The sequence below is a fragment of the Lampris incognitus genome, chromosome 17 (assembly GCF_029633865.1).
Source record: "Lampris incognitus isolate fLamInc1 chromosome 17, fLamInc1.hap2, whole genome shotgun sequence".
NCBI lineage: Eukaryota > Metazoa > Chordata > Actinopteri > Lampriformes > Lampridae > Lampris > Lampris incognitus.
The window spans coordinates 12,283,655-12,427,833 of record NC_079227.1 but is presented as its reverse complement, the minus strand read 5'-3'; the positions used below and the strand labels follow the sequence as shown (position 1 = coordinate 12,427,833).

General features: G+C 45.3%; 4 protein-coding genes across 4 annotated transcripts in view; 3 read left to right on the top strand and 1 right to left on the bottom strand.

The window, feature by feature from the left end:
- Positions 1-947: 947 nt before the first annotated feature.
- LOC130127923 (sodium-dependent neutral amino acid transporter B(0)AT2-like) lies at positions 948-32,197 on the top strand. Its single transcript, XM_056297638.1, is given in 15 exon segments — positions 948-1,158; positions 3,533-3,755; positions 5,421-5,578; positions 6,516-6,636; positions 8,573-8,748; positions 11,883-11,993; positions 12,735-12,976; positions 14,588-14,765; positions 16,369-16,570; positions 18,058-18,217; positions 18,524-18,686; positions 18,867-19,134; positions 29,585-29,782; positions 30,523-30,672; positions 31,947-32,197. Coding segments are annotated over 14 exon segments (2,601 nt in total). The 5' UTR covers positions 948-1,158.
- Positions 32,198-41,575: 9,378 nt separating this feature from the next.
- Positions 41,576-69,641, top strand: LOC130127922 (vesicular glutamate transporter 1-like). The gene is made up of 14 exons (XM_056297637.1): positions 41,576-41,620; positions 46,192-46,274; positions 46,538-46,790; positions 49,965-50,083; positions 50,619-50,733; positions 54,204-54,291; positions 54,477-54,563; positions 59,335-59,477; positions 61,138-61,287; positions 61,646-61,778; positions 64,593-64,703; positions 66,194-66,321; positions 68,345-68,414; positions 69,346-69,641. Exons 1-14 carry the CDS (start codon positions 41,576-41,578, stop codon positions 69,639-69,641), a joined length of 1,821 nt encoding a protein of 606 aa, XP_056153612.1.
- An 8,527-nt stretch (positions 69,642-78,168) lies between these two features.
- LOC130127921 (Fc receptor-like protein 5) lies at positions 78,169-101,154 on the bottom strand. Its single transcript, XM_056297636.1, has 8 exons — positions 101,084-101,154; positions 94,187-94,225; positions 89,023-89,250; positions 88,206-88,478; positions 84,179-84,457; positions 81,297-81,515; positions 78,524-78,640; positions 78,169-78,428 (listed from the first exon to the last, which is right to left on the bottom strand). Exons 1-8 carry the CDS (start codon positions 101,115-101,117, stop codon positions 78,169-78,171), a joined length of 1,449 nt encoding a protein of 482 aa, XP_056153611.1. The 5' UTR covers positions 101,118-101,154.
- A 40,569-nt stretch (positions 101,155-141,723) lies between these two features.
- Positions 141,724-144,179, top strand: part of LOC130127920 (SH3 and multiple ankyrin repeat domains protein 1-like) — a 67,853-nt gene continuing 65,397 nt past the window's right edge. The window contains exon 1 of the mRNA XM_056297635.1: positions 141,724-141,778. Within this exon, the coding sequence (XP_056153610.1) occupies positions 141,724-141,778 (55 nt within the window). The remainder of the gene's footprint in view (positions 141,779-144,179) is intronic.

The window sequence follows — 144,179 nt, the reverse complement described above, 5'->3', positions numbered from 1 at the left end:
GGCAGGGGGCATCCTCATGAGACGGGCTACTTGGGAAAACACAGATGGCAGCAACCTGACGATTGCACAATAAGTGTTAGAAAGTCCACTGAAAGCGCTGCATTTTCCTGACATTTATGGGCTTAATGGATTAACGAATGAATGAATTATCATTTTTTGTTATTTGGACCCTAGCTGGCTACTGCACAGCCTTGTGGAAAGCCATGGGTATGTAGCAAGTGTAACACTGTGAGTACAACTTCATATAGTACTACTATAGTATTATTGCTATATAGCATATATACTACTATTACTACTACTACTACTACTACTACTTCATGTTGTACTACGGTGATATGGCTACTTTCGCTCTATCTGTTCATCGCTGACTCTGACGTCACTTTGGATTAGAGCGTGTGTTTAAATGTAATGTCAGATTGTGGAGGTGTCAGTGCGCCACCAGACCGTCTGAACAGTGTACTACACTGTACTACTGAGCGCGTTTCTACTATAACAGCCTCGGCGATAAGGAGGCGCAGTCTTTGTTGTGCAGTGATGGTTGTTGCATCATGCAGAGGGAGCCCACCGGCTAGATTTTTTTTTTCAACCATTCAGGAATGACTGCCTCTGATTGGGTAAGATCCGCAAGCGCCTGTCTCCGATTGGTTAGGGCGCGGAAATCCCGTCTTTGATTGGTTAAAGTTAGGGCGGGGCTAGGCTTCGGTTTAGCCAATCGAAGCTTTCATCACACGGAAGTTTGATCTAAAGTCGGTTGGATAAGCGCTAAACGCTGGCTCACCAGGACCCACAGGACCGCGCGTCTTGGCACTCAGTGCGGTCCTAAAGCCGCAATTACCCGACAGAAACTCGTCAGCGTTTCTCTGTCTGGACCTCTGAACACGGATACTACATGTGCTGACTCTATTATATACTGAGAAGACAAAGACGTCTTACAGCGGGTTCAGTGATCTCGGTCGACGCAATATTAGTCTGCTCCGAATTTCCCTGTGCTGAACAGCCTGGTGACGTAGGACTCCTCACTCAATGCCGTTTTCTTCAGCTTTGCGTGTTGCTGTAAAGCCCCTTGAAGGCAAATTTGTAATTTGTGATATTGGGCTATACAAATAAAATTGACTTGACTTGGCCACTTTCCTACCTCTGGCTATAAAGGACCTTCAGGTGAGAGAATATTAAATTCCTCTTCCAGAATTCATAGAACCTTAGTTACATTCGTAACTCTTGTTTTAGCCTTACAATGCCCAGTATGCATTAACCACGTGTTAACTGAAGATGATGTTGCCAGATAATACCACATTCCCGCCCTGCCCAAGAATTCGCCACAGTATGTATGTACAGCTGTTTTTTTTTTCAAAGCAAGAGAGGCAAGATTGGGATGGCGTGGACATCTGTGGAGGAGAGGTGCTGGGTATATTGGGAGAAGGATGCTGAATATGGAGCTGCCAGGGAAGAGGAAAAGAGGAAGGCCAAAGAGGAGGTTTATGGATGTGGTGAGGGAGGACATGCAGGTGGCTGGGGTGACAGAGGAAGATGCAGAAGACAGGAAGAAATGGAAACGGATGCAACCGAAAGTAGTAGTAGTAGTAGTAGTAGATGTATGTACAGCTGTTTTATATTCAGAAACAAGTGTTTGAAACGAAAGGTTTCATCATCAGGTTAAGCTGGGCTCTACGTGACCCGTATGTGGTTGAGACGAATGGCTGCTTCAACGTGGACAAAGCAGAAGTTGCATTAAAATCGTTATTAATGTGAACCTGACTACCCATGCCTTGTGACCGATGACGTCATCAGAATACACATCTAAATTGTTTTGCTCGTTTACCTGTGGTATGTTTCTGTAACCTTTGCTGTTGGTCTGTTCTAATTTAATCAATTTTACTTTGGTTGTTGTTGTTACAATTTCATTTAGCAGGCGCTTTTATCCAAAGCAACGTACATCTGAGAGTTAATACAACACAAGCAAGGATCTAGTCAGGAGACACCCCATGTAAGTGCCAAAAAAAATAGGTTCAAGTCCAATAGGACATAGATGTCAACAGGCAGTGCACAAAGACAATGCATAGAGTGCATAGAATTGTTACCATTATTATTATTATTATTAATACCATCAGGGCACAGTGGCGCAGTGGTTAGCGTGGTCGCCTCACAGCAAGAAGGTCCTGGGTTCGAGCCCAGGGGTAGTCCAACCTTGGGGGTCGTCCCAGGTCATCCTCTGTGTGGAGTTTGCATGTTCTCCCCGTGTCTGCGTGGGTTTCCCTCGGGTGCTCCGGTTCCCTTCCACAGTCCAAAGACATGCAGGTCAGGTGAATCGGCCATATTAAATTGTCCCTAGGTGTGAATGTGTGTGTGTGTCGGCCCTGTGATGGACTGGCAGCCTGTCCAGGGTGTGTCCCTGCCTGCCACCCAATGACTGCTGGGATAGGCTCCAGCATCCCCGCAACCCTGGGAGCAGGATAAGCGGTTTGGATAATGGATGGATGGATGGATAATACCATCAGGTGTGGAGGTGTTCGAGAAAAAGCGGGGTCTTTGGCTTCTTCTTAAAGATGGAGAGGGACTCAGTGGATCGAATGGAGTTTGGTAACTCGTTCCACCACTGGGGAACTACAGAAGAGAAGAGTCTAGCTAGTGACTTAGGGCCCCGTTGTGGTGGAAGTGCCAGGCGCCTTTCACTGGCAGAGCATAGTGAGCGGGACTGAGTGTAGACCTGAATGAGGGAGTTCAGGTAGGGGGGAGCTGTTGTAGTTACTGTTTTGTAAGTGAGCATCAAGGTTTTGAATTTGATGCGGGCAGCAACAGGGAGCCAGTGGAGGGATATGAACAGCAGCGTGACATGTGCGGTTTTGGATTGGTTGAAGACCAGATGTGCTGTCACATTCTGGATCATCTGCCGAGGTTTGAAAGTGCATGCAGGGAGACCTGCCAGTAAAGAGTTGCAGTAATCAATGCGTGATATTACAAGAGCCTGTACCAGGAGTTGTACTGCATGCTCAGCCAGGTAGGGTCTAATTTCCCTGATGTTGTACAGGTCAAATTGGCACGACTGAGCAGTCGAGGCCACATGACCCTTAAAGGTTAGTTGGTCATCAATCATGACACCCAGGTTTTGGGCAGACTTTGTGGGCATGAGTTGGGTTGATCCAAGCTGGGTATTGATCTGTTGTTGTATGGATGGACTGGCTAGGATGACAAGGAGCTCAGGCTTAGATAGGTTAAACCAAAGGTGGCGTTCTTTCATCCATGCAGCGTTATCAACAAGGCATGACAATATCTGTGCTGAGATGTTGTTGTTGAGTATTATACAATTTTTGTATCTTCACTATATTTTTATTGAATTTAAAAAAAATCATTTTTATTCATTTACCTTGTTTTCATCTGTCATTATTGCCTTCTTTTCATCTGTGGCTTTTCACTTCATGAAATGTATCTTGCATTTTAATGTATGAACTCTGCTATACTAGTAAAAGTTTGATTGAAATCTGCTTCATATGCACACCGTTTTACCGTACCCTCTCATTGTGTACCCCTTCTGTAGATGGAAAAGCAGCCTTTACCCAGCAACAATGACGGGACGGAGACCCCGGGGTCAGAGGTCAACGGCTTTGCCACAGAGGGGAGCGGCGAGCAGGCTATATCAGATCTGCCTGCTAGAGATGGCTGGAACAGCAAAATCGAGTACTTTCTGGCACAGGTGGGCTTCAGCGTGGGCCTGGGAAACGTCTGGCGCTTCCCATACCTGTGTCACCAGAACGGAGGAGGTGAGCACTCAGTCTGCTTTTAGGTTTCTTATTGATGGGAATTTGTGTTGCACTGTCTCTTACCTGATGGTAAGTGAGTTCAGGACTCCTTTGATTCCCTGTCTTGACTTAAATACTTGTTTTACAAACTGGTCTTATGTTAAATATTTTTTCTCAGGGGGGCATTGTTGAGCATCGAGCATGTAAGATGTATCTCTCTGCTGCTCTGTGAGATTGTGATCATTTTCAGTTATTAACAGTTTATAATTTTTTGGCCAGTGTTTGATTATACATTGTATTTGGACTGTTTCGGTGTAGTTTTTTTTTATATTGCTCGACCAAAACGGCTTTATTTGCCCCCATTGCGTTCAGAATCATTTCTGATTTCATTAACTTCCAAATTAAGTAGTTCATTCATTCCATCTGCAACAACTTGTTAGTTTGATGCCAGATGTAAACAAAATGTTTTTTGATATCTGGAGACCCTTTTGTCAACTTAAGGCATAATGTTAATGTTGGTAATCTGCTTCAGCAGGAACAAGCTCTGAGGAAGTAGGGTAGCATCAAGATCTTGTACATCGGTCTAAGAAACACCCTTTGTTTATTTAACTGTTTACTTTTTATTTGATTTTTTCTTTCTTTTATGACTGTACTCAGGTGAGAGAGATTGGGTGATGGGAAGGAGAACAAGGTGGAACATTTTTGCTGTGTTTTATATAATTGTTATTCATCGCATAATTTGATGTGATTTGCAAACTGAAAACCTGCAACCAGACGCTCTGATTCTGATCTCATTAGATGCAGCAAAAGTTTTTGATCGTGTAGAGTAGAATTATCTTTTTAACAGATTGGAGAAATGTGGTTTTGACCAGACGTTCATTGCCTGGGTGAAACTGCTTCACTCGTCCTCTATGGCTTCAGTCAGAACTAATAAAACCCACCCAGAATACTGTCACTCCACCCGGCAGGCTTGTCCTTTTGAGTCCTCTTGTATTTGCTATTGCTACTGAACTACTGCCATTGTCCTCTGGTCAGATCCCTTTATAACTGGAATAACCAGAACTGGTTTTGAGCAGAAGGTCGCCCTTTATGCTGATGATTTGCTTTTATATATCTCTAATCTTTCTGTGTTGGTCCCAGCTGCTGTTGACATCCTTACTTCACTTGGACACATTTTGGGTATAAATTTAATTTAGACAGAAGTGGGTTGTTTCCTTTAAATGTTCCAGCATATAATTATTCTTTGCATGATTTCCCATTCAGAAATGTCCCATGTGGTTTTACATACCTTGGTATTCAGGTTAGAGATACATTTTAGGACATTTTAAATTTCAATTTGCCCCTTTGATGGTTCAGATGCAGGAAGATTTCCAAAGGTGGTCATTGTTGCCCTTATCCCTTGTAGCATGGGTTAACTCTGTTAAGATGAACACCCTCCCCAAACTGTCCTACCATTTTCAGTGCATACTTATTTTTCTCCCTCAGTTTTTGTTTGTTTGTTGTAAATTAGATAGTTAAGTCTCTGAGTTTATTTGGAATAAGAAAGTTCCTCGACTTTGTAGGGAGCTATTAGTGGTGTGTCTCAACTGAACAGTATACAGACAGCACAGTTTTCACATCCAAAAGCATTGTACTGACAGAAGCTATGATAACAGGTTGTCGAGTAATTTCTCCTGTCCAAACCAGGAGCATTTCTCCTGCTGTACATATTGCTGATGCTGGTGGTGGGAATCCCCCTCTTCTTCCTGGAGCTGGCAGCGGGTCAGTCCATCCGACAGGGAAGCATCGGCGTTTGGAAGATGATCTCCCCAAAGCTCTCTGGGATTGGCTACTCCAGCTGTGTGGTAAGCTGGACAATACCCTTGCCATTTGTGCACTGGACCTGATCTATACCCGTAACAACAAAGCAGACAGTAATTATTGATTATCATTAATCGTCTTCACACATATTAGATGTTGGTAAGAATGGAGGCTGGTCCTGGGTGATTATGGCTGGAAATGTTGTCGTGATTAAAATTCTCATATCAGGCGATATCAATTTTATCAGATTATGTACAAAAGTAGTATTTCTGTCAAAATTTAAAGGGCTAGTTTTGCTTCTGAATTGCAGTTGACATAGAACAATAAAGTAAATACAAAAGACAACCCGCAGGAATTGGTTCGCTTTCATTGTTTAACACAGTCGCCATATTTGAATAAAAAGGGGCGATAAGAAAACATTGCTTAAACACACATTTAATTTTAGTAAATGCCTGTGTTTCTGAGAAAATTAGATCAACATGTGGTAAGTTAATTAGGTTTTGCAGTCTCCTTTTCAAAATACCAATTCAAATAACTGGTGAAAAAAAGTGCTTTCGTGGTTTAGAGGTGAATATGTCCAGTTGCCTGGCGATGTTCAGGGTCAGTTAAAACAGATGTGCTTCTCAAACGATAACTGTACGAGTAACCAGTAACAAAAGAGTCAAGTCTGGTTTCAGAGGTTTTCTCTGGTGACGAGATGTGGCTGCTTTACCATCAAGCTCCTTTTCAAGCAGACATTGAAGTTGTGTATCGAAGCTATGATATCACACAACTTTTTATATGACGACTTGGAGGTGGAAATACAATCGTTAAAAATCAACAAAGCTATATTTTTACATTTAACATCATTTTATGTAGCCACACCTCATGAATATTTGTCTTTATGGACATGACTGCGAGGGGTTTTATCCAGCTATGAAATGGCTGAAATTAATGTGGCTGTTTAAAACTGGTCTCTCCCCCCTGTCAAACACGCCTCAGGTGTGTTTCTTTGTTGCTCTTTACTACAACGTCATCATCAGCTGGAGTCTCTTCTACCTGGGGAATTCGTTCCAGTATCCGTTGCCGTGGGAACAGTGTCCAGTACAGGGGAACATCACAGGTAACCACCCCACGTCACACTGGTTCTTCAACTTTGACATGACCCGAAGACAAATTGCTCAATAGTCAGCGCACAACTATATATAATATGCTTGAGTAACAGATCAGAAAATAAATTTCTATAGGCATGACCAGTGATACATAAAGATGATGGTCTTTGACGATGTACCTCTTTTGGTGTTTTTTTATTAGTTTTTTGTGAGAGTGGATAAGTTTAAGCAGAGAATGCCAGAGATGATTATTATCATCAGATAATGATAAAAATTGATCAATTAATGTATAAGTAGATAAATGTTTACTTTTGTTATTTTGCTTCAAAATGCTGTTTGTTACAATGGAAAGCAGGGTGCCTGGTCACCCTAACTATGAAATATCTTTTATTAGTTCAAAATTCATCCCTCTTAATAAACCATTTCATTAAAATTTTATTATTAAAATTATTATTTTATTAGTAAAAGCTTTGGCTTTCATTCCAGCCCAGTGACTGCTGGGATTGGCTCCAGCATCCCCGTGACCCTGACAGCAGGATAAACAGTTCAGATAATGGATGGATGGATAGTAAAAGCTTTGGCTTTTTACTGTTTTGAAAGGGAAAAAAACTAATGACATATATAAAATGATGATAAAACAGCCTTTATTGGCATTATAGAACATCAGTCTTTTCCAGACGACATTAATCCAAATATTTAATTGTATTTTCAAATATTTAAAATTGCTTTACTTTACACACTCAGTCATGTTTTCAGGTTTTAAATTCATTTTTTAGAACGAAGAAGATCTTTGATATTGCCCATCACAATATTTCAGTCTAACAGTTTTTACAAAAAGCCGCTTGGTCGCCAGAAACCATGAGATGGCTCCATACTTCTACTTGTAGCCACCACACAGTCTTTTATACACAGCAGACAGACGCATGGCGTGTCATGGTGCAGGTTAAGTAAGAATGTAGAGAAAAAGAAAAACGACAGAGAGAAAATGGCAGATGGACTGTGTCAGGGACTTTATGAGATAAGATATACTTTATTAATCCCTATGGGGAAATTCATCCTTTGACTTTAAACCCATCCTAGCCAGGTAGCTAGGAGCAGTGGGCAGCTGGCGTGAAGCGCCCAGAGACCAACTCCAGATCTTTTTCCCTGTTGCCTTGCTCAGGGGCACAGGCAGGAGTATTAACCTTAACTGTCTTTGATGGTGGGAGGAAACCGGAGCACCCGGAGAAAACCCACACAGACACGGGGAGAACATGCGAACCCCACACAGAAAGGACCTGGGACGGCCTGGGGTTCAAACCCAGGACCTTCTTGCTGTGAGGCAACAGTGCTAACCACTGGGCCACCATACTTTCCTCAGAAAGAGGACATGCTGGTAATTTTTTTTTTTTTGTAGCTTAGGTTTTTTTATTTGGGCTTGGAAGTTTCTGTTGAATCTGAAGTCAGCCAGCTCCTGCAGCTGGTGTTCATACAACTTAAACAAAGGAAATGGTTTATCAGTAGTTGGGTTGATATTGTGTCATGTCAGTATAATAAATTGGAAGTGGTTTAGAGTAAAGCTGCAGAACGTTTGCCGTGCAAGCCAGAACTTTTACAAATCTGCACATAAATTTGATTGAATATCAGCGAGTTGAGCCCAGTGAATCTTTTTAATTAATCTAATTGACTGCTGATCTTGGGGGGGGGGACTTAAAAGACAATCCCAAATCACAAAACCTTGATATACAGCTCATTTCTTTGCTGAAGGTGCTAACAGCAGGTCTGGATGCAAACTCACTGTTTATGTTTTGGTTGGTTTTGGCAGATCGGCCCCGCTGGCCTGTGTTTGAGCCGAACTGTGAAGACACTACAAATTCAGCAGATTATGAATATGTTGCTCACCAGTATGGGTTCTCTGGCATATTAATTGAGCCTCAGTGAACATGTCTGTGTTGTTTCTAACATCAGTGAAGGAATGCGAGGCCAGCTCTCCGACCACATATTTCTGGTACCGCAAAGCTCTGGACATCACCAATTCCATCAACGAGACGGGCCAGTTTAACCCTTACATCACCTGCTGTCTGCTGGCCGCCTGGACCATTGTCTGCCTGGGGATGTTTAAGGGCATCAAGACCTCTGCTAAGGTAACTGTCTGTCTTCCCCAGTTGTCCCTGTTTACACTGTCAGGTCAACTGTGGTTGTTTAGTTTTTCTTCCTTTCAAAGCCAGCAGATCTTGAATCCCTTTGCAGGCTTTTAGGCATTTTCTGGATACTTCTGAACAAACAAACAGTTTTTGTTTGTTTGTTTTTCTTAACTCTCCCATTGATTTGCACTTGTTGGGTGATATGAAAAAATATTATGATAATTGTAGGGAATTTTTAGCAATATCAATATACAGTGGCTTCAGAAATATTCAGACCCCTTCACTTTTTGCACACTGTGTTGCAGATTTAATTTTAAATGGATAGAATTGCCATTTTTGCCCATCAACGGTCAAGTAAGGTCTTACTTGAACATCTTACTTTTCCCAGCAATATATTATTATACTTCACAAGTTAAACACTGTGTTGGAATTTAGGGAGCCAGTTTAGTGAAATGTTTGGTTTTTAGTGTGATGAGCAGTTGTTATCTTGCATACCTTGCATAGTTGACATGCCATCAGTGTGTGTGTGCGTGCGTGTGTGTGTGTGTGTGTGTTTGTGAATTAATTCATTTTAAAGCGCTTTGAGTGGCTGTTGCAGCTAGAAAAGCGCTATATAAAATGCAACTTGATTGATTGATTGATTGATCGATCAATCTACACTGATAAAATCCATAATGACAAAGGGAAAACATGTTTTTAGAAATTTTTGCAAATGTATTAAAAAATCAAAAACCGAAATGTCTAACATAGGTATTAAGACCTGTTGCAGTGGCACTCCAAATTGTGGTCTTTCACATCCTGTTTGCTTTAATTGTCCTTGAGATATGTATAGAACTTGATTGGAGTCCACCTGTCACAAATTGAATTGATTGGACATACTTTACAAAGGCGCACACCTGTGTATATAAGGTTCCACAATTGAAATTGCATGTCAGGACAAAAACCAAGCCATGAAGTCCAAGGAACTCTCTGTAGACCTCCGCAGTGAAATTGTCGCACAGTATAGATAGGGCATGGGTATAAAACTACATCTAAAGCTTTGAGTGTTCCAGGAGCACAGTGGCCTTAATGATTGAGAAATGGAAGAAGTTTGGAACCACCAGGACTCTCCCTAGAGTTGTCACTTTGGCCAAACTGAGCAAGAAGGGCCTTGGCCAGGGTGGTGACCAAGAACCCAACGGTCACTGTAACAGAGCTTCAGAAGTTCTCTGCAGCGATGGGAGAACCTACTGGAAGGATAACCATCTCAGCACACTCCAATTAGGCCTTTATGCTAGGGTGGCTAGACGGGAGCTACTCTTGAGTGAAAGGGATATGAGAGCCCTCTTGGAGTTTGCCAAACGGTATTTAAAGACCTCTAAGAACATGAGACAAAAATTGAACTCTTTGGGAGAACTCCAAGCACTATGTTTGGTGAACACTAAGTGCTGCTCATCACCTGGCTAATACCATCCCTATGGTGAAGTATGGTGGTAGCAGCGTCATGCTATGGGGGTGATTCTCAGCGGCAGGGATGGGGAGACTGGTCAAAATTGAGGGAAGGGTGAATGCAGCCAATTACAGAGAGGTCCTTGAAGAAAACCCGCACCAGAGTGCACGCGACCTCAGACTGGAGTGACGGTTCACCTTTCATCACGACAATGACTCGAAACATACAACCAAGACAACACTGGAGTGGCTTCAGGACAAATCTGACTGTCCTTGACTGGCCCAGCCAAAGCCCAGATTTAAACCTGTATCTGTGGAGAGACCTGAAGATGGCAGTTCAGACTCTTCCCATCCAATCTGATAGAGTTTGAGAGGATCTGCCAAGAAGAATGGGATAAACTGCCCAAATCCAGATGTACTGTAATTGCTTCCAAAGGGGCTTCTAGAAAGTACTGAATAAACATTCTGAATATTTGTATAAATGAGAGATTTCAGTTTTTGATTTTTAATAAATTTGCAAAAATTTCTAAAAACATGTTTTCACTGGGGCGTCTGGGTGGCTTGGCGGTCTATGCTGTTGCTTGTCAGCACAGGGCTCGTCGGTTTGAATTCCCGTGTTGCCTCCGGCTTGGTCGGGTGTCCCTACAGACACAATTGGCCGTGTCTGCGGGTAGGAAGCCGGATGTGGGTATGTGACCTGGTCGCTGCACACTAGCGCCTCCTCTGGTCGGTTGGGGTGGCTGTTCGAGGGGGGGGCTGGGGGGAATAGGGTGATCCTCCCACATGCTACGTCCCCCTGGTGAAACTCCTCACTGCCAGGTAAAAAGAAGCAGCGGGCGACTCCACATGTATCGGAGGAGATGTGGTAGTCTGCAGCCCTCCACAGATTAGCAGAGGGGGTGGAGCAGTGACACCGGGAAGGCTCGGAAGAGTGGGGTAATTAGCTGGATGTAATTGGGGAGAAAAGGGGGGGGGTGTTTTCGCTTTTTCATTTTGGGTTATTGAGAGAATTTTTTTGTAAAATTTTGTTAATAATGAGAATATCTTATATAAAATTTCTCACAAAATGAGGTCTGAAATATTTGAGGAAATATTATTTGAAACTAGTTTTAGTTAATTATAATTTACATCACCGAACAGTTAAATGTGATGAACCTCGGCTAGAATCGCAAACATTAAAAGTATTTTTGTATATGTTATCAGACATCGTGATTCACGGTGGCTTCAGGAAGTATTCAGACCCCTTCACTTTCTGCACACTTTATGTTGTGGATTTAATTTTAAATGGATAAAATTGCCATTTTTGCCCATTGAGCTGCCTCTGCACTTGTATCCATATCCGTTCTTTTCAGTGACCCCACAGTAGGGACAGCACATCGCCTTGGTATAGGCCACAGTTGGTCACTTGTGCGATGGCCTCGGAGCTGGCCTCTAAGTTTGTTTTCTACAGCCGCATGTTGGCCTTGTACTACAGTGCCAACCACTCCAGTACCCACGTGTAGGGCATTGAGTTCAAGGCTTTCTTGTAGTCAATCCAGGCAGTGTTTAGGCTGGTCTGCTTGGTCTTAGAGTTTTGGGTGGCTGCACCATCAACCTGTGTGTGTGTGATATATATAAACACATACACAGTTTCAAGGGTGCTGCATCTGACTAAAGCTGTATAAATTTAAATGCTTATTTGTATTCTGTCTGTCTCTCTGTCTCAGGTGATGTATTTCTCCTCGGTCTTCCCCTACGTGGTTCTGATGTGTTTCCTCATAAGGGGCCTCATGTTGGATGGAGCCAAGGAGGGCATCACCTACATGTTCTCCCCCAAGGTACCGACTGTTTACAGGACGGGCGTACAGAAAACATCAAGAATGAATGACCTGCATAAAATGTAGACACACGCTAAAACATCGTAATTCAAGACGCCTGCGTGGTGGGTCAAACAACTTTCACTTCACTGGCTCTGGTGACCTTTGACATGCAGTTTGTAAAAGGCGACTATGCCTTTAGAAGAGTAACTAAATAAAAAATTTGAACAAAAATCCAGGTGCTATAATCCCGTTTTTCTTCTTTTGCCTTTACCCAGATTTAGATAATCAGATAAAACTGTGTAGGTGACTTTGCCTAAGGTCAGAGTAATGCCTTTATTAGTTTATGGTTGGATTATACATCTGCATAATGGGCATCCAGCGCTTTACCTGGGCCCCTGTTCATAGGCTCAGTGGTTGTGTCAGGAAGGGCATCCGACGTAAAATTTTGTCAAACCGTTATGTGGATTGACAAAACCGCCATCAGTGCTCTGCCCTCACAGGATACCGATGGAAACTATCAAATCCGCTGTGGCGCCCCCTGGGAAACAGGGAACAAGCCGAAAGAAGACGAAGAAGTATACATTTCCATGTAGACACATTGATTGTATATTGTGTTTTTATTGTGTTTTTACCTGCTAAGATTAATAGAAAATTAAGATTATTCTGATGTAGTCTCTCCCCCACTGCTGTTCTGTCTGTCTTCCCATCTGTCTGTCTTCCTGTCTCTCTCTCTTTGTCCTCCTCTTGTTCCCTGTAAAGCTGGAGATGATGGGGAATGTGAAGGTGTGGCGTCAGGCGGCCACCCAGGTCTTCTTCGCTCTGGGTCTTGGCTTCGGTTCCATTATTGCCTACTCCTCCTATAACCCGAAGAACAACAACTGTCACCGTGACGCCTACACCGTCGCCTTCATCAACTTCCTCACCTCCGTGCTCGCCACACTTGTGGTGTTCGCCGTGCTCGGCTTCCGCGCCAAGGACATGGCCAAAGCGTGTGTGCTCAGGTGTGTTACTGGCATGTTGTGTGGGTTCGTTTTAGTATTAGGGTGCACATTGGCACCTCATCCCTCCTTTTTACACCAGATGCTAACATGCATACTGGGTGACTAGATTGGAACTGACAGCAGAAACTCAGCAAATTCATGTGGAAAAGTACTAAAGGGACCTCTAAAGCATGTCATACATTTCATGGGAATATAAAATATTCTGGCTACAACCCTGTTTTAGGTCCAGTATAAAAATGCATAGGACTGAAATTACCTTTAATTGTGCGCAACACAAATGATGACTCTACTTCTTTTTTTCTTTGTGGATTTTTTCCCCCCTTTTTCTCCCCAATTGTCACTTGTACCCGTCCAATTACCCCACTCTTCCGAGCTGTCCCGGTCGCTGCTCCATCTCCTCTGCTGATCTGGGGAGGGCTGCAGACTACCACATGTCTCCTCCAATACATGTGGAGTCACCAGCCACTTCTTTTCACCTGACAGTGAAGCGTTTCGCCAGGGGGACATAGCGTGTGGGAGGATCACCCTATTCCCCCCAGTCCCCCACCCCAAACAGGCGCCCCAACCAGCCAGAGGAGGCACTAATGCAGCCACCAGGACACACCCACATCCAGCTTCCCACACGCAGACACGGCCAATTGTGTCTGTAGGGACGCCTGACCAAGTCGGAGGCAACACGGGGATTCGAACCAGCGATCTCCGTGTTGGTAGGCAACGGAATAGACCACTATGCTACCTGGACACCCTGGACTCTTGACTTTTGAGGACTGCTCTCTTATGCACAGCAGTTAGCAAAAAGCTGTATTTGCCCCTGACGTCTGCCGGTGGTATGTGTGCGACACCACTAATGATCCATGTATCAACCAAGTGATGCAATATACAAACCATGGTTGTTAGCAAAATAAATAAGTCATAAAAATTCGTGAAGAGGATGAAATAATCACATGGCGTTTCTATGTTGTTCTATATATTTTCAAATCCAAATTTTAAGAAAAATTTGGATTTTAAAATCCAAATTATTGGCAAACAGGGTCCGAAAACCCTATTTCTTTTTCAGTATAGACGAAACATAAATGATCTGAATGCAGTCCAAGAGCCCTGAAATGACACCACTTTAGAGGTCTGTTGGAGAGCCGGTTACCTTGGGTGCCCTGTTGGATCATCCGGTTTTCTGCATGGTCCCCCCCCACCTGCGAACCATGTTCTTTCCTCCTTCTCATTCATCTCTCATCACTCATGATGCTGTTTAACGGAGCACAAACCACCGAAATAAAAGTACACAGAAGGCCTAAATGTAATGTACCATAAATCAAAACTGAGTAAACGGAGATGTAATGGTTTGCTAATCCAACCAAGACAAGCACATGTCAGAAGTGCGTCGCATGACATTCAAACGGAAAATCCAGTCATTTAAATTTAGTATCTACACCGTGTATCATCTCTACTTATATTATTCAACATATTTTGAGAACAGAACAATTAGCAAGCGGGATCCCATTCATTTCTCCATAGAGGAACAACAATGGATTCAGATGAACTCTATTTGACGTCATCCCTTTAAGAAGTCTGTTGACGTGTATAAACTAATGTTTTGCTTTTTTTGTAACATAGAAACATGCAGGTGATCTTGGACCACAATTCCTCCGGGGTTGTGCACCCGATGTCAGTCATCAATTTCTCTGACCCCAGTTCAGTGTCCATAGAGGACTACAGCACCTGGTTCAAACAACATGGAGACCAGGTTCCTGGAAACCTCACTGACTGTGACCTGGAGAGGGAGATGCAGAAGGTAAGAATGCCTTTTTTTTTAAGTTTTTTATCTATTACTATTTTAAATAATATTAAGTACTTGGAGGGGCTGATGAATGAAGGAAATGAGAGAGAGAGAAGGTTGGATGATGTGGGGACAGTAAATCAGGAAGTATGGTGGATTAGCAAGGAGGAAGTGAGGACAACTTTGAAGAGTGGAAAGGCGGTTGGTCCAGATGACATACCTGTGGAGGCATGGAGGAGTTTAGGGGAGGTGGCAGTGGAGTTTTTAACTAGGTTGTTTAACACAATCTTGGAAAGTGAGAGGATGCCTGAGGAGTGGAGAAGAAGCATACTGGTACTGATTTTCAAGAATAAGGGTGATGTGCAGAACTGTAGCAACTACAGAGGTATAAAGTTGATCAGCCACAGCATGAAGATTTGGGAAAGAGTAATAGAAGCTAGGTTAAGAGGAGAGGTGACGATTAGCGAGCAGCAGTATGGTTTCATGGCACGACAGGGCACTACGAATGCAATGTTTGCTTTGAGAATGTTGCTGGAGAAGTATAGAGAAGACCAGAAGGAGTTACATTGTGTCTTTGTAGATTTAGAGAAAGCTTTAAATAATATTACATTAGTAATATCAAATACTATTTTGATTTATTCTAGATGTGTGGCATTTTATAATGGTGGTAATAATAGTCAGCATGTATGTACTCATTTGGTGTATGTGTATGAAGGCGTTTGCATTTCGCTTTCACATCTTCATTTTGTATTTTTCACTTTTAGAATGTTTTTTATGGGACGCCCGGTTAGCGTAGCGGTCTATTCCGTTGCCTACCAACACGGGGATTGCCAGTTCGAATCCCCGTGTTACCTCCGGCTTGGTCGGACATCCCTACAGACACAATTGGCCGTGTCTGCGGGCGGGAAGCCGGATGTGGTTGTGTGTCCTGGTCGCTGCATTAGCGCCTCCTCTGGTCGGTCGGGACGCCTGTTCAGGGGGGAGGGGGAACTGGGGGGAATAGCGTGATCCTCCCACGCGCTACGTCCCCCTGGTGGAACTCCTCACTGTCAGCTGAAAAGAAGCGGCTGGTGACTCCACATGTATCGGAGGAGGCATGTGGTAGGCTGCATCCCTCCCTGGATCGGCAGAGGGGGTGGAGCAGCAACCGGGATGGCTCGGAAGAGTGGGGTAATTGGACAGGTACAATTTTAGAGAAAAGGGGGGGGGGAATCAAAAAAACAAAAATGTTTTTTATATGCCATATGTTTTACTCCTATTCAACCTGCCCCCGAAAGAAACTGTCTCAAGTCAAACTAGAGATTCATCGAACCAAACAGAAATGATTTTAGAAACATATCTGCCTCATAGATAACATGATGTGTGTGGCAGATGCTCAGAATTGCTGTGCTGGAGCAGAAGGTAAGAAACTGGTACCAGATCACCGTGGCACCCAGTGTATTGGTTAACTGTCGTAGGTCAAAGGTCAACTCGTATCACATCTCCTGTGCTGTAAATGAAAAGGTCAACTTTCAGGGAGGAAAAAGACCCACCTCTTCTGGTAGACTGGTTTATAATGCAGGGACCCCCCCCCCCCCTCTCGTTTACTCTCTCTTTGTCTCTCCTGCTCTGTGTCCAGGGTGTGGAAGGGACTGGTTTGGCCTTCATCGTCTTCACAGAGGCCATGTCCCTCCTGCCCGGCAGCCCCTTCTGGTCAGCACTCTTCTTCCTCATGCTGCTCAACCTGGGCATCAGCACCATGTTTGGCAACATGGAGGGCATCCTCACCCCCCTTACAGACAACTTCAAGACGCTGGCCAACAACAAAACCAAAGTCACGGGTAAGACCTGGCGTGTGCTTCAAATTCATTCTCGTTCGGAATTTTTTCCGAGAGTCAAGCGGCCTTGGAAAACCTTCCTTCCAATGGTGGGATTGGAGAACTCCGTGTCGGAAAGTTTTTGTGACTTTCTCAAGCCGACGTGCTAAGGTCTATGCCCCGTTTCCACAGTTATTGTATGAATGAAAGACAGGGACAACAACAGATGACATGCAGCAACACCAGTGGAAAGTGTTCAGAGATAGTTGAGCGGACATGTTTGAAACCTCCGGAGTCACGTTTGTTCAACCACTGGCCAGTCTCAGAAAGCCTCTCTCCATCCTCCCCTGTCCCGTCTTCCTCTGCCTTTACTCCTGTCCTTAGTAAATGAATAAAATGAAGGTGAGTGGACTATCCATCTTTTTTAAGTAGGAATAAGGTGAAATAAAACAATCTAATCTAATCTAATAAGAAAGTAGAGGCTGGATAAAGAGAGGATAAGGTGTGATGTGTGAATATAATGATGATGGTTTGCAGTTGGCACCTATTGAAGTTTTTGTAATATTGCGCATAATCTCTGTGGGTAACTCATTTTGATTACAGGATAACTTCCTATCATCCATACAAGATGTGCTAGCCCGGGGGCGTCCGTGTGGCGTGGCGGTCTATTCCGTTGCCTATCAACACGGGGATCGCCAGTTCGAATCCCCGTGTCACCTCTGGCTTGGTCAGGCGTCCCCACAGACACAATTGGCCGTGTCTGCGGGTGGGAAACCAGATGTGAGTATGTGTCCTGGTTGCTGCACTAGCGCCTCCTCTGGTCAGTTGGGGCGCCTGTTGAGGAGAGAGGGGGAACTGGGGGAATAGCGTGATCCTCCCACGTGCTATGTCCCCCTGGTGAAACTCCTCACTGTCAGGTGAAAAGAAGCGGCTGGCGACTCCACATGTATCGGAGGAGGCATGTGGTAGTCTGCAGCCCTCCTCGGATCAGCAGAGGGGGTGGAGCAGAGACCCGGACGGCTCGGGAGAGTGGGGTAATTGGCCAAGTGCAATTGGGGAGAAAAGGCAGGGGGGAAGATGCACATTTTAAGCCCTCATCAATCCAGATGTTGTATTTCAACCCAGCACGAAAACGGCTGATTTCACCAACGAGCAGCACTTCTACCTTTTCACTAGTAAGTGAAATGGGTTTTTGTGATTTGTTGGATTGAATCCTGCCTTCACTCCCTCGGTGCCGTGCCTCCCCTTTAGTCCATCCATCCATTATCCAAACACCTTATCAGGGTCGCGGGGATGCTGGGGCCTATCCCAGCAGTCATTGGGTGGCAGGTGGGGAGACACCCTGGACAGGCCGCCAGGCATTTCCTGGTCAGTTTTGCCATGTCTCACCCCGGCGCATCGCCACCAGTTGACAATGTACGAGTGACAATGTACTCAGTGCCGACTGATCGATGTTTGAACGCTGCACGCGATGAATTGATCTGGTCCAACCGTAACTTCCTGTCTCGTAGTGATCACCTGTGTCATCGGCTTCCTGATCGGCCTGCTGTTCACCCAGCGCAGCGGGAACTACTTCGTGATGATGTTTGATGACTACTCGGCCACACTGCCCCTCATCATTGTGGTCATATTTGAGACCTTCAGTGTGTCATGGCTCTACGGCGCTGACAGGTGTGTGTGTGTGTGTGTGTGTGTGTGTGTATGTGTGTGTAAATAGCAATTTGGCACGTTGCTTACTTAAGCAAAACATTCTGAGAGAGAGGGTAAAGTTTTGGATTAAAATGTGTAAAATAACATCTATGGAGTCTGTATATATAACAGGTAGTGTGGAGCATCACCGTGGAAATAGTGGCGCTCCTAACTCCGTGTATCCGGGCTTGGGACCGGCACAAAGAATGCACAAGCCAGTGCATTCTTAGTGGCTGGGATAATCTGAGGACTAACAGTAACGTCTCTTTTCCTGTGTGGGTTGAAAAGGTTCCTGAACGACATAGAGGCAATGTTGGGATGGCGCCCCCATGTGGTTTACAAGTACCTGTGGAAGTACGTGTGTCTGGTGGCCATGCTGGTGCTGCTGGTGGCCAGCATCGTACACATGTTGATCAAACGTCCAACGTACAAGGCCTGGAACGAGCAGACGGTACGGAAACCCGCGCCAGGTTTTCTCTGTTGTAAACTCCCAAGTAATGAAACTGCAAGCTGGTTTCACATCAGAAGTTAAACTTTATTTATTTATTTATTTTAGTCCGTCACGGTGGGGGTGGGGTGGGAGTTCATGCAGGATACAGAATAAAAGCTGTATGTTAACGCTGTGTTTCAGGCGTCGGAGGAGAACCTGGAGTACCCTGATTGGGCGCTGGCTGTCTTGTGTCTGCTGATGATATTCGCCACTCTGCCAGTCCTGCTGGGCTTCATCCATTCGCACCTGAAGAGCAGATCACAGCGAGGCCCCGCTGACTCAGAGGGGGGTCAGTACCGCCAGGTCAGCACAGACGACAAATGTGAAACGCCAATGACGGACATGTCAGACCTGAACCAATGAAACGGCGGCCCTGCCACGGTTTCCACCTCAGCCTTGGTTTCGTTGTGCAAGTGTGTGTGTGTGGAAACGACTTGTGTGTAGGTCAGTGGACGTTTTGGTGGGTTTAGACGGTGGACAGGAATGTTTTTACACCGGTCGTGTTTTCTGGAGATAGCAGCAATACTAACAGAGATGTTTTAGAGGCAACCTTTTTTCTTTTTTCTTTTTCTTTTTTGGATAATGGACAAAACCGTTGCAAATGATAAGATTATAATGTGATAATTTCATTCACTGCAAAAAATGAAATCTTATCAAGTGAAAACATCTTGTATTTGGTACAGTAAGTCCAATATTGAGTAGAATTATCTGGAATTATCTTATTCCACTGACAGATAATTTTGCTTATTTCAAGTTTTTTCTTGATTTTGGTCAATTTAATCTTGTTTTAAGAAAATGTTAATCTTGTTTTCTAATTCAAGGTAATTCTACTCAATATTGGACTTACTGTACCAAATACAAGATGTTTTCGCTTGTTAAGATTTCCTTTTTTTGCAGTGTTGGGCTTATGAAACAATCTGTTTTTTTCTAAGTTTCTTCTTTTTAGTTTGCTGCACATTTGTCTCGTGGCCTCCTAGCCTGCATGCCAAGTGGTTTGGAAACTGAACGAAAAGCAGTCTTTTTACAACAGACGTGACGCCTTTTTAACAATTTCAACATATTTATTCTAAGAATGTCATGGAAAGCTGGAACAAATATTGTATTTTTATAAGAACCACAGATTTTGACTGAATTGTCAGTTGCCAGTGAAATGCAAAAAAAAAAAATGTTTTTTTTAATGGTGCCATATTTCACATTGCGCCTTTCTAAGAGTGATTTGCATTCCAGCAGTTTATAACCTAATCTAGCTCTCTGATGCTTCAGTGGGTCCATTTGTATTTTGTACAGCACGTTCGATTTCGTCTTTACAAAACTCTGTCGCTGTCCTGTGCGAAGCTCTTGAGGCCGTTGCCGATCCCTCCTGTCAGTCGTCGGGCATTTTTGGAGAATTGCCTTGAAGCTGTCGCCTCCGTACACTTGATGCCCCTCTCAACATGTCCAGAAACTACTCGCGTACCGAGGTCTGTTCAGTAAATGTGCTGTTTTATCTGTAGGTGCCGTTAAAACTCCCCGTGGCAGTGTGCAGAATATGAAAGATGTCCACACTTGCTTGCCATGAATTCAAACATGCTACATAAACTGTACTGAAGGGCAGGGTCAAAACCAGGTCAGACGTCTGTTCTTTGGTTATTTTCACGTTGATATGTTTATTTTTTTCATTTTGTTTGACTCAAACCACTTACAGTCAACCATCCTGTGTTGGTCTGTGTGGTGGTGTTGGGGGTGGAATTCGTTATCAAATGATTTCGGTGGAAAAGTCCTGTTGTCGATGTGACTGCGTCCACAGGCACGGCCGCCTACCTGCGGCGGAGGTGAATGAAGAAAATATCAGACAGTAGCTAAATGACTGACATTCGAGCTCTTGTAACATAAGAATTGTGTATGTAGTAAAATGCTTCAGAATCAGTATCGAATCAGTAAAAATCAGTCTGCAGATTGACAAGGCCATACCGGGTCGGTCAAGGCCCGGGTTAACAACAGCCGCCATTGGTGCTGTGCCCTCAGGGTACCAATGGAAACTGTAAAATCTGTTGTGATGGGGCGTCCGGTTAGCATAGTGATCTATTTCGTTGCCTACCAGCATGGGGATCGGCGGTTCGAATCCCCGTTTTACCTCTGGCTTGGTCGGGCGTCCCTACAGACACAATTGGCCGTGTCTGTGGGTGGGACGCGGGATGTGAGTATGTGTCCTGGTCACTGCACTAGCGCCTCCTCTGGTCAGTCAGGGCACCTGTTCGGGGGGGAGGGGGAACTGGGGGGGGATAACGTGATCCTCCCATGCGCTACTTCCCCCCAGGTGAAACTCCTCACTGTCAGGTGAAAAGAAGTGACTGGCGACTCCACATGTATTGGAGGAGGCATGTGGTAGTCTGCAGCCCTCCCCAGATCAGCAGAGGGGGTGGAGCAGCGACCAGGACGGCTCTGAAGAGTGGGGTAATTGACCCAAGTACAATTGGGGAGAAAAAAAAGGGGGGGGGGTAAAAAAAGAATACAACAGAAAAGACCACTACGTGTTTGGTAACTTGATTGATTGATTGATTAATTGACTGATAGATGCCACAAAAAAAAAGGTTGTCTAAAGAAACTGCGTATACAAATTTTCAACTCTCTCACACAACCTGAGCACCAAATGGCCCCATAAGCATCAGTTCTCAACTCTGGTCAGTGTTGTGTAAAAAAAAGTTCTTGTGAATTCTGTGACGGACAGACCAACATTTCTAGATGGACCGCTGGTTTGTGTCAGTCGGGACCATTCAGCAGCCTCTGGCCTTTACTGGTCACATCCTGCAGGAAGTCAGAAATATTACAAAATATTACACGTGGCACCTTTTCAAGGGCATTTGGAGATCTTGTACAGCTTCTTGTTCATTGAAAGTGGCGTGTGAGCAGTGTGTGTAGCAGCAAACCTGTTTGCTAGCGGTTTTTGTGTGTCTGGGTCAAAGGAAATGAGTGGCTGAGTTTTTTTTTTTAGAAGGACAGACTCAGAACTGTGGACCAGACAACAGACGGCTCTTCTCTTTTCCTCCGCGTTACCTGCAGCTCATGGAGTCACCTCAAATACAGCCAGACCTTAAATGGGTGTTCGTTTCGGGGTTGGTAGTCTTCCCAAATTGTGAAATCCTCAACTTGTCCCGTTTTGTGCATACCGGTTGCACCCTCGCCGTGGGCTTCTGCACCGTGCCGTTGGTGCTGCTGAAACGAAGCCAGTGCCTTCAACTGCTGCGACCCCTGGCAGACCACAGTGTGCGGCGCGGCCCATCACATCCGCACGCTGGCATGACCACACCCCAGCCGCAGGCGTGTGTACGTTTTAACATGCAGAAATGTGTTATTGTAGTAATATATTGTTTCCATCTTTGCAGTATATATTTTAATGGGGTTTTTTTACGGTCAGTTTTTAACCTGAAACTCGTCTCGTATGTTGAGTTGTTATTGTACCTCTCTCTGCCTTGGGAGGCAGCGCAGAACAACACTAAACGTTTTTTCACATGAAAACTTTACAGTCGAAGACTTGAAAAAGAGAATAAGTTGTCGTTGCCGTTTTTATTGTATCAGAACGAGAGTGTTTGTTTTGTTTTTGTTTTGGACACGAATGAATCCTCTCTTGTGATGAATGTAGAGAAAACATGTTTGTTTTTTTATCTCTACACGCCGTACTGTGCGATATTGTGTGAGTATAATACTAGATGTACAATTCTCTCTTAATGCAGCTCACGGTGAAACGCCATATGCAGCATGTAAATACAAATGACTCATATTCCACATGTCTAGTTGTCAGTCTAAAGTAAGACTGCATGTGCATTCATTTTTATTTTTAATGGTGTTTTGTGTGTTTTGTGTTTCCACGTGTGGGTCTGTTGAGTTCCTCGGTCGTGCAGTTGGTTTAGACGTTGTAGTTTTCCTGAATGTAAAACACGTTCAGTGCAGAGGAGACGCTTGGGGACAGAGAACTACAACCCCCAGGGTTCACGTGGCCGTCGGACAGCCTCAGTAAACTTGTTCGTGCTCCTCCTGCTTTGAAGTGGCCGCTGGCAGAGGTTGTTGTTTGTTGCTGTCCCTCAAAGGCCGGCTGTAACTTGGGGTCAAAGTTCGGTCCAACAAAGAAAGGCAAGAAGAAGAAGACATTTAAGAGGCAGTTAGCATCAGTGAGGGAAGATGGGTGTCAGGCTGACTTACCCAAATCAAAAGTTTTACCTTGAAGATCCTATTTTAAAGCGGGGTGGGGAGGACCGTTTTCTCATGGATTGATTTACTTTGTGCCACTTGAAACCTCCTCAGTGTCTCCATATTAAACTGAAGCAATTTCAAATTCAAGTGTGGTCACTGTGCCTCGCGAGATACGCCTGTTTGAATGTCTCCATCAGACCCTTCACATGCACCACACACATACACATACACATACATCTCCAATCTTCTGACACTGGTAACACACAGGTCAAAGTGAGCGACACGGTGGCCCAGTGTTCAGCACTGTTGCCTCACAGCAAGAAGGTCCTGGGTTCGAACCCCGGGCCGTCCCAGGCCCTTTCTGTGTGGAGTTTGCATGTTCTCTCCGTGTCTGCGTGGGTTTCCTCCGGGTGCTCGGGTTTCCTCCCACCATCAGGAAGACATGCATGTTAGGGTTCATACTCCTGTCTGTGCCCCTGAGCAAGGCAATGGAAAGGAGAACTGGAGTTGGCCCCCGGGTGCTGCAGCTGCTCCTGTACAATAGGACGGGTTAAATGCAGAGGGTGAATTTCTCCACGGGGATTAATTAAAGTACAGCTCATCTACTTTAAAACCCACTGAGGCAAATTTGTGATAATGAGCTGTACAAATAAAACTGACTTGACTGTGAGGCAGATTTTAAACATTACTGATTTAGTAACTGGCTGCTTGTACAGACACGTGACTAAATAATGGGATGAACTGGAGTTGCCTTGTTGCAGAATGTACATTCAAGCCACAGGCCCATTATGATACAGAGCTTATTATAATGTTATAATTCAGCCTCCATGGAAAACACTGGTGCAGGATTTGGTTCCCCCTCAGTAAAGCCACGCAGCGTTTTATTCAGATTTTGGGCAGAGCGATGCTTTTCGAATCCGACGAGACCGAAGCCGAGCAGCTTTTTGAATGTTTCATCCTGTTTATTTCTCGTTAAGCTGCTGAATGTGTCCCTTTTATTCGTAACGGTTATTTGTTTTGCTTTCTTGGTGGGCCTATTAGAAATCACGTTCGACGTGTTTCAAAAATATTTTCCTAGGTTTATTCGGTTTTCTTCCTTCGTGGGGTATTTTCTGACATCGCCCCTGATCTATATTCATAAGATTAGACAGACTAACTGGGAGTCGCCCAGTTCATACACATGTAAAAAAAGCACCATGCACCTTTAAATGCAATGCAATGCGTGTGCCCTGGCTCTCTCCGCCCTTATAAGGAAACAACAAAAACGATAAATAATAAATCAGAAATCCAAAAATTAAATCACTGAAGTGAAGTGAGGTGCATGCTGTTTGTTATTCTGACCACCTGGGAGTAAAAACTGTCTTGGAGGAGGCTGCTCGGGGAGCTCAGATGCTCTGTAAGAGTTGTTCTGAGGGAAGGAGGAGAACGGACCATGTGCTGGGTGGATGCTGTCCTCCGTCGTACTATATAGGGCCTTCTTTCTGCAACAGGTGGTGCACATGTCCTGACGCTGTGGCGGTGCTGTTCCTATGATGTTTGAAGCCATTTTTACTACCCTTCTCAGCTGTCTTGACGCACGCTCAATAAATCCAGGTAAGGAAATCCCAGACAGGTGAAGCCGGACGGCACAGCACAGGAGCGCTAAGGCGTCAGGCCAGGACTCCACAGTCTACACCATCTACAGGCCAGGACTCCACAGTCTACACCATCTACAGGCCAGGACTCCACAGTCTACACCATCTACAGGCCAGGACTCCACAGTCTACACCATCTACAGGCCAGGACTCCACAGTCTACACCATCTACAGGCCAGGACTCCACAGTCTACACCATCTACAGGCCAGGGGCCACTCTTTCAAGGACGAGGATGTGCACACGGAGTCAAAGAGGCCATCGATGTGGAGAGGGAACGACCATCCCTGAACCGAGGGGTCTAAGAGTACATCTGTCACCATCTTACAGTCCTGTGATTGCAACTATTCCCCAATCTTCTGTGAATAGTACACATGGCCGTTGTAACGCTAGTTAACGCTCACGGTAATTTGCATATGAACCCCGTCGTTATGCCACTGTATTGTTTATAAGGGTGGGGGCACCTGCAGCCAGTTGAGACTGAAGAGGTCACTCAGATGAGCGATGAAACGTGTATCTGTCCATAAACGTTGTGTCCAGATGAACTGATTCGCCTTTCCCTGACTTCCTTCTCAGCTGTTTGTGGTCCTGTTCAGTCAGCTTGCCAAACCACACCAGTATGCTTCCAGTAAGGGGGCTCTCTGTGGTAGTCTGATAGAAACGGACCAGGGTTGTTGTGGACATTCTGAATTTTTTCAAGACATCTCAGAAAGTATAATCTCTGCTGTCTGTGCCTTCTTAATGACACAACTGGTGTTTAGAGACCAGGAGAGGGAGTCTGAGATCTGAACGCCCAAAAATCTGAAGTTCTTCACAATTTCAACAGGGACGCCGTTGATGTAAACTGGTGTCTGAACCATTCTGGACTTCCTAAAATCAACAGTTATCTCCTTTGTTTTCTCAGCATTTAGGGAGAGGTTGGTATCGACACCATATGGATCGGTCCTTCCCCTGTCTTCTCCGTGGATTGTCACCTTGTGGTGGAGAAGCTTGCGTGGTCCTGAGATCCCGAGAGCAATGCCGCCTGGAACTATGCCTCTCGTAGGGTCACCCATGGCGGTGAGGTCAAGGGGGAGGTCCTTGACAAACAGCTATCCAACTAAGACCTCAACGGTGGAACAGGCAGAGGATGATGGCTGACTTTAGGGAAGCATCACAACAGCTGGGAAGGCAGATGAAGGCTGCAGCAGAGATGGGCCCCCAGTCGTCTTGGACTCCATGCCACTGGATCCTGACCCAGATCTGTCGAGGACCGTGTGGTGGCTGTCTGTGCACCAGTCTCCCCACATAAAAAAAAAGAGTCACACACAGGCGTCCTCCATAAAGGGAATCCACCCTAACATCCAGAATTAAGTCCTATGGCGACCGGCAAATGGCGACGGGCAGGATTGTGAGATCTGGAAGCCTCTAGTCGCTGGGCTCTTGGAACGAGGTAGAAACAGCCCTTCGGTAGCTGCACCCAAGACTTGAGATGCTCTCTTTAGGATCCACTCTGCTGAGCCCACCTGGGGAAGGGGCTAGAAAAGGTGCCCTGAAAATAGCCTGCCTCAAACCTCCTGACTGGATGATCGCATCCAGAGGGATCACCACATGTGGGAAAAAAGAAATGGAACTCCACTGGGCCGCAGAGAAAAAGGCTCAACCACCACCACTTTCCCCTGTCCACACCGCACCAAAGTATGTGGATCACGGATCAGCCTCTACAGCCATCTGAAGACCCACAAGTAGACAACCCAGCGGAGAGGACAGTCATACTCACTTCGAGTGACTGCCGATGATGATGAGGTCCTTCACCTTCTTCCTATAGGCATCTTAACTGTTGTCATTTATCAGTCCAATTATTGTGGTGTGTTGTATGAATGTCACTCGGCCGTTATGATATGTGGCGACACAGTCATGTGGGAGCGGACTGTGGAGTAAGGGCCGAAGGCAACAAGCCTGCGGTGCTCCTGGGTTGGAGCTATGGGCTTCAGCTGCTCCTGGGATGCTGTACGGGACAAGATCAGGTAAGAAACCTGTTTTCTGAGAGGACTGGATGGTGGTAGATTCAACAGAAGCCAGAATAAAAGGCAGAACGAACCGGGTTGTTTTGGGGAGGCATAGATAAATGTTTTTTTTTATAGCGAAACATTCTTAATGTCAACTCTCCATCGAACAACCGAGGAGACGGATGAATCAGTTGAAGACTTCCTTTGGCCTTCCTGAAATATTTGGGAATGTCAGGTGGTTGTGGTGAATAACTATACGACTGCCATGTAATCATTTTCCTGCAGCACATTTTTCCTCCAGCTTCTCTGTTGTTTGTCCATCCAGGTAAAACCTGCTGACGATCCGGACCGTCCAGCTGTCCGGCCCGGTTCACAGAAGACAAATCTCTGTGTTTAAACCTGCCTTGGTTTAAGCACAGTACATTTCCTCGGGCATCTTCTTGTCTGTGGACACAGCCGGCAATAAGATGTCTCTTTGGAAACTCTGGTGTCCGGGGAGTGTGGTTGTCGTGGAGACGGTCCCACACGGACACCTGGTGGGAGGGGCTAATTAGAAAGGGACAGCTAATGAACGAACACACCTGGCAGAGAGAGCCGAGACACACAACCACCGACAGCAGGTAAACACAGGTGACAAGATTTATATCAAAACTAGAGGCTTTCTTTTGACTGACGATGCTATTGTGCGTGTGTGTGTAGAGCCGCCTGTAAACCAATCAAAACAGTGTTAAATCATTTAAAGATATGCGCTTTCTATGGCTGAAAATGTGTGTGAAATATTGGCTTAAGAGTCGCAAAGTGAGATGGCTTATTACGGGAAGCCATGCCTGCCCCTACCTGGCCCTGCTGTGGTAACCGGGGGGGAGGGGGGGAGTTGTTGTATATCTCCAAAACTAATTAGGATTGTTTGTATAAACCCATGGTAAAAACACAGATGATGGATTTGAATGAATTAATGATTCATGCTTATGACTCTGATAAAGACCTCACGCAAATAACATATCTGTCTATATTATAGCAGAATTGACAATTCTATGGATGCCGCCATTAAAACCTTTTTTTAACCACTCAGAGAACTGTGTAACCGCAGAGGAAGAGGTTGGCAAAGAAGAAGTGGGATAGTCAGAGAGATGAAGAAAGTAGACAGGAGTACAAGGAGATGGAGCGTAAAGCAAAGAGAGAGAAGGCAAAGGAAAGGGCGTTATGGTGAGTTGTATGAGAGGTCAGTCACTAAGGAAGGAGAAAAGGACTTGCACCGATTGGCTAGACAGAGAGACCGAGCTGGGAAGGATGTGCAGCAGGTAAGGGCGATCAAGGATAATGATGGAAATGTGCTGACAAATGGAAGAGAGTGATCTGACAAGAGAGGAGAGTGTGCTGAGAAGGTGGGAGGAATACTTTGAGGGGCTGATGAATGAAGAAAATGAGAGAGAGAGAAGGTTGGATGATGTGGGGATAGTGAATCAGGAAGGGCAGTGGATTAGCAAGGAGGAAGTGAGGGCAGCTATGAAGAGGATGAAGAGTGGAAAGGCAGTTGGTCCTGATGACATACCTGTGGAGGCATGGAGATGTTTAGGAGAGATGGCAGTGGAGTTTTTAACTAGATTGTTTAACACAAGCTTGGAAAGTGAGAGGATGCTGAGGAGTGGAGAAGAAGCATACTGGTACCGACTTTCAAGAATAAGGGCGATGTGGGGAACTGTAGCAACTACAGAGGTATAAAGTTGATCAGCCACCGCATGAAGATTTGGGAAAGAGTGATAGAAGCTAGGTTAAGAGGAGAGGTGATGATCAGCGAGCAGCAGTATGGGTTCATGCCACGACAGAGCACCACAGATGTGATGTTTGCTTTGAGAATGTTGATGGAGAAGTATAGAGAAGGTCAGAAGGAGTTACACTGTGTCTTTGTAGATTTAGAGAAAGCTTATGACAGGGTAATGAGAGAGGAGGTTTGGTATTGTGTGAGGAAGTAGGGAGTCGCAGAGAAGTATGTAGGAGTGGTGCAGGATATGTATGAGGGAAGTGTGACAATGGTGTGGTGCATTGGAAAGACAGATGGGTTCAAGGTGGAGGTTGGATTACATCAAGGAATCGGCTCTGAGCCCTTTCTTGTTTGCAATGGTGATGGACAGGTTGACGGATGACATCAGGCAGAAGTCTCCGTGGACTATGATGTTTGCGGATGACATTGTGATGTGTAGCGAGAGTAGGGTGCAGGTTGAGGAGAGCCTGGACAGGTGGAGGTATGCACTGGAGAGAAGAGGAATGAAAGTAGTAGGAGCAAGACAGAATACATATGCATGAATGAGAGGGAGGACAGTGGAATGGTGAGGAGGCAAGGAGTAGAGGTGACGAAGGTGTATGAGTTTACATACTTGGGGTCAACTGTCCAAAGTAATGGGGAGTGCAGAAGAGAGGTGAAGAAGAGAGTGCAGGCAGGGTGGAGTGGGTGGAGAAGAGTTTCAGGAGTGATTTGTGACAGAAGGGTACCAGCAAGAGTTAAAGGGAAGGTTTACATGATGGTTGTGAGACCAGCTATGTTATATGGTTTGGAGACAGTGGCACTGATGAAAAGACAGGAGGCGGAGCTGGAGGGGGCAGAGTTGAAGATGCTAAGATTTTCATTCATTTCATTGTCACGTTCTTCCATCTCCTCTACGGATGCTGATTTAAGTTTGTGTGTTTTGCCAGCATCATCATCAGTTTTTGTGATGATGTCACAAAGTACAAGCGTGCGGGTGGGCAACATTGGAGGTTTTGCACCATCCGATAAAATCGCATCTCTCCCTATGTTTTATCCCGCCCTAATATCCTGTTTCGCTTGGAAATACGTCCCATTACGGAAGCAAGATGTGCTCTGCGTGCCCTTTCCCCTTGTAACTGCAGGAAGCATAGGACGTGGTAGTGGAACAGCAGTTCAAATTTACCCACAATTTAATCATAAATGGTTAAACATGCCTGAAATTTTTCTTAGACGCACTTAATATTATCAGTTACTAACTTGAACGTATTCCTTTTTACATGTACTATCCCTTAAAGTGAGCCAGCTGTTGTCCCTCGGTCTACCAGCAGGTGAAGCTCAGATGGCTTTGGTGGTGGCCTTGTGCTTGTTGCTGGTTCTCTCACTGAGCCGGTCCCAGAATGCCTTGCAGTCTGAACAGGAGACCAACGCCCACGCAGGCCTGGCAGCTCCACCCGCTCCATCTTCACCAAACATCAGAGAGCTGCTCAGTAAGGAGGATGCCAGTCACCTCAGTGCAAAACAAACATGTAGGTCGCACTAAAACCAGAACACCGTTGACTCACACTGGAGCTGCTCCACACAGGCCAAACTGTATTTCCAAATGTGGAAAGTTGAACTGGGGACATGTCCGGTGTCTCTCTGGCCTCCACCCTGTGCATGCTGGGATAGGTCCCAGCATGCACAGTCCCACAAGACTTAAGAGACTGAATTAATTCATTCTGTTTCTGGTTGTAATAGCAGCTCTTTTGGTGGGGTTTTCTGGGATTTCACTCATTTTCTGAAGGGGTTTCACTGTGCGTGATTGTTTGACCTCCATCATACTGACCAGATTTGTCAGTGAAATCCATTATCGGAGTTCCTTGCATCGTGAAAAACCTGGAAATTTATAGACTAGATTTCCAATCATGGAAAACCCTGGAAAATTATAAATTTAATGAAATGTCACGGAATTATTATTGAAGTCACGGAGAAGTGTTAAGCTGGGTTTTGAAAGGGTATTTTTACCCACTGACATGGTGTATTTTTGGCCATATTGTTTCTGCTGAGATGTGACGTCAGTGTGTGAAGTTTGGGCGGTTTGTTCAGTGGGCTGCTAAAAGTCCCACAGTCCATCTAGAGACTGATGAGACGTAACACCGACAGTAAATCCTGAATAACACGACCTGCCATGACAAACCGCTGTCATGTACATCCAAAAAGTCCTGGAAAATGGTTTCCTAATAATCATTGCTTTGGTGTGTGTGTGTGTGTGTGTGTCTCCATGCAGATGCTCATGTACCCAAGGACAATGCCAAGGTGGGTCTATTTGTCCTCGCGGCACTGGGAACAATAGTTTTGATGGCCGCGGTCTACTGTGTTTACAACAAATTCTACACTAAACACCAGTACCTCCACGCCCAGCTCCACGACGATGCAGGTAACCTCATCCACACCGGGTCAGAACAAATCAATGCACATCTGCAAATCAATACACATCTGGAACAGATCAATGCACATCTGCAAATCAATACACATCTGGAACAGATCAATGCACACGTGGAACAGATCAATGCACATCTGGGATTCTGTCTAATGAAATGTCAAGTTCGCTGGTGGACTTTCTGATTTTGGCTTCTGATTTAACACCACCACATCAGGGGTTAGGATATATTTCAAAGCTGAATTCCACCAAAATTGAAATTAAAAGTTAGTTTTTAATTTATTTTATCAAGTCGAGTATCAAGTTTGGATGCTGTCAGTTTAGGAAAGCCCAAGCTAATGACATCCAATTATTGCCTTTTGGATGTTGTTGGAACGAAAGTGTGACGGGCCTTCATCTTCATACTGGACATGTAAAAATAGGGGGAAAGGCAATGTTTGAAACTTGATGACTTTTGATATATACATATATATTTTTGACCATCTTAGCCGATGACATGTGAAGATCAGAACAAGTTTATTTATAGCATTTTTTTTCACAAGCAACATTTACAAAGCAGTTTTACAAATCAAAGAACACAAACAAGCAGTGGCTCATATCGCACATCTGAAAGAAACACAACAATGATCAGTTCTCGCTGATGGACGACTCGAACTTTACATTTCAGAGGAATTAGCTTCAAAGAATTCACGACTTTAGACCACAGACATTTATTTATTTATTTTTGTGGAGCCCCCCCCCCCTTTTTTTTTTTCTCCCCAATTGTACCCGGCAAATTACCCCACTCTTCTGAGCCGCCCCGGTCGCTGCTCCTCCCCCTCTGCCAATCCGGGGAGGGCTGCAGACTACCACATGCCTCCTCCGATACATGAGGGGTCGCCAGCCGCTTCTTTTCACCTGACAGTGAGGAGTTTCACCAGGGGGATGTAGCGCGTGGGAGGATCATGCTATTCCCCCCAGTTCCCCCTCCCCCACAAACAGGCGCCCCGATTAACCAGAGGAGGCGCTAGTGCAGCGATCAGGACACATACCCACATCCGACTTCCCACCCGCAGACACGACCAATTGTGTCTGTAGGGACGCTCGACCAAGCCGGAGGCAACACGGGGATTCGATCCGGCGATCCCAGTGTTGGTAGGCAATAGAATAGACCACTATGCCACCCCGGACACCGACCACAGACATTTTGAGGAATCCTGTGTCTTTCGCTTTTTTTTACATTTACTCTGACTGTGCTTTGGATCTCTCTCTCCCTCTCTCTCGCTAACCAGAGTTGACCCTGGACTCCACGGGCTCTCCTCCCATCTTCCTCCGCAGCTCTGTCAGCTCCATGGGCAGCCTCGATGGGGGGGTTCGCCAGGGGGGTTATGGGTCTCTCTCAGACACGCCATCCGTCATATCGGTGCCTCCCCTGTCCCCCATGTTTCCCCCTCCCACTGTGGTCCCCTTCCCCCCCATTTTCCTCTCCTCACAGTCCCTCAGCACCATATCAGCCCGGGACCTGGAGAAGAGCTTTATCTGAGGAGCCCTGGTGGGATGAGTGTGTGTAGTGCTGCCCTCTACAGTTCAACCATGTGAATAGCAACAACAAATCAAATGAGACAAAAAACAAACAATGCAAACAACAAAAAAAACAATCGAAAGATAGGCACTATAACAAAAAAAACACATCCAGTTCAATATTTGTTAGAGAAATGAGGGCAACTTTTACTTTATATTTGAATTCGCGCGTCGAAAATGTCTCACATTTTAAGGTTAAATAGGGTTACATAACATTTTCCGTTTGTATGGAGAAGTGGATGGCGGGGCACAAGTAGAGACGGTAATCTTTCAGAGGATTTTTTTTTTTAGTAAAAAGTGAAAAATGTGAACACAAACATTGTGATATTTCCATGTGTTTGTCTGCAGGTTGGTCATACTGCAACGGTGCGCCTGCTCACTGTTGCACAGTTTGCACATTGCACACAACACTTTTAAAACTGGTAGGAGAGCTCTGAATAACACATGCTGGTGTTTTCTGTTTTTTTAATTATTATTTTTCTGGACAATTTTCTTCTTTTAGTACAGAAAGTGACGGAGACACGTGTGGTAAATATCCCTGTATGGATTTGTACTGAGAGCTGATTCGCCAGAAGGCATTTTTCTGGTGATTTTTCCCCCCATTCATTTATATTTAGTTTTGACACACATACCATGTTGGCTATAAGGACTAAGTGTCATTAGTATCATCTGTCCCCTGCTATGTTTGTTTGTCTGCACAGCTACAATGAAACTAGATCGGATGTGAACATTATCCATCATCACACTTTGTCCGTGTAACTTTCACTCACTTGTGCTAGATTTTCCACTTCACCGACATAATAAACCCATCGACGGCAGGTTGCTGTTTTGTTTCTCATTTTGCTACAAAAACAACAACACGTTGCTGTTACCTTCTTTCATGGGGGCAGATAAACTAAGGTAAGGACAGACAAACTAAGGTAAGGACAGACAAACTAAGGTAAGGACAGACAAACTAAGGTAAGGACAGACAGAGGGAAATAACTAGCAGGTCTGCGGCCTCGTGCGCCAACCGCTGACGCACGAGGCCCCACTGTAGCGTCAGGTTTGCACGTGCAGGGCTGTTCAGCAGTAGATATCAATGGTGCAGCGTTCCAGTTAAAAATAAAATTTAAAAAAAATCGCCAGAATAAAATGTTTGACACTTTACGTCTCTGCAAACCACTGAATCTCGCCGCCTCTCAACCGAAAATACTGTATAGGCAATGCTGGCGGAGCCTGCGTTCACGTCACCGGACTGACAAGTTTCTGCGAAAATAAGGGGGGAAAATGGCTGCCATTCATTTTATTCTTGGTGGAAAATGCAATATTTAAGATAAATTCGGCATTATAATGCGTTAAAGGGCTACCTCCAGCGTCATAGTTTGAAGTGTAATAAGGCCACTGACCAAATCTGACGAGTTGGGAACCAGCAACACGTCATCATTTCACCTCATGTACTTGCGCACATGAAGTGAAACGAAACACCGCCCCCCCTCCAGCCCACAGCAGTGCAACATACAGACAAAAACACATTCAAGTGCTACAAGAGCACACATATTCAAACTAACACATATATACAAACCAACAAAAAAAAATCACTGTCCAAGGGAACAAACGCCAACCAGGATGACTGTCGGAACCGCCGGTCTGCACTGGCTAGCAGTTAGCCTAGTCTGCCCCGATTACGCGTCCTGTCAGACCGCCCTCCGTGTCTCCTCCTCGGGCGCAGCTCCAGGCAGGGGCCGTAGTCCCTGTGGCAACCGGACGAAGCAGACCAAGCCCTCCCGCTCCCAGCCGATCCAGCGTCAGCTCCCCCAGCCAGACACCACGGACACGCCTCCCCGCACTCCACACGACGACATCAAAAACACCAGTCAACGCCAGGTGAGGCCGCCGCCAGACCGCCCTCGGTGTTATCGGAACTGCCGGTCTGCGTGGGTTAGCAGTTAGCTTAGCCTGCCCTGCTTCCGGTGTTACTTCCTCGGGCCCGGAGCTACACCCTGGGCCCACAGTGCAGCAGATCCAGCGCCAGCTCTCCCAGCCCACAAACGAAGACAAAAATTTAGACGCAGACTTGGACAAAGACACTGCACCTACGGAACTGGGTGAGGCCGCTGCGAACGTGAATTCGCGCCGCCATCTTCCCCACACCGGAAGCGGAAGTGGATGAGTACATGTTGTAAATTCGTATTGAAATTATGTCTGGCAGAGTACAAACATTCTTTACTTTTTCTTTTGACTGAACCGTTTTCCTCAGCGGATCTCTTGCTGTCCCAATCCTGCCTCATGATAACCTTAACGAACCGTGTTGTTCTCAGATCAGCATTCAGATCTCATACAGATACACGAGACCTTCGCAGCTATAGGCTCGGAGCTTGGTTCCAGATATGTCATTAAATTATGTCTCCGCGTCCTCTTGATTATGCGACCATATAAACTGCAAACTGAAGTTGTATTTTAAGGAATTTAATCGAAATTTAATGAAAAGTGAGTACTCCCCACCCAAAACAAAAAAAACACCCTATTCAAAACTTTCTGCAGGCGCCACTGCAGAATATCCCTATCAAACGTTCAGTAGCGCAATCGACTCGACGAATTAAGCAGTCGTTATAATTGCAGAGCTGTCTGCAGAACGCATGCATGCATGCATGCATGCACCGCCACAGCAGCTCCTCCTCCCGTTTCACACATTGATCCCGTTGCGGGAGACTCTGATGTGACTTTTGTTTACTCCCAAATGTCTCCATTCCGTCTGTGTGTGGTACAGGAATAGGCACAACCTGAATAGCGCCCGTTTAAAGCTGCTGGACTGCAGCGAAGGAAGTGACACGACAATATAAATCACTCCACTCACCTGGAGGAGATTAAGCCGCAGGGTGGTAATCTGGTCTCAGAGACGCTTTGTACCATCATGTATTCAGTCGGAAGTTGTCTGCAGCAACGCACCTTATAACCTTTAGGCAGGTTCAAGACTTTAAACGAAGTTATCTTGGAGTGTTTCATCTTTTTTTCATGGTTCTGGTTTTGCTCCGTATTTCGTTGATATTATGTAGAAGAGAACCGCGACTTTATTCCCCCCCCCCCCTACAGATCGACGCCGGTGTTCATCGCTTGGAGAAGAATCGTTTGCAGAAGTTTGCTTCTAGACTCTACCAAGTGTTTTCCTTTTTACGTGTATGGAAAAAAGCACATTGTCTGTGAGGTAGATCGGGTTTTATGTGCGCGTGAGGAGCATTTATTATTACGGGCGGACGGGTTGAGGACGGAGGCTGCGCGCGCTCAGGCGGGAGCGCGCACGGACTGTAAATCGTTGGGAGTCTGGAGTCGTGAAGGATGGAGGTCCGGCCGGACAGGTTCAAGATTGTGGCAGCCAGGACTCTGGGAAAAATATATGGGTATGTAAAAACTCTCAAGGGTTTATCATGTCAGCCCGGGTTTCAAAGCTGCTTTGTACCAATGAAAAGAAAGAAACTCGGTCCGACAGGAAACTTTGCTCTCTGCCATCAGTTTGCGCTCGAAGCTTTGATGTGATTAGACCACTGTGTAGCAATGTACTACTATTACTCGATACAGCACCACTATCATTAGATTACTATGTAGCAAATATATTGCTATTGCTCTATATATTACTACTACCATTAGATTACTATGTAGCAAATATATTGCTATTGCTCTATATATTACTACTATCATTAGATTACTGTATAGCAAATGTGCTACTATTAATAACAATAATAATAAATTAAACGTATATAGCGCTTTCTAACACTTAAAGTCATTACTCGACAAAGCACTACTATCATTAGATTACTATGTAACAAACGTACTACTATTACTCTGTATAGCACTACTATCATTAGATTACTATGTAACAAACGTACTGCTATTACTCTATATAGCACTACTATCATTAGATTACTATGTAACAAACGTACTGCTATTACTCGATATAGCACTACTATAATTAGATTACTATGTAGCAAATGTACTACTATTACTCTGTATAGCACTACTATCATTTAATTCCTATGTAGCAAATGTTCTACTATTGCTTTATATAGACTTACTATCATTAGATTACTATGTATCAAATGTATTGCTATTACTCTATATAGCACTACTATCATTAGATTACTACGTACCAAACGTACTGCTATTACTCTGTGTAGCACAACTATCATTTGATTACTATGTAGCTAGCAAATATATGGCACTACTACTATCACATAATTACCATGTAGCTAATGCTCTTATACTTCATATAGTACTGCTATGATCGCTACTTAGCAAATGTACTACTACTACTACTACATATAGTGCTATTATGTAGCAAATGTACTGCTATACCACCACTTGTTATAGTACTCCTAGTACATGATATTATTACTACCTAGCGGAAATACTTCAGTTTATTTGCTAATTGCTGACTCTGGATGAAAATTTCTGCTGAAGGAATAAACGTAAATGTACCATCTCATACTTAGAAGAGGATTTTGCTGTAGGAGAAAGCAGAAACATTCTGTTAAAGAGCAGAAATGGATCAGGTCCCGCGATGGGATGACCTGCCATCACATCTGTCTTTGATTATAAGCTGCCAAAGTTAGCACTTCGCTGGACTGAGAGATAAAACTTGACATCAAGTCACCAGTCCTCTCTGTGGATGCAATGAAGAGATAGATAGATAGAAAAGTAACCCGCTTTGTTGCCAAAAAGCAAATTGAGCACTTAGACTTCATCATGGGTGGATTACTGAATGGGGCTACCGGGCCCAGGGGCCCCTAAGCCAGACCCTCTGCATGAAGTCACTGATATTATCTTTGCATTTCTTGTGGCTTAGTCATTCATGTCAGTCACAGAGCCCCAGAAGTCCTACTGAAAAACGAAAGGAAACTGCAGGTGAATGTAGTATGTCTTAGTTGATATGCTGTTGGCGTTAATTGTGTGTATGTGCGCTGCAAATCCTGTTGAGGTTCAGGTGAATTTAGTTATTGTGCTGCTGGCTGCGAGTCAGTGAGCCAGCCCTGCTGGGGCTGGGGGAGGCCCAGGGGCCCAGGGGCCCATTTTCTCATAATCCGCCCATGGGCTTCATATTTTTTATGGAAGTGAAGGTGGTTTTTACTCGTTGCTAACTCTTTAGCAGTGTTGTCTCTTTGTCAAAGAGAGCCTGCAGTTGGTTCTCAGCAGTCCCATGGTCGTCTTGGATTCTGAAATGCACAGATTTCATCTGAACAGGCTGTCGATGGGGAAGACTGAGATACAGGTCTGGCTTACGTGGAAACGCCTCCGCTGAAATTCCCTCAAAAGTCCCAGAGGTGACGTGCGTGTGGAAGGGCCTAGACTAAATCGGGCCGATGAGCTTATTCTCAGCCCACGTCGTGTTGTTTTCTCGTTCAGCTGCGAGGCTTTTGCACCCGGGGTGGTTTTGGTAAACCTCCAATTATCTCAGATGTTTCGACTTTTTCAATATTAAAAAGAAAAGAAAAAGACCAGAAGTAGCAACGGAATTTACATTTGATTTCTTTTGTGATGCTGTTCAAAGGCCGCAAGACCATAACATAACCTCATGGGACGTCAGAACACTCCAGAACCTTTTTCCCCCAGAAATGTTATAAATCTTTGGAGGTATAGTGACAGTATGAGGATAAAAAAAAAAAATCTCATGAGATTTAAGTTGTTTAATATGGAGATTCACTGCAAAGATGAGCGACCAATCGTTCTAATTAAGACAAAATATGAATTGTTTAAAAAAACGTGCGTGTATTTGTGACTATCTCAGGACAATAATGTGTGTGGACTCCCTTTCTCTTCTCTCGGGATTTAAGTGGCGTCTCAACACGTAAATCCTCTCCAGAAATAGCCCTCTCCTTCTCCAAGCTGTCGGCCCACGTAAATCCGTGTGCACCTTGACCACCCCCCTTCCTCACCTCCTCATGCAAGTAAGCCTATCTATCTATCTATCTATCTATCTATCTATCTATCTATCTATCTATCTATTTATCTGTCTGTCTGTCTGTCTGTCTGTCTGTCCGTCTGTCTGTCAATCTAGCTGTCTGTCTGTCTGTCTATCTATCAATCTAGCTGTCTGTCTGTCTGTCTATCTATCAATCTAGCTGTCTGTCTGTCTGTCTATCAATCTAGCTGTCTGTCTGTCTGTCTATCTATCAATCTAGCTGTCTGTCTGTCTGTCTATCTATCAATCTAGCTGTCTGTCTGTCTGTCTATCTATCAATCTAGCTGTCTGTCTGTCTGTCTGTCTGTCTGTCAGTGTGTCTCCACGTTTCCTGGTCGATGACTTGTCATCACGTACCTTCCCCCCATGCATGTATTTAGTCCCGGGATTACACTACCGGGTCGGTACAACTTCATTTCCTCTGGGCACGTGCTCTCAGGCTCTCAGGTGTCCCCCTGACGCCGTCTGTGTGTGTGTCTGTGTGTGTGTGTGTGCGTGTGCGTGCGTGTGTGTGTGTGTGTGGTGCATGATGCGTGCGGTGATTCAGTTCGGTCTTATTCCGTTGCACGCACCTTCTCTCCGGTCTTCTGTATGCTGTGAAACGGCCTCCCTGTCTCTCAGGGAGACGACTCTCTCTGGACTTTTATACAACGGACTGATCATGCTGCTCTCCTCCGTCAGACCTCCGCCTGACTCCGTCCCGTTTGCCTGGTGTGATATCCCAGGGATCCGGATTCCGTTCTAGTGTAGCAGTCCTTTATTCCCACTGTAGAGATCACGCTGAATAAGAAGTACATTTACACTATGCACTTTTCCACATTGTCTTAAACTTATTTTAATTGAGTCCATGTTTCGAAATCGGTGATTTAAATCTTCATGGGTGTGGCCGGGGGGGGGTACTGTAAAAAAAGAAAAAAGAAAGGCCCAATTAAATGAATCAGGTAGCAGTTATGGTAAGAACAAAATAAGCTTACCGTCACCATGATATGATGCTTTTAGGCCTGAAGTGTCCATTATTTGAGCCTTCCACTGAACTACAAGCTGACCGTATCCATGGCCGCGGTAGGTCATAAGCTCAGAGTCGCTCAGAGTAGGAAGGTCATTGTGATTGACGGTTAAGTTTTCTGAATCGAAAGCGTTTTCCTTTAGTCACTTGCTGAATATCCGTATTGTGGGACGTGCGTGTCCCTTTGTCCTTTTGGATCTCAGCGCACATCGTTATTGCCCCACTAAGGAGAATTTGGTTTGAGGAAAATAAAAGGAGGTGAATCTGGGCATCGCAAAATGAAACTGACATGGATCGCATTACAGACCAGGTTGCATTTACTGTGCAGCTGCAGAGTCACTGTGGGCGTGTGAACGTGTACATTTCTCTACCAAATGCAGAAAGTGCAAAACACACATTTACAAATCGGGCTACTTCCTGTTTGGCCCACCAGTCTCTTAGTCTCGGATCCTGTGGCTGGGAATGAATTGAGCACCTGTTTGACACCATGTCCGAGGGTGCAACTGTTTTCTCCACGTTCACGAATTATTTTCGACACACGTTGTCAGATGCTGGAACAAATGCGAGAGACATTTTATTGAACATTGTGATATTTATTGTTTCTACTGGGGTCAAACATTTCACCCCATCTTACTTTGGTCCTGGATAGACGGCACTATTCCTGCTACTCTGACTTGCACATGACCATCATGACCTGTGACCTCTTCTGTCCACCCAACACTTCCTGTCAACAGCTAAATCCAACGGCACGCATTACGAACGTGTTCTGTTTGATCCAGTTCAGCGTCAGAGGAAGTCGGGCGTTACCTCAGCGTCTTCTCAAACAACCTGAACCAATCGTTTCTTTTCCTCCGTCTATCAGTGATCCGCGGCTGACTGTTGAACTCTGACCTGTGCGGCAGGACCGTCCTCACACTTGTCCTTGGCACATGAATTAAGAGATTAGTTGGAGAGAGAGACAGACAGACAGACAGACAGACAGAAAGAGAAACAGTGAGACAGACAGGCAGAGAGAGAGTGAGAAAGACAGACAGAGACAGACAGACAGAGTGAGAGAGAGAGAGAGAGAGACATGGCTCAGCCCTCAAGTGTTTGGTCTAAATTCAAACTTCGGACCTCTTCTTTTAGTATCGGCATAAGTAACTTTCAGGGAGGCCTCCAGTCTGGCGTTGTGGCGTGACAACATGATGGTGACGTTTGGAGAGGGGAAGGAGAGAGCGGGTCAGATAAACTCAGGATTACAGAGGATATACTGCGACTCTGGGTCCCATAAAGTCAACCGGAAATCAGTTAGTCAGGTGTAATGACCATAGAGGTGCAAAACAAAAAAAAAGAAGCAAATGATAAAATCTTACAGTGTTTTCAGGAAACTAGAATGCAAATGTGAAAAATATAGCCTTTCTAACTGCGTTAGTTAGTATATCTCCATCAGATAGGCTACACAACTGGCACATACCACTGTTATGAAAGGAGCAATCACCAGCGGATGCAAAAGACTCTCTGGATCTGCAGAGAAAAAGGAGACGGGAGGATGAAAGGCAAGGTTAAATATGAACGGCAGAGAATGAAGAGAGAGGCCTGCAAGGACAAAAATAGTCACAGACAGCCAGAGATATTAATAATTCAACATTAGGATTCATTAATACTTGATCAGTGTCAAGGAAGATTCAAGTGACGGCTTGTTTTAACTATTTTCAACGCAGACTATGGATCTGTGTAGTTATTATTCCACCGTAACGGTGCTCTGTTTGCTTTCTGGTTGAGTTTTCAGACGATACCAGTAGCCCAGCTGGACCTTCTCTACTAGATGGTCCCTGTCGTATCTCCTCCACAAGTTCACATTTACACCAAATACCAAGACTACCAGATCCTATTTTCCTCTCTCTGTGTGTGCTCTCACGTTGAAGATCAGAACATTTTAGAGCAACCTGCATTTGGCAGGTCATATACAGACCAAACACATACATACAATACACAATGTACAGCGAACTTAAAGAAATATATATGAAATGCAAAACATGCATCAAGTAGCCCACCTAATCATGGCTGAATTAATCTGTCAGGAGGGCCAGGAGCAAAACTGTACTCAGGCCCCCAAGCAAGCTGACGGATTGTCCACTCTCTGTGTGTTGTGCATGAACCATGATGTGACTATGCAACACCAATAATGTCATTATATGGGCATATGAAATATATAATATGACATGCATCATTTGTTGATCAATACATTCAAGTAAAAAAACAACTTTTAGACCAGATATCAACACAGCGCCCCTCTACGTGAAAGGGGCTAGTTAATACTGCAGGGCCCCTACCATTTCAGTTGATGTTGCGCTTAAAATGGTGCATATTCCCAAACATATTTGCATTTACACAAATCACCACAAACCAATTGACACATGATGAACCTGGAGGCTTTGGAGTCCCCTGGGGGTCTGGGGCCTCGGGTAAATTTCCTGCTTTGCCGAGTCAGTGATCCGGCCTTGCACCTAATGACAACTAGACCAGGTTTAATGGGAAGGAGAGTTTAATCTTTTACAGTCAGCTAGGTTTCAGACACATGGAACAAATGTGGATGTATTTGACTTAGATCATGATTTTGATTTAGGTTGATTTTGCCCTGTTTTTTTTGTTTTAGATGTTTTTCAGCTGGTCACTATGAGTCAGCATGGAGGCCTGGATGAATCGTGTGGGTCAAGTTGTGTCAAAGTCAACAGGAGAGAAAGCAACTAAGGCAAATTTGGTCAAAGCTGTACATCACAAATGATAACATCAGCAACACATTTACATTTAACACATTATGCATTACATCACATGACGGGCCAGGGTACAATCACTGTACAGCTGCAGAGTCACTCTGTGTGCAAAAGTGTCAATGACAACACCAAATGCAAGAAGTGCAAAACATGCAGCAGTAGCTTCAACCTCCTGGTAGACCAGTAGTCCATCCCTGGATTCTTAGGTTGTGAACGAATTACCTGTTTGACACCATTAAAGACAGATTAATTGAATACACACACCATCTACGGATAGATGATTGTGCATTCTGAGGCATTATCCACACCTGGATCACAGCGTTGTGTATATTATAGTTGGACACCTCTTTCACATCACCATCAAAGGCCAATAGTATTTCCATTATTTAAAACCTGGGTGAATCCCTGGCATCTAGGCTAAAACTACTCAATGTATAGGTAAAAAGTTAGCTTGGTTGACGTCTATGACTACACACTCTGTAGCGGCAACCGATGGCTCTCGACATCAAATTGGCCCACCGTGTACTATAGAGTTCATCTGTTTAAGGGTGTGCTCCAATTATCGGGGCATCACACTGCTCAGCCTCCCTGGGAAAGTCTGCTCTAGGGTGCTGGAAAGGAGGCTCTGACTGATTGTCAAACCTCGGATCCAGGAGGAACAATGCGGATTCCGTCCTGGCCGTGGAACAACGGACCAACTCTTTACCCTTGCAGAAGTGCTGAGGGAGGCAAGGAAGTTTGACCAGCCAGTCTACATGTGTTCTGTGGACTTGGAGAAGGCTTATGACCGCGGACCCCGGGGCACTCTGTGAGGGTACTGTGGGAGTATGGGGTACCAGAGCAGTTGCTACAAGCCATCCAGTCCTTGAATAACCAAAGTGAGAGCTGTGTCCATATTCTCGGCACAAAGTCAAACATGTTTTCGGTGGGTGTTGGACTCCGCCAAGGTTGTCCCTTGTCTCCGATTCTGTTTGTGATATTCATGGACAGGATCTCATGGCACAGCCAAGGTGAGGAGTGTGTCCAATTTGGGAACCTCAGACTTACACCTCTGCTCTTTGCAGATAATGTGGTTTTGTTGGCTTCATCAGAACGTGACCTACAGTGCGCACTGTGGCGGTTTGCAGTTGTGTGAAATGGCCAGGATGAGAGTCAGCACCTCCAAGTCTGAGGCCATGGTTCTCTACCAGAAAATGGTGGATCGCTCCCTCTGGGCTGGGGATAAGTTGTTGCCTCAAGTGAAGGAGTTCAAGTATCTTGGGGTCTTGTTCCCGAGTGAGGGTAGGATGGAGCGGGGGATTGACAGGCAGATTGGTGCAGCATCAGTAGTAATGCGGACGTTGTACCGGACCGTTGTGGTGAAGAGGAAGCTGAGCCGGAAGGCAAAGCTCTCAATTTACCAGTCAATCTTCGTTCCACCTCTCACCTATGGTCATGAGCTTTGAGTAGTGACCAAAAGGGTGAGATCGCAGACACAAGCAGCTGAAATGAGTTTCCTCCGTAGGGTGTCTGGGCTCAGCCTTAGAGATAGGATGAGGAGCTCGAACATCCAGAGGGAGCTCGGAGTAGAGCCGCTGCTCCTTCGTATTGAAAGGAGCCAGTTGAGGTGGTTCGGGCATCTGATTAGGATGCCTCCTGGGCGCCTTCCTTTGGAGGTTTTCCGGGCACGTCCAACTGGGAGGAGACCCTGGGGTAGACCCAGAACCCGCTGGAGGGACTACATGTCCAGTCTGGCCTGGGAATGCCTTGGGATCCTCCAGGAGGAGCTGGAGGGCGTTGCTGGGGAGGGGGACGTCTGGAGTGCCCTACTTAGCTTGCTGCCACCGCAACCCGACCCCGGAGAAGTGGTTGATGATGAATGAATGAATGAATTTGTGTAATCCAAAATATGGTAGACGAACCAGTTTTCATGTAAAAGTCGTCTGTGGGGCGCTGCGCAGGCCTCCCTCAGCATCTATAATGGCTGGTGTGTAGTTAATTTATCGTATAATCCAATAAATGATAATCCTAATGTAAATCTCTGTTTTAAAACCCAAAATCCAATGACCATGTTTTCACCAAACCTGTTACATGAGTGCAGATGTTTTCTTCCTCTTATCCATGGATCGGTGAACTCGGCATGGCTTCACACTGTCAGGCGCACACCACATGATTTATGGATGAACCGTGCCCTTCGTGTGAATACATATTTGATGCCTGCCGGACTGGAGGTTGGTTTTCAGACACCAGATGATAGCTTGGACAGAAGAGATGAGCACAGATGCATCAGTTTCAGAGACATTATTATAATCTCTATAGGCAGATAGCAAGATGCCAGACAGAGGCAATGGAGGGCCGATAGTCTGCAGGTTTCCCTATACCAGAAAATTTCACTGACTGAATTTCGTTATTTTAAGGTCTGTTATTCAGTCACATCACTTGGTAGAGTAACTGGTTAGCAGGTTCTCCATGGTGCACTGGTTGTCTGTGTCTGGTCTATGCTATTTAGTCACATGCACCGCTCACCGTCAGCCAGCCTGTCATGGACATAAAGCCAGCAACAGCAAAAAAAGCAAAAACAAAAGAAATAAAGAATTATGACAAGGTGATGACTCTGGTTGTGTGAGTAATCCTGATGCGGAGCCTCTTTTGTTTAGGAGAGATGGAGATGGAGATGAGGGCTGGAAAGAAGTGGGGGGGGGGGTTCTTCCTCAGGGGAATCTGGAGTCTTTGCTGTCTGGTGGTTTGATATCGTTGAGGTGGTGTAAAAATAACACTGATGCAGACAAGGTGGTAAAGATGAAAAACTGTGTGACAACTATTACTATTTTCCAACTCCAAGGTGAATTATTGATCCATCCATTATCCAAGCTGCTTATCCTCCATAGGGTCACGGGATGCTGGAGCCTATCCCAGCAGTCACGGGGCAGCAGGCGGGGGGGGGGGTACACTGTGGACAGGCCGCCAGTCCATCACAGGGCCTGAACTTGAATTAATTATGTTGAATACTTGTGCCAAACACATTTCTTTCTTTTGTATTCACGGTATAGAATCAGCTCAGAATTTGTATATATTAACCAAGTTTAAACAGACAATGAATATAACTCATTGGGTTTCTAATATGAAGCACATACGATGGATACCTGTATCCATAACTCTCATGTCTCGAGAAATGTGAGGGAGTGGTCTAGTCCTTCTTAATATTCATGAGCAAACCTTTGAGTGACAGGTACAAACAAGGGTTGGCGGTAAGGGTAGACGGGGTTTCAAAATCTGATGATTTGATCTGATTGGCTGTATGTAAATGAGTGTCTCTGACGACACGAGTGTCAGAAAAGAGATCGACTGAGAGAAAGAAGCTAAACTGGGAGGAGCTCTTTTAACAAGACAAAAACCGCATGTTTCTTTTTATACTGTTGTCAGTAGAGCGACATTGATTAAATGAAGACATTGTGGTGACCCACATCTATATATCGAGAGACATTCACCTAAGAGGACGGTGTACCTTTAAGGGAAGAGGCGAGGGGTCAGATAATGCACTTCCGCTTCCGGTTCACAGTCAGTGTCGTTGTCGAACGTATGACATGCAAAGTTGGAGCTAGTAAACTACCTCGACTACGTCTACTCTCACGTCTCCTGTCTCGTTGTTTTCTAACTCCACATTGGTGACCCCGACGTGATCGAACAACTAATACGAGTATGTCTGACAACGACGACGCCGGTGCTAACAACATGGCTATTGCTAACGCTAGCATTTACACCGCTACTGTGAAGCTACCCGACTTTTGGCAGCATAACCCACGGCCGTGGTTTCAACATGTGGAAGCCCAGTTCCAGCTGAGAGGGATAGGGGGGGCCTGTGTGGTGACCCACATCTATATATCGAGAGACATTCACCTAAGAGGACGGTGTACCTTTAAGGGAAGAGGCGAGGGGTCAGATAATGCACTTCCGCTTCCGGTTCACAGTCAGTGTCGTCGAACGTATGACATGCAAAGTTGGAGCTAGTAAACTACCTCGACTACGTCTACTCTCACGTCTCCTGTCTCGTTGTTTTCTAACTCCACAACATGATTAAAGTGAAAAGTGATCTTGGAAAAATGTTAGTGTTTCAGGCCCTGGGGTGGCCTGGCGGCCTGTCCAGTGTGTCTCCCCGCCTGCCGCCCAGTGACTGCTGGGATAGGCTCCAGCATCCCGCGACCCCGACTGGGATAAGTGGCGTGGATAATGGAACGGGGGAAAAAATGGAATTAGTGTTTCAATTTTGGTTTCTGTTTTTCGAGTCTGATGTCACGGTTTCCTTTGACGCGGGGCCCCCATCTCGACTCTCCACTCCAGCAGGGGCCACAGTGCATTCTCTGCTTCTGTAGGATTTTCAGACAAATGTTGAAACTGTAGTAAAAAAAAGGACCAAAGGGATTTGTTTTCCAGATTGCAGAACAGATTCGGTTAGTCGTATGGCATGTGACCAGTTGGGGTTTGCCAGATGGGTCGGGGTTGGCTGATGTGAGATAGGGGGGGAGCTGATGAAGGCACTTACCCCGGGGCTCCATGTTTGGTCAGAACAAAAATCTCCTTACGACAGTCTAGCCCTCCTCTGATTTTCTTTTTCCTGTTCCACCCTGGCAGAGCGTTAGAGAAGAAGCAGGAGAATGGGGAGACGATCGAACTGTCGGCGGAGGGGCGGCCGGAGCTGGTGGAGGAGAAGGAGCTGCCCGTGGTGGACTGCACCTGCTTTGGCCTGCCCAGACGCTACATCATCGCCATCCTCTCCGGCCTGGGCTTCTGCATCTCCTTCGGTATCCGCTGTAACCTTGGCGTGGCCATCGTCAGCATGGTCAACAGCCACACCATCTACAGAGACAACAAGGAGGTCATAGTGGTGAGTCGCTAGCCGGGGGAGGGGGCGGGGGGAGTTACCGCGGTGTTGTGTGACGAAGTGTGTTTCTATGTTGCTATCAGCAGGATTTATGCTCATGTTGTCACTGGCTTTGCAGAATATTTCAGAACATATTTACTAAGACCGTCATGAGACATGTTAGGCTTACCTTTCAATGGCATTACGTGCAAGTCATAGGAAGGAGGCCAAGGGTGAAAAGAACAGCATCTAGACAACAGAAGTACCAGTTGTTCCTGTACTGAGCGAGTAGGTGCAGCACCGTGGCGCACACATGCATACTCCTCCACCCATTCATGACTAGGAGCTGCCCATTACTGGCACACTGTACCAACTACCATTCAGCTGCCCACAAGTCTTTAACACCAAACGGCTTCTGTGGAGCTGCCTGAAGAGCCCTTTACTGTTTTCACATTTCGGGGTGAGGATTTTAACCTGTGACCTTTAGTCTGCTCCTCCCATCTGAAGGCTGCTATTGCCTTCTAGTCATGGGAGGACCAGTTATTTCTCCATGTTTAGGACAGAATGTCCAGATGAAGAACAGGTAGGGAAGATGTACAAAGAATCTTATATTTTTTTAACCCCCCCCCCTTTTTTTTCCTCCCCAATTCTATGCGGCCAATTACCCCACTCTTCTGAGCCGTCCCGGTCACTGCTCCACCCCCTCTGCCCATCCGGGGAGAACTGCAGACTACCACATGCCTCCTCCGATACATGTGGAGTCTCCAGCCACCTCTTTCACCTGACAGTGAGGAGTTTCGCCAGGGGGACTTAGCACATGGGAGGATCACACTATTCCCCCCAGTTCCCCCTCCCCCCTGAACAGGTGCCCCGACCGACCACAGGAGGCGCTAGTACAGCGACCATGACACATACCCACATCCAGCTTCCCACCTGCAGACACGTCCAATTGTGTCTGTAGGGATGCCCAACCAAGCCGGAGGTAACATGGGGATTCGAACCGCCGATCTCAGTATTGGTAGGAAACAAAGAATTTTCATTTAACACCCAAGACAGGATGAGGCAGAAGAAAACAGGAGATGAGATTTTAAATAACACCAGGGGTCAGAGGTCCGCTGTAGATCAGATTACCAGCATGTCTCCAACATGATGCAGGGCTATCACAGAAGACCTCAGCCTATCGGTCACCCCAGCAGATGTTGCTGTTAAATGTTCCCGTGCTTGGTGTCATAATGGAAAGTCTGAGTATCCTTTAATATCGACCCCCCTCCCACACACACACACACACACACACACACACACACACACCCCAAAAACTTCCATGAAGTTCCACGATTAGCATAAATCAGGAATCGGGGAAAGGGTTCAGCTGGTTCGAATCCCCAGGCTGGCGTAGTAGGCTTGGTCTGGACTGGACGGACAAATGGAGGGTTATTTGTGTGCAAACAATCACTCACTTTTACTGTTCGGATGGTTCTCACGTCACCTTGTGAATCTTGTTTTGTGCATTTTGCTATTATTGAGACTGATCTGATTCCATATTGAGGAGCAATGCCAGATTCAAGATGGCCGCTCCACATTTTAATATATTCGTTCTCCTGTTTGCCATTGCATTTAGATAGAATCCAGAGTAATTATATATATACACTACCGTTCAAAAGTTTGGGATCACCCAAACAATTTTGTGTTTTCCATGAAAAGTCACACTTATTCACCACCATATGTTGTGAAATGAATAGAAAATAGAGTCAAGACATTGACAAGGTTAGAAATAATGATTTGTATTTGAAATAAGATTTTTTTTACATCAAACTTTGCTTTCGTCAAAGAATCCTCCATTTGCAGCAATTACAGCATTGCAGACCTTTGGCATTCTAGCTGTTAATTTGTTGAGGTAATCAGGAGAAATTGCACCCCACGCATCCAGAAGCAGCTCCCACAAGTTGGATTGGTTGGATGGGCACTTCTTTGAGCAGATTGAGTTTCTGGAGCATCACATTTGTGGGGTCAATTAAACGCTCAAAATGGCCAGAAAAAGAGAACTTTCATCTGAAACTCGACAGTCTATTCTTGTTCTTAGAAATGAAGGCTATTCCATGCGAGAAATTGCTAAGAAATTGAAGATTTCCTACACCGGTGTGTACTACTCCCTTCAGAGGACAGCACAAACAGGCTCTAACCAGAGTAGAAAAAGAAGTGGGAGGCCGCGTTGCACAACTGAGCAAGAAGATAAGTACATTAGAGTCTCTAGTTTGAGAAACAGACGCCTCACAGGTCCCCAACTGGCATCTTCATTAAATAGTACCTGTTAGAGCCTGTTTGTGCTGTCCTCTGAACGGAGTAGTACACACCGGTGTAGGAAATCTTCAATTTCTTAGCAATTTCTCGCATGGAATAGCCTTCATTTCTAAGAACAAGAATAGACTGTCGAGTTTCAGATGAAAGTTCTCTTTTTCTGGCCATTTTGAGCGTTTAATTGACCCCACAAATGTGATGCTCCAGAAACTCAATCTGCTCAAAGAAGTGCCCATCCAACCAATCCAACTTGTGGGAGCTGCTTCTGGATGCGTGGGGTGCAATTTCTCCAGATTACCTCAACAAATTAACAGCTAGAATGCCAAAGGTCTGCAATGCTGTAATTGCTGCAAATGGAGGATTCTTTAACGAAAGCAAAGTTTGATGTAAAAAAAATCTTATTTCAAATAAAAATCATTATTTCTAACCTTGTCAATGTCTTGACTCTATTTTCTATTCATTTCACAACATATGGTGGTGAATAAGTGTGACTTTTCATGGAAAACACGAAATTGTTTGGGTGATCCCAAACTTTTGAACGGTAGTGTATATGTATGTATATATGTATGTATGTATGTATGTATGTATGTGTATATATATATCTATATATAAAAACAGATGACCAAGGAGTGTACAATGCAACTGATTTTAAGACAGTTTAAGCTGTTTAATTGTTTCAAGAATAAAATAAATTTATAAAACCATGTCAAAAGGCAGATCATCCCACAGACATCCAGTCCACTGATTAAAGAAACAAATTGATTTGCATTCTTTTTGACATTATGGCACAGAAAAAAGCTTTAATGATTTGTTGAAAATGCCTTTTTTTTTACGTTTTCTCTCATCTTTGTGGTCCTGCTATATTAAGCCGTGGTTGTTTTCTCTTCCCGTCTGCCCGGACAGAAAGCTCAGTTTGACTGGGATCCAGAGACGGTAGGGATGATCCACGGCTCCTTCTTCTGGGGTTACATCGTCACCCAAATACCGGGAGGCTTCATCTGTCAAAAATTTGCCGCTAACAGGTCAGCCGACTCCCTCCGGACACTGAACCCACCACCTCCTACAACTGATTCTATTCGATACACACTGCCCCTGATCCCCACCACACACACACACACACACACACACACACGTCAGCCTATACTTGCGGGGACCCCTCATTGACTACATTCATTCCCTAGACCTTAACCATAACCATAACCATCATAACTATGTGCCTTACCTTAACCCTTACCCTAACCTTAACCTAACCCTAATTCTAAGCTTAAACCTATACCCAAGTCCCAACCCTAAAATAGACCCTTTCTTCATGGGGAGCCATAAAATGTCCCCACAAGTTAGGTGGTTTCAGGTTTTTCTATCCTAATGGTGACCAAATGTCCTCATTAGGATAGAAAAACCTGGTGCACACACACACACACACACACACACACACACACACACACACACACACACACACACACACACCCATGTCAGGATGCTCCAGCTGTTGTTATATGTAAGTTAGCATGATCACTCGGTGGTGTGTTAGATGTCTCTGTTTTTCCACTCATCCAGGGTGTTCGGCTTCGCCATAGTGGCCACGTCCTGCCTCAACATGCTGATCCCCTCGGCAGCGCGGCTTCACTTCGGCTGCGTCATTCTCGTCAGGATATGCCAGGGCCTCGTGGAGGTGAATGGTTCTGTTTTCCACTGAAGAGTTTGCACGTGCAGCCTGCTGACATTTGATGGCCCACTGAATGATAATGACAGCAGCAATGATATGACAACAATAAGCTGTTTCTAGATCACTGACAGACTTACAAAAGGCTTTGTGAGATAAACGAAAAGACTCAGTATGACGTAGAAAACATGGAAACTAAGTGAAAGCTACAATCTACTCAAAAATAAAAGTCCATTCGTGAGTTTGTCCTTCAGCAAATAGCAAATCCACGATTAGCTAAACCATTAACACTTTTGTCTCTGCTCATTTTATTGCTAATTGTTGGTGTGGCTTTGCAGTACATAACATTTTGTGTTTTCACCATAGTAGCCAGATGTGGAATAATAAAGCATGTAGCGGAGAGTTTGAAAAAGAAAAAAGTTGTGTGGTCCACAAACAGACAGGGAAGAACAGATTAGTTGACATCAATACTACAGCATTACTAAGTAAGACTCGGGTTCAACCATGTTTGGTTGTTCGGCGGTGGTGAAGGTGCTAACATGGATGTTAGATACAAATGAAAGAGTTTAAAAACAAAAGAGCATTATTGTAAGGCAAACAAAATCTTGTGGAACAATTCAAAGCTGATAAAAAAAAAAACATACCATAGATACATACCATAGATGTCCGAAAAATGTCTCCCTCGTTTTGTAAATGAGGTGGAGAATATTGGGTCCCAGCCAGACTCTTTTCGTTCTATTCCCCATGTTGATTCTGCCTCTTCACCCAATTTCCCCCAGTTACAATTTCAGTGTTGGAGAGTAGAGTCTCCAGTATGAACTCCCCCTCCTGCATCCTGACATCATTCCCACTAAGCTGCTCAAGGAGGTATTTTCTACTATCAGCCCCGTTATTCTGCAAATTCTTAATATTTCTCTGGCATCTGGTTCTTTTCCAGACATGCCATCATTCACCCATTGCTGAAGAAACCTAATTTAGATCCCCTGTCTCTAAGTAACTACAGGCCAATCTCCAAATTGTCTTTTCTATCTAAGGTTCTGGAGAGTAACTTCTTCTCAGTTGATTTCTTTTAATACTGTTTTTAATACTTCCAGTCTGATTTTAGAGCACTTATAGTACCGAGACAGCTCTAGTTAAGGTCACCAATGACCTACTGCTGACTGCAGACAGAGGTGACTGCTCGATTTTAGTTCTTTTAGACTAAAAGATTCTAGAGCTTAGATTTTAGATTCTGTTATCTTCATTCAATGTTGTATTCTGTAAATTGTGTAAACACAACATCCATTGCACGTTGTCCGTCTTGGGAGAGGGATCCCTCCTCTGTTGCTCTCCCTGAGGTTTCTTCCTATTTTTTCTCCTTGTTAACGTTTTTTTTTTTAAGGAGTTGTTCCTTATCCGATGCGAGGGTCTAAGGACAGGATGTTGTGTTGCTGTAAAGTCCCTTGAGGCACATTTGTAATTTATGATATTGGGCTATACAAATAAAATTGACTTGACTTGACGTAGACTTAAGTGCTGCCTTTGACACGGTCGATCACAACCTCCTCTTACGTCGCTTGGAAACTTGGGTTGGCATCAAGGGCTCAGCTCTTAGTTTATTATGCTCTTACCTCACCAACAGAACTTTTTCTGTTGTTCTGGTAATTCTACTTTCTCGGTGGCACAGTTTAGTTGTGGTGTCCCTCAAGAATCAGTTCTTGGCCCCCTTCTCTTTTCCACATACATGCTGCCCCTTGGCCAGGTCATTCAAAATCACGATGTGCTCTACCATTTTTATGCTGACAACACTCAGTTATTTATGCCACTAAAATCCACAGATCCGAGCACCCTAGCAAATCTCACAACTTGCCTCTCTGACTTTAAATCCTGGATGTCCAAAGATTTTCTTAAATTTAATGATGATAGGTCTGAGTTCAGAATCATGAGAGACCGTGTCCAAAAATAATAGTTTGGATACAAGGATTATGTTGTGGATGGCTGTAGTAAGAAGAGAACAGCGGTATGCAAGATCTGCAACTCAAAATCAGTGACATGACCACCACAACATCCAATTTCATCTGTCACTACAAAACCCACAAAGAAAGGTCCTGTGGTGGCCTGGCGGCCTGTCCAGTGTGTCTCCCTGCCTGCCGCCCAATGACTGCTGGGGTAGGCTCCAGCATCCCCACGACCCTGAGAGCAGGATAAGCGGGTTGGATAATGGATGGATGGATGAAGGTCCAAGTTCTTTCTGTTTGGTCCCGAAAATTCCATCAGCCCTTTTGCTACTAATCTTGGTGGTCTGTCAGGTAGTCTTAAGCAGGCTGCTAGGAATCTTGGGGTAATATTCGATGCTAACCTCAGTTTTGATAATCAAATCAAACATGTCGTTCAGTCATGCTTTTTCCAGCTCAAGCTAATCTCCAAAATTAAGCCATTTTTATCAATTGCTGATCTGTTGTACATGCTTTTATCTATTCTCGGCTTGACTATTGTCCATCCATCCATTATCCAAACCACTTATCCTGCTCTCAGGGTCACGGGGATGCTGGAGCTTATCCCAGCAGTCATTGGGCAGCAGGTGGGGAGACACCCTGGACAGGCTGCCAGGCCATCATAGGGCCTTTGCAGACTATCGTGATGCACTTTATTCTGCTATCAGCAAGGGCTCCCTCCACCGTCTGCTGTTGGTACAAAATGCTGCTGCTTGGCTCATTACCGGGACAAGGAGACCTGATCATATCACTCCTGTGCTTGCCTCCCTACAGTGGCTCCCTGTTATATTTCGAATTGATTTTAGAATTTTCGAGCTCACTTTTAAGGCTTTAAATGGTCTTGCTCCTCCATACATTTGTGATTTATTGACTTGGTATTTCCCCCCTCGACCATTAAGGTCTGCAGATGGAGGGAGCCCTGCTAGTTATTCCCAGGTCTCGGTTTGTTACAAAGGGTGATCAGGCTTTTGCTGTTAGACACCCGCCCCCCCGCCACACACACACACACACACACACACACACACACACACACACACACACACACACACACACACACACACACACACACACACACACACTATGGAACTCTCTTCCTGTTGAAGTAAGACAAACTAAGTCTCCAGCTTCTTTTAAATCTCGTCTTAAAACTTTTCTTTTTATGAAAGCTTTCACAAATGTTTGATATTTTTATTTATACTGTTTTTATTTTTACTCTTATTTGATCTTACTCTTGTTTTTGCCTTGTCTGGTTTTATGTTTTTTTTTTTGTTTTTTTTTTGTGAAGCACTTTGTAACATTGTTTTAGAAAAGTGCTAAACTGCAGCATCCCCGCGACCCTGAGAGCAGGATAAGCGGTTTGGATAATGGATTGGATATTATTACTAAAAAGCCATCTTAGCTAGGAAGCATGGCCTTCATTAATTAGTCTAAAGTGAAATTGCAGTTAATGTGCTAGCTAAATAAAATCGGTGACATCACTTGCATTTGGGACTGTCTCTCCCACAGGGCGTCTCGTATCCTGCCTGTCATGGTATCTGGGCAAAATGGGCGCCCCCTCTTGAAAGAAGTCGCCTGGCCACAACAGCCTTCTGTGGTAAGTTTCCCCTGTTGTTACCCATGATGCTCTCTGCTTTTGGATCGTTGGTGTTCCAAATAACAGTGAGATTTTTTTTTGTTACTTGTGTGCTTGCGTGCATGTGTATGTTGTGTGTGTGTGTGTGTGTGTGTGTGTGTGTGTGTGTGTGTGTGTGTGTGTGTGTGTGTGTGTGCACGCGCTAGGCTCTTATGCAGGGGCTGTGATTGCCATGCCGCTAGCAGGAATCCTGGTGCAGTACTCTGGGTGGTCATCAGTCTTCTATGTATATGGTGAGTGACCCCTGAATAATAATAATAATAATAGTACTGACCATTACAACTACTTCTACTACTGCTACTACCACCACTACTACTATTCACTGTACTTCTACTTTACTGCTAGTCCTACTGTTACTACTATGTTTACATACATTTGTCATGTAGTCAAATGAAGACAATTAGACTGAACTATAAGAAACTGCACATTTAAAAAACATTTTTGTCATCTCAAATACAATTAAAAGTAAACTTGGAGCTTTGGAGGTTTGCGGTGTGCCCGTCATTTCATCTCTAGATCATGAACTCACAACACACATCAATAATTACCTTTTGTTTGATCGGCAGTTTTAATCATTTTACCCTCTGGGCAGGGTCAGCTGGTTAACCCGGCTCCCCAGATTGATATGCCCAGAAATACTCTGATCCAGGTCTAGGGAATAAGTCAATATTATCATTTATCATCTTTCAGTGGTGTTGTCACAGGATTAAATGTGGTGATTGTCATGATACACCATTTTGTTGTCTGAATTAATTATAATGAGAATGTGCTACCTAAAAATTCTCCCAGAACGACATCAGAAATATTTGAAGTCTAGATTTGGCTTGACATTATACTTTATATTGCCAAACAATTCAGTGTGATGAAAGTCAGCTGGATCCTTAAATCTTAAATGTCGTGACCTTCTTAAAATAATGGCCTGAGTCATATTTTCAAGTTTGTTTCAGTTTATTCTGTTTTTTGAAAAACTTGAAGATATGACTTAGGCCATTATTTTATGAAGGTGGCAATGTGATATTTTTGCATGTATAAGCAGATAGTGCGATATGTATTGATATGTTGTAAAATTCCCAATGATTATCACGATAATAATAATTTCATATTGCCCAGCGTGACTGTGACCAGCTTGGCTGCATGGAGGATCAAACTGGGGTCAATTGGAGCTTGACTTCACCGATTACTAAAATCAAATGCATGTGTGGAAACAATGGTTTGCATCCCTATCAGGGAATTTAGGCCTGGTTTCCGGCTTTTTCTCCAGATCTCACAAATCTACAGACACCCTGCCCTATTATTAACATAACTGCATGGCCAAAAGACATGAACGTAACTAGTGGCCATTTTGAAGAAAGAAAAAAAATGAAGGACGACGTGGTTTCCTTCATGAAAGTAATTTGTCTTTTAATTACAATAAGTTCGTGGGCGTCCCGTCTCTACAGACACAAATGGCCGTGTCTGCGGGTGGGAAGCTGGATGTGGGTATGTGTCCTGGTCGCTGCACTAGCGCCTCCTCTGGCCGGTCGTGTCATGCATTGGTTAGTTGTTTGACACCTGTCAGTACCCGTAGTGAGGACGTCATGAGCAGACGCATTGTATGCCGGGAGCTCTTCTGATAAAGAGAGCGAAGTGTTGAATACGTCTGTGTCACGAGTATGATTTAATTCGCTATGTCTGTCGGTCTAATTGGATATATCAAGACAGACAGACACAACACTGGAGACAAGGATGACGACCGTGCTCCTGTAGTTAGATAGATGTTCAAGTTTAGGTAGGTAGGATGGAGAAAACCGGCATTCGGGATTTTCCTGCTTCGCCAAGCCAGCCGTGTTGGGTCCAAGATGGACGAGGTGACTAACGTCTTTCGAGCTCTATGCCAACGGCAAGAGACTCATTATTGGGGACGACTCTACAGATGCTACGAGACAGCGGAGAAGGGCCAGGCCTAACGCTCAGCCGCATGTTACAAATAGCTTCACAGTGTGAGGAGGAGCAGATGTCAGCCATGTCATGCACAGAGAAGGCGGAGACGGACTATTCGTCACATTATGCGGAAAAGTGTCAATTCAACATGGACAGGTTAATATTCATGGGAATTTCGTTGTCTGAAAAGGGCATCGGACCAACGGTGGAGAAGGTGTGAGTGGTGGCAGATGCTCGAGAACCAGAGAATGCCAAAGAGGTGAGGAGTTTCTCAGGACTTGTGGGGTATAGTGGCAGATTCATCCCACAATTTGCAACATTATCAGAGCCACTGCGTCGCTTAACAAGAAAGGACACACCGTTCGTATTTGGATCGCAACAGAGAAGGTCATTCAAGGCGCTTAAGGAGGAGCTAGCTAGAGTTGGCACCTTAGCATATTTTGACAAGGACGCATCAACTAAAGTGATAGCGGACACCAGTCCGGGAGGTTCAGGTGCAGTACTGGTTCAGAACCAACAGGGACAAGAAGTGCCAATATGCTATGTGAGTCGTAGTTTAACTGACTGTAAGAGGAAATACTGTCAGACAGAGAGAGAGGCACTAGCTCTTGTATGGGCTTGCGAGAGACTAACCCCTATGTGTATGGCCGAAGGTTTGATTTGGTAACTGACCATAAGCCATTAGAAATAATATTTGGGCCCCAATCCAAACCTTGTGCCCGCATAGAGAAGTGAGTACTTAGGCTACAGCCATACAATTTTAAAGTGGTACACAACCCGGGCAAACGAAACATTGCCGAGCCATTGTCACAACTGCTGGGAGAGACAGCAAAGCAAGACAGACACACCCATGGCTCAGACGATTACATGAGATTTGTAGCCATAAACCCCACCCCAACAGCATTCACTACTAGAGAGGGGGAAGAGGCCTCTGCAACCGATCCAGAACTAATTGAAGTACGGAAGGCAATCGCAACTGGACATTTTGGGAACTAAAATCTATGCAGCAATTGTGAATGAGCTGTGTGTAGTGGGGCACCTAGTTCTTTGTGGAACATGTATTGTGCTACCCACAACTTTGCATGCAAGAGCCCTGGGGTTAGCACATGAGGGACCTCTGGGGATCGTTGGGACTAAGCAACATCTCAGGACCAAGGTGTGGTGGCCTGGCATGGATTGGGCAGCTGAAAAATACTGTAACAGTTGCCACAGCTGTCAGACAGTGACCAGACCCCGACCCACCTGAACCATTACAACTCACACCATTACCGGACAGCCCTTGGCAGGACTTGGCCACAGACTTACTTGGGCCCCTGCCATCCAATCACTACATTCTTGTAGTAGTTGATTATTACAGTCGCTACTATGAGTATTGACATCATGACTTCCACAACAACAGAGAAGGTTATTGATAGTTTAGTCTATCTTTAGCTGCCATGGTCTGCCTATCTCCTGTAAAAGCGACAATGGCCCCCTGTTCAAGTCAGAGTTATTCAGAGACTTCTGTTTGAACAACAGGATTAAACACATGAAAACAACAGCAAAATGGGCTCAGGCTAACGGAGAAGTCGAGCGACAAAATGCATCCTTGATGAATCAGGATTGCGCCGTCAGAAGGAGTTGATTGGAAATGTGAGCTTAGAGCGTATGTGACCATGTACAGGAGCATTGACCATGCCACAACTAGGGAAGAGCCCAGCCGAGTTGCTCTTTAAACGCAAAATGAGAGGAAAGCTGCCAGAGGTCACGGAGTCACACGCAGACATGGAAGTGCATGACCGGGACGTGGAACAGAAGGGGAAGTCCAAACTATGCAGATGAACCGCGAAGAGCACAGTATTCAGAAGTGGACATAGGCGATACAGTTCTAGTACATCAGGAAAAAGTGGACAAGTTCACTACCCCTTTCAATGCGACGCCTCAGAAAGTCATAAATAAGACAGGGAATCAAGCAGTTGTGAATGTCCAGAGGGAGCATGCTACTCTAGAAACACTACATTTGTTAAAAGATAACCGAACCAATGGATCAACAGAGTCACTCTGTGAGCAGGAGGAGACAAAGGGAAGAGAGGACAGTACAGTGGACTTTGATACATGTACCACTGTGACACAGACAGTACCCACCGACACTAACACGCCAGACATGACCAAGACAACCAGACCTCAAAGGGTTAAATGACCACCCGATAGAATGTCTGATTACGTCACAACCTAATATGTGCATAAACTCTATGGGTGACGTTGATGAGTAGACAATAGATAGTTGATGTTAAAGCATGTTTAAGCACTAGTTGGTTGGAAAGACACAGGGTTGTAAGATGTCTGTGAGCAGAAAAAAAATTCTTTTCGCAATGCCACTGTTGATGACTTTTTTGTAAATTGTAAGTTTGTTTCCAAGGAAAAGGAGGGTGTCATGTATTGGTTAGTTGTTTCAGACCTGTCAGTACCCATAGTGAGGACATCATGAGAAGACGCATTGTATGCCAGGAGTTCTTCTAATAAAAGGAGCAAAGAGTTGACTATGTCTGTGTCACGAGTATGATCTATTGGTCTAATTGAATGTATTAAGACAGACAGACACAACAGGTTGGGGCGCCTGTTCGGGGGAGGAAGGGGAACTGGGGGGAATCCTCCCACATGCTACGTCCCCCTGGCGAAACTCCTCACTGTCAGGTGAAAAGAAGCGGCTGGTGACTCCACATGTATCAGAGGAGACATGTGGTAGTCTGCAGCCCTCCCCAGATCGGCAGAGGGGGTGGAGCAGCGACTGGGACGGTTCGGAAGAGTGGGGTAATTGGCTGGATCCAACTGGGGAGAAAAAATCTAAACAAAAAAAAGAAGAATTTCAAGTGCCAAAGACATTAAACATACAGTATTCTTTACTAATTCATTGAATATCCAAAGAGACGACAACAAGAATGCACGAAATAAAATTGATTGTACCCGTCACAGGACATGCCTCCATCCACGCCTCTTTCTGTCTGAGCTTGCATCTCCTTTTTGACACTTTTCTTCACTCTTTCTGCCTTTACTCCTCTTTATAATCCTGTCATCCTGACCTCTGCCCCCCCCTTGCCCCCCCAGGCAGCTTCGGGATCATGTGGTACTGTTTTTGGATCTTAGTGTCTTACGAGAGTCCGGCCGCGCATCCCACCATCACGGAGGATGAGAGAACATACATCGAGGAGAGCATCGGTGAATCTGCCCAGAACGCCACCCCAGTAACGGTCTGTAAAGATGCTTTTCCTGGTGACAATGTGACATGTAAACCTCGTAATGTCAGCGTTGGTATCAATACCCAAATGGAAATTCGCTACAACCATATTAAACCATATCATATACAGTTGACAGATTCTCCTTTTTACTGCCAGCATATTCCCCAAGGATGACTCAGTATGAACCATTGAGGTTGGGTGAATTTGAAGGAGTGGTTTGTCAAATCAGTGGCAAAACAAGTAGATTTTGTCAGTGTTTGGAAAGTGTATCCAGCTAGATCTGTTAAATGGCTTGTGCCCCAGGTAGCGTAGTAGTGTATTCCATTGCATACCAACACGGGGATCGCCAGTTCGAATCCCCGTGTTACCTCCAGCTTGGTCGGACATCCCTACAGACACAATTGGCTGTGTCTGCGGATGGGAAGCCGGATGTGTGGGTATGTGTCCTGGTCACTGCACTAGCACCTCCTCTGGTCAGTCGGGGTGCCTGTTCAAGGGGGAAGGGCAACTGGGGGGAATAGCGTGATCCTCCCACGCGCTACGTCCTCCTGGTGACTCAACATGTATCGGAGGAGGCATGTGGTAGTCTGCAGCCCTCCCTGGATCGGCAGAGGTGGTGGAGCAGTGACCGGGATGGCTCGGAAGAGTGGGGTAATTGAATGGGTACAATTGGAGAGAAGGGTGGGGGTGCCTTGTGCCAATGATTAAGGTAGCACTAGTGAGGTCTTTAATGAGGTTTTGAAGTATGCAAATAGATGCCAGTGTTTCTTTGGAATGTTGCCAAACTGTCCTGTACAAATGTCCAAGTCCTATACAAATTGCGCAAGGTTGCATTCACAAAGTTTAAAACCAACAAATGTCCACCTTTTTTTTTGTATTTTGACTGAGTCACCAAACAAACATGCTAACATTTCAGCCCGTTAGCCTTCATGAGAGAAAAGGTTGTTGTGGGTCCTTTCAATATAAAATAGGCACCTAATGTAAAGGTAATATCTGCATTTAAACTCACTTATGTTTACTTAGGACACATTCTCCTGATCTTTATATCGTTCTTAATCATTTGATATTCTCATGTGTGAATAACGTATAGTAGAGACTAAGTATTTGCAGTTTTTGTGTTTGTGGATCAAATCTAATTCCTACAGCAAAACAAACAGCTTTGAACAAAGAATTTAGTCCCAAGCGACTGGTTTTAATTTACTTTAATTATTCACAGTCACTTGTGCCAGCCAATAAGTTTACACATACAGGGTATTTGACCCGGTAGGACATACACAAAGGAAATAACATGATATCTCCAAGTCCAAGAAGAGTCCAAGGATGTCTAAGGCGGCAAGGAAGTAGATAGATTCAGGTAATAATAACAATCTTCTGCAACAACAGTTTCATGCAACAGATAGAAAAATCCATAGCTCACCTTTATTGCTATATATTCAAAACTCCATCGCAGTGTGCTGTTTTCTCATAACAGCCCTGTGTCTGAGATGGTTTCAGAGTAACAAGACTTAATTAATTCACACCTGCAAACCAGACCCAAAAAAAATGCCATAAACACCTTTATCAGAAAATGGGTACAGTGACAGAATTTTCTGATTTCAGTAGAAGTTCTGCTATGAGGCGTGTTTTCCTTCCGCAGTGGTGTAACTTGACCCTCTCTTTCTCGTCGATGCAGAAATTCAACACTCCATGGAGAGCCTTCTTCACCTCCATGCCGGTGTACGCCATCATTGTGGCAAACTTCTGCAGGAGCTGGACCTTCTACCTGCTCCTCATCAGCCAGCCTGCTTACTTTGAGGAAGTGTTTGGATTTGAGATCAGCAAGGTAACAAAAATTAGACAAAATCCACTGGCCATATAAAAAAAAAAATAAAGCTGCACTAGAAGCAATAATGAGGTGCTAGAGACAGCTGCCATGAGGCAACATGACAGCTGTTTTTCAACCATTTGGTTCTGAATCCTTCGAGGTATTTTTGTATGATGGCTTTTTTACAATAATGAGGGAAAGTTATCCTTTAAATGGGCATCATACTAAATTAGAACATGGTTGGGGGCCTTGCATCACATCTTCCCAGCGGTGCCCTGAATTCCCGGCAACACTCCTACCCAGATGTGTAAAATCAGTACTGTCCGTTTGTGGACAAACTCAAAAAGATAATTGTTCTCTTCCATCCTTCTCCTAGGTTGGCATTGTCTCTGCCCTTCCTCACCTGGTCATGACCATCATAGTGCCCATTGGAGGCCAGCTGGCCGACTACCTGCGCTCCAATCAGATCATGAGCACCACCAACGTCCGAAAGCTCATGAACTGTGGAGGTGAGACAGGAACAGAACTCACATCCGACTAACATCGTTACAGAGAAATACTGCAACCAAGCATCTCCATCAGGATTAAAACATTGATTTATCACTGAGCAACCTATGGAAGCATTTCATACTGTGTTGAAGACTCTATTCTCTTAGTGGTTGAAAGGAGGAATGAGGCGGGGCTTCTGTCCAATCCAAGCTGGTTAACGAGTGACCACCAAAGTTTAACAGCGACCATTTCATGGTTACGGGATGATTGGCATGAAACCACCCAAAGCCATGACCCCTCACCTCCTTATTATCATATATGGAAGCTTGTATTTAGAGTGACATCAGAATTTATTCTATAAGCATTCCACTTATTTAAGTTGTTTTCAACCAGAGAAAGTGAGAAGTGAGGAGAAGTCCCAGTGAAGTCCTGGTGTTATGGGGTAAACTATATTGGGTCAGCCAAGGTGAGAATCTCCAAGTGGGGTAAATGCTGACTCACTGCGGAGCGGCGGCACTGCTGTGGCGACTATTTTTGAACAACAGTGAAATCGATCGAGTGCTGAGGGAAATCGAGAAGCGTATTTCTGTCACACTGTGGGGAGGAGGTGTCATGCACAGAGGCCATGTTTGATCAGCTTTACTGCAGGTCCACCCCCCTTAGGTACGCATAACAGTCCCATATGATGAACAAATTTCAGTGTAAGATCATTCCCCTTTGAATGGTGTTCTTGTGAATGCAAGATATTTATTTAAACCTTCGCTGATCCTTGGAAAGTTGACATCATGTATTCTGCGTTGTTAGGAGTACAGATACCCACAAACACACTTATACCTGGAGGCTGCTCTGGTATCTACCATCATCCACTGGAGGAAGTGTTGTTCTCCAGGGCACTTGGACACTTGCTGGTGAGAGAGGGGAGAGGCATTTCTGATTTATTTCCGTGATCGTCCCAGACAGTTGAGGGACTCGAATCAGTAACCTTGTGAACACAACCCGGTTTTCTTTTTTTCCCCTCCCTTTTTCGCCCCAATTGTACCTGGCCAATTACCCTAATTTCCGAGCCGTCCCGGTCACTGCTCCACCCCCTCTGCCGATCCGGGGAGGGCTGCAGACTACCACATGCCTCCTCTGATACATGTGGTGTCGCCAGCCGCTTCTTTTCACCTGACGGTGAGGAGTTTCGTCAGGGGGACGTAGCATGTGGGAGGATCATGCCATTCTCCTCAGTCCCCCAGCCCCCGCCCCCAAACAGGCACCCCGGCCAACCAGAGGAGGCGCTAGTGCAGTGACCAGGACACATACCCACATCCGGCTTCCCACCCACAGACACACGGCCAATTGTGTCTGTAGGGATGACTCACCAGGCCTGAGGTAACACGGGGATTTGAACCGGTGATCCCCGTGTTGGTAGGCAACGGAATAGACTGCCACACCACCCGGATGCCCCCATAACCCAGTTTTCTGACCTCCAAACTATGAGCTGTGTGGTTCTGCACTGAGAGAAGCCTAGCGCCATGCTCGGCAGCACATTGTACGGACGGCATACAGAAAGAGTGTTTAATTTTGAATTTATATTTTTGTTGCCCTTAATGTCCTTAAATCGAATCACTGTATTTAAAACAAAACAAAAAACACGTTAATGATTTAGAGGTCTCATTTATCATATTGGCGGTAACGGTACATCTACACCTCAGCAGAGGGACATCCCATACTCCCACTGACCACCGGGAGTGATCACCGGGGGTGATCAAGATTTTACTATTTAAAAGTGAACGGAAGAGCAAGAGGGGAAAGATGGAGAACTAAGCTGCAAAACTGAGTACTTATTTAAAAATCAGTAAGTGAAATCAGGGGTTATTGGTTCTCTGATGTGTCGTTGCTCTCAGCACATTTCTCTCCAGTCTGAAGCGAGTTTCAGTTAAACATCAACATCAGGCGACTGAAGTGAAACGTTGGGTCAGGGCACTAACGACAAGAGTTCACAAATGACTGGATTCACAAATGAAGGTAACTAGGTTACTGGCGAAGTTCAGGGAACTGTTAATATGATCTGGGTTCACAAGAGGGTTCGAAGAGGGTACTCTGAAGTACAGGCAAGTAACTGTTAGAGATGATATACACAAACGGAGCAAGTCAATAAGAGTAGGCTGTAACGATTGAATGATGGAAGTGCATGAGTTAAAAAAAGTGAAGAAAAACAAAGGGAAACATTAATTGAGAGTGACATGAACCTACACAAAAAAGAGACAAACTAACATGGAAATAATATTAGTGTCACGATTAAGAAACTGCACAGAGTGGAAAAGTACAGGAAAGCACAGCCATGGACAGTTCTGTACAATGAAGGACTGAACCTCCGCCTCCGGGTTCTGTGACTGTCATCCAAGTTGCTGTATGGGGAGAGGAGAGCGCTCCTCGTCTACTTCCTCCCATTCAGCTCGCTCAAGCCAGCAATCTTGGGGTTACATGGCAAGAGTATGTCTGTCGCCATTTTACAATGCTGCGATTGCAACTACTCCCCAATCCTCTGTGAATATTAAACATGGCCATTGTAACGCTAGTTGATGCTCATGGCAATTTGCATATGAAACCGATCATGGGTTTCGGTCATTATGCCACTGTATTGTTTATAAGGGTGGGGATACCTGCGGTCAGTTGAGGCTGAAGAGGTCACTTAGATGAGTGAAGAAACGTTTCTCTCTCGATAAACGTTGTGTCCAGATGAACTGGTTCACCTTTGTGTGGTTACATAGCTTATTACTCTGCTCTCCAGGATGATAGTCGGTCGGTCTTTTCACTACTGACATCCTTCGTTGTGTTTTGTGAAACAGGCTTTGGGATGGAGGCAACCCTGCTGCTGGTGGTTGGTTTCTCCCACACTAAAGGTGTAGCCATCACCTTCCTGGTTCTGGCGGTGGGTTTCTCTGGTTTTGCCATCTCAGGTGAGACTATCATCATCATTTATCTTCTCTCCATGCCTATCACAGCTGTTAGCCCACAACCCGTCAGATGTTCCAAAAGAGCTCTCACCGACTGGCAAAAGCTCAGAGTCTAGCAAGGGGTGTACCTTGATGTCTCCATTCAAACGGACATCATCCGTAAACCTGACCTAATTAAGAGGGAGGCTTTGTTATTACGTGTCTTTATCTAGTTGTGTTATATCCTAAATATACTTTTTTTAACGAATTTTGCTGTTATATCATGTTTGATATTAGATTTTTCTGTTTTAATCTAATCTGGTTTTCAGTTTACATGGATAAGATACTCTGTAGGGTGTTACGTTTATTTAAACTCTAGAAGGGTGCACTCAGTAGAGTGCAGATCTCCACCAGGCGTATCTCCCCTTCTCCGGTGCTCGGCCTTGGGCGACAAACCAGCTGAGGAGTGCGCACTCAGCTGAGGTATAAAACAGGTTTTTCAATGGTTTTGAATCACTGCAACCATGACAGGTCCTTGATCAAACAGTCATAAGTGTGCACAAAAGTTAAGAGGCTGACAGGCCCAGTAGTATGGGAGATTTGCAGCGGACAGATACACGCACACACGGACAGAAAACAAGTATTTTTCCTGCCATTATGAGACTCTGCACAGCGCCCAAGCCGATTGAATGGGAAATATGAAGGGAAAAAAAAGAAGTTGTGAATATGCAGCGCTCCAGCTAAAGAAATCTCCCTAATAAAAACGTTTTGCCTGTCAGTCTGTGGATGTGCAGCCTCCCGGGCAGACCCTCGCACGCATGCGACCAAGTCTAATATGAACTTGCGCTTTCCAAAAAGAAAAGGTTTGTTATGCGGCCATTTTGGTCCGACCCTAACCATGCCTTTGTTTTCATAATACGATAAAGCTGGGTAAACCGTTTATGCTCACGCATGCGCAGCTCACATCTACGGTTGAACCCGATCGGGGGCAGCGGCAAGAATATGCAACACTTCCTGCTTTGACCGCCTCCTGGAGGAAGTTGTTCTTTTATAACTATCGCACCTTTTTTTTCGATGATCAAAATTATTTCAATGACTTTTGATCATGTCGGTGCTGAGATCAGCGGTGGCTGATTTGCTGACTTGCGAAATACGGTCGACTTCTCGTTTACTTTCAAGCGTCATACACTGCCTCTGCCCGACCTACGGTGGACTCGGATCAGGTGGAGCAGCGTTGGTGGAGCTCGAATGTGAATGAAGAGAGGGAGTGACGGTAGTGAGAACAAGCGTTTTTCAAAGTTTTTGAATCACTGCAACCACAAGACGTTCTTGAGTCATAACTGTGCCCAAAAAAGATCAGGGCGGATAGGTCCAGTGGTAGGTATGCGAGATTAGCTGCGGACAGATACACACACACACACACACACACACACACACACACACACACACACACACGTGACCAAACGCGCAATGATCATCCTAATGTGAATATCCCGCATGTGCTCCCTCAAAAGGTTTCAACGTCAACCACCTGGATATCGCACCTCGCTACGCTAGCATCCTGATGGGCATCTCCAATGGTGTGGGCACCCTGTCCGGCATGGTGTGTCCACTGATAGTCGGAGCCATGACGAAGCACAAGGTGAAGTGTGATGCTGAGAAGGTTTTTGTGTGTTTACGTTCAGCCATGAGCTCACGAATATTCAACATGCTGTACTTGTTGGTGTCACACTGGGAGAATAATAGATCTTTTTTGGGGAATTGAAGGAAAAGCTCTGATTTTTTTTTAAGTCTGTCCTTATTCTATACTCTGCTCATGTGATACGTGGGTAGGTTTAATTTTAACAGTCATCCATCCTTTGCCTCATATTGGACACGCAACTCCTCCTTGCCATTCAGAGTCCAGTGCGTATGGACAAATCCACAATCTCTGCGCTGTGTTAATAAAAGCCCTCCGTGGTTCAGCCTAAGCTTACATGATGCTACGGCTGTCTATCATAGTGAATTTGAGCGGTTGTTTTAAAAATCGAGTCATTTGGCGTCCTGGTGGTGTGGCGGTCTATTCCGTTGTCTACCAACATGGGGGATCGCTGGTTCGAATCCCCGTGTTACCTCCGGCTTGGTCGTGCATCCCTACAGACACAATTGGCCGTGTCTGCAGCAGGGAAGCAGGATGTGGGTGTGTGTTCTGGTCGCTGCACTAGCGCCTCCTCTGGTCGGTCGAGGGAACTGGGGGGAATAGCGTGATCCTCCCACGCACTACGTCCCCCTGGAGAAACTCCTCACTGTTAGGTGAAAAGAAGCGGCTGGCGACTCCACACGTGTGGAAGGAGACATGTGGTATTCTGCAGCCCTTCCCGGATCGGAAGAGGGGGTGGAGCAGCGACCAGGATGACTCAGAAGGGTGGGGTAATTGGCCAAGTACAATTGGGGAGAAAAAGGGGGAAGGGGAGACATTGAGTCATTGCAGTGTCGATTATTGTCTTCTCCTACAGTGCTACTTCCTGCAACAAAGCCCACCAGCAGGAGTCACTCCCCCACGGTCTAGCAAAGCAAACGCTAGCAGAGAACTTAGCAAATAAAAACGAGTGTTAATTTTTAAAATGACCACTCGGGTTCACCATGATAGACAGCTGTAGCATCACGTTAACTCTGGTAGAACCATGGAGTGTTTTTTTTTGTTTTGTTTTTTTTTTGCTTTGAAAGAGGATTGTTGATTTATCCTCCATTAATTGCATTGACGTGGCACGGTGGTGGTGGTAGCGTGGTCGCCTCACAGCAAGAAGGTCCGGGATTTGAGCCCCGGGGTAGTCCAACCTTGGTGGGTCATCTCAGGTCGTCCTCTGTGTGGAGTTTGCATGTTCTCCCCGTGTCTGCGTGGGTTTCCTCCGGGGGCTCCGGTTTCCTCCCACAGTCCAAAGACATGTAGGCCAGGTGAATTGGTGGTACTAAATTGTCCCTAGGAATGAATGTGTGTGTGTGTGTGTGTGTGTGTGTGTGTGTGTGTGTGTGTGTGTGTGTGTGTGTGTGTGTGTGTGTGTGTGTGTGTGTGTGTGTGTGGGCCCTGTGATGGCCTGTCGGCCTGTCAAGGGTGTCTCCCCGCCTGCCGCCCAATGACTCCTGGGATAGGCTGCAGCATCCCCTTGACCCTGAGAGTAGGATAAGCGATTAAGACGATGGATGGATGGATAATTGCATTGAATTCTAGATAACAAGTTGGAGCTGCATGTCCAGTAGGAAGAAAACAATGGATTACTATGAAAATGAAATCTAACTTTTCACTACATACTAAGCAACGAGTATATAATGGGGATAGACTTAAAAAAATCTGAAGACAAATTCTTGGTTCAAAGTACAGGTATTGAACCAAACACCATATATGTTCAGCCGCTTGCATTGCATTGCGCTTCTGCGGTCGCTCATTCAGCGTCCACAGAGAGGAAATAAAACTGACGGCAAAACCTTCAAACCTCCTGATCTGTGAAGCTTCAAACCACTCGTAGTTTCAATAACTCACCTCAGTCATGCTTCTCTTATTTCTAATCTTAGCCTGGCCTCTATCGCTCAGCTCTATATTTTTTTTAACTTCTCCACGCCTTTTCTCCCCCTCAAATGATTACCTCCTCCTCTTGTGCCTTCCTTTCTTTCTCTATTTCTGGCTGTAGACGCGGGAGGAGTGGCAGGGTGTGTTTCTCATCGCTTCCCTCGTTCATTACGGAGGGGTTATTTTCTATGGTGTGTATATATATAGCTCTCGCTTTCTCTTTTGTTTCCTTCCAGCCTTCTGTCATGTCTTCAGAAACCTGTTTTTGTTATATATACATACACTGAACTAACCAAACTCTTAGGATAACAAATATATTTGAGATATATTTTAGAGGGATGTATTATAATGGGGAGACAGGGTGGCTCAATGGTTAGCACTGCTGCCTCGCAATAAGAGGGTCCCAGATTTGCTCTTTTGTGCTGGGTTTGCATGTTATCTCTGTATTCATATGCATTTCCTCCCATAAACGTGCATGTCAGCCGAATCGGAGACTTTGTTCTGCCAGGTGCATGCTGGGATACGCTCCAGCATCTCCCACGATCATGAAGCGAACATCGGTATATCTGAACAAGTCTGACAGTCTTAAACTCACACAGAAATCTCTTATCATCTCATTTCAAGAGTCATTTACGCATCAAGAACTGACTATGTAAGGTTATTATGATTTAAGAATATTTTTATCTTGAGTTATCTATAGCGTCATTATGTTATTTAAAAAGAGCATTTTTAGAAGTAAAAGTGATTTTTGGGGACAACTGCTATAAGTGGTTTTGTCGAATAATTGCATGATCAAATGATATGCTTCAGACTAGATAGAATATCTTAAAATCAGTATGACGTGTCTCAACATTTCTTGTCTTTCAGGTAAACAAAGTGAATTTAACTTGTTTCAAGAAATCTTACTTAGTTGCAGTGGCAGATTATTTTGCTTGAATATACTAAATTTTGTCTAAATTTTGCTACGGATAAAGTTGAATAAATGAACAAACCCCTTTCTGTAAAGATACTCGTCTTGATTATTCATGATTAGGATGCTGATCTGCCATCGGTGAATATATATTGATGATGATATTCGGGACAGAGCTGATACCATTGAAACGACTCCTCTCCGCTCTGCAGGAGCCTTTGCATCCGGAGAGAAGCAGGCCTGGGCCGAACCGGAGCAACTCAGCGAGGAGAAGTGCGGCATTATGGGAGAGGACGAGCTCGCCAACGAGACCGAGGAGCTGTACCACTCGAACCCCGGAGGAGGCTACGGAGCCATGTACCAAGGAGCCGATCCCAACGGTGGAGGACCTGCGGGAGGCGGAGGGGGAGGTTGGGTCTCGGACTGGGACAAAACGGAGGAGTATGTACAACCGGCTGGCACCAATAACTACCTCTACGGAGGAGAGGAGGAGCGGGAGTTGAGATAGAAGGAATTTAGCCTCGAAGGGGAGCGGCATTTCGACAGAGAAACCACAGATCAGGTGGCGAGGTTTCCTTGTGGTCCAGGGGAACTTTTTGAAGGTTGTGGGGGTTTGGGGAGGGGGGTTTGGGCGGGAACCGTGTTCAGCAAGTCTCAGCATGATATTTCTTACAGAACTTTAATTTATTCACCACTGTCAGAGTGGGACCCAGTGAGGAAGATGTAGGTAAACCAAAAGAGTGGGTATATGTGTGTTCGTTTGTGTACCTTGTGAGACAGACAGGCTCAGTCAGACTATTCATAGGGCTCCAAAGCCTCCTTCCTCAACAGCAGTGGAATTTCACTGTTGCAGAAGATCTGTTTCATGTTTTAGGCTTTTTAGTTTGACACCTTTCTGTCATAATGTGTTGGTTCTACCCAGTGTTCCACAACTGTAATTTCCTTTATGTAAATTGACAGTCTTAAATTTTATATCTACTCTTCTCATTTATATCAAACTCTTTACCAACTTGTAGGCACACATTGACCATATAGCTAAGCTACATGTCTGTTAGCCTGTTAGCTAACAGACATGTTACATGTTAATATCAGTGAAATTTAAATTCTTTAATTCAGTCGTTAACAAAAAGCATCTTAATTGTGCCAATAAACAAAATATTTTGTGCTGTAGTATCAGGATTATCCAGAAACACCTGAGCAAAGTCACTTAATCAGCACAAAGTGGATTTAGACTGATCTCAGTGAAACCGATCTAGTACTGTCATGTTGGTGATTTTCAGGTGCACCATTTTGATCTGCAAGGCCTTTAAATGCCTGCAAATCAAAATATGTTATATCGAATTGTGATGTAATCCACAGAGAAGGATCCAATCAGCAAACTAATACTTCTATTTCATATCAAAGTTTGGCCCATTTGTAGGATGGTATGATGAAGGTTATTTAAAAGGGGAAGAGTTTTATTTTGAATTGAGAAATCTCAATTTTAAAAACGGGGGTGAGTCATCCTAAGGCCTTTTTTTAATGAAATATTTCTGTTAGTGAAGATGTGATCATTTTTGTTGAAACGTTAATTGATGAATTCCAGATAGCAAAATTTCCCTGAAGTAGATAAAGGGTAGTTACGGCATTTTGAAATGGAACACGTCCAATCCGCATCAGGATTCATGTTCTGCAAAATAATGACTGACACGAGGATCCACCAATCAGTGTTCAGCAACCGCACCACTTCCTCCGCCACTGAGCTCTGGTACGCCTCCGAGAGGGAGAGAAGAGCGGCGTTGGTGCAGCATAGAGCAGGTCATGCAAGGTTAGTTGACAGACATGCTGACACTAAATGAATTGTTACAAAGGTGTCGTGTAGGAATTTGTAATACTGATTCACTCTGTCAAGAGCGATCAATAACCTCTTTGTAATTCACAGAGGTGGTAACAGACAGATTTAATCTTGAAGGTTTGTCGGACGGAGTGATACCAACTAAGGGAGGCAGGACCTGCAGAAATTTACAAAAGAAAATTTTCCTTAAGCTTTAACCTACGTGTGATGTGTGTTATAGTAGCCTTGATGGTATGAAGTAGTTATTGTCACTGTTGCGTTGGTACTATTTACCTTCTGAAGTGTCTCTTTCCAGAAAAGCAGTTTTGCTGACGCCGAGGACCCAAAGAGCCCCTGTTGTCTTGACAAAGCAGTCATTTGTCTGAGTCGAGATGATCCCCAAAAACGTCAAAATAATACAACACGAGCCGGTTCTTTACTGTACAGGACATAATTCGACCCAAAAAGTTGACTTAAGACTAAAAGACACCAGAGAGCCACCATTCTCTCTCTCTCTCTCTCTCTCTCTCTGTCTGTCTGTCTGTCTGTCTGTCTGTCTGTCTGTCTGTCTGTCTGTCTGTCTCTGTCTGTCTCTCTCTCTCTCTCTCTCTGTCTGTCTGTCTCTGTCTGTCTGTCTGTCTGTCTGTCTGTCTGTCTGTCTGTCTGTCTGTCTGTCTGTCTGTCTGTCTCTTTCTCTCTCTCTCTGTCTCTGTCTGTCTGTCTGTCTGTTTCTCTGTCTCTGTCTGTCTGCCTCTCTGTCTGTCTGTCTCTTGTCTGTCTGTCTGTCTCTCTGTCTGTCTGTTTCTGTCTCGCTCTCTTGTCTGTCTGTCTGTCTGTCTGTCTGTCTGTCTGTCTGTCTGTCTGTCTGTCTGTCTCTGTCTCACTCTCTGTCTGTCTGTCTGTCTCTCTCTCATAGGCTACACCAACAGAAGTGGAGCTGTGTTGAAAGATCAGCATGTTAATTTAACACATGTATTTAAAAAAAAGAAATGCAACAAAACTCTACAGTATTTTTCGGCACGCCACTGTTCTTTCACTGTACACAAGTATCAAGTATTACAGTATATTTGTTGATAAATGTGAGTTATGTATAGCTAGCTAGCACTCAGGTGGATGCTAAGATGAGGACTCAACATGTTAGGTCATCATGGGTTACAGTTAACAGACGGTTAATTCTTCAAAGTCCGAGAGAGGATGAACATTTAATGTTAAAGGTTTTTACTGTCCTTATTTTTGTTTCGCTTCACCACTTTTTTTCTCCCTGACAGTCCCGTCAGTTATTATTTTGTTTTTCTTTTATTGTTAAACATTTTTTTCTTGATCAACTGCAAAATGTATACGGGAAAACACATGTACATGTGGCAAATGATATTGTATAATAAAACCTAGAGGTGATTACTATATCATTGTTATAGATACCTAATCTGTAGCTGTTGGAAGAATTTCACATCTCGTTTTAAACGGATGAAGTTGGTTTTGCTGTGAAGCAGGATGTGATTCAACCAAATAATACATGTTCCCAGAAGTGAGTTGATCTTTTCTTGCAACAGTCAGTCAGCATTATCTGATTTGCAAAACCCCATCGTCTTATTTGGCCAGTTCACTCCTGTCCCCCTCCTCCACAGAGCCTGGTCCAGACACTTAGGGGACTTCTGAATCCCTCTTCCCGGTACGCTGGGGTCATGTTTCTATCATGCTCTGCTCTGATCTGAGCAGAGGTATCGCTCACCAGATTCAGACATTACACTAGACCAGAGGAAACGAGGGAGGGAAGTTGAGATTTCGATGGCATCTGAAAAAAGGGAGTCGCCACTGTCATCGCAGTTCCCTCAACTGGGTAGTTTTAAAGGGTTATTCATTTTTCTTTTTCTGTTTGTTTGGTTTTTTTTTTACATCCTGTGTTTTATTTTCATAGTTTTTACCATTGTGCATATTGCTTATGATATCATTTTACTCACCGGTTTCATTTTGTAGATTTTGGACACACAACCACCGATGGACTCGGATTCACAACAGTGTGTTATGGGGAAGCTGAACACAAGCCTTCAACTGGTCTTTTCAACACCATAAAAAAAAGTCAGACTGTGTACGTGACTTCTCATAATCAGTGACTTCTCTTTTGTGCTGACAGCATTTTGAAAGGGAACACATCAAATCTGCATCAGGATTCGTGTTCTTCAAAATAATGATTCACACAGTGATCCGGGAGTATGGGGTACCGGGGCAGCTGCTACAAGCCATCCGGTCCTTGTATAACCGAAGTGAGAGCTGTTTCTGCATTCTTGGCACAAAGTCAAACACGCTTTCGGTGGGTGTTGGACTCCACCAAGGTTGGCCCTTGTCTCCGATTCTGTTTGTGATATTCATGGACAGGATCTCAAGGCGCAGCCAAGGTGAGCGGTGTGTCCGATTTGGGAACCTCAGAATTGCATCTCTGCTCTTCGCAGATGATGTGGTTTTGTTGGCTTCATCAGAACGCGACTTCCAGCGTGCACTGGGGTGGTTTGCAGCCGAGTGTGAAATGGCCGGGATGAGAGTCAGCACCTCCAAGTCTGAGGCCATGGTTCTCTACCGGAAAATGGTGGATTGCTCCCTCTGGGTTGGGGATGAGTTGTCGTCTCAAGTGAAGGGGTTCACATATCTCGGGGTCTTGTTCATGAATGATGTTAGGATGGAGCGGGAGATTGACAGGCGGATTGGTGCAGCATCAGCAGTAATGCAGACGTTGTACCGGACCGTTGTGGTGAAGAGGGAGCTGAGCTGGAAGGAAAAGCTCTCAATTTACCAGTCAATCTTCGTTCCAACACTCATCTATGGTCATGAGCTTTGGGTAGTGACCGAAAGGGTGAGATCGTGGATACAAGCAGCTGAAATGAGTTTCCTCTGTAGGGTGTCTGGGCTCAGCCTTAGGGTTAGGAGCTCGGACATCCGGAGGGAGCTCAGAGTAGACCCCGGGGTAGACCCAGAACTTGCTGGAGGAACTACATGTCCAATCAGGCCTGGGAACGCCTTGGGATCTACCAGGAGGAGCTGGAGGGCATTGCTGGGGAGAGGGATGTCTGGAGTGCCCTACTTGGCTTGCTGCCTCTGCGACCCGACCCCAGAAAAGCGGCTGATGATGAAGATGAGATGAGACAATGATCCACCAATCAGTGTTTAGCAACCACACCACCTCCTCTGACACTGAGCTCTGGTACACCTCAGGGAGGAAGAGAGAAAGGCTTTGAATGCAGCGTAGAACAGGTCATGCTAGGTTAGTTGACAGACATGACTAACATACTGGACATTTCTTGTAATACATTTTAACTTGCACGTTTGTTTTCACTTGCAAGTGTGTGATTTAGATAACTGCATTAAATGGGACTTGTTGAAACATGTCTGATGCTCGTGTTCAGTTGCCCCATAAGACACCGCGTTGTAAAGCTGTGTTCATTGGTGGTCCCAGAACTGTAAAAATGAAGCCTGTGAGAACAACTATATCACAACCAATATGCACAATGGCAAAAATGACAAAATTAGGTTGTTAAAAAAAACAAAACAGCAAAATATCCTTTAAGGAGGACTGGACAATCATTCAAAATTATACTTTGCTGTCTTCAATGGCATTTTATTGGGGTGAAATTTGGATGTAACTTGATACAGTTTTGTCTGAATGAATGATAGCTAGAATCTAATAACCAGCATTTCTCACGAAATGAGGTCTGAAATATTTGAGGGATTATTTGAAAGCTAGTTTTAGTTTGACATACTTAACCAAGCAGTTCAATGAGATGAAGCTCAACTGGATTCTTAAATAGGATATTTCTGAGCAGATATCGTGATGCATATTGATATTGTTTAAAGTTCCCTGCGGTTATAATGATAATATTTTCCAAATCACCCAGCATTTTTTTTTTTTGTACTAGGGGACAGGGACTCTCAAGTCTTTTTCTGCCTTCGCTCATCGGTGTCCAAAATCAGGGGGATTATCCTGTATCCATCTGCCAATGAGAATGCCACGGAGGAGGGAGGGAGGGAGGGAGGGATATCCGTTGAGGATACGCATCTGATAATGCTGCGATTCTATATGCTTGCTGGTGTTCTTTTGAGCTTTTCCCATGGTGAATTGTTTTATGAGAAGGGTGCAGACAAAGGGCACAGATAGGGAGGGTGCATAAGGGGGCTTGAGCAAGATGGCGGACGTTTGGTTTGCCAGGTTAGATGAGATCTATGACTGGTGTGAGGAGTCTGCTGGAGACACATAGCAGGTTGAAGCCCTGCTTGAAGTCAAGATAGATGAGTGGCGAAGGACTCTCGCACTCTATCTATTTTGATAGATAGATAGATAGATAGATAGATGGACAGATAGATATAGATGGATGGATAGATTCTTTGTTGTCCTACTTGACAAAATGATTTGCCTCAGCCTGTACATTGAATGAAAAGATCATCCGCACACTCAAATCTGTGCAAGAAACGTTTTTATCTGCGGCCTTGAAGAGGGTCTGGGACAGAAAGCTCGCAAATAAAAAAGATTCTTGCACAGATCTGAGTGTGCGGATGATCTTTTCACTGTTTGCTTTTTTTCCAGCTCCAGCACCTCAGCTACATCTGTTACCGGGTGAGTGGTATATTTTTCTCTATTTTTGTTCTCAGCCGGTACATTAAAACACGCTACAAGCTGAGTTCACATGTAAATATTTACATAAATACATCTATGTTACACAGCTACAACTACTCACTACAAACAGATGTACACGACATTGAGTGGGACGGGGTGACATGGGTACCCAAACTTTTAGCAGGGTATTTTGTTTGGAGTTGCTTGGCGGAGGAGACTAAACTCCGGCCAAAATAGACTATCTTCCAGGCTGTGGACCTGAAATCAGAAATGAAGGACAAAATATAGTCGACCTCCACGTTTCAAATGCCAACTTTATTTGTCATATGCAACAACTACAGTGATTCAAAAAATGAGTTCGAGATGTTAGTATAATATGTTACAGTTTTTAAATGCAAAATAAAAGCAAATTGTTGAGAATAAAAACAGCCTATGAAATGGTTAAAAATGTAGATGCTAGAATAGATACAGAGGACTTATCTCATATAGTAATGTTGATCCTGTAAGACAGATCATTCTGATAAACATTTGAATTGTTTAAAGATCCAGTCCCACATCAAAGAAGGTTGAATCAGTTCATCTGGATACAATGTGTATTGACAGATGAATGTGTCCAGATGAACTGATTCAATCTTCTTTGATTTTCTTACCTGGATTATTGAGCCTGCATCAAGACACCCAGTCCCATGAAAATCATGTTTTCCACGCTTGATGCATTTTGTAACAGAAGGTTTGTTGTAAAGTGAACTTACCCAAATAATTATAACTGCCGTTGTTGTGAAAATGTGACTAAAGCCCCCTGAGAAACTCGCCTCCTGCTTGTCATCATAATTGTACCGTTTTCTGAAAACCAATCTAGGTAATGGATTACATCATCTCACACTCTCAAGTTAGCGAGCTAGCTCGACCTCCCGAGAAGCGGCTGTGTTCAAAAAAGCGGTGCTAAAACAGTTAAGAAAAAGTTAAATAACATCTCTGAAGCTGAAAAAAATAACACCCATATATTCCACAATAAAAAACGTCAACTGAATTAAAGTCATTGCACTGGATCTTTAATTTCAACTTTTCAAAAAAGATTTCAATACTTTTTTTTTTTTTTTTTAGCTGTACCTCGACAAAAATTATCAAAAAAAATATTAGAAACCAAACTGATGTATTATGTTAGCGTAAATACTGTGATGGAATTTAAATATTTAGTCTAATATTTGGCATTTTCGCAAATGACGTTGTTAAAAGTGCCTTGCAGTATGAGCTCAAACAAATACACATTTTAAACAGATGGCCTGAGTGGTAATCACACCCTTAACTTTAACAGGGTCGTCATCTTGCACTCCCCAAACAGCAAAACCACATTTTACATTTTTTGCAACATTTCAAACTCACTTGAACAAATGGACACCAAACAGAATACCTGGGAACTACTGCTAAGGAAACAAATACTGTAATTACATGTAAAAATCACAAATAGCCACAAAGTCAGACTTCAAAAGTTTTTTTTCCCCCTTAAATTTAGTCCTCATTACCGCTTAGGCGGCAGTCACAATTGCCGCTTATGCTAAGCTAACAATAGCTAGCAATTTATTATTGCAGCTTCAAAACAATCAAAACATGCAAATAAAGTGCAAAGAATGAAAACAAAAGACTGCGAAGTTGTGCATTTTTTCTTAAGGTGCGAAACCACGTATGGTCACAAAAAGAAAGAAGTTGTTCTTAGGGTGCTCATATGTACAAGCGCAGGCATATATAAACATACGTGCATGGGAAAAGATCATGTGAACAGTAAGGAAAATTTGGTTCCAACCTACTCAGATTAATAAAAATGTTGTTTTTCCCCGTATTTATGAAAAATCATGTATTTCAGCCTTAAAGCTGTGTGATGCATCTCGTTTTTTGTTGCTGAATTTATCCTGAAGGCAAACAGTTCTATCATCCCAGACCCATACTAACATGTTTTCAGATCATAAAATGTAAAATAAAAAAGTTGACTATCTCTTTAGAAATGAGCTGGAATGACTTTCTGAGTGGTTTTCTTCTGCACTTGTGACATAAATCTGGTTGAAGATGAACATTGAGGAACATTAAGTGGGACAAAGCAAACTATCAAGATTTCGTTGGTTTCCTGCTTAAATCCATCCTACAGGACCGCCAGTGGGGGGGGGGGGGCAGAGTTTCAGGAGACACCAGCCAAAATGCAATACAATTTCCAAATGATAAAGGGGGGGGAATTTGTACAGATAGCTTTGACTCATATTTCTAATTTGAATTTTAATGAATGCCTACTCTCATGTTACAAGTACAAGACAGCCCAAAAAAAAAAAAAGCATTTAGAAATATGGGTTTGTACCATATTTTTACAATCTTGGATTTTTTTTTGATGACTTTTTTTTTTTGGTGAGGGGGGCGGGTTACATTGGGAAATCGAGCTGTGTTAAAGGAATGGTGGATAATTGGGCAAACAAATGCAGGGGAGATGTTTGATTTTCAAGTGTGTCTCTAAAAGATAAGTGCTTATTCAGGAGTTTGTTTCCATCATGCGAACCACTCATCCTGCTCGCAGGGTCGCGGTCAAGCTCTAGTCTTGTTCCTCTGTTCTCCTGCAGAGTTTGGTATCCATTACCGTCCTTATTCCTCACCTGTTTGTATCACCTCTTGTGACGGGGATTGTTCTACTTTTTGCAGAGTATGGTACATCCCATCCTTCTCCTCCACTTGCTCCATCTTTTGGTAGTCCCCCGCCACCCTCTCCTCTCCCCGAGACACTATAGTCTGGTAATCGTCTCTCGTTGTGCCAGGCTTATCCCGGAGTGGTTCGTATGTGTCCCCGTCTCCTTCATCTGAAGGAGACACGTAAACGGTCATACCAACATCCTGGTAAAGGGGTTCTGAAAGAACAAAAGAGGATTTTTTTTTAACAATGGACTTACACTTAACCACTGTGTAGACTGGAAATAGACTGAAGTAAATAGCAGCAACTTGCCAACATGTCTCCTTTTTGTGGTCTTGTAGTAAAGGACCGCCACGGTGAGGACGATGAGGGCCATTACAATCCCGATAAGCACCACTGTAACGACGATAACCATGTTGCTTCCACCCACTGTACAGACACAGACGGTCAAATCTTCTAGAGTGAACAACCATTTTGATTGTAAAAGGGAAACGCCTGAATTTCTTTACTCTAAGCCGTATTTTCCTATTGTTAGGGGCCAAGTAATAGATGGCGTGAGCTTTTAAACTGATTCACTACTGAGAATACTGGCATCAGCTTCCTCGCTGCATGTTTCTGAAACACATTAAATGACTGTTACAAGACTGCTGCACACCCGTCGGTTTAAAAGGCTCCACAACCCATTTCTCAGTTTGACTTGTAACAAAAGGAAAATAGGGCGTAAGGTAGAAATACCAGAGATTCCCTTTAGGTTTCACTTTATCAATGTTTGCTTCAACTAAGTGTGTGCCTAACACGTCCAGACTATTCATACCCTGACAGCACTGCTGGGACAGTTGCCCAAGAGCACAAAGACACCGTGGTCAGAGTTGGTATCCTGGCACTAGCAACTCTCCAGTCATCAGCCCAGGCTAAACCTGGATTACCCAGACAGTTCTGGGATTCAAACTAGTGACCTGCTGGTTACCAGATCAGTTCAGAGTTGGGAGAACCAGGTCCAGCAAGTCAAAGTCCCAATAGTGTATCTGCTCCACCCATGTACTAAACCAGCTGATTCTAATCAACACCACTCTTAACAAAGGTAAAGGAGGGCATGCAGGTGGCTCGGCGGTCTATTCCGTTGCCTACCAATACGGGGTTCGCCAGTTCGAATCCCCATGTTACCTCTGGCTTGGTCGGGCGTCTCTACAGACACAACTGGTCGTGTCTGCGGGTGGGAAGCCGGATGTGGATATGTCTCCTGGTCGCTGTTCTAGCGCCTCATCTGTTTGGTCGGGGCGCAGGAATTGGGGGGAACAGCGTGATCCTCCCATATGCTACGTCCCCCTGGCGAAACTCCTCACTGTCAGGTGAAAAGAAGCAGCTGGCGATTCCACATGTATCAGAGGAGACATGTGGTAGTCTGCAGCCCTCCCCGAATCAGCAGAGGGGGTGGAGCAGCGACTGGGACGGCTCAGAAGAGTGGGGTAATTGGCCAAGTACAATTGGGGAGAAAATCCACAAAAAGACAAAAACAAAAAAAGGAAGGTAGGGGAATCTAGTAAGGTGAAATCAGCTGGTTAAGTGCATGTGTAGGGGTTAGGATTTGGACTTGCTAGACCCGGTTCTCCCACCTCCGGATCAGTTCACTTACTGCTCTGTTCAATGCCGGTGTATGTCCACTCAAACCACATTTTATGCCAGATATTTTTAAAAATACAGGGCCCATCCCTTCATCCATTCCATCATCCGAACCACTTATCCTGCTCTCAGGGTCACGGGGATGCTGGAGCCTATCCCAGCAGTCACTGGGCGGCAGGTGGGAAGACACCCTGGACAGGCCGCCAGGCCATCACAGGGCCTATGCAGACTATGCAGGGACTTCTTATTTATGTAATATTTATGGAGCTCAACCTGTACTGTGTTTTAATGTACCGGCTGAGAACAAAAATAGGGAAAAAAAGGGCTGTGACTTGGCAGCAGAATTGTCCCCTTCTCAGCTGGAGCTGTAAATAGACTCTGTGATCTATACTCTGACTGACCATATTGTACATCCAATGTTGTTTCCTATGTGCAACGGTGTTGCCGATGTGAAGGTTTCATTATGTGTTGAGTTTTATATGAGAATCTGTCTGCATCTGTGTGTTTCAATGTCTAACCTGTGTTCGAGTGCTGTTGGCGTTTTAAGTTTGTTGTGTTTCAGGTTTCTATTTGCTGTATCTAGGTGTGACTGTGTGTGTGTGTGTGTGTGTGGGGGGGGGGGCTGTGATGGCCCAGCGGCCTGTCCAGGGTGTCTACTCACCTGCCGCCCAATGACTGCTGGGATAAGCTCCAGCAAATCCGCAACCCTGAGAGCAGGATAAGGCGGTTTGGATAATGGATGGATGGATGGACTATAGGTAAACCACCTTCTTCAGGGCTGACATTACATGAAGTCATAGTCACATCCAAGTAAATCCCCTCAGACACATGTACGTCAGAGAATAGTGTATTTCAATGGGAAAATACAAAAGTTCATGCTTTTCTGAAAATATTGCCCATATTGGTAGTTGGTTGTCTAATGAAGATTACTGACTGACGATAGGTATTCCCCCCCCTTCCTTTTTCTTCCCAATTGCACCAGTCCAATTACCCCAATCTACCGAGCCGTTCCAGTCGCTGCTCCAGCTCCACCCTCTCTGCCGATCCGGGGAGGGCTGCAGACTACCACGTGCCTCCTCCGATACATGTGGAGTCGCCAGCTGCTTCTTTTCACCTGACAGTGAGGAGTTTCACCAGGGGGACGTAGTGCGTGTTCAAGGTCCCCCTCCCCCGGAACAGGCGCCCCGACCGATCAGAGGAGGCGCTAGTGCAGCGACCAGGACACATACCCACATGCGGCTTCTCACCCGCAGACACGGCCATTTGTGTCTGTAGGGACGCCCGACCAAGCCGGAGGTAACACGGAGATTCGAACCGGGATCCCCGTGTTGATAAGCAGCGGAATAGACCGCTACGCCACCCGGACGCCCCTGAAGACCGTAGTTTACCCACTTTTTTACCACTACACCACTGTGCATAAAGATGATGAATTTGAACTGAGTTGAAACAAAGCCCAGGAACTCACACGTGTGGGGGTCACTCATCAAACTTCTCATGTTGGGCCACACTGCTCTGCACGCGTACATGCCCTCCTCCTTGGCCCCACTGTAGCTCACCCCTTTCTCCGAAGGCGCCCACGGCTTATCAGGTGTTTTCTTGTAGTACCACTGATAGGAGGCGTTTTGGGTGCAACGAGAGCAGGAGCACGACATGCCATCTTCAACAACAGTCTTCAGAGGACTTGCTGGAAAAAGTGAGGATACAGAATTGAAGGGGGGGGGGGGAGATAGTCAACAACAAAGGTTCAACAACCTGACAACTAAAACCGGGCTCGTCTCGCTCGCACTGACATCTGAGATGGACTCTGACGCGCCTCTTGCTGAGAACGATTTCAAAGAAGTGGTCCTATCACAGCTCTGGAGCCTGACCCAAAGGGTGTGTTTGTGGGAGGTGGGTTTACACAGACAGAGACATTAATCTTACAACGTGGGCTGATTTCTGTGATGACGGCAGACGCACACTTGCACACCTGCATCATGTGGCTCATCCCATGAAACGACTTTGCAAGACCACTAACTTTACCTCTCGCTGCCACCATCTGAGTTTTGATATTTTGAGTTCACATTTTGCTGATTGGTGCAGTTTGTCGACCATTCTGCGCATGTCGTTGACATTTATCCATGGTAAATCTTGCAGGCATCATGAAAACGTGTCATTATCAACAGCACGCGCCAACAAACAGGAAACTGGTTGTAGAAACCGGAAGTCTGTGGACTCCACTGACTTCCGGTTTCTACTGCAGCGCCGTATGCGATATTATGAACCCTACATAGCCCTCGCCAAAATCCCGTACCCTGTCCCAAATCTCGCGAACGGACGCCGGATTTCCGCGAACGGACGCCGGATTTCCGCTGCGTTGCTAAGGAAACAATCAACTATCAACTCGGTGCGAAGCAAAGCTAACGTTAGCTACCTTCAATTTGAACTTATGAATCGTCGAAAAAGTGAACCATGGGGTTGAAATTATGATTGTGAGGGAAAGAATAGCCTTAAGTTGACTAACCTAACAATTTTAGGTTACAAGGTCTGCCTCTGCTCCTTGGATACGTTATTGGTATTATAATTGTGATGCATTTGAGGCTTGATGAGACAAAGAATCAGAATGAACCCCAGCTAAAAGGTTACATTGAGTAGTACATCACGACAGAGTCAAATATGTCATCTTCCTGAGGGTGGCGCTAATGTGCAAGAGCTGAAGGTGGCGCTAATGTGTAAGACTTGTAAAAGTCATATTACTACAATATAGGAGCTCGTTTTGTTTGTAGTCATGATAAGGGGTGAAGTATCCTATGCTCAAACGTGGAGCAAGCAAAGATTGAGTTAAAAACGTTAATGTTGATTGTGGATAACTTAGACAGGTTAAATTGTGGGTGTACAGCGTTTCCTTGATGAGCGCTAACCCCATAACAACATATTTTCGCGTTGCTACGGTGGCGCACACGGGACAAAGCCAGAAACGGGATTTTGGCGAGGCCTATGTAGGGTTCATAATATCGCGCGCCGTATAGATAGATTTCCCGGAATATGTGGCTGTATCCACTTGCCTCCGCATGCACACTTCTGCAGGCGGTTCCCCGAGCTATTCAGAGAGTGAGACAGTTTTTGTCGGCGCTAATTTCCCCATTTATTTACAGCCCTTCAGAGTGACCGTTGGAGAAATAGGCGGTAAAAACTGGCTCCTCTGTTGAAAGACAGTGTCTATGCACCCTCCATTACCCTGGAATGAGTACAGGACTTGTTGGTTTACAGGGTTTATTCTTAAATTTAGAATATTTAGTCAGGGGGGAACTAAAAACTTTTCTGGACCACTGAAATATCTCTTGCTCATTACTTTGCTTTTTTTTTTAATAAAAAAAACAATAGACCCTATTGGAAATGTTAATGTGTCAGACTTTTGATTATATTCAGTGTTTTATTTGTTTATTGTTAGGCTCTTGCTACAGCACAAACGTGTGGCGATGAAGTATAGCTAGGACTTGCTGACCTTTGACCTGTGGGTGGGACATGCAGATGTAACCCCCATGATTTTAGCTGCCCTACAAAGTTAATGCATGTCCCTGCATGTTCCAGCAGTCCTCTGTAGAGGGCGCTAGCTAGCAGCCTGTCCAAATGGAAAATTACCAGGCCTTGTCAGATCAGAACGAGAGTTGAAACAGATTTGACTGCAGATCTTTCTTGAGCTGCAGACGAATGAACAAAAGCCCAACTCCTAGAAGCTGGAACAGAGATACAACATTTATGCCTTTGTTACCCTTACTCGTTTAAGTTTACCAGTTTAAGTTAATTAATGCCGTTTGGATTGGAGAGGATTGCTTGCTTAGAGACCTGTTTTCTTTCTTTTCCCGGGTTCTCCGGTTGGTTTTTTTGTGTGCTGGATTCCTTCCCCAAGAGAAGGGAGCAGCGAGCCCTGTGACCCACGAGGCGTGGACAGCACGTGGAAGAGTGGCGTCTCGCTTCTCCATTGAGGACGACCAGGAGAGACAGATAAGACCGTTTTGGAGATCTCTTTATTTTTTTTGAATGAACACTACACACACACTACCCGGGTAGTTTCAGACTTTTATCTTTTCATATTTTCCCTTTTTGACCAGAGCTCTGAGTCCACACACTGAAAAGACATTACAGACAGACCGAAGGGGTTTGACCCTTATTCCTTGTTATTTTTCTTATTGACCATTCAGAGTGCACTTGTGTTGATATTACTATGTTTAATAAATGCCGGCCATGTTTCTCTTTTATAATACTGTTGTCTGAATAATATTCTTTTCCAATTCCTCCTTAGCCCCACCTATTTTAGATTATTTAGCCCAGTTGCTTTATAACCCATTTCCAGAGTCTTACACATACCTTGGACAAACAGCGGTTGAGCGTCAGAAGCTTCCTGGTATGGAGGCCCCTCGGTTTGTTCACTGAAGTTGTAGGTGGCCTCGCATTTATAGCTCCCCTCCGAAGCCAGTGTCACATTGCTGATTTCGTAGGTTGTCTTGGTACCGGTCTGTATCACCTGCCCGTCCTTGTAGAACGCCACGCGGCTAACCCGTTTGGTCCCCACGACAACGCACTCCAGGGTCAGGCTCCCCCCGACCCGGGCAGGCCCAGGCAGGGACTCGAGCAACACCAACTTCTCTGGAAGGTTAGTGACAAGAAAACAAGACATGATGGCCGAGCAGTTGGGATAAATTATTCATGCTAAAGTTACCGACCTGAAGATCATCAATTTTGTTTAACTGACTGACACCCGTGGTGACTCCGGTAACTGCAGTGGTGTTTGACCCCCCCCCACATCACCAAACTGAACCAGGGTCACCAGTGCTGTTGTATCAGCTCCCTCTCCTACCATCAAAGAAAGGAACATGGTTGAACCTCCGTTTTACTTATTGATGTTGTACTGTTTGTTGGTGATGTCTTTTACCAGCATGTTCGGACATATACTTTTTAGACACAACTTTACTTCTTTTTCAAACTCTCTGCAACCTGCCTTCTGTATTTAGCTGCTGTGGTGAAGATGTAAAATGCCATGCATTGTGCCATTTACCCTGGGAAAGTCCTTCCTGATGACGATAACCAATGAGCAACTACAGAAGCATTCATGATTTGCATATTTATAGATAAGCTATTGTGTAATCTTGCATATCCAGACCTCTCCATCTACTCAAGCTGACGGAGGGTCTGCAGAAACTGGGTGAAAAAACATTGGAATAACAAGACCGCTCGGGGCGTCCGGGTAGCGTAGCGGTCTAGTCCATTGCCAGTTCGAATCCCCGTGTTACCTCCGGCTTGGTTGGGCGTCCCTACAAACACAACTGGCCGTGTCTGCGGGTGGGAAGCCGGATGTGGATACGTGTCCTGGTTGCTGCACTAGCATCTCCTCTGGTCGGTCGGGGCGCCTGTTCAGGAGGGAGGGGGAATTGGGGGGGGGAATAGCGTGATCCTCCCACATGCTATGTCCCCCTGGCGAAACTCCTCACTGTCAGGTGAAAAGAAGCGGCTGGTGACCCCACATGTATCGGAGGAAGCATGTGGTAGTCTGCAGCCCTCCCTGGCTCGGCAGCGGGGGTGGAGGAGCGACCAGGACAGCTGAGAAGAGTGGGGTAATTGGCCGGATACAACTGGGGAGAAAAGGGGGGGGGCGACCTCAGAAAATCTGAGGCCATCATCTGATGCCAGGCTTCGGAAATGACACCTCGAGTTTGTTTTCCTGTTCGGGTAGAAATAAGTTTACTTCTTTTTCTTAGCTACACTGACAATAATAATGGATGATTGTGTTTATTTTTCTTGTCAAAACAGAGATTCGCTGCAAATGCAGCAAAAGTCTAGTGTTAATGCTTTGGACAGAGTTTTCGCGATTGTCATCTCATACGAGCCAATGTTTGGCTACCATGGAACAAATAGGTTGTTGTTCGCAGGACATTACACACGGCTTGTTCTCCCTAGTGTAATTTGATCTATTTGAAGTATGAAGACAGCCGACAGTATATCACCCTTTTCTAACCAACTTTTGTGTTTAAATATCTCCGGAATATCCCTGTTTCATCAACTGTTAAATACTTAGGTATACACATTACAAAGGATAACACACTGGATAATCTCAACATTGTTCTTCCTGGCTCAGAGGTTCGACAATCGGTCGGAGTCTCCTTTCCAGCACCCTAGAGTAGACTTTCCCAGGGAGGCCGAGCAGTGTGATGCCTCGATAATTGGACCACACCCTCCGTTCCCCTTTTTTAAATATGGGAACCACCACCCCAGTCTGCCACTCCACAGGTACTGTCCCCGACCTCCACGCGACACTGAAGAGGCGTGTCAGCCAAGACAGCCCAACAATGTCCAGAGCCTTCAGCATCTCAGAGCGAATCTCATCCACACCTGGCACCTTGCCACTAAGGAGCTTCTTAACTACCTCAGAGACCTCTGCCAGGGATATGGGTGGGGCTTCCCCCGAGTCTTCAGACTCTACCTCCTCCACTGAGGACACGGTAGCTGGGTTCAGGAGCTCCTCAAAGTGTTCTTTCCACTGCCTGATAACATTCCCGGTCCGGGTCAACAGTTCTCCTCCCTGGCTGAACATAGCCTGAGTCAAGCCCTGCTTCCTTTTCCTGAGTCACCGGATGGTTTGCCAGAACTTCCTTTGCCAGAACCTCCTCCATAGCCTCGCCGAACTTCTCCCACACCCAAGTTTTTGCTTCTGCGACCGCTGAAGCCGCAGCCTTTCTGGCCTCCTGGTAACTGTCTGCTGCTTCAGGAGACCCCTGGGCCAACCAAGCCCAAAAGGGCTCCTCCTTCAGCCTGACACCTTCCCTCACCGCTGGTATCCACCAGCAGGTTCTTAGGTTGCCACCTCAACAGGCATCGATGACCTTATGACTTTAAAATTCTCAATGGAATATATCCTTCTGGGGAATTTTTAAGACATCAGTTTGGTTTAGTCTGTTACAACTGCTCATTTTGCAATGAACACATTGAAACGACAGAACATGTGTTTTATGAATGTCAATTTGCTGGTGCCTTTTGGGAAGATTTGCATTACTGGTTGTTTCTAAAACTTGACAATTTCTCTGAACTAAAAAAAGAGAATGTGATTTTTTTATGCTTGTGAAAGATGGAACACGTGATTTGGCAATTAACACAACTGTTATTCTTGGAAAGTTCTTTTTACATAAGAACAGATTCCTGAAAACGCAGGCAAACTTCTGCATATTTCATAGGGAACTTTTCTCGTCACTGAGGTTGATGGAGAAGAAGAATTCTATGGAACTCTCTGACTTGATAGAAGAACTTGAACTTGCAGACAACCCCTAGGACTCCCCTCCCTTTCATTTATGTATTTAATTTAATTTTCTTCTTATTCTTTATTTTTATTTCCCCCTCTTCCCTTTGTTTTATGTATTTGTTTTATGTAACATTTAATCGTTTCAACAAAAAAAGAAAATCGACGCAAAAAAATAAAAATAAAATAAATCTCCAGAGTCTGACGAGATGGAGCTCTGGCTATTAGCCATACACACGCACGCCCCAGATTTTTTTTTCAATAGTCACTGGTGTATTTAACACAACAACTAATTCACAAATACCCAAATCACGGACACTCTTGTAGTTGATCATTTTAATGGTTACTGTCTGGTAGGACTTTACCGGGAAAAATGCAATGCAAAATATTGTAGTGACAACGGATGGGTGGACTCGCTGGCCCTTGGCTAACGGGTCGGACCCTTTGGTCAACTGGTTTGCGTGCTCGCCTGTGGTGCAGGAGACCCGGGTTTACGTCCCGGCTGCCCCCCCCCCCCAATTCACTACATTGGTGGCAGTGGTAGGATGGTGAGACCGTGAGGGTATCGGGAGAGGGTGCACCCAGAGGCGTGAGGGAGCTGATACGCTGAAGCATGGGGACGCGCTTCCTGAAGGAGGGGATAGTGTAGCGACCAGGGATGGATGGACTCGCTGGCCCTTGGCTAACGGGTCAGACCCTTTAGTCGACTGGTTGGCGTGGTCGCCCGTGGTGCGGGAGACCCGGGTTTGTGTTCTGGCTGCCCTCCGAATTCGCTACAATCGTTTACATTCTCACCACAGCAGCTAAAGAGTGAGGAACAAGAAGCAGGTGGCCATGAGTTTGAAGAAGCTGGTAGACATCAATAGTAAATCATCATAAGTAAAACCCGGGTTGAACCATGTTTTTATTTTTTGTTTGGAGGTGGGGAAGGTGCTGACAACAGCGCTGGTGACTTTTCCATTTCAAATGGATCGCTGGCATTTAGCGTGGTCAAGCAAACACCACTGCAGTTACTGTACCGGTATCACCGCGGGTTTCAGTAAATTAATAAGAACCGCAGTCTTCATTATTGTTGCTTTATATGCTCTTAAATAACATAGGGATAACCTGAGGTCCTGATGGTGATTGGGTTGCTCCGAGTGAGGTTGTTGTCACTGCTGCACCAGTACAACCCCATGGAGTTAGCCAGGTCAAGATGCAACAACTTAACAGGCTCTGGGCTCTGTCTGAAGGCGATCCTTTTCACCATCTCTTCCTTATATACCCAGCATCTCCACCCCTGTAGGCCATCCTCAGCCTCGAGCGCCAGGATGAAGGAACCGCCGGTTTGCGTCACTGGCCAACCGGTGCTGATGGAGAGCGTCGCCAAGGGAATTAAATCTGTACAGGTTAGCCAGGAGCAAGGCCAAGGAAAGCAAAGGTGCATGAAAGACAGAGTTGTAGATGGAGAATTGACATCAGATCAGGTTTTATATACCATGCTGTTAGCCTACATTGTCTCTGTGTTACCATTTTTTTCACCGGCATCACTAACTTTTGAAGCAGTGATGCTCAATCATGTTTCATGGAAGGCCAAGTTTTCTTTCCACCCCAACACTCCATCTGCTGATTTCACTCATTAGCATACAGGACTTGCCACCCTTGACCACCCCGTAGATCCACCCTTACCAACATGGCTGGACAGGAAAGCTTTCACACTTTCATTGAATTAGTGGTCAGTGCGTCAAGCCAAGTCACTGTTTATTAATTTAACATCATTACATAAAATTCAGTAAACGACAGACAGTGTTACACTTAGCAGAATATTGGTATTGCCTGTGCTGAACTAATATAACTGCGGTTTCCCAGATATTGTGCGTCACCAAAAACATGCCCGCCAATAAGCGAATGTCTGTATTTGAACACAGTCACGTGTCATAGTTACCATAAACGGAGATGAGGAATTCGTTGCTCCGTTGGCCATTGGCCTCACACCGGTAGGGCCCAGAGTGCTGGGTCCCCGCGGCAGCAATGACATAAAATTGCTTCCCTTGATCGGTAATCGGGTCATCCTTGAAGTACCATGCGATTTGGCTCCCCGGCGGCGTGACGTCACATCTTAGTGTGACGGTGTCCCCAGAGAAGAGTGGCGTAAATGGAGTTACCATGGAAACTATGGCAATAGATTGACAATGGAAGAAAGGAGATGAAGGGACCTGACACAGCATTCAACTGCTTCATGAGGTAATGCTGGTAAATATCCGTTAATAATAAGATTTTGTTTTGTTTTCTTGCCAAGCAAGTCTCCAGTACATCACGGGGAGAAAAGAGAATCAATATATCTTAAAATACGTTTTTATCTATGGCTATTGTTACGACCTCCTCTTCCTGCCTGCTGGCTTTGCCTCTGTTTCAGTTTCAGGTTGGCAGGTTTCGCGCTTTGTTTGTTCCCGCGCTCCGAGGGAGGCTTCCGGGGGATCTGCGCGCTTCCTGAGACTTCCGGGTTCCACCGCTTCCTCTCTCCAACCAGCGCATTGTTTTTTTTTTAACCTTATTCATCTTCTTTTTTTTGTATTATTAAATATTTTTATTATTATTGCAACCCTCGACTTGTCTCCCTTCTTTTGTTACTTCCCTTGAGCCGGGGTTGTAACAAGTGGGAGCTCGTCCGGATCTGGGTTTGAACCAGGCCGGCATTACTGCCCGTAGTAGTTTATTGCTTTTTGTTTGTTAGCGCGTTTTGTGCGTTTCACTGCTTGGCACTGGTTACGTTATTGTTAGTGATGTCGTTTGCTGCGCGCTGTTGGGAGATAAGTCCATTGGATATTTTGTGGGCGTAGTGGTTGTGCCTGTTCTTTTTTGGTGCCGCGTTGGAGAGAGAACCACGGTTTGTTTCCAGCCAGCCGCCCAGGCTGGGGACGCTTTGCTCTGCTACCTGTTGGGACATCAGACCTAGGGATGAATGTTGGTTGTTGCTTGTGCAATGGTTAGAGATTTGGGGTGGTTTGTTGCTACCCGGAACTGTGGCCTTCAATTATCCCCACGTAGGCATAAACGGCGTATTCCCTTTGTTGGGGTACGTTGGGCGTTTGTTTGTTATTTTAGTTTGTTATTTTTGTGTGGCGCTAGTGGTCAGAGCATCTTGTCTCGGGAGCACGGCCGTGGTTCTAAGAGTCGCCAGCGCGCTGGTTATTCTGAGCGAGCCAGCGGTATATAATGCGTAAATACCCGCCATGAAGCTGCACGAAGACTAGGGTGAGTTATCTAGGGCTTGGGGAAACTCTTCTTTGATATCTCCGTCCCTGTGCTTGGCGCGACTAGCACGGTTGCCTCCGTTTTGGTTTGGTGTGTTTCAGTAGGTGGAGGAGTGAGACATGTTGTTGTCGTAGCTACGCCATACGCACGACTTTGGTTATTATGGCTACTCTAGCGGACGAGTTTGTCCAGCAGCCGTCCAACGACTTGCTGGGTAAATGTACGAGAGACCAGCTTATGCAAATTGCGGAGGCCTTGGAGGTTAAGATCACTGGTTCCCGAAACAAAGAGAGTCTTGGGTCTTTTCTGTCTGACAAGCTTAAGGGGACCGGTGTCATTAAGAGTGCGGCTAGTCCACCTCCGCATACGTCAACTACGTCACCTGCTGTTCTGCCTATGAGTAGTAATTTGACGTTTGAACAACGAAGGGAGTTGTTATTGCAGCAAGAGAAGATGCAGGAGAAAATATTATTGACGCAACTTGAGTTTGATAGAGCTGAGGGACAGAAAGACAGAGAGGCGGAGGAAGCTAAGAATGCACTCGAAAAGTTAAGACTAGAATTCCAATGGGAACGTTTGGTGTTGATTAGGGAAGGTAAAATATAGTGGAAGGCTCTCCTACTCCTGAATCCCCTAGGCCTAGGGGGAGCGATGTGACTGACAATCTGTGGCTTGTGCCTAAGTTTAATGAGGATGATGCAGATATGTTCTTTGTATTATTTGAGCGAGTTGGGGGAAACCCGTGCTCGTGACTGGGGACGTAATGAGAAGGAGAGTTCATTTGAGGCTCGCCACGCTAGACATGGTGCTGGGAACGAGTATCCGTCTGTTAAATCTGATGGTGGTTCCCGAGGGAAGGGTGACTTTCATAGAGTCTGTAACTACTGTCAGGGTAGGGGTCACTGGAAGAATGAGTGTCCTGTCCTGAAGGCCAAGGCCTCTAAGTCGCTGCCTAGCACCAAGGTGAAACCTGCTGCACTTGCGGTTTCAGTTGACAACTGGTCTATTCCTGTGTTATCTCCTGACCTGTAGCCAGTCGAGAAAACCCTAGCTGGTTCAGATTATGCAACGTTCATTACGTACGACTGTGTCTATTGTTGGCAGTGAGGAGAAAGTGCCAGTAAGAAAATTGCGCGACACTGGCGCATCAGAATCTTTTGTTTTGCAATCTGTGCTGCCATTTTCTCGGGTGACGGATACAGGTGACAGTGTCCTGATCTGGGGTATAGGACTTAACACCTTGTCGGTTCCCTTACATAGGCTCGTATTTACCTCTGAGCTGGTAGAGGGAGAGGTTGTTATGGGGGTGCGGCCTTCGTTGCCTGTGCTGGGGGTGGAGGTTATTTTGGGGAATAATCTAGCTGGTGGGTGCGTTTGGTGTGATGTTTCCCCATCTCTGGTTGTTTCGTCTGTCCCCCTCTGCACTGATGAGAGTGAGAAGTGTTTCCCTGGGGTTTTTCCAGCTTGTGCTGTAACACGCACTATGAGTCACGCGGCTGTGGGTCCTCTGGTGGTCCCTTGTCCAGTGGTCGATAACTCCAGTGATCACCTGTCTAAACTTCCCGGTTCAGTTACTCATGATGACCTTGTGAGAGAACAGAAAGCTGACCCTAAATTGACAGACTTGTTTGACCAGGTTCTCTCTGCTGGTAAGTTAGAGAGCGCTGATGGTGACGTTAAGCCAGGGTTGCTGGCGGGTGGTGCAGAGGTGCCCAACTCACCTCCTCACCCAGTGGTGGCAGCACTGGGTGAGGATGGTGTAGTTGGGCCTGATGATTGTGTGCTACTAGGCCAGTTAAAGAACTCTGAGTCCCTCTTGAACCTGGAGGCATTGTTGGCTCACCTGTCTGTGAGTAGACGTTCAGAGTTGGCTGCTTTGATCTGCAGGTATCCCTCACTGTTTGGCGACACCCCCTCCTGTACGCATTTGATTGAACACAACATCAACGTGGGGGGTGCGGAGCCGATCTGGCAGCGGTTCTATCGGGTGTCAGCGGAGAAACGTAGCCATCTGGATGGTGAGATTAGATATATTGGTGAATAAGCCTGATGGTACATTTAGGTTTTGTACTTACTACCGAAAAGTCAACAGTGTCACAAAGCCTGACTCCTGTCCCCTTCCTCACATGGAGGATTGTGTAGATCAGGTCGGATCTGCTGCATTTGTCAGCAGATTTGACCTCTTGAAGGGATACTGGCAGGTTCCGCTGTCAGTATGTGCTAGAGAGATAGTCGCCTTTATCACGTCATCAGCTGTATTCGTACTCAGTAATGAGTTTTGGATTGAGGAACGCCCCAGCCACCTTTCAGCGCTTGATGAATTGAGTTGTTGCCGGGTTGGAGGGTTGCGTTGTTTACCTGGACGATGCGGTTGTCTTTAGTGGCACTTGGGAGCAGCATCTCTCCCGGGTGGGGGGGCTGTTTGATCGTCTGGCCGAGGCACGTCTCACTGTTAACCTCGCAAAGTGTGAGTTTGTGCAGGCCACCATGATGTACCTCGGTAAGGTGGTTGGACAGGGTCAGGTGCGTCCAGTGCGTGCAAAAGTGGCCGCTATCGATCTGTAACCTGTCCCGTTGACCAAGAAAGCATTTCAACGCTTTCTAGCGTTGGTGGGTTACAACTGTGGGTTCTGTTGGAACTTTTCCACGGTTGTGGCTCCCCTGACTAGTTTGCTTAAGGCAAAGGCCAAATTTGAGTGAGATCGATCATGTCAGCTGGCATTTGAGAATGTTTAACAACTTTTGACCTCAGGTCCAGTTCTAGCTGCGCCTAGATTCGATGTTCCTCCAGGTGGACGCCAGCAAAATTGGGGCTGGCGCTGTGCTGCTGCAGGCAGATGGTTTGGGGGTGGATTGACCCGTTAGTTTTTTCTCTAAAAAGTTCAACACCTACCAGCTAAACTACTCGGTGATCGAGAAGGAGGCGCTTGCACGGATCTGGGCGCTGATCCACTTTGAGGTTTATGTGGGGTCAGGGGTCGTTCCGTTAGTGGTTTATATAGACCATAACCCTCTTGTGTTCCTGAGGTCCATGCTGTGCTCAAATCAGAGGGTCATGCGGTGGTGCCTGTTTTTGCAGGTGTACCGCTTGGACATGCGTCACATTAGGGGGCTAGACAATGTTGTGGCGGATGCTCTTTTCCCATGCCCCTGCTCCCTGAGTTCGGTCAGGGCACGCTGAGTAGTTGTGTTCTGTGTTGTTTGTACTTTCCTTCTGTCTGTCTCCCTACCTCCTCTGTCTCCATCCTCTGGCTCTCTCGCCCCTCTTACATTTGCTTCCTAGGGCTCTTGGTTGCTGAGGGGTGGGGAGTCCGCCAGGGGAGGTGACCAGAGGAGGCAGAGGTTGTCCCAGGTCAGGCCAGTATTTTGGGTTTTTTTTTATTTGGTTTGATTTGTTTGTGTCTTGCTTGTTTTGTTGTTGTGCCTGTTAGTTTTGGGTCCTTTATGGTCCCCAATTTTTTTGGGGGGGGGGTTACAGCCTCCTCTTCCTGCCTGCTGGCTTTATCTCTATTTTAGTTTCAAGTTGACGGGTTTCGCGCTTTGTTGTTCTTGGGGGATCTGCACACTTTGTGAGACTTCCGGATTCCACCGTTTCCTCTCTCCGACCAGAAGATTGTTTTTTGAACCTTATTCATCTTTTTTTTAAAATTATTATTATTATTATTAGATATTCTGATTATTATTGTAACCCTCAACTAAATAAAACTTAATTCATGTTGCACCCATCTAATTTAGTTGCAGTTTACAGAGTACTTGACAAAAAGGTCTATAAACAGGAACTAAACTAATATGGTGTGTCTGTGTGTGTGTGCGTGTGTGAGAGAGAGAGAGAGAGAGAGAACACTAGTTATTACCTTGTGGTAGCTGTTGACTCCGTGCCACGATCACCAACACTAAAATCAAATATGTAAAAAAAATGTGAAAATAAGAGATTACTATTTTGAATTACAACAGTGGAGTTGTGTGTGCAGGTTGTGACTTGCGACACATCGTTTTAGAAGCAGAGACACAACCACTTTTGTAACAAGTGTAACATTAAAGTAAAGGAACATTACAATCTGTGCAGCGGCATGTTACATGGTATGGCTGTACCGGAGGCATGCCATTCTAATGCATTCCAAAATACCATCATAAAAGCATTCGAGGTTCAAGAATTCCAACAGAAAGCTTCCAAATCCTAAAGTCCAAACCTAAAGCTGTAAATTATCAACTTCCAACAGTAAAACATTCTGGATTCCGTTGGGTCCCAGTCAACGGCCCCAATGCCACTGAAGTCCATTAAAGAAGTAGGTGAAAAATGTTTAGTTTTTGGCAAAATAAAAGGTATCTACAGTGGTGTGAAAAAGTGTTTGCCTCCTTCCTGATTTCTTATTTTTTTGCATTTGTGTCTTAAATGTTTCAGATCATCAAACAAATTTAAATATTAGACATAGATAACACAAGTAAACACAAAATGCAGTTTTTAAATGAAGGTTTTTATTATTAAGGGAAAAAAAAATCCAAAGCTACATGGCCCTGTGTGAAAAAGTGATTGCCCCCTAAACCTAATAACTGGTTGGGCCACCCTTAGCAGCAACAACTGCAATCAAGCGTTTGCGATAACTGGCAATGAGTCTTTTACAGCGCTGTGGAGGAATTTTGGCCCACTCATCTTTGCAGAATTGTTGTAATTCAGCCACATTGGAGGGTTTTCGAGCATGAACCACCTTTTTAAGGTCATGCCACAGCATCTCAATCGGATTCACGTCAGGACTTTGACTAGGCCACTCCAAAGTCTTCATTTTGTTTTTCTTAAGCCATTCAGAGGTGGACTTGATGGTGTGTTTTGGATCATTGTCCTGCTGCAGAACCCAAGTGTGCTTCAGCTTGAGGTCACGAACAGATGGCCGGACATTCTCCTTCAGGATTTTTTGGTAGACAGCAGAATTCATGGTTCCATTTACCACAGCAAGTCTTCCAGGTCCTGAAGCAGCAAAACAGCCCCAGACCATCACACTACCACCACCATATTTTACTGTTGGTATGATGTTCCTTTTCTGAAATGTTGTGTTACTTTTACGCCAGATGTAATGGGACACACACCTTCCAAAAAGTTCAACTTTTGTCTCGTCAGTCCACAGAGTATTTTCCCAAAAGTCTTGGGGATCATCAAGATGTTTTCTGGCAAAACTGAGATGAGCCTTTATGTTCTTTTTGCTCAGCAGTGGCTTTCATCTTGGAACTCTGCCATGCAGGCCATTTTTGCCCAGTCTCTTTCTTATGGTGGAGTCATGAACACTGACCTTAACTAAGGCAAGTGAGGCCTGCAGGTCTTTGGATGTTGTTGTGGGGTCTTTTGTGGCCTCTTGGATGAGTCGTCGCTGCGTTCTTGGGGTAATTTTGGTCGACCGGCCACTCCTGGGAAGGTTCACCACTGTTCCATGTTTTCGCCGTTTGTGGATAATGGCTCTCACTGTGGTTCGCTGGAGTCCCAAAGCTTTAGAAATGGCTTTATAACCTTTTCCAGACCAATAGATTTCAATTACTTTGTTTCTCATTTGTTCCTGAATTTCTTGGGATAGCAGCATGATATCTAGCTTTTGAGGATCTTTCGGTCTACTTCACTTTGTCAGGCAGATCCTATTTAAGTGATTTCTTGATTGAGAAGAGGTGTGGCAGTAATCAGGCCTGGATATGGCTAGAGAAATTGAACTCAGCTTTCCAAAGATGTGATAAACCACACTTAATTTATGTTTTAACGGGGGGGGGGCAATCACTTTTTCACACAGGGCCATGTAGGTTTGGATTTTTCTTTTCCCTTAATAATAAAAACCTTCATTTCAAAACTGCATTTTGTGTTTACTTGTGCTATCTTTGTCTAATATTTAAATTTGTTTGATGATCTGAAACATTTAAGTGTGACAAAAATGCAAAAAAATAAGAAATCAAGAAGGGGGCAAACACTTTTTCACACCACTGTATCTATCTGCTAGGGGGGTGGTTTTAAGTGTTGTTGTCGTACAAAGTGCTGTTGATGATTACTCAAAGGAAAGATTCCTTTTTGTTAAGCTCTTTCCTTCTGAGACACCTCAGGGCTCTCTACCTGGCAGGGTGACATTTGGTTACCAACATCTAACATCGAATTTTGGTAGTTTTTCGATTTGTTGGTACAAATGACATTTTTGAGAGGAACTTTGATCGGACATGAGTCAGGTTTACCTTCATTTCAATATTATTCATAGACATTTTTGAGTATGCTTGTTCATATTTTCAATTCGATGTGGCCTGAGATGATGGAAGTAATAATAATAATAATAATAATAATGACTGCTGGGATAGGCTCCAGCATCCCCGCAACCCTGAGAGCAGGATAAGCAATTTGGATAATGGATGGATGGATAGTAATAATAATAATAATAAAAGTTATTTGTATTGCCCCTTTCATACATTAAATGCAGCTCAAAGTGCTTCACATTGAATCAATAAAACAACAACAAACAAATAGTTTATTTGTTTAAAAAAATGCTACGGCCTACTGAGCAGTGTCTCTAGATAGCAGTTGAAAATAGTGTCCTTTGCTAAAACCATATTTTTCCTATTTGTCAATCAGCAGTAAGTGAAACTAACCAAAATAAAAGACTGTAGGGAAAAAAGATGGCATTTAATGTTGCTGAATACTTTCCCACGTAACTGACTTCGACCCAGGGGTGTGATGTAGTCGAGCATAAACTGTGGCTGTGCACCTTTTCGATTACTGAAAGAACAGCCAGATTATGAGCACGCTACCATAGACTCTAATAGAGCAGGAACCACAAAATGGGGCCCAATGGAACCGAGAATTCACTTCCGTGCCACCGAGAATTCACTTCCATGCCCCTCATCTTATGTCATGGTAAGTGTTACGGCCCCAGTGCTGTGTGTTCTGTGTGCAATTACCCTCTCGTATACAAACCTAGGGTTTGTTTTTATGGGAGGGGGTGTTACAACCCTAGTGCCGTGCGTCTGTAATTTTCCCTCTCCAGGTAATGCCCCGCCTCCCATGGAACTGCTGATTGAGCCCATGTGACCCCAATTCCTCATCAGCTGGGTATATACCTTGGAGAGAGACACCCAACAGAGCCAGTGGGCCATTGTTGGCAGCCAGAGTGAGAGAGAGAGAGACGGCCAGTGGGCCATTGTTGTCAACCAGAGAGCGAGCTCTTGTGTCAGTACCCGTTACTCCTTGAGACGGAGCGTGAAACTCGTTCTTATTTGTTTCTTTTTTGGTTTGATCTGAGTTTGTTTTGTTAGCTAAGCCTGGTTGGTTAAGAGCCAGCATCTTTAGTTGCCTTTTTTATTCTGTATGTTGACTTGGGGTTAATTTTACACCTGGTTCCGCCTCCCACCTTTCTTATTCCCCCAGGCCACTTTCATTTTCTTTGTTACTTCCCCTCATCCCCTGGACCTTTAACGAGGAATGTAACAGTAAGCCTTACTCATGACGTCAGCTGAAAGGCATGCATGGACCAAAGTCGCTTCTCATCATTTCAGTTTCTATTTCGCCAGACTGTCATTCATAACAGTGGAGCTCTGCATGTAGGTGTAGATGTAGAGATAGAAGCAATTCGTATCAATGTAGAGAAACAGTCCAGTCTGTATGAGTTATGTCATAGAGCTGTCTAAATTCCAATGACTCCAGATTGTGGATATCGTTCCATTGAATCGAATAGAATAGAACTTTAGTTTTCCAACAGTACCTTCATGTGTAGTGGCCATTTTGAAGCAGACGGGGGGGAAAAAATATGCTCCTAAATTATCAAATATTATTCTAATAAGTTGCACTTATAATTATTATATATAACGATCCATCCATCCATTCATTATCCAACCGCTTATCCTACTCTAAGGGTCACGGGGATGCTGGAGCCTATCCCAGCAGACATTGGGCGGCAGGCAGGGCGACACCCTGGACAGGCCGCCAGGCCATCACGGGGCCAGATAATTATGCTAATAAATTATAGCAATATACTGTTATCATACACTCATACTAAAATATATTACAAATATACTTTACTAATACTATTATAGTATCATAAATTTATATCTATATGATATTTTTGACCGAATACCATGATATCAATATAATATCGATGTATCGCCCAGCTCTACTTACAGTACATGAAAACGTTTTCCAGAAATGAATACGTAGTTACAGTTTGTGTTGTTAGTTGTTCTTTATGATTTATCAGCCTCACACATATCGACACAAAGCTATTAAGGGTTCACACAGTTGTTGTTTTGTTTGTTTGTTGTTGCTGCTGGTTTTTTAATACCTAAAAAGATTTCATCGGTTTAAGGGGTAAAGACCTGCAGCCTTCGCCCTGATGGAAGAGTTTTAAAAACCACTTTTAAAGGGCATTTGTAACAGCAAGCCGCAAAACCCCTTTTTGTCTCCGTGGGTTAACTTTTTATTTTGTATAAAACTGACGATTCCATTTCTCACGTTCTCTCAGACACCTCAGTGTGGGCGTCACCGTGCATGTGACTTCAGCCTGCCAACTTCACTTCCTGTGGCGTCCATGTGCCTGTGGGTGTGTTTGCACTTGTCAGACACTGTGGCACAAGGGAGCATCCACACAAGGGAACGTCCACACAGGGGAGCGTCCACACAAGGGAGCGTCCACACAGGGGAGTGTCCACACAGGGGAGTGTCCACACAAGGGAGCGTCCACACAGGGGAGCGTCCACATAAGGGAGCGTCCACTTTGGCCAACTAATTTACAGTACGCAGTTGCCCACTGGAGACTGGGGTTCACGCCCCGGTCTCGTCAGATCCGACTATGGCCGGACCCGATGAAGCAGCAATAATTGGCAACGCTGTCTTCGGGAGGGGGACGGAGTCGGCTTGTGTTTGTCACATGAATGCGTCTCTGCATGTGTCGGGAAAAGCAGTGGTTCGGCCTGGATTCGCCTCGGCGTCTCTTTCGAGACTGCCAGCCGGAGAGATGCAGCTGGCGAACGCATGCAGTACGAGGGTGGGGGTTTGAACGAGAATAGGGAGCAATTGGCCACTAAATTGGGAGAAAATCAGAAATAAAATTATTTAGAAAAAAAACTAATTTACAGCAGGTGAACATTTGGGTTAGAAGCTATAAGGGATGTCTTCAGGGAGTGGCTTGGATTAGCGACGGTGCTAAAATTAATCTTCTTTAATAATAATAATAATAATCCATCCATCCATCATCCAAACCGCTTATCCTGCTCTCAACATTGCAGGGATGCTGGAGCCTATCTATCCCAGCAGTCATTGGGCAGCAGGCGGGAGACACCCTGGACAGGCCACAGGGCACACACACACATTCACACCTAAGGACAATTTAGTATGGCTGATTCACCTGACCTACATGTCTTTGGACTGTGGGAGGAAACCGGAGCACCCGGAGGAAACCCACGCAGACACGGGGAGAACATGCAAACTCCACACAGAGGACAACCTGGGACGACCCCCAAGGTTGGACTACCCTGGGGCTCGAACCCAGGACCTTCTTGCTGTGAGGTGACCACGCTAACCACTGCGCCACCGTGCCACCCAAAATAATAATGATAATAATCATGGATCACATTTATATAGCTCTTTATCTAGACACCCAAAGCGCTTCACATTGAAGGGGGAAACTCACTTCAGCCACCACCTGGGTGATGCACGGCAGCCTTTTTGCACCAGAACGCTCACCACACATCAGCTTGAGGTGGAGAGGAAGGAATCATTGAGCCAATTACATGGGGGGATGATTAGGTGGCCAGATGGAGAGAGCCAGGTTGGGAATTTTGCCAGGGCACCAGAGAACCCTCTACTCTTTACAATAAGTGCCATGGGATCTTTAAAGACCACGGTGAGTCAGGACCTCGATTTAACATCTCATCCGAAGGACGACATCTCCTACAATACAGTGCCCCCCACTGCACTGGGTTTTTTTTTTTTTAAACCAGGAGCAGAGGGAACACTTCCCTCTACTGGCCCACCAACACCACTTCCAGCAGCAGCTCGGTTTTCCCGGGAGGTCTCCCATCCAAGTACTAGCCAAGCCCACACCTGCTTAGCTTCTGTCATTCAGGAGAACCAGGGCACATGTTGGTATGGCTGCTGGCCATATGACTCACAATATCTCATCACAGTGTAAATGTTTAACATTTAAATGTAAGTGAGAGGGATTTCACTCGTAATCAAATTGGCCTATAAATATTTAATTTTTTTTACGGAAAGTCAAATGGTAAATGGACTGCATTTATACAGCAGTTTTCCAGCTGCAACAGCCACTCAAAGTGCTTTACAATCAATGAATGCCTCATATTCAGCTATGCGCGCGCACACACACACACACACACACACTCATACACAATACTATACAGAGCCAATACAGAGGCCTCATGAATTTGAGCTAAAATGATAACGAAGACAAAGGTTCACCATTCAACCTAAATAAGTATCTGGATGAGATGGGATGAGGTCAGCTTTAATCATCTCCATAGGAAAACTGAAGCGGGCAGCAGCAAACCGGCTCGAAAACAGTACAGCCACCCAAATTTCAACCATTCAATTTACTGTCACTAAAAACAATGTGCAGGCAAATGTTAAAAATGAAATAAGGAGCAGGAGATATAAAAAAAAACCCCAATATAACACTCCAGCTTTACAAAATACTTTGTGCGATCTTCCCAATGATATCGTGAAGTCTAAACAGCCGCTTTATCACATCTGAACACACATCACATCCGCACAGGGATGTGTTTACCTGCTGACAGAATGACGCGGGACCATCCATCCATGGTTCTCTCACTCTACGGCCCACACAGCAAGCAGACGGGACGTCTCTGCAGAGAAGAGTGAGACCGGCACAAACTGGCAGCCTTAGAAAACCTTTCCTGGTGAGGAAGTTGCGGAGAAGCCAGGCCACCAAAGTGAAAAAGAAAGTGGATTGGCTAATGAACCGGCACAGAGTTGAAAAGCTTTTGCTGTCACTGAGTTGAGTTTGAACCTGCAAGTAAACAGTGTGCACAGTGTTGGACTGCAGCTCACTCTACCAACTCGTTTTTATCTATGTGAGAGCGTAGTCCTGCATGTTTGTTGATAAAGCAATAGGAGAAGATGTTCGGCCTCAAAACCATCCGTTTTTTTAGCAGTAAATGGATAAAGCATACAGAGCTCTGGGTCTAGATCTTCCTATCCCTGACAAACAACAGATTGTGTCAGTTCACGAAGTCTGACTCTCTCCTTTCCCTGACCCAGTCTTTATACTATACAAAGTGTTGACTGAACATGAATGGGTGGTCTTCTTTGTGATTGGTCCGTTGACCTGACTCAATTTCCGCCTCTGATATCCGGACTCCAGGTAATCTACTTCTGCTGTGACCTCCTTGTTGCAGCTGCCGTCGTAAAATCCTGTTCCTATTTCTGAACCCACAGATCACAGCACATCTTGTCTCTACTCCCCCTTGACCACAACACCCTTATTGTTCCCTTTCCTATTCAGAGCCGCTAACCTTATCTAAGGTCAGCGACCCTCACTCATTTACCTAACATGGAGATAGACACACTCTTCTTCTTGGGACATCTTATCCTTTTATTGCCCCCCACTTCTCTTCCTATAATTTACTCTGCCTTCCTCTGTCTGCTAACATAATACTTTTCCACTGCCACTATTGCCCGTCATGTCCTTGTAACAAGCCTTGTTCCTTATGCATATGATTTCCCAATGATTAATCTATCCTTATATCCCTTATTCCAATCAATATGTTGTAATCATCATTATTAAACATCACACCATTGCATTTATCTACAACAGTAATGTAAAATTTAACTATTGGATAAGTTTCCTGCACCGTAAAATAGTCTTAGTTGGATGCTCAGCCTGAAAGCATAGCATGACCACAATGTTTCCAAGAACAAAACTTAAGAGTAGCTAACATCCATGGAAGACTACGTAAAATAATATTGGTATCGAATTCAGGAAGTGTGTGAAGAATTGGGGGACCATCGGTATCTTTCATGCGAGCAAAAAAAGGAAAAACTAGGCCTTACAATCACAAATATGTCGAATCTGCGAGTAACATTTCAGTATGATATGGTGACGATCACGGATGAATAGGCGCGATAGCCCCTGGCTAACGGGTCAGACCCTTTAGTCGAGCGGTTAGCGATGTCGCCCGCGGCGCGGGAGATACGGGTTCGCGCCCCGGCTGTGGCGGTTCCTGCGGTTGCCCCCCGAATTCGCTACATCGCTCAACTAAAGAGTCTGAGCTGCTCGACCAAAGGGCACAAATCCCTTCCTTCGGGATTCCGCAAATCGCCACAGCCAGGACGCGGACCCGGGGCCTCCGCACCGCAAGCGATTACATTAACCAGTCGACTTGGTCCGACCCGTTAGCCAAGGGTTAACGTGTCTACTTATTCGTGCACATCACAATATGTTATTCACATATCAGAATGGCAGAAGTCTCTGCAAATAGAACAGCACATGATGTCAACGTATTTTGGCATTTGTGTCTATAGCAGATTGTGACAATATGGGCCGATGTGTTATACAGCTTTTAAGGCTCTTTTGGCCTGAAGTTTAGGACAATCGTTAAAAAAATCCATATTAGAATCTCCGGGTGTCTGGGGCTAATTAAGGATGTGATTTGACCCGAGACAGTGAAGGTATAAGAGCCCACTCTTCATCCGTGACTTTTCACTTGCAGACAACAAGTTGAATATTCAATGCATGTTTTCTGTATTGCATGCTGATTATTTTTAAAAACCACTTACTACGGTCTACACTCAGTCTGTAAATGTTCGTGTTAATGTATTCACTCACCAGTAGAGCACTCAACAGATATTCTGTACTGTATTGCACATGGTGCATGCTGTGTTTGCTTATTTGTTAACACACATACAGTACACACACACACACACACACACATGCAAACCCATTTTCACAGACCCTCTGCAACAGTAAAGACAAATCAGACAAACCAGTAAATACTGGTTTAACTAGTTCCCAGCAATTACCACCTTTCAACACTTAGAACAGAATGAATACTGAGTATTTAGCATTTCCGCCCACTTCCCTTTCTGACTGCTTATTAGAAGTTAAAGCCTGGTGTTCATACCACTTCCTAAAACTTAACATTGATAAAACTGAGGTCCTCTTAGTAGGCACTAAATCTACTTTGGCTAAACCTGATCGTTTTTCTCTTACTATTGACAATTCTATAGTTCCTCCATCGCCTCAGGTTAAGAGTCTGGGTGTCATGCTGGACAGCACATTATCTTTTGAAGCTCACATCAACAATGTTACTCAGTCTGCATACTTCCACCTACACAATATTAATCGTCTTCGGCTGTCACTTACACATAACAGCACTGCCATACTCACTCACACCCTGGTCACATCCTGTATTGACTGCTGTAATTCTATTCTCTTTGGTCTTCCCCTCGAGTGTCTTCATAAACTTCAGTTGGTCCAGAAATCAGCTGCCCGTATCATTACCAGAACTCCTTCCATAGATCATATCACTTCTACTTTTCAGTACCTTCATTGGCTCCCTGTTAAATACCGTACTGACTTCAAGATCCTGCTCCTCACCTTTAAGGCCCTTAATAACCTAGCTCCTTCATATCTTTATGAAGTCCTTCATATCCACACGCCCTCCCCCACTCTCATATCCTCATCTGCTCTCCAACTCACTACACCATCGACCCGCTTGACTACCATGGGGTCGAGAGCCTTCAGTCGTTCTGACCCCCCCCCCCCCCCGCCTATGGAACGCTCTCCCACAAGAAATTTGCAACATTGACTCTTTCAACCTTCAAATCCCATCTCAAAACGCACCTTTTCAAACTGGCATATTCAGTCTGATCCACACTTCCCTGAGTTTTGTGCAGATGATGATTTTATACTTATCTGTTGTGTTAACTTTTTATTGTCTACCCTGCTTTGTTTTGATTTTATGCTGTCTGGTACAGTGCTGCTTGTTTTTTTACTGTGTTCTGTAAAGTGTCCTTGAGTGCTCTGAAAGGCGCCCACAAATAAAATGGATTATTATTATGATTGTTAAAAAAAAGTGTGCATCAGTTCAATTTTTTTTTTCATGCAAATTTTAAGATTCACTGCTGGGATAGGCTCCAGCATCCCTGCAACCCGGAGAGCAGGATAAGCGGTTTGGGTAATGGATGGATGGGTGGACGATATTTTTTAAACCACTAAGTTAGGCTTTCCCCTGTGTATATCATAGACATATATTTTTCTTAATGATGCCACGTCACCTTCATGTGCAAATATATAATGCACAAGTGGTTGTTGAACATCTTCCTGTACGAAAACAGAAACTATCACCCCTTCAGCCTAATTGTAGGTGTGAACATTTGAATGGTCCTAAGCAGTTAGGTAACGTCTCACATTAGGAGGCTTCAGAGTATTCAACCGCCACATAAAGCATATCTGAATGGCATTTCTTTCTACTCCTACAAAAGTAATTCTTTATTTTGTCAAAATGAAAAGAGTATTTACTGTATTTCCCGGACGACAAGTCGCACCGGAGTATTAGTAGCACTCAGCAGAAAACTCATTGTGGTGAGGGGGGGGGGGAATAACATATAGACCCCTTATCACGTGACGTAAAAGCTGCGTTGTAAACAAGATGCGCACGCAGAACGTGTGGCAAAACATGGCCGAGAAACAACGTGCGTACCTATGAAACTCACACATGAAAGCCTATAAAACTTAAAATTAAACGGAGAAAAGTTAGAAATTTGAGAAAATGGAAATCCCAGAATACGTGAAGGTAGACAGAAAGCATTACGAGTCAAAACTTACGCTAAGCACTTGAGAAAAACTTCACGATCCGTTTCTGCTTGCTGGAGCTCAGCGGACAAGTGACGTCACGAAGCTGCCAAACATCGGCTGGAGGGATGTGACTGAACATCTCACAGACACACCAAGTAGATATACCAAAGAATCAGTGAAGGTATACAAGTCTTTAGAAGCATACGATTACTTTGTTGGTGGACATGCCCAAGACTGCTTTACCATCCGTTATCGAAGGAAAACAAGTTTTGCTTCATCACATCAAAGGTAAGCCCTAGTAATTTAATTGTTTGTTCGGTTGAATTGTTTGTATTCAAAAAAAGTTGAATTGTTTGTACGGTTATGAGATCGAGGCTGGGGTCAAATTATGACCTCAAACATCAGGACACAAGAAAGCTGATGGAATCGTCAAATTTGAGGAAGGCTAGGCATTAACAATGTAGGGTACGCAACCATTCTGAGTATAGTCGTATATGATTGGGTCAGTATCAGGCAAGCCTCCTCCATTGTAGCCAATCAGAGTGAGGCTCTCTAACACACCGGGGGAAGGAGGGGGGAAAAAAGAAGAGAGGCGGTGTGCGAGAGCTTTGCGGCTGTGTATGGGTCGCCGAATGAAATCTGGAGAGAGACAGACACGTAGTGTACGTGGAGTGAATGTGTTACCGTCTACAAGAATCCTTTGGGACGAATTCGTGTCTCCTGGGGTGCGTCGGAGAAGGTGTCCTGCTTGGAGGCTGCGAGTGACCACCAGCTAGCATGAATTCCCCGACTAGCAGTGGAGTGTTTGAAATGGTCACCGGGGACGTGGGAGTCAGTGCTTCGTCGGTGCCGTGAGTTTCAGAGGAACATTTGCCATTGTTGTAGTGAGCATGAGGCACGAAGAGGATTCTAGATAGACGTTAGTAGACATTAGTGTGTAGTGACTGGACTCTCTCCAGCACTAGCTTAGTACCGTGCTGGATTAGCCTATACTAACGTTAGTCTATTTGTCAGTGAAGCTAGCTAGCTCACTGGTCGGAGTGGCTCGTTGGTTCTCAATACGTTCGGATGAAGTGTTGGATGCTGAGAAGAGGACTCGGAGGACAGTCGTGTTTTTTTAGTTTTGTGACGGAAGGTTGCTTGCCTGAGTGAAAGTTATTTCAAGAGCAGTGTGAACGTCGAACGCACTGCATCGCCGTTGGCGCCATCTGACTTCTACAGTGAGTCACGTAGACTACGCACGTCACGTGGTTTGCCCTGCCCTACAGGCGTCTCTCCAGCGGCTTAATCTCGTGTGCTCAGGATTCATCAGACTGGTATTTGTGTCAGTTTCCTTATTACTCATTACTAGACTGTGTTAAAAAAAACGAACCGAACTGTTTATGTTTGAACATTCATTGGTTATGATACTCAACATTTAGGGTGAGTTTCTCATTTGAGGTTGTGTTGATATTGTGTATATCAAGAGATACTGTGTATACAAAGAAAGTCAAACTCTGTTATTTTTGCATTTTATTTTTTTGCTATTATCATCCTATAGTATTACATTCAATTAATACTAAACTGTTGTTGCCTATTGATTCATCTTTACTGTGTTTGGCGTTTCGGGCTTATTACAATACGTACCTGAGGGTTTATAAGTATTTTGGAGTTGTGTACTTACCTTGGAGTAGGGGCGTCTCCACTGTCCTGTTGGTTCTGGGGAGGGAGGGTTATGCTGAGTTGGACCCATAGCAAAGCATATACGCTATACGTCAGGGGCCGCCATGTCAAATACCTTAGTATGAAGCCCACCTCACGATGTCTTATAGGGTGTAACATACTAACCACTCTGTTCAGCAGGATAGGCATCCACATACTTACCCACATAGGTACTGAGACTAATTGCATTGGGAATGGGGACCCAGATCCCTTCATTAACCTAATCTTTCAAGGTAAATAAGTACTATTACTACCCCCACAAGGCGTGGCTTATTATGCCCGCTACAACAACTCAAACGTTGGCTTGGCAGTTGCTCTACTAGGACAGTATCACATTTAGCGCTGTTACTTAGGTATGTTCAACCACAATACTGTAGCGAATTAGGGGGGCAGCCCGGCCGGACCGTCACGCGAACTCGTGTATTCCGCACCGCGGGCGACAACGTTAACCAGTCGACTAAAGGGTCCGATCCATTAGCCAAGGACTAACGTGTCTACTTATCCGTGCACGTTACACTACCCCCTTCTTGGGAAGCGCGTCCGCGCGCTTCAGCATATCAACTCCCTCACGCCTCTGGGCGCACGCGCTTCCGATGGCCTCACGGTTCGGTTTCATCATCCCACTTCTGACACCAATACAGCGAATTAGGGAGGCAGCCCGGGAACCGCCGCCGCAGCGCGAACCCGTGTCTCCTGCACCACAGGCAACAACGTTAACCAGTCGACTAATGGGTTCGACCCGTTAGCCACGGGCTAGCGAGTCTATTTATCTGTGCACGTTACAATACTTATTTGTGTAGGAAACAGATACATACCAGATATTAAATGTTCTCCGCAAATCTTCCCGTTTGATATTTGCTCTTCTGACCACGTCTTCCAGTCCTCCCGGCGGATCGCATGAATCCACACCTGTCTTCATCTTTGGATTGGAGTTTTCCCTTTCAGCATGCGATAAAAACCACCTTTACGATTTGTACAACCGACAGCGCAACAACTGTGAGGCATTTCGTTTCGTTTTAAATCAATTTCCCCCTGATGATCTCTTCAAAATGAACGTGGTAATTTCTACAAACGCAAGACCCATGACCCCTTTTTGCCTCACAATCTGCGCACGCACATTTGCTGCATGTCAACAAGGGAACACGTCTATACAAGTCGCTTCGGTCTATAAGTCACATTTCAGTGACTTATAGACCACATCTAACGTCTATAAGTCACATTTCAGTGACTTATAGACTACATCTAACGTCTATAACATCTAACGCCTATAAGTCACATTTCAACACTGAAATTGTAATTGGGTGAAAGAGGCAGAGTTAACATGGGGAATGGAACGAAAAGAGCCTGACTGGATTTGGGACCTAATATTCTCCACCTTGTTTACAAAATGAGTGAGAAATTTTTCGGACAACTCAACATCAGGTTCAAAAAGAGAAGTGGAGGGACCATTAATGACGGAATCAATTATCCCGAAGAGAACTTTAGGATTGTGGTTATTTCTCAATATTAGTTCAGAGAAGTATGCTCAATAAGCCTTCTAAGGACACGGGTGTGATCATTCAGCCAGGGGAAGTTATTTAATTTTTGTTTCCTGGTTTTAAATGGTGCAATTTGGTCGAGGATGGATTGGCACGGATCATTGAATGAATTCAATAGTGCACCTGGATTGAGCGGTGACCAACAGGGGTTAAAGGATGAAGAATTAAAAGCATCACCAAATTTAACTGCAGAGACAGCATTGAGAATGCGAGATCGTGTTTTAGGATAATGACTAGGAGTAGCGAGCTGTAGTGGGACTTTGAAAATGATAGTTTTACGGTCAGATACAGGCATATCCACCAAATTGAGACATTCGAGAGGGAAACCAGAGGAGAGTACAAGGTGTAAAATGTGGCTTTCGGAGTGTGTGGCCCCTTTAACAGATTGAATGAGGTTAAAAGAACCTACAAGACCCAGAAAATGGGAAGTCAGGGAATGGGAAGGACAGCACACATGAATATTAAAATCACCAAGAATAAGCACCCTGTCATATTTTGGCATGACAGATAAAAGGTCAGAAAACTCAAGAGATAAAACTAACTGAATTAGGGGGCCTATAAATTAAGATGCAGAGAAAAGGGGAAGGGCCAGTAATTAAAAAACATAAAACCTCAAATGAGATAAAATTACCAAAATTAACAGGGTGGCACTTAAGACCTAACTTATAAAAAACAGCTAGGCCACCCCCTCAACTAGAGGGCCTGGGAATGTGAAAATATGCAACATCAGGGGGGCTAGCCTCAATCAGGGGAACAGTGTCTCCTGGGGATAGCCCTGTGTCAGTAATAAAAAAAAGTCCAGATTATTGGAAACAATAACATCATTAATGATAAAGGACTGATTAGCCAGAGATCTCACATTAGCATGCCCATATATCAGAACACTTGGCTGCCGTTCAATGGAACGAATTACATATTTCTATACATAAACAACGGAAATTGCATAATACCTTGTTCCCCTTCCAGCTAGCCGCTTCATTTTTAATGAATGGAAACATTTTCATGCAGAGTAAAAACGAACAGGTGTCCTTTTGTCTGTTGCTCGCTCGTGTGAAAAGAACATTTTATACAGACACACACACACACACACACACACACACACACACACACACAAAAGTGTCCCTAGGTGTGTGTGTGTGTGTGTATCGGCCCTGTGATTGACTGGCGGCCTGTCCAGGTGTCTCCCCGCATGCCGCCAAAAGAGGAAACTTAACAAAATAAAAGCTTTCAGGAAGTGATTATCCTATTAATACAAAATTTTTAAGAATCCTTTACACCAGCCACCACTGCACAAATAAAATGGACTTGACTTGACTTCAATGACTCCGGAGCCGTAGTAGGGACATGGTGAGCAAAAAAGTACTGCGCCATAAAAGGTTTACCAATGCTCTCCATGTAATGTGACAGAGTTGGAACAAATTGCCAACAAGACTCGTAGCTATAAATGTGTATGTGCGTCTTTTGTACATGAGAAATCTTGTACAAAAGGAGTCCTGAGAAGGCTTTCATTTTTAAAAAACAAATATTCCTGAATGAAAAATATATTGTAGCCAACTCGGGGGGCAACCACAAGAACTGCCGTATTACCCGCACCGCGGTAGACATCGCTAACCGCTCGACTAAAGGGTCTGACTAATTAGCAAAGGGCTAACGGGTCTACTTATCCATGCACTTTACACTACCCCCGCTTCTTCGGGAAAGCTTATCCGTGCGTATCCCACTTCTGACACCAATATAGCGAATTCAGGGGGCAGCCCGGGAACCGTCACCACAGCCGGGACGCGAACCCGTGTCTCCCACACCGCAGTCGACTGGTTAACGTTGTTGCCCGCGGTGCGGGAAATACGAGTTCGCGTCCCGGCTGCGGCAGTTCCTGTGGTTGCCCCTGAATTCGCTACAATATTTTGCCTCATACATGTGTTGAAAAATTGTTAATAGTGGCGTAAAAGCAATATATCAGTGCATTGAAATGTTGAGGCAAAACAGGAATAAAAAGTGAAAAAATTCATAGGAGGGCTACTTTTGAGGGCTCGGTATGTTTTTTTGTTTTTTGTTTTTTACAATGTTTTATAAATTGTTTGGCTTGTAGTGACCTACTTGCAGGTTCGATATTCGCCACACGGGCCAGAGACGACCCCTTTAAGACAGTGGGCGGGGGTTAGCAAGTGGTATTGTGGGTAGACACAAAGCTGAGGTTTTTAGTATTGCAGCGAATTCGGGGGGCAGTCTGGGAGACCGTCGCCACAGCCGGGACGTGAACCCGTGTCTCCCACTGCGCAAGCGACAACGATAACCAGTCGACTAAAGGGTCAGACCCGTTAGTCAAGGACCAACGTGTCTTCTTATCCATGCACGCTACAGTATAATGAACTGTGAACTTAGAGTTGGTTGGAGGAAATAAGCGACCCCACAGCTGTGTGGTCAAAAGGAGAAGTGGTCTCGTCTCCTTTCTTTCAGTTCCCACAGGCTAATGTTTCATATTGTTTTGATTGTGTAATATATTGGTTGGGTTGTGTTTAATATCATTTAGATAATTTTATATATTTTTTAGATAATGTTTGATTTTTTGAAAACGTTTTATGATTTAGCTGATATTGGTATATAGTTTGGTTTTACTGTAATGTGAAAACTGCGTTTATGCCTGTCTTTATGTTGGTTGTTGAGGAAATTAGATATGTCGTCTTTTTGATTGTTCGGCTGAATCGGTCTCTGAGATCTTGAGGGAGAATGATAATACAGTTGTATTCATAAAGGGGACGAACAACCTTCCATAAACAGGGCTCTAACCTCTGCAAATGGTCCGGATGACATAAGATCGGGCTGGATCCATTAGCGCGAGAAGAGGGGCTGGGAGCTGGGGGCTGCAGCTCCCCCTAGTGGCGGGTGTAGCCCCTCTCAGTAGTGGCGGGTGGCTGTATAACATCCTTCGACCCAACAGTATGCCTAACTTTCCCTAACGTACAACTGCAAGAAAATAAAACATAGCTTTATTTTAAACAGTGGGCGGGGCTGCGAGGAAAGGACACTTTAATAACAACGAGAGTAAACACTCCACTCCAAATCTGCTACACACGCGCCTTACAAACAGAAAAAAATGACGTCATGCTGTCGCGACTGGGAGAGGCGGTCGCTCTCACTGTCGGCGGTTCTGCGCTGGGGAAGCGCAATGGCTGATGGGACGGTTAATGTTAGATTTAAAATTGTGTTTACATGATGTGGTGTTCATGTTGCCGTTATTCTTGTGTTGCTGTTTGGGGGATTCGACTCAGACTAAGTAGGAGACCGTTTACTGACTAACTGACCGTAGTACCGTGACTGGGATTGATGTGGCCACTAGTGAGATGGGGGATGGGGGAAGGGGGGGGGGCAGTTCTGGTCCATTCCGGCCGGTGTGAATAAAAGAGCACCCCCAGGGTCGTGCGGTGTATGGGACACGGGAGTTGCGATTACGGAGAGATGTGTGCCTTTGGACTCCTTCTTCCATGCTAGCTCGCCACGATGCTTTTGGTTTTAGTTGGCAGCCCCCCCCCCCCCCACTTAAAGCATCTTCCCGCGCGCCTGACTGGATCTTAGAGACAGAGAATGAACTGAGAATGAGAACATGAGCACCACAAGGAAACTCCACCACAATGAGCATCCGGCCGAGACAAAGTCCTCGTCTGTGTGAAGTTGGGTTTTCAACAAAGTTGAAGCTTCAAACCCACCTGTTAATGTAATGGCCCAGGTCAGTATACTCATGTTAACACGTTCTGTCGTCAAGGCAATGACGTTGTCAATAGCGCATCAGTTCATGTGTGAATAACCGCCCATGCGCGGGTCTTCTGTTGTGCAGATGTGGGTTTTTTTTTCAATAATCTGTTCCTCGTTATTTTGCAACTAAGTTTCCCTTTGGATATAATTAGATATGTTGACTCTTGAGATCCTCTTTATCACATATTCTAACTCTTCCTCCTTCAGCATGGTGCTGTGTTATGTGGGTCTCAATGCAATTCGAGGTATCTGAACATGAACTAGAAGAGTGCACTGCACCCAGTAGAGTGCAGATCACCCCAGGCGTACCTCCTCTTCTCCGGTGCTCCGACTGAGGCGAAACAAATGTTTTCCAAAGGTTTTTAGTCACCGCAACCACGACAAGTTCTCCATCAGACAGCCATAACTGTGCTCAGGACAGTGTAAGCAGATTGGTCCAGCAGTCTGCGACATTAGCTGCGGACAGGCACGCACGCACACATGTGACCAAATGCAAAATCCCCTCCAGGTCCTGGCCTGGCTGAGATCATCATTAAGAAAAGAAAAACAGACACAGAACTCAAAATTGAAAATGACGGCTTTGAAAATGATAACATGAACAATGGATAGAATAGGTTGGTCACTTCATCTGTTCGTGTATGATGTTCATGGTATCACTGGTTTTACTTCAGAAGTTCTCACGTTGTACTGCTGGACGCTGCAATACTTGTCAGTTTTATTTTTTTTTATGATTTTTTAAAGGCAAACATCCAATATGCAGCTAAAAAGTATTCCTCTGAGTGACAACCAGAGAATTCCAGTTCCAGAAAACAGCTTTTCAGTGTTAGCTGCACTTTTATGCCAATTGGCACCATTTACGAAGACAGGAGTCCCGTTGAAATGGCAGGGTTTTATCATAGTTACAACAGGGTAAGAGCTCTCAGGGAAGCACGTTGCTTCGTGAGTTTTTCTGTAATTCTCTGCACCGTCTCTTTCCCAAGGCTCAAACCACTTCGGTTAGCTCATCCGGTGAGTTGCAACTTGACTTTTTCTGTGAACGCATGCAATCCATACTGGGAAAATGAGGAACAAGCTTCTTTTCACAACAAGCTGTGTGAATAGTTTCATTTGCCAGGTCAGTTTGCACAAACAAGGAAATTTAACTGCGTTGTGCTCTCAAAGATCACCTCAAATGTAATACACAACAATACAATACATATACAGTGAATAAACGGGGAGAGAGGAAAAAAAAGACTGTTCACAAAAAAATGTTTAAATTGGGCAAATAATTGTGCTCCATCAGCTACTGTTAAAGAGCAAGCTTTATTTGTTCATTGAAATTTAGCAGGCCTGGTGAAAATAACATTTCGGGATTTCTCTTAAGTTATTTCTGTGTCAGTTGGTACTGTCACAAACTTAGGGACCCTACAGTTGGCTCGTAATGCATCGAGTTAGCAAATGTTGGTCAATGAACAATTTCTGAGAACTGCTTTCAAAGAATTCTTATGGGGGGGTTTTCGGGGTGAGGTCATCTTTATCTTTTTTGACTGAGGCTCAGAAGAGAGTCTAGTTCTTGTCTCTGGGTCTGATAACAGCCACTGAGTCCCTTACAAAGACAAACATATCTTAGCAAATTCGGGGGGGGGGGCAGCCGGGAACCGGGGCAGCCGGGAACCGCAGCAGCCGGGACGTGAACCTGGGACTCCCGCACCGCGGGGGACTACGTTAACCAGTCGACTAAAGGGTCCTGCCCCTTAGCCAACCGGCTAGCGAGTCTACTCATTCTCGATCGTTACACTACCCCCCCCCCCTTCGGGAAGCGCTTCAGTTTACCAACTCCCTCACGCCTCTGGGAGAACGCACTCCCGATGGCCTCATGGTCTCACCATCCTGCTTCTGACACCAACGTAGCGAATTCGGGGGGCAGTCGGGAATCGAACCTGGGTCGCCTGCACGCACGACTGCGCTAACCAGTCAACTAAAGGGTCCGCCCCCTTAGCTAACCGGCTAGTGAGTCTACTCATTTATGATCGTTACAATATTTGCACGTGGTTCACATGTACCAAACTACAATATTTACATGTTACAATATTTGCATGTGGTTCACATGTACCAAACTACAATATTTACATGTTACAATATTTACATGTAGTTGACATGTACCAAACTACAATATTTACTTGTTACAATATTTACATGTAGTTGACATGTACCAAACTATTGCACATGTATTCATCACTTATCACATGTGGCACACACGTGCTGTGCACTTCAACATAAACATTTTAAATGTGTTGCCCGTGTTATGTTACACAAATGTACGTTGTCACATGAAAATATACAGTTCCAACGAGCAATATATTGGCAGTCTACCCACTCCGACTTTAACTGGCGCTAACACCACAATAGGGGTGGATGCCATGTCAAACAAACCACCACTTTGCGCAATGCACAGGATATGATGCAATATTTTCTTTGTTTTCTTTTTAGAAGACCAATCCGGACAATTATGCCAATGTTCTTGGTAAAAAACCCTCTGTTGGCCATGATGTGGTTTCTTCCTCTTTTTTTTATTCTCGGATAAGGTTTTTTTTTTTTTTTTTTGCCTTTTGTTTTGCATTGCATGACACGATGCTGGCGATAAGAGAGAGAAAGAAAAAAAATCTGCCAATCCGCCTTGTGGTTCTTTCGCCACCAAGCCAGCTTGCTCTATGCTGATACAGACCGCATCGGCGTTGACTGACAGGCAGATCTGGCCAATCCTAGCGCCTGAGGGCGGGAACTTTCCCCGGATTCATTTTAGGAAAAAAAAATATTGGCCACTGAAGTGCCGTGTCCGTCATAGCCGCTTCCATTAATATATATAGAAATGAGGATGAAAATGGGTGAAATGTCCCTTTAAAGAACTGCACACTGGCGGCTTAAATAAACAGTCGGTGCAGCAGATCCAAAATCAGGATGTCTAAATTCAAACTAACAATAATCACTACGCAATTTTTTATTTGTTTATTTACAGTATGTTGTTCGAGGACCGTCTAGTCATCCTGTAGGGGCCGAATTCTGTGGGTGCGAAGATGGCTGGTTAGGCGCAGACAATGGTGACACATTTCTTTCCCTGAGAAAGGGGGCATCTCAGCGTCATTAGGCAATCGTTCGCGCCTTTTGGAGGCGTGGCCAGTTTGCTTACCCGAGTTGACTTGACTGCGAAGCCAACTCCAGCTTCACGTCTCTGCACAGGTCCGCGCCACTCCAGAGGAAAGTAGTCTGCGCTTCCTTCACGAATTTCCTCCTGTCCTGCCAGCCTGGTCTCACTCAAGGCAGCAATGTCGATGTTGTCCCTGTTTAGTTCGTTTGCAAGAAGTGCTGTGCGTCTCTTGGGTCTTTCTGCATTTTCCCTGCCAAGAAGAGTGCGAATGTTCCATGTGGCAATTTTCAAAGGTGTTGTTTCGACCGCAAAAGTAGGGCCTCCTCCGACCGCGGTTTGTGACGTGGAGCAGGCAATTTTTAGGTCACCTTTTCTCGACCATTCCTCATGCCAGGGAGGTGAGCAGTGCGGTCCGAAGGGGGGCTGCTCAGAGGGCTGCCGGACTCCACTTCTGCTCCTTTCTGTGAAGAACGGCCATGTGGTCTAAGCCAGTGGTTCTCAACCTTTTTGGGGTCCTGGACCCCCTGCGTATTTTTGATTACCCTGAGGACCCCTCCACCTGATCTTGGGGGAGGGCGGTTGCAATTTGATGGAAACAGTAGAAACTGCATTTTAAATTGCATTATAGCATTTATTCACTCTTTGGGGCAAAAATAAGAGCTTTCAGTTGTAACTTGGATATATTTAACAAAACAGAATTCTTACGCAGTAACTTTCAGATATATGTAACAAAACAGAATATGTATTCAGTAACTTTCAGATATATGTAACAACAGAATTTTTATGCAGTAACTTTTAACAATGCAAACGGGAGCGAGATCTCTTATTAAAATACAATAACTTACACTTGTGAAACAGATGTAATTAGACAAAAAAGTCCTGTTACCCTTTATAGTTTAGGTAGATAAAGGTCTCAGTCACATTTGAGTACAATAATCCTATTTCTATAAATGTCATAGGATCTTTTTATTAAAGAGATTTTATTTTCACGGACCCCTTGCAATTACACCACGGACCACTAGGGGTCCGCGGACCCCCGGTTGAGAAACACTGGTCTAAGCCGCCTGTGTGCAGGTTTGTGGCTACGACTTCCAGTGTACCCACACCCGTCGCTTCGTCACACCCCTGTCGCCACAGGACTTGGAGAATAAAAATGGGGTGATGGTTGGATGACGGATGACTTGCGCAATGATTTTGTTTAAAGTGGGGGAAGAGTTTTGCATCATCAACCCCACTCTCTCATCCGAGACCACCTCCTACCAGTGGCAAGACTGAGCGAGACGACTGGCAATGGAGACGGATGTTGTTTTTTCCTCCGGGTTTCTTCCCGAAGCCTTTCTCGTAGACCAGTATACCCGCAAGGCAGCGGAGGTTTTAAATCAAGAGTTTTCCTTCTCCTGGATGAACTGCCTGACAAGGCTAACGAGCTTCATCTGCTCGGGATTTACAGTATAGTGTAGGGTTGTATGATACTCAGGATGAACTTCCCACTCAGGTTCACGCATCGTTTGCTATTTAATACTACAGAGCTAATTTGGATTTCACACAGGATAACCGGCAGTAGAGGGTGTTTTTTTTTGTTCCTAAAATGAAATATGGCGACCATTTGAGGAAGAAGAAAAAAAAAAGCTCACTATTATGAAGTGTTATGAAGTACCTGCTGCCAAAAATGTGGCATGGGCTGGGCGTTTTCTCACCTTCTTTGGCCTCGTTCCACTTTCATGTCACTCAGATCCTCCAGATAACAGCATTTTTCTGCTCCTGCTCCAGTTATAAAGCTGGATGGTGATCTGAGGAGCGAACAGCCTCTCTATCAGGTCTGCCCTGACCCTTGACTCTTTCCAATCCTACTTAGAAGCCCATCCGTAACCCCTCGCATTTGAGTCTAACTGAGGTCGTCTTTGTTTGTCATCCACAGTCCTGTCCTCCTTAACCGTGCTTTATTCCATTCATTTATTGTCTGATTTATTGATATTACTGTGCAGCATTTTTTTTTTAAAAAAAATGTTGAGTCCCCCCCCCCCCCTTCACCCCAATTGTACCTGGCCAATTGCCCCATTTTCCGAGTCGTCCTGGTCGCTGCTCCACCCCCTCTGTCGATCCGGGGAGAGCTGCAGACTACCACATGTCTCCTCCAATACATGTGGAGTCACCAGCCGCTTCTTTTCACCTGACAGTGAGGAGATTCGACAGGGGGAGGTAGCGCATGGGAGGATCACGCTATTCCCCCTCTCCCCCGAACAGGCGCCCCGACCAACCAGAAGAGGCGCTAGTGCAGTGACCAGGACACATACCCACATCCGGCTTCCCACCCACAGACATGGCCAATCGTGTCTGTAGGGAGGCCCGACCAAGCTGAGCGAAACACGGAGATTCGAACCGGGATCCCCGTGTTGGTAGGCAACGGACGAGAACGCCATGCTACCCGGACGCCCTTTTTCTAGGTTTTAACTTTGCACAGATATATAACAGCGAGGAGAGTGTGCTAAGAAGGTGGAAGGTGTACTTTGAGGGGCTGATGAATGAAGAAAATGAGAGAGAGAGAAGGTTGGATGATGTGGGGATAGTGAATCAGGAAGTTCAGTGGATTAACAAGGAGGAAGTGAGGGCAGCTATGAAGAGGATGAAGAGTGGAAAGGCAGTTGGTCCTGATGACATACCTGTGGAGGCATGGAGATGTTTAGGAGAGATGGCAGTGGAGTTTTTAACTAGATTGTTTAACACAATCCTGGAAAGTGAGAGGATGCCTGAGGAGTGGAGAAGAAGCATACTGGTACCGATTTTCAAGAACAAGGGCGATGTGCAGAACTGTAACAACTACAGAGGTATAAAGTTGATCAGCCACAGCATGAAGATTTGGGAAAGAGTAATAGAAGCTAGGTTAAGAGGAGAGGTGATGATCAGCGAGCAGCAGTATGGGTTCATGCCACGAAAGAGCACCACAGATGTGATGTTTGCTTTGAGAATGTTGTTTGAGAAGTATAGAGAAGGCCAGAAAGAGCTGCATTGTGTCTTTGTAGATTTAGAGAAAGCTTATGACAGAGTGCCGAGAGAGGAGGTGTGGTATTGTATGAGGAAGTCAGGAGTTGCAGAGAAGTATGTAGGAGTGGTGCAGGATACGCAAGAGGGAAGTGTGACAGTGGTGAGGTGTGCGGTTGGAATGACAGATGGGTTCAAGGTGGAGGTCGGATTACATCAAGGATCGGCTCTGAGCCCTTTCTTGTTTGCAATGGTGATGGACAGGTTGACGGACAAGATCAGGCAGGAGTCTCCATGGACGATGATGTTCGCGGAGGACATTGTGATCTGTAGCGAGAGTAGGGTGTAGGTTGAGGAGAGCCTGGAGAGGTGGAGGTATGCACTGGAGAGAAGAGGAATGAAAGTCAGTAGGAGCAAGACGGAATACCTATGCGTGAATGAGCGAGAGGACAGTGGAATGGTGAGGATGCAAGGAGTGGAGGTGACAAAGGCATTTGAGTTTAAATACTTGGGGTCAACTGCCCAAAGTAACGGGGAGTGCAGAAGAGAGGTGAAGAAGAGAGTGCAGGCAGGTTGGAGTGGGTGGAGAAGAGTGTCAGGAGTGATTTGCGACAGAAGGGTATCAGCAAGAGTTAAAGAGAAGGTTTACAAGATGGTTGTGAGACCAGCTATGTTATATGGTTTGGAGACAGTGGCACTGACGAAAAGACAGGAGGCGGAGCTGGAGGGGGCAGAGTTGAAGATGCTAAGATTTTCACTGGGAGTAACGAAGAAGGACAGGATTAGGAATGATTATATTAGAGGGACCACTCAGGTTGGACGGTTTGGAGACAAAGCAAGAGAGGCAAGATTGAGATGGTTTGGACATGTGTGGAGGAGAGATGCTGAGTATATTGGGAGAAGGATGCTGAATATGGAGCTGCCAGGGAAGAGGAGAAGAGGAAGGCCAAAGAGGAGGTTTATGGATGTGGTGAGGGAAGACATGCAGGTGGCTGGTGTGACAGAGGAAGACGCAGAAGAGAGGAAGAAATGGAAACGGATGATCCGCTGTAGCGACCCCTAACGGGAGCAGCCGAAAGTAGTAGTAGTAGTAGACGGATATATAACAGGTAATTACCTATAACTGTCCCTGTGTGTGTGTGTGTGTGTGTCGGCCCTGTGATGGACTGGTGGCCTGGCTAGGGTGTCTCCCCGCCTGCCGCCCAATGACTGCTGGGATAGGCTCCAGCATCCCCGCGACCCTGCATAAGGATAAGCAGTTGGATGGATGGATAGGTAGTGGTTATAACTTCAGGTCATACCTCCGCCTGTGGCGTAGAGTGGTACTGCAGGTAAGTCCCCCCCCCCCGCCCTTTTTCTCCCCAATTGTATCCGGACAATTACCCCACTCTTCCGAGCCATCTTGGTCGTTGCTCCACCCCCTCTGCCGATCCGAGGGAGGGCTGCAGACTACCACATGTCTCCTCTGATACATGTGGAGTCACCAGCCGCTTCTTTTCACCTGACAGTGAGGTGTTTCACCAGGGGGACGTAGCGCGTGGGAGGATCACGCTATTCTCCCCAGATCCCCCTGAACAAGTGCACCGACCGACCAGAGGGGGCGCTAGTGCATCGACCAGGACACATACCCACATCTGGCTTCCCACCCGCAGTCACAGCCAATTGTGTCTGTAGCGACGCCCGACCAAGCCGAAGGTAACACGGGGATTCGAACCGGCGATCCTTGTATTGGTAGGCAACTGAATAGACCACTATGCTACACGGACACCCCGTATTCTTTTTACTTTGACATTTTGCAGCACTTTGGGCAACATTGGTTGTTTTTAAATGTGATGTATAAACTAACTTGAGTGGGTGAAGTTTAGCATTTTATTTTTGCCTCTGAAACACCGAGGGGTCCTTCTTACATACAGGAATCACAGGAACGTTATGGACTCGGTTCACAAATGATCCTGGTCAGCATGCTCAATAGAAGTGGTAGTTGTGGGAATGCCGGTTGTGTTACGATTTTGACAGACCAGTGTGTGCTCAGAGGAGTGTGTTGAGGTAATAAGGTCAGAGAAAATGGATGCCGTTTCAAGCGTGCACCTTGGTGAGTGCTCGATATAGCCATTGGTGGGATGCTTTATGTAAGCATGTTGTTCAGATTAATGCTTCTCGAGGAGTTCATCAGCATCTCCCCATTTTACTTTGTCGCAACCCAGCGAGAGGATTCTGCAAAGGATTCTCGATACCGAGGCCATCTGTGAAGTTTTGTGGTCAGCAGGGTGATCCACCATGCCCAACGGCATTCTAATGAGACCTGCACGGTCACGAAAAAGAAACCTGTCCATTTAAAGACGTTCCACTCTGGTCTCCAACTAAACTTTACACACTTTGCATCTATAGGAACTCGATAACAAATCGTCTCATGTGAGACTCCCTGCCAAAAGCTCTACACAACTAGATGTACCTGAGTTGTGTCTATTCTAGTTCCCATTTCAGTTATGATTCACAGAGGTGTTGGCTGACACTAGTTCCCTTGTGGGTGAGGTGTCAGGGTGTCAGAGCCCAGTGACTTTTCCACAGGAAGTTCTGAGAGAATGCTGAGATGTGACGCCATACACGTCCAGCTGGTGTCTTGTTTCACTCGCGTTTCTTAGAATTTGGTGCAAGGTGGGGGTTTATTATTATCTCTCTTATCGCCATTGCTTCTCTTTATCCCCCTTCAACCATGTGAAAATATCTGTCTCTTATACACCGTGTAAGAAATGTTTTGCTTTTTCATTCCTTTACTCTTTTATTTGCAAACTCAGACGGAAGTGACTGTGTTTTTTACTGAAAGAGGAAGGTAGCCAGTGGGTGGGGGGTGGGGGAGCTTTGGTCATGAAACTTCTTGAGCAATTTGCTGAGAAATGGTCTGGAAAGTTTTACCCTGCATATTTGCACAACCCGAGCATGGAGGCTCCGTGTTCAGTTCCCAGCGGCGGCCACCAGAGTTCCCCACCGCATCGTCTCCCTGCGAGAGACCAGCAGGCTCCGGTGGCTATGTCACATGGTTCAAACAGGTTCAGGCTCTTCCCGTTATGGATTACCACACGGGCCCCTACGACCAGGCCCAGGGGCCCCAAAATCCAGAGCCCATGTAAATAACAGCTTGTTGTTGCTGTTTTTTTTTAATGCTGTATGAATTTCTAAAGTGCATTTACGATATATCTGCGTTTTGTTAAGGGGTTGTTGGCTTTAATTGAGTGTGCGTGTGTGTGGGGGGTGGAGTGATAGTTTGTTTTACAGCATTTGCTGTGGATGACGAACTACTACAATTAAGAATTACATTTGTGGAGGAATTCAAAGGAGAATGTCACGATTGTTAGGGCGTCCTGGTAGCGTGGCAGTCTATTCTGTTGCCTACCAACACAGGGATCGTCGGTTCGAGTCCCCGTATTACCTCCGGGTCGGTCAGGCATCCCTGCAGACACACTTGGCCATGTCTGCGGGTGGGAAACCAGATGTTGGGTATGTGTCCTAGTCGCTGCACTACCGCCTCCTCTGGTCTGTCGGGGCGCCTGTTCGGGGGGAGGGGGAACTGGGGGGAATTTCGTGATCCTCCCACGCGCTACGTCCCCCTGGTGAAACACCTCACTGTCAGGTGAAAAGAAGCGGCTGGTGACTCCACATGTATCGGAGGAGGCATGTGGTAGTCTGCAGCCCTCCCCGGATCGGCAGAGGGGGCGGAGCAGCGACCGGGATGGCTCGCAAGAGTGGGGTACCTGGCCAAGTACAATTGGGGAGAAAAGGGGGGAGAAAAAATGTCACGTTTGTCAGCATGTAAATTGCTCTGCGTTAGGTTTTGTGAAAATAACCAAGCATAATTTCCCTCTTGACTACTTTTGGGATAAACAAATTGAGTATGAAATCGGATTTGTGGCGTGTTAAAGTTACATCGGCCCATTTTAGCACTCGTCTTTTCATATCTATTATGTAGGCTATATGCACCTTCTGTCTTTTGACTTCAGCGGAGAAATTACTTCGAAGAGCTTTTTTTTTTTTGACTACCTAAAATCTTGAGATGTGGGGAAACAAAATCTTTCAAAGCTGACTTGTGAACAATATAAAATAGGAAGGATATGTATATCAAAAGCATCTTTATCAGACCATGGCTACCCGTTCCCTTCAGTGACTGGAGGCGACGCCTTCAAACCAGCCAAGCTGTCCAGTCGGTGATCTGCTCACTGATCTCCTGTGAACGCCATGTCATGTCATAACCGCACCTTTACACAAAGAACACTTCCTACCCTGAAATGTAGCTGTGCTGCAGCCTTTTTAAGGGGCTTTTTAGCCTTTTTAATTCCTCCGCCCCCCCCCCACTTGAAATGTATGAAAAGTGCAGCTGCATGCATGTATATATGCATGCATGCATGCATGCAGCCATGCAGGAACACCACTTGTATGCATTTATGTGTGTGCCACCTGTGATTTAAAAAGATGGCCTTCTTTCATGTGCTACTTACCCCTCATTTCACCTAAATTAGTACATATTACCCCTGCTTCTCTTTATTAGCCGTCCCTCCTGCCTTTTGTTCTTCTTTTCACCGCTTCGTCTTCCATGCATTCTTATTCTTACATGGATGTGCACACAGACGCTCCCCCCGTCCACCGTTTGCCCATGACCCACTTTTCTCCCGGTGCCTTTCGGCAGGAGAAGGGTTAACGGGGAAGGCAGGGGGAGTGCTACGCGGTTTCTCAGAATAAGGACATTGGAGAGGAAGGAAAACAGTGAAAGGGCCCTTGCTTTGCAGGCTGAGAGTGTTGCTGAGTGTGGAGACCACAGAGAGGTGCACCATTAGCAGAGAGCCCTTAACGCAGGCCACACCGATGTGATGCTGTTCTTGAGCGAGCGCAGATGGTGCCATTCACATCCCCTGTCCCCCTAAAAACACACTCCAGCGTGCATTACCGGGCACGTTATCCTGTCCAAACATAGCATCTGTCATGGCCTGCCCTCCAGCTCACCTTGTAAAACGAGAATAAAAACATTTATTCACATCCAAAAGGAGCATTAGGCCCAAAGCAATTAACCAGCTCGCCTGTTCTGTGAAGATAATTTGCTACAATCACAAGTACATTCAGTGTGATACTCAGTAGGCTGTTGTTTCACCGTGAATCACTTCATCAACACAATAGCATTTTCAAAACAATGTTATTGTATTGCAAAGACAATAACACAATGCCAGTACAATAACGTAAATACAATATCACGGCGTCCGGGTGGCGGGGCGGTCTATTCCGTTGCCTGCCAACATGTGGATCACCGGAGCGAATCCCCCATGTCCTCGTGTCCCGCCTGTTCAGGGGGGGTGGTGGTGGTGGGGGGTTGGGGCGCTGGGGGGAATGGCGTGATCCTCCCATGTGCTACGTCCCCCTGGCGAAACTCCTCACTGTCAGGTGAAAAGAAGCGGCGGGTGACTCCACATGTATCGGAGGAGGCGTGTGGTAGTCTGCAGCCCTCCCCGGATCAGCAGAGGGGGGTGGAGCAGAGACCGGGACGGCCCGGAAGAAGTGGGGTAATTGGCCAGATACAATCGGAGAGAGAAAAGGGGGACATATAAAAATAAATAAAAACAATGTCATTGTATTGGAAACGTGAAATGATTTTGCCAGCAGCCCCTGTGTCCCCCCCCCCCGGCCTCTGTGGACGGGCAGAACGTCACATGTTCGGGTCCCCCCGCCAAACCGTGAGCTAATGGTGCTCACAGGACATCTCGCTGTGTGTACCTGTCATGTGAAAACAGCTTTTATCCTCCCTCTGTGTTTTCCTGCGCCGGATGGGATGTCAGTGTTTGTAGTCCCTGGGTTTTCATGTGTGGGGCGGCCCCGGGGAGGGGTTTCGTCGGGCCCCTTTTGATCACCTGCTGGCACCGAGGGACCAAAACGGCACCAATCACGAAACGTGTTGGAGTCACGGGGAACACCCTGTTGTGTTGGCCTGTCAGACGGAGAGAAAGAAGGAGAAAGATGGAAGGTGTGAGACAGAAAGTCGCCCCAGAGCCTATACGGAGCAGTGGCATAAATGGGGGGAGGGGGGGAGGGAAGAGCGAAAATCCAAGGAAAGGAGGGAGAAGAGAGAGAGAGAGTGATGGGAGCAGCATGAGCGAGAAGGCACTGTGTGTGTGTGTGTGTGTGTGTGTGTGTGTGTGTGTGTGTGTGTGTGTGTGTGTGTGTGTGTGTGTGTGTGTGTGTGTGTGTGTGTGTGTGTGTGTGTGAGAGAGAGAGAGAGAGAGAGAGAGAGAGAGAGAGAGAGAGAGAGAGAGAGAGAGAGAGAGAGAGAAATAAGACATGGAGAGAGAGGGCGCGCGCGAGAGGGAATGGGAGAGGGAGCAACAGAGGAGGGAGCGGGAGTGAGAGGGAGGGAGGGAGGGGGAGGGAGCAGGAGAGAGAGAGAGAGCGGGAGGGAGGGAGAGGGAGCAGGTGAAGGGGAGGGGGTGTATGTGTGTGTTGTGGTGAATGAGATCCAGAGCCTGTCGGGGGCGCTCCGTACAGACGCTCAGGGCACCGATTCGCATGTGCAGCACAGGAGGGTGTGGAAACGTGACATTAAGGAACACAAGATAATCAGCTTTACTATCCCCTCTCCTCCTTCTCTGTCTGTGTTTCAACAACTGGATCTTTTACCCCTCGTCTTCGAGGTCATGGCAGATGCAGAGAGGAGCAGCACAGACTAGACGCCGCGTTAAAAGGTAGGACCATTTAAGTTGTTGTTGTTGTTGTTTTTTTCCCAAGTTCGTCTCACTTTTCTGAAGTGTTGCTCCTTCACCGGACAGAGACTGGATGAACAGGACAGTTACGTGCCAACCGCACGCAACAGAAAGAAAAGAAAAAGAAAAGAAAGAAAGAAAGAAAGAAAGAAAGAAGTTATCGGGCTGTGTGAGAGAGATGGAGGACGAGTGGGAAGGATGAGGCTTTGAAGTGTTGCAATGTCCCATATCAGACAAAAATACCGGCTGAAAAGTGCCATCAGCACTCCGGAGAGAGAGGGGGGGGGGAGAGATGCCCCTGTAATGGGGATAACGAGACTCCTCCACTCGAGACCCTCTATGTAGCCGATAGACGGGCTATAGGATAACGAACAAGACGGGTAAGAAGCACAGCAGGGACGGGTTTTCTCAGAGGCACCACGGGGAAACTCCCGACAGTAGCCGTGAGCATCACTTCTGCGAGCTCCTCGGCCTTTGTCCGGCTGCACCGCGGCCACCCGTGCAGCCTATAATGGAGATCATGTAAATGAACTTGTCTCCGGTTAATTGGAGAAGTCAAACGTAGCCTGCACGCACGCTCGTCACACCGTCCAATTAAGAACATTGCCTGATGTGTTGTGCTGTAGGGTGTCACGGGGAACATGCGTGGTGGTGGCGTCGCCACGGTGAGTTGCCATGGAGTGCCCTGTAGGTCAACGCAAGTATCACGGTTAAGACTAATAACCGGCGTTACCATAAAGCCTCGTAGTAAAAGCCTTGCGGCATCATTAGGAGTATACCACTATGAAGTACTGTAGTATAACCGCCGTTTAACAACCGAAATGAGCCACAGTGAATTTTCGTGAGGGTTCTTCCTAGCACCCGAGTCTTTTTCATAAAAGACCCAGTCCGGGTCCAGCGCTATAAATGAACCAAATCCCACCGTGAGTCGTTAAAGCTCTGCTTCATGAAGGTTATTCATTTCTTTATGGACCGTAAACAGTAACTCACAGCGCGTAGTCCATAACACAACAACTTAACGGTGTACGGTGATATGGGATGCACACGGGAGAACAAAAAGGGGGCTCAGTGCCATCCGCGGTCATCCTCTCCACTGCATATTAATGACGCGCGCAGTGTGGAAATCAATCCAGGGTTTGCTGCGAACAAAACCTGTCAGATCAAGCACATGTCCATAGAGCACTGATACACCCAGCCGTGTGCCGTGAGGGGCCATGTGTATGCAGGGTTTCTGTCCAACCCATCACTACACACACCATCTGAGTCCTCCCAACAGTCCTCCCCTGTCTGGAGGAGAGAGGGGCTGGAGGAGCGAGGGGCTGAGGGATATTATTATATTATTCATCAGATGTGCTAAAGTATTTTTCATCAAGTAGTCATGAAATAGTAGACCTTGCTAGATTTTGTTTTCTATCAAACGATACGAATTTTGGGGGCATCCGGGTAGCGTGGCGGTCTATTCTGTTGCCTACCAACACAGGGATCGCTGGTTTGAATCCCCGTGTTACCTCCGGCTTGGTCGGGCGTCCCTACAGGCACGATTGGCTGTGTCTGCGGGTGGGAAGCCGAAGCTGGATGTGTGTATGTGTCCTGGTCGCTGCACTAGTGGTCCTCTGGTCGGTTGGGGCGCCTGCTCGGGGGGGGGGGACTGGGGGGGGTAGCATGATCTTCCCACGCACTACGTCCCCCTGGTGAAACTCCTCACTGTCAGGTGAAAAGAAGCGGCTGGCGACCCCAGGTAGTGGTAGTCTGCAGCCCTCCCTGGATCGGCAAGAGGGGGTGGAGCAGCGACCAGGACGACTTGGAAGAGTGGGGTAATTGGCTGGGTACAATGGGGGGGGGGGGGGAACAATACAAATTTTAGCCCTAAATAACTGATGGGCCCAACCGGCCTTACATTGCATCCTTTGCCACGTAACTATTGCATACGTGGATGCTGCAGTTTTGATTCTGAAACGAGAGGCTGTATTGCACAGCCTTAGTTGCACAGCCTTAGTGCTTATTTGTGAATTAAGTTGGTTTATTAGCGCTGGGGTGAAGAGACGACCTGCATACACAGAGCCCTTCGTGCCTTCACATGATGGAGAGCCGCTGGTTTCCTGCCTGTGTGATATGTTGCGGAGCCGGGAGGGGCGTCGGGTGGGGATTGAAATGGTCAAACTGGGAGGCGAGCTGCTAGAAGGGAGACATCAGAGATCTCATCAACACCTCAATCTCACACACTTTCCTGCAACCAGGACTCGTTAACAAGGTGGGGATGGCTACCTGCTGCTGCCATTCACAGTGTCAGCAGGTGGAAACCCTCCGAAGGCTCTGTAGAACAGATTTACTTACTCACACAATCACACATATATACACACCACATTTGCAGAGATACATAAAACACACACAAGGTTGTTTTGAGGTTTTTTTTGTACTTGTGAAGCCCCTCAGTGATAACATTCATTCCCTAGCCCTTAACCCTAATCTTAACCATCATCACTACATGTTTAACCTTAACCTAATCCTAATTCTAACCCTTACCCTAACCTTAACCTAATCCTAATTCTAACCCCTACCATAAACCAAAGTCCTAGCCTTAAAAACAGCCTCTTGGGGAAACGAGGATTGGTCAAAATCCCCCCATTTGGCACAAAGGACCTCACTTTCTGATATTCGTGGGGAGTTATGGCTCCCACAAATACAGGGATACACACACACACACACACACACACACACACACACACACACACACACACACACAGATAGCCAGATAATACACCGATCAGCCAAAACATTAAAACCACTGACAGGTAAGTGAATAACATTGATTAGCTCGTTACGATGGCACCTGTCAAGGGGCGGGACATATTACGCAGCAACTTAACAGTCAGTTCTTGGAAGATGTGTTGGAAGCAAGAAAATTGGGCAAGCGTAAGGATCTGAGTGACTTTGACAAGGGTCAAATTGTGATGGCTAGAATACTGGGTCAGAGCAAAGGGCTCAATGGTGTTTTAAGCCCCCAATGTACTCTTCAAGGCAGCGCCGCATGGAAGGCACTCCCCGCCCCCTACAGTCTTAGCCAATCACAGCACTGGCCCTAACCCTAACCAGTGCTGTGATTGGATGAAACTGTAGGGGGCGGGGAGTGCCTGCCATGCAGTGCTGCCTGGAAGAGTACGTTGGGGGCTTAAAACACCATCGAAGGAGCAAAGGACAACCGGTGAACCGGTGACAGGGTCATGGGTGCCCAAGGCTCATTGATGTGCGAGGGGAGTGAAGGCTAGCCCATCTGGTCCGATCCCACGAAGAGCTACTGTAGCTCAAATTGCTGAAAAAGTTAATGCTGGCTATGATGGACAGGTGTCAGAACACACAGTGCATCGCAGCTTGCTGTGTATGGGGGACCGGTCATGATGGCCCCTGTCCACCACCGAAAGCACCTACAATGGGCACATGAGCGTCAGAACTGGACCATGGAACAATGGAAGAAGGTGGCCTGGTCTGATGAATCACATTTTCTTTTACATGATGAGGATGGCCGGGTGTGTGTGTGTGTGTTGTTTACCTGAGGAAGAGATGGCACCAGGATGCACTATGGGAAGAAGACAAGCCGGTGGAGGCAGCGTGATGCTCTGTGCAGCGTTCTGCTGGGAAACCTTGGGTCCTGGGATTTGTTACTTTGACATGTACCACCTACCTAAACATCACTGCAGACCAGGTACACCCCTTCATGGCAACGGTATTCCCTGATGGCAGTGGCATCTTTCAGCAGGATAATGCCCCCTGCCACACTGCAAAAACTGTTCAGGAATGGTTTGAGGAACATGACAAAGAGTTCAAGATGTTCCCTCGGCCTCCAAATTCTCCAGATCTCAATCTGATCGAGCATCTGTGGGATGTGCTGAAAAGACAAGTCCAATCCATGGAGGCCCCACCTCGCAACTTACAGGACTTAAAGGATCTGCCTCTAACGTCTTGGTGCCAGATACCAGAGGACACCTTCAGAGGTCTTGTGGCGTCCATGCTTCGACAGGTCAGAGTTGTTTTGGTGGCACGAGGGGAACCTTCACAGTATTAGGCAGGTGGTTTTAACATTTTGGCTGATCGGTGTGTACATCTACACATACATTGTGGAGTTTCCCTCAGGACATTCCCTCTGTTGAAAAATGTAATATAACTGAATAGCCCTTTGGGACTGAATTGTGATTTGGGTCTATACACACAGGGGTGCAAATTTGGTCTGACAGGTGGGGGGAGGGGGGGGGCAACGTCAGCGATGGCCAGTCATTTCCAGAAAAAAAAGGCTATATATATGTGTGTGTGTGTGTGTGTGTGTGTGTATACACACACACACACCAGTTTAAACGCAAAATTAGGCTACCAGAAAGCCTGTAATTCAAATTATCTTGTAGTTCTGCCTATATTCTACATCCCTTTGTGGCTTACAGACTTCAGTATAGGATCCAACGCAGGATATACAGTACCAGTCAAAGGTTTGAGTACACCTGCTTGAAACCAGGTTATTCATGATTATCTATGCTTTAAGTTGCATAAACTGGTCTATAAACACTTAATATTTAATTATATGATACATGAACTTATACATGTGGATATAATCATTAAGTGAATTGCATTCAAAAATTTAATTTTAAATGAAAATATAGATAATTCACCAAATGCTAATTAACTCAGAGAACATCTAACAAAGACACTTTTACAAGTGTTCGAATTCACATTTCAGACTTTAAACTGACCTGGGATTCAGACCTGAAATCCCCTTGCTATAGGTGACCATTTCATAAAATGTGATTTTCATGTAAAATAAAAAAATATTGAATGCAATTAACTTATGATTATAATGCACAGGTATAAGTACACCTGTCCTATAATGAAATATTAAGCATTTATAGACAAGCATATACAGTCTGAAGCATAGATAATCATGAAAAACCTGGTTTTGCAGGTGTACTCAAACTTTTGACTGGTAGAGCTGTATAAATAAAATTGAATTGAATATAGTATACAGTTTACTTAAGTTGATTGTAAAACTACAAACAAAATAATACATTTAAATTCTATAATGTTCCATAAATTATTATTAATACTCCATACTGTAACGTGCATGGATAAGTAGATACGTTAGCCTTTGGCTAACGGGTCGGACCCTTTAGTGAGCGGTTAGTGACGTCTGCCGCGGTGCGGGAGATACGGGTTCGCGTCCTGGCTGCGGCGGTTCCTGTGGTTGCCTGCCGAATTCGCTTGCAATACTAATGATCTAGCAATGGCAGGTATATCAATAGCCTAAAGAGTCAACTGTAGTGAACTAGTTGATTTTTGGGGACTTCTGAAAGGACAATATTGTAGACTACATTGTACACCTACTTTTTTCCTCAACTATATTCTCAAGGCTGTTTTTAGGGGGAGGTCCAAGACAAGGCCATTTGCATTTTTGTAGATAGGCCTACCTCTAAGAGCATTTTCCTGCCATTAAGGACCCCTTGGCACTTGATGGGTCTCAGGCCTTTCTCCCCTTTTTTCCCCACCCCTACACACATTTATCATCACTCTGGTCTACATGGCTCTAGTCTTGGCTATGCCTATACATAACGTTAGCTCTGGGTAACCCATTAAAATAAACAACAACATAGTATTCTCAAATTAACATAAGTGCTATATAAAACATGGTATTCACAATAACGTTAATGTAACCCGTTCCATATTAACATTATAACATTTAGAATTTATTTGCATGTGACCATCAACGTCTCTGCTAGCTAATGTTAGCTGGCCTTCTTGCTCATTGACTAGCATTAACAGGAGTTCGCAAAAATACATTTACTTAATTAAATACATATTGTAACGATCACGGATGAATAGGCTCGGTAGCCCTTGACTAACGGGTCGGACCCTTTTTTTAGGATAGCCCTTAGCTAACGGGTTTGACCCTTTAGTCGAGCGGTTAGCGATGTCTCCCACAGTGCGGGAGATTCGGGTTCGTGTCCCGGCTGCAGCGGTTTCTGTGGTTGCCCCCCCGAATTCGCTACATTGGTGTCAGAAGTGGGATGCGTGCGGACGCGCTTCCCGAAGGAGGGGGGTAGTGTAACGTGCATGGATAAGTAGACACGTTGGCCCTTCACTAAGGAGTCTGACCCTTCAGTCGAGCGGTTAGCGATGTCACCAGCAGTCCAGGAGATATGGGTTCGCTTCCCGGCTGCGGCGGTTCCTGCGGTTGCCCCCGAATTCACTACAATATGTTTCAATCTCAGGTTTCAACATAACGACATGTTTATATTTTAAAAATGGATAAGTACACTTTGTTTGTGAGGGAATTTACAAACCTGTGAGGGATGCTGGACACGGACAAGCCATCGGTGGTGCCTCAGCCAGATGCTGTTAAAAAGTTGTGCGTGCCTCCGGCCAGTCACATCAGATGAAAATGATGTGAGGGCTGCGGCCAGTACCAAATACATGGAGGGGGAGGGGGATCTTTTTTTTGTTTTTGTTAATAACTAATAGTTTTACATATTGTGGGATGGGAATGACATGAATGATGGCACATACAGGGAGTGTATTTCTAACAAATACATATGTATATATCTAGTAGTGGTGGGAAATCGAACTTTCAAAAAGTGGGGGGGGTCTTGTCCCCCCTGACCCCCCCCCATATTTGTCACCGATGTATACACATAAAATTTGACTTGACTTGACAGTCACATATTTTTTCACACATGTATGCACCGCTTACACACACGCAGGAGTGTATGTTCACATACACATGTAGATGCAAAAATACATTCTTGTGCATACTTACGCAAATATGTGTTCAAATGACTCAAGAGTGTTTGTGTGTCTATATGGAGACCATAATATGCTTTGCGTCAGTGGTGTGTAAAAAGCCTCATAGACCTTGATCCCTCCGATAAAGAGTAATTGGTTACGCACAGCCTCTCTAGCCACACATGAAGTAATGCAAAACAAGCAATATTGACTTTTAAAGCATATTTTTTCTGTGGGAGAACTGGACTAGGGGGGATTCATTTGCAGAGTGAGGAGAATGTACAAACTGGGCAATTTGGAGAGAGAGCGAGAGTGGACGCCGCAAGATTAATGGCTTGCTTACATTCAAAGAACAGCTGATCAAAATGAAACGAAGGTAGCTGGATGACATTATCAACGAAAGACTAACAACAAGGGGTCAGGCTCAGTGCGGCTCATGCCCAAACACATGAACACAACTATGAAAGAGATCAATGAAAATGTATTGGCCAAAATGTTTAGTGCCTCAGTAGAGACTTTTGTCTTACCCATATATAAGAAATATCACTGTATTTTCTATTCTATAGTGCCCTCTCCCATGATACCTGCCCATGTTACACTTTATTCTATTCTCTATTCTCTCCTTCTATTCTACTATTTTCTGTGCTGCTGCACTCTGCTCTGTCCTATTCTGTCCTACTTCATCTCTGAAGGAGGAGAAGTGAAATTGGTAGGTCACGGTAGGAGATGTGACTGTGCTATATGGCGCAGTAATTCTCTGGGGTACTGTATGGAGAGTGTGGAGCAAAAGAGAGACCAGCTTAGAATATTCACAGCGGTAGCAAACTGCTGTGGGAGCATGTAGCTGTTCTCCTTTAGCCACAAAATACTATCTCTAAAACTCGTTCCCTTGGGCATCACACAGGGCTATGATAGAACGGCGCTCCCAAAAATGAGTGCCTGTGCACACATACACACATAGACACATAAATGCACAATACGTCAGTGCATTAAATATTTTTTGCAAAAAAAAAAAAAAAAAAAAAAGCTCTGGAAAATTAATAAAGCTCATGCAACACGTGCATTCACAGACGTGCACGGACACTGTACCCATGTACTTTTTTAACCAAAATAGGGCCAGACCATGTGATTGCACCGCAGGACGATCCCACAGCTAGCATACGTGCTATGGTTTGGCGGTTACGTAACATCGTTAGTTAGCTGGAAAAGTGCTTTGTATGTTAGAGTCAAAATTATCCCCCAATATCAGTTTTAATGAGCTCGCTATCGTTGTTTATGAGTCTGGTGTAATGGAGTCCCTCAACGCTGTTCATTAAAAAGGGTGGGACAGCAGGACGTAGCCGTTTCTGCTGACTCTGCAGGCTTTACATATTACATACAGGCAGGTATCCCCCTGAGGGGTGACCAGGGGGATGGTGGTAAAGCCAGCAAAAAAAAAATGGATCTGGTACACGGCTGCAAAGCTAGGCGTGATACAATAAGATGTGACTGGGGTTTATTATTCCCTTTTTTACTTCCCAGCTTGCACACAGATCATTGTCAGTGTTGTAAAGGGCTTAATGTTTGCAGCCTACAGTATATTTAAGAGTTGTTTGCTCTGGCACATTCCCCACACTTCATTTTAGCTTTAGGGTTTAAATAAACAGCGTTTAAAAGGGGAGCGCAAGAGTTAGGTCACAGTAATGAGTGGAGAATACCAGGTTTCGTTTATATTCATTTTGTAGATGCTTCTGCGTGTGCTTTATCCACACTGCATTTACACTTGCCATCAAAAATGCGTCTCTGCTAGCTAGATAGAAATGCGTTTGCACTTCCCCAGAGGTTTCCTCAGGGAACTGTAATAAATACTGGAAGCAACAAACAGCAAAGCCCATTAATTTCTTTTGGACTCCTGTGTTGCTGCGCTGAAGAAGAAGGGGTGCAAGGACCAGCAGCTGGCAGACATTTTGAATCTCTGCTTTGGGCCCACCGATGGATTATGGGTATAAAAAAAAAGAAATTGTGAGAGGCACCCATTGCAAAATGTGTTTCATTTCCACCGTCGCCTCTCATCGATGATGGTTATTTTAGTTTTACGCTTCATTTCTCAGTTTAGCCTTGGAGCATGTCAACATTATTACTGATCTGTTGCAATAACTCGATGCCTGAGCTCATGGGGAAAAACAATTAAACCCACGCCAACACTCGCTCTTGTTGCTGAAGGGAAAAGACGGATCACGTTATTAAATTCACAGTATTTTATCGCGCATAAGTAGAGTGGATTTCATTCAAGGTTGAAACTCATGAATAACTATTGAACATGTCGTAAAATCTCTTCATGAAATAATGCAGAATCTTTTGTGCTCCATGCCAAGGCGTCCACAAATGAGACAAAAGTTAGCCAGGGGGGGCGCGTCCCTTGCGTGCCAACACGGAGATCGCCAGATCGAATCCCCGCGACACCTCCCGCCGGCTTGGTCGGGCGTCCTACAGAAACAAGGCTTCCGTGCGTAACTGTAGTCCTCTAACTTCCGGTTTCTACTGCAGCGGTCATACCAGTTTCCTGTTTGTTGGCGTGCGCTGTTGACAATGGCATATTTTTTGCGATGCCTGCGAGATTTACCATGGATAAATGTAAACGACATGCACAGAATTGTCGACAAACTTTCACCTGCACCTACGAGCACAGGGGTGAAAAGTTTCAAGTTGTACATATCAAGTTAGATCCACAATTATGAGGATGACCAGTGAATGTGGCCTATTGTGATGAGAACACACACACAGCCTCATCACAGTCCGTCTAATACCTCCCGGATGCATTTACACCTGGGTTTTTATGAGGTTAAGTGTGACCCAAATGCCCTCAGATGGATTTTAACGCTAAGTGTAAATAGGGTTGTAGTTAAAAGACACAATGTGGGCGTCCAGGTAGCGTAGCGGTCTATTCCGTTGTCTGCCGCTACCTTGGCCGTGTCTGCGGGTGGGAAGCCGGACGTGGGTATGTGTCCTGGTACTACTACTATATTATATGATACTAGCGCCTCCTCTGGTCGGTCGGGGTGCCTGTTCGGGGGGAGGGGGAATAGCGTGATCCTCCCATGCGCTATGTCCCCTGGCGAAACTTCTCACTGTCAGGTGAAAAGAAGCTGCCGGCGACTCCACGTGTATCGGAGGAAGCATGTGGTAGTCTGCAGCCCTCCCCGGATCGGCAGAGGGAGCAACGGCTCAGAAGAGTAGGGTAGTTGGACAAGTTCAATTGGGGAGGGGGAAAAAGGGGGGCGGGGAGAAAGCCACACACAAAAAGGCACAATGTGAGGTTGCAACACAAAACGCCGCCAATTACCGTTCCTCGCTATCTGTGGAAGCCATCACTCCACATTAATTGGAAGCAGGGTAGGAACCATAATGGTGAATGAGAGTCATGGCCGAAAAGCGCCGTCTCTGGGCAACCAGTGTGGTTTGTCGCTATGGGTGGCAGAATGGATTAGTGTCGGAGGTTTACTGTTGTCTTTCCACGCCGCCTTTGTTTTAGCATGGCAGGCCAATCCGTGACGGTTGTGACGCCGTGTGTTGATGGTCATTTACCCACGATGAAATCAAATGTACAACCTTTCTCTACCCTACGTTACACTCCCTTCGCCTGAGCGGTTCTCCGTTGAATCATGTTACTGATTTGTCTGTGGCCTGCTTTCATTGTATCTGAAGCCTGAGGTCTTTTTAGTCAGGAGCTCTGGGACAAGGTATAAAAAGCGAACCGTGCCCTTGAAATAGCGACTTGATACCAGATATTCAGAGATGTTTCTGTTTCATACCAGGCGATGCTTCTGACCCCTCTCCTCCTCTCTGTGCTGTCGACGTGAAGTCCTGCTGCCTTTTGATGTTCGCCGTCTCTCTCCATGGCATTTTAATGCTCTCTCTCTCAGATCATGCTCGGAGGGGAAGAGGGCGAGCGAGGTGTTTCATGTAATAGCTAACTAGACCAAAGCTGGGCAGAAACACCACAAGCTCTCTCTCGCTCTCACTTCGTTAACCCCTCGAAATTATTTCCCCAGATTATTTTTTTTTTTTGCTGTAACGATATTAAATACTGTAATTTTAGAAATGAGCGTTGCATTTCTCTTAGATTGTGTTTTTGTACCTCAGGTGGCACATATCGAGTTAGCGCCGCGTGGACTGGGTTTTCTTCCACGTCCTGGTTAATTTGGAGCCAGTGGTTGCACAACAGCACCCCGACACAGGTGTACCTGTTACATCACAGCAGAGACGCAGGCAGGGCCCCAAGACGAAGAGTCATTTTGACTATTAGACGTGAGTGGCGGTGACAGAAATGACAGAAAGATCCTCGGAGGTTAAAGGTGTGACCGTGGATGTATTAGTAGAACTGGATACCGGATCTAAAAATGGCGCCTGTTCATTGCTCGCCTGGCACATACGCCGAAAAAGTTTCTGGCTTCTGGGTTACTTCCGGGTACATGGGGTCCACTGAATATGCACAGTAGTGTTACTCCTATCATGCCTCTAGGCTATGAGAAGGTTGGTGCCAGGATGCATCATCCGGAGGGAGGTGGGAGGGAACTCTGTTACACTTCATCAAATGCTCACAGCGGAATCGACCAATCTTATGATTGGGTAGGGGCTAGTTCAGTTTAGGAACAGCAGGAGAAACAGTAGATTGACGTTAGACGCAGCTCGGGCCTTCGGCCCTCGCGCACGTTCGCTCATCCAGGACCCCCCCCCCGGTCCAGAGCCTGCTGCCTCGCTCCTTAGACGCAGCTCGGGCCTTTGGCCCTCGCACCTTTACTAACCAACTCTATGTCAACGTGGATTGTAAAAAACACACAGCTAAATAACTATAATCTGTGACGACATATGTAGTCAAAGGGCCCCGAGTCGATATTGGTCGATTCCGCCGTGAGCATTTGATGACGTGCAGTGGAGTTCCCTCCCACCTCCCTCCGGACGATGCATTCCCGAATAACTTGACATAACAACAGTTCAATAATCCAATCTTTGCCAAACGAACATGGCTGAGTAACAGTTCACACATCATCTTCGCTAACTGAACTTGAAGTTAGACTACTGAAGTTAGATTACTGTTGTCACATTACATTACAGTCATTTAGCCGATGCTTTTATCCAAAGCGACTTACAATAAGTGCATTTAACGTAGGAAGTCAGGAGAACTACTAGTCATCAGAGGTCATAAGCGCATCTAAACAAGCATCGAAGAGCAAAACCAGTGCTAAAGTAAAAGTGCAAGAAAGAGATTTTGTTCTTTAAATGAGTGAATACAATAAGTGCTAAGAACAAGTAACAGGGTAGTAATTCTTGAAGAGGTGAGTCACAACGAGGTCATTCTGTTTGCATAACGAAGCACTCCCCGACTCTGGGATTTTAAGAAGTTCTCCCTTTGAGAGTTTTCATTTAATTTAAAGGCATCCATTGCATATGCTACAGCTATTAGCTAGCTACACAGTACACACCCTCTTCTTCCTCTCTGTTTCTGGTGCCCGTGCCAGTTAGCAACATGTGACACATGCACAGAGAGAGAGAGAGAGAGAGAGAGAGAGAGAGAGAGAGAGAGAGAGAGAGAGACAGCTCCTCTCACTACTGAGTCAGTGACGACTGAAAGACAGGAGCTGAGCCGAGTGAGGTGCCGATTCACTCGATTTTATTGTACTTCGTGCAATTAATGATTTTGCTGCAGTAATAGGATCATTTAAAACACTGAGAAATGTGTAATTGAAATATATTATTTCATATTGACCAGGCAGCCAAGGTATGGCAGCTGCCACACCCAATGGACGCCCTGTGCATTCTAGCACCAACCCTATGAGAACGGCTCGTACACAGCCGTGCCGTCATGCAGAAAAGGAGAAAAAATATTTTTCTGGGCTTTGGAAAAGTTTTAAAAAGATTAAAACCCCACGGTTTAAAAATATACAATACAAAGAGTAATAATTGACCATGATTATGGCTGCAGGTGTCCTGTCAACAGTTTTACAGGCGTCTCTTTTACAGTGGTGGTCCATGGGGAAAATGCTTTTTGGGCCGCAGGAGATTTTTCGCTGCAATACCGCGAGTGACCACTGGGAAAAAACTGGCTGCAAGGCAGAGCGGCAGCGCCGTATCCAGTTCTACTATAATACGTCCATGGGGTGTGACTCATACATGACTACCTGTGTGAACGGGAAGTCATCCCACTGGGTTTCAACTCCACTAACACATAGGAAATATGAGTTTAATTTTCTAATGTGCGTTTAGGGGCTCTATTCAGTTACTACTACTACTACTACTACTATCATCGGCTGCTCCCGTTAGGGGTCGCCACAGCGGATCATCCATATCCAGGGGCTCTATTCAGTTATTTGCTCAAAATTGTGTCTCTAAGACTTTAAATCGTCTTTTTTTGTGTGTGTTTTGCAGCCTGTGCTGAAAAATGGCCCCGCTGGAGAAAAAGCCAAGCTCACGGCTGTTAAGAAGCATTTTTTAACGCGTACAGCGGTACAAAACGTTTGGATTGACATCTGAAAGCCTTTGAAAGCCAACGAATGAAACGTTGTCAGAGGGAAAAGTGGGGTTTCGCAAAAGTGCATGGGCGGTCGGAGCCTAAATGCTGCACCGAGGGCTCCCAGCCCTCTCTGCCAGCTATCGCCTGAGTCGGGCCCCAAATACACACTCAGCCTGACCCACTTCCACCTAGTGTGGGATGAGTGCGGCGGGGGTAACCCGTTTTGATTTAGACCATACTGCCATCTTCACTCAGCCTCATTGGTGTGGCACTTTAAGCTGACTTCTGCCTGATAGTTTTCCAGGTCACGTGTGTGTGTGAGTGTGTGTGAGAGAGAGAGAGAGAGAGAGAGAGAGAGAGAGAGAGAGAGAGAGAGAGAACTTTAAGTGACAGTGTGTGGTCTTGCACGTGTTTCTGTGTGTGTGTGTGTGTGTGAGTACTTTAAGTGACAGGTGTGGTCTTGCATGTGTTTCTGTGTGTGTGTGTGTGTGAGTACTTTAAGTGACAGTGTGTGGTCTTGCAAGTGTTTGTGTGTTTCTCTATGTATGTGTGCGCGTGTGTGTTAAGGCTGTCACGACATTACATTTTTACTACACGACTATCGTGGCCAAAAGAATTCATGATAACGATATTACCGCGATATCTATAGAAAATTTAAAAAAAAACTTTGTTTATTATGTGTTATGTCTCTTTTTTGGCAAATGCATTACACTGAACATACGAGTTTAGGGAGAGGGAGCAAGAGTCTGTAACCATAACTGTACAAAAACGTACAAAAAGAACAAGTACATTTAATGGATAGTGAAAAGGCAACCAGATGAACTGATAAACAAAAAGAGCCACAGGGCCTAACATCTGCCATCAATACAATGTCACCTAACAAAATCCCTTGTGTGGAGCAGGACAGAGAGCTTGTGTGTGAGACCACAGGCTGACAACTAACCACTCTGATATAGTGATTTATTGTCCACTGATCTTGTCCTTACATCATTTTCCCTCTTTCCATTTTTCATGACATGATTTGTGCGGCAGTAGTACACACTGGTAGCAGCTAGCTAGCTAGTGCAGCGTTTGACCAAGTTTAAACCAGTCTGAATCAATGTCAAACCCCACAAAGGATACATGCATTCAGAATACACGTCACCCCTGGTTATTCTTTTACAGCACAAACGAATTTATAATTAACTGCAAGGCAGGGAGATAAAACACTCAAATTAAATAAACTCAACCACATCAGTCAATTTTCAAAGGCAAAAGGGAAAGAAAAAAGGGTCCATATAATTCAGTTCAGTTCATAAAGTAACTGTACTCCACTTCGGGTTTTCCCAGTTATCACTATCAGTTCATTTCAATTTAGTTCAGTTCACGCAACAAAAAGACTCCATATCGGGATTTCCCGGTTATCCAACAAACAAAACTCAAAACATGGAAGTATTCCCAACCGCAGTTCAGTTCAATTAACTCACACACAAAAAAACAAACAAACCCCCAAAGCTTTAGCCAAAAGGGAAAAGGCCACAAAAAAGAAAAAGAAAAATGGTCACCCAGCTTTCGCCCACTCACAGTTACCGTGGTGAGTGATTATTATGTTGTCGAGTCTCCGGAGATATTTAGCTGTCGGGTCCTCGGCGGAGTCCTTGAGCTGATGAGAGAAGACGAGTTTTAACATGTGACTATGTAACAGACGCGGGCTTAACAAGGCGCCGAGGCCTGGACAGGCTGACGAAGTGGAACTTCTGCCCGCTCCCCGCTCGCCGGCGTCAGGCGCCATACTGATTTGTGTAACTCGTCATAAAGGAACGTAAGGGTCCGGTCTCCGAAAGCGGGTAAATCACAGCCATATCGCCGGTTGACAGGACTGGTGGGTGTGTGGAGGTGAGTGAAAACAGGCTGATAGCCGGAAACATATTTCTCATTATTTATAACCTAATTTGGGCGATCGCCGCACTAGCTAGTAGTTACTGCTAACGGAGTCACCAGGGATGAAGACAAAGCAAGAGTGGAAAGAAATGGAAATGATTTAAGAGGCGCTGGATTATTTACACGATATTATCATGTGTGTATTATAAACATGGTATCAGTATTTCAGTTTCTTTTAAATATCACGGTTATCGTCAATACCTGTATATCTCAACACCCCTAGTGTGTGTGTGTGGTGATGATGATGGTGTGTGTGTGTGTGTGTGTGTGTGTGAGGTTGTGTGTCTGTGTTTGTGTGTTAATGATGATGGTGTGTGTTTGTGTGTGTGTGTGAGGTTGTGTTTTTCTATGTCTATGTGCGACTATGTTCTTTGTGTGACTGTGTGTTTGTGTGAAGTTGTGTTTTTCTATGTCTATGTGCCACTATGTTCTTTGTGTGTGTGTGTGTGTGTGTATGTGTGTGTGTGTGTGTGTGTGTGTGTGTGTGTGTGAGGTTGTGTTTTTCTGTGTCTATGTGCGACTATGTTCTCTGTGTGACTGTGTGTGAGGCTGTTTTGCTGTCTATGTGCGACTATGTTCTTTGTGTGACTGTGTGTGTTTGTGTGTGTGTGTGTGTGTGAGGTTGTGTTTTTCTGTGTCTATGTGCGACTATGTTCTTCGTGTGTGTGTGTGGTGGGCTGTGTGTTTCTTTGTGCGTGACTGTGTCTATTTGTGGTTTTTTCCTGTGTGACTGAGTTTAGTGTTGTGTTTCTTTGTGTCTTTGTGTGACTGTGTGTTTCTTTGCAAGCTTCTGTGTGTTTGAACAAGCTGGGCCAGCTGCCTGTAACCTGACATGAAAGCCATGTCTCTCTCTTTCTCTCTCTCTCTCTCTCTCTCTCTCTCTCTCTCTCTCTCTCTCTCTCTCATGTCTTCCTAAGAGGAAGATGTGGAGTGCCCTGGGTGGGGCGGCAAGAGAGAAGATGGATCTGGGGAGGAGGTGAAGATTGTTCACCCTTGTGGATTCGGTAGGGATTGTGGGTAACACTGTAGCTTTCATTGCAGCCATCCGGTTAATTAGTCATTAGATATGATTTTGGGGTTTGAATAGATTCTTGATTAATGTCAGACAAACTGTTTGATTAAAAGGCATCTGTTCCTGTTCGAGGAGAATTTCTCCTCCCTGTTGAAAGCCTGATGCCAGGATCGCAGGAGCGTGTGTGGGTTGATTGTTTTGTCACGGTTGCTCTTATCTCTGACTAATATTAATTAAGGCAGCTGGGACTGTCAATTAAATGCTTAGCGATTGCCCTCGCATTTCATCAGATTTTTGTTGGGCACAGTCAATTCATTAGCCACAGAAATTGGCAAAAAAAAACAACCTTGTAATTGCAGCTGGAAAACGTACAACGAATTTAAACTCTATTCCCCTGTATAACATATACGCCGGGTATTTTTTTTTTCAACCATCTTTTCTTGTATTGACACATGCCAGATTGCGCAGATGCCAGCTGGTCCCCAAGAATATCAACTTCCCCCTAAAACCCGGGACACTTCCTCAGAAAAAAAGAAGCGATTTTTTTCGATCTTAACCATGAAGTCAGGTTACATACTGCTAACTAAATGGCATCTTTACCATGGTTGGAGACAATCTCCAGTCTCCGGGTACCGCTGGTGACATTCTTTGGCCAGGTACGATGAACACTGGTGCAACAGAAAACGCGTCCCTACTCAAACAGGAAAACAAGATTGAAATGTGATATCGATGTGGCGATTCATCTGTCGGGTAGACAAATCAATATAACATTACAACAGTGTTCCCATATAGTTTGATGTAGTTTGTAATACATTAGACCAGGGTTCCCCAATTACTTCCCCCAAGGGCCAAATTATGCCATGCATGCCAAGCCAAGGGCCAAAATGTCTGTGGATTTTTTTCCCATTGCGCCAGAAAAAGTTGGTTTTATGTGCAGATGTTGTTGCTGCTATTACGATTATTATTATTATTATCATTATTATTTCTATTATTAGTAGTGGTAATAGTGGTAGTGGTGGTGGTAGTAATAATTTAGGCCCAGGATTCTCAAAGCCTGTGTTGAGGGTCACATAAGAAAAAAAATCCACTCTTAAAACAAAATAAGTCCAAGACCAATAATTTAATTATTGACAAATGGACAAAAATAAATGTGGATGTTCATTCACCAGTCAGTGAGAAAAGTGAGAGTGCTGGGATGAGGCAGTCCTTCTGATGTCGGGCCTGTATTCTGTTGTGGCAAGCCTGAGGCACTGGCCAAGCTGTGCATTGGAGAGTTTGTTTCTTTCCTGGTTCTTGGTCGAGTTCATTGAAGAAAACGATGACTCACATATGTACGTGGAGGGGTAAATTCTAAGTAGGAGCATTGCAATAGCTCTCATGTTTTTGAATCGAGCTTGGGGAACCACGTTGACCCAAAAGTCACTCATCCCAATGTCCTTGTGTTGTGTTTTGAGCAAATCAGATGTTCCCATCTCCAAGACCTCTATCTTAAGAGTTTTTGTGACATTTGTCACTGGATTGCTCCATCAGTCTGTGTGCTTTTTCAGCAACAAAAATGAACTGAAATTTTAAGAAAAAAAACTTTGCTAGAACAATAGCAATAAAGTTCAATATGTGCACCAACAAAAAAAGAACAAATGGAGATATTTGGGAAAAATGACGAGCAAGTCAATTTGTGAGAGCTCAAGTCTTATCACTGCATTAGTGGCTGCAATGAGCCAACTTTGCACCTCACATCTTTTCAGAATGGGGTTGCAGACTTGATACTGCCACTCTCAAGTCATGCTCAATGTTGAGCTTAAATCTGTACTTTGTTTTACGTGAGACAACAGCAGAAAACCCCATCTCACAGAGATAGGTTGTGGCAAAGGGAAGCAGAATGCCCACAGCCCTCTGTCGTATGAGTGGATACTCCCTCTCCACACCAAGCCAGAATTCACTCAGTGTCAGGGTGGAGACAGATGTCATCTCGATAAACTGGTCCTCTTCAGTAGAGCTGAAATCAGCAGGTGCTGCTGCATTGAATGGATCTGTCACCCAGTCATACTGAGCACTGTTGTTTGGGAAGTATTTTTAAGACATGAAATCACTGTGGTGGCTCCAGAATCACTGGTTTCAACAAATTCACTCGGATTCTTAAAGAAATCAATATTTCCTTGATCAAGTCGCCTACCCCACATCTCAAGCTTTCGAGTGAATGCGCTGATCTTGTCTGCCAGGTGAGGAAGGTGCTTGTCTCTGCCTTGAAGCTGAAGATTTTTCATTCAGCTTTCCAAATATATTGCTGAGATAGGCCAGTTTCATCGGAAATTGTTCATTGCTAAACTTGCTTGCAACTTCATGCATACGCTCCTCCTCCAGAAACGCCCGAATGTCCTATCACTCACGACAGCCAACTAGCCTCGCTGTGAAACAACACAGCTGAATGTTCAGCTCCCATCTCCTCACAAATTGCAGAGAACAGCCACGCTCTCGTGGGTCTTGTTTTGATGAAATTGACCACACTAACAACATCGGTCAAAACCTCGTTTAGCGCAGGGCTAATCTGTCTTGATGCTAGCGCTTCTCTGTGTATGACACAGTGCGTCCATTGTGCGTTTGGCAAGACCCTCTTGATTAGTCCCCGCAATCCCTTTGTTTTCCCTGCCATCTGTGCAAACGCCTGCATAGTTATCCCATTTCAGCCCATGTTCTGTCAGGTAACAGTCAGGAAGCCTAAAGAGCTCATCAGCTGTCACTCTACTTGGGACATACTTGCAAAACGGCACATCCTCCCACAGTGACTCTGACGTGACAAAGCGAAAATAAGCAATAAACAAGCAGTCTATATTGCTTTCAGTACCTCGTCCACTTACAAGGCGAAACGTTTGTCTTTCAGTTTTTCAGTGAGTTGTTCTTCAAGGTCATTTGAAATGTTGCATATACGTCTTGCAACAGTATCGTTGGACAGAGGGACAGCCTTCAACTTTGCAGTGCTTGTCTCATCAATCATAGTTGACACCGTATCTAACGCGGCGGGAAGTATGAGCTCCTCTGCTATTGTGTGTGGTTTCTTGA

Coding starts and splice junctions, on each gene's coding strand:
- LOC130127922 (XM_056297637.1), top strand. CDS start 41,576: ATGAACCTGGAGGCTTTGGAGTCCCCTGGGGGTCTGGGGCCTCGG. Junction 50,734..54,203: donor TATGCCAGGGCCTCGTGGAG/GTGAATGGTTCT, acceptor TCTCTCCCACAG/GGCGTCTCGTATCCTGCCTG. Junction 54,564..59,334: donor ATCAGTCTTCTATGTATATG/GTGAGTGACCCC, acceptor TTGCCCCCCCAG/GCAGCTTCGGGATCATGTGG.
- LOC130127921 (XM_056297636.1), bottom strand. CDS start 101,117: ATGGATGGATGGTCCCGCGTCATTCTGTCAGCAG. Junction 89,251..94,186: donor GAGTCAACAGCTACCACAAG/GTAATAACTAGT, acceptor CTATTGCCATAG/TTTCCATGGTAACTCCATTT. Junction 81,516..84,178: donor TCAACCGCTGTTTGTCCAAG/GTATGTGTAAGA, acceptor CACTTTTTCCAG/CAAGTCCTCTGAAGACTGTT.